Source organism: Salvelinus namaycush, chromosome 24, assembly GCF_016432855.1.
Source record: "Salvelinus namaycush isolate Seneca chromosome 24, SaNama_1.0, whole genome shotgun sequence".
NCBI lineage: Eukaryota > Metazoa > Chordata > Actinopteri > Salmoniformes > Salmonidae > Salvelinus > Salvelinus namaycush.
In genome coordinates, this window is record NC_052330.1 from 37,048,941 (window position 1) to 37,193,119 (window position 144,179).

The 144,179-nt window shown below is 44.0% G+C and overlaps 2 protein-coding genes across 2 annotated transcripts in view; both read right to left on the bottom strand.

Moving 5' to 3' along the window:
- Positions 1 to 46,750: 46,750 nt before the first annotated feature.
- Positions 46,751 to 108,047, bottom strand: fndc4a (fibronectin type III domain containing 4a). Its single transcript, XM_038962707.1, has 6 exons — positions 108,030 to 108,047; positions 89,982 to 89,997; positions 82,150 to 82,265; positions 72,425 to 72,629; positions 52,046 to 52,135; positions 46,751 to 46,896 (listed from the first exon to the last, which is right to left on the bottom strand). The coding sequence occupies exons 1-6, from the start codon at positions 108,045 to 108,047 to the stop codon at positions 46,751 to 46,753; spliced, it is 591 nt and encodes a 196-aa protein (XP_038818635.1).
- A 25,861-nt stretch (positions 108,048 to 133,908) lies between these two features.
- blk (BLK proto-oncogene, Src family tyrosine kinase) overlaps positions 133,909 to 144,179 on the bottom strand; it is a 60,110-nt gene continuing 49,839 nt past the window's right edge. The window contains exon 12 of the mRNA XM_038962708.1: positions 133,909 to 133,964. Within this exon, the coding sequence (XP_038818636.1) occupies positions 133,909 to 133,964 (56 nt within the window). The remainder of the gene's footprint in view (positions 133,965 to 144,179) is intronic.

Consider the following 144,179-nt stretch of genomic DNA (forward strand, 5'->3'; position numbering starts at 1 on the left):
GCGTGTGTGTGTATGCGTGTGTGTGTGTGTGTGTGTGTGAGATGGTTTTATTTATAAGGTGTGTTTTTTCTCTTCAACCCGACATGCAGCAACATGGAGGTAGAAGAGATGGACACTGGGAAGTGAGGTGAGCTCATTAGAAGGTTATTATACATATTATATATTATACATGAACATGTTTGTATGTACGGTAGAATTTTGATTTCATCAGTCAGTACTGTCTGTCTGTCTGTCTGTCTGTCTGTCTGTCTGTCTGTCTGTCTGTCTGTCTGTCTGTCTGTCTGTCTGTCTGTCTGTCTGTCTGTTTATCTGTCTGTCTGTCTGTTTATCTATCTGTCTCTGTGGGTCTGTCTCTGTGGGTCTGTCTGTCTGTCTGTCTGTCTGTCTGTCTGTCTGTCTGTCTGTCTGTCTGTCTGTCTGTCTGTCTGTCTGTCTGTCTGTCTGTCTGTCTGTCTGTGTGTGTGTGTGTGTGTGTGTGTGTGTGTGTGTGTGTGTGTGTGTGTGTGTGTGTCTGTATCACTAATCACTATTGTGATTACCTATCTGTCTCTGTCTGTCCAGACAGGCAGTGAACCTCTACAGACAGCACTCTCTATCCCTTCTCTCTCTCTATCTCTCACCCCTCTCTCTCTCCAACTCGCTCCTTCCCTCCCTCTCTCTCCCCCTCTCTCACTCCCTCCCGCTCCCAGCCTGGCAGAGTCCAGGTCCGGACAGCAGTCTAAGGATGCAGCTCTGAACCCCTTAGAGGAAGACACCACCACCACTTAGAGGAAGACATCACCCCCCCCTAGAGGAAGACACCACCACCACCCCCCCTAGAGGAAGACACCACCACCACCCCCCCTAGAGGAAGACACCACCACCACCCACCCTAGAGGAAGACACCACCACCACCCCCCCTAGAGGAAGACACCACCACCCCCCCTAGAGGAAGACACCACCACCACCACCCCTAGAGGAAGAAACCACCACCCCCCCTAGAGGAAGACACCACCACCACCCCCCCTAGAGGAAGACACCACCACCACCCCCCTAAAGGAAGACATCACCACCCCCCCTAGAGGAAGACACCACCACCACCCCCCCTAGAGGAAGACACCACCACCACCCCCCCTAGAGGAAGACATCACCACCACCCCCCTAGAGGAAGACATCACCACCACCCCTAGAGGAAGACACCACCCCCCATAGAGGAAGACACCAACACCCCCCCCCCCCCCTAGAGGAAGACATCACCACCACCCCCCCTAGAGGAAGACACCACTCCCCTAGAGGAAGACACCACGCCCCCTAGAGGAAGACACCACCCCCACCCCTCCTAGAGGAAGACACCACCCCCCCTAGAGGAAGACACCACCCCCCTAGAGGAAGACACCACCCCCCCTAGAGGAAGACATCACCACCACCCCTCCTAGAGGAAGACACCACCCCACCTAGAGGAAGACACCACCCCCCTAGAGGAAGACACCACCCCCCCTAGAGGAAGACATCACCACCACCCCTAGAGGAAGACACCACCACCACCCCCCCTAGAGGAAGACATCACCACCACCACCCTAGAGGAAGACACCACCACCACCCCCCCTAGAGGAAGACATCACCACCACCCCCCCTAGAGGAAGACACCACCACCACCCCCCCTAGAGGAAGACACCACCACCACCCCCCCTAGAGGAAGACACCCCCCCCCTAGAGGAAGACACCACCCCCCTAGAGGAAGACACCACCCCCCCTAGAGGAAGACACCACCACCACCCCCCCTAGAGGAAGACACCACCCCCCTAGAGGAAGACACCACCCCCCTAGAGGAACACAACACCACCCCCCTAGAGGAAGACACCACCCCCCCCCCCTAGAGGAAGACACCACCCCCCCTAGAGGAAGACACCACCCCCCTAGAGGAAGACACCACCCCCCCCTAGAGGAAGACACCACCCCCCCTAGAGGAAGACACCACCCCCCTAGAGGAAGACACCACCCCCCCTAGAGGAAGACACCACCCCCCCTAGAGGAAGACACCACCCCTCCTAGAGGAAGACACCACCACCCCCCCCCTTGAGGCAGACACCACCCCCCTAGAGGAAGACACCACCCCCCCTAGAGGAAGACACCACCCCTCCTAGAGGAAGACACCACCACCACCCCCCCTAGAGGAAGACACCACCCCCTCTAGAGGAAGACACCACCCCCCCTAGAGGAAGACACCACCCCTCCTAGAGGAAGACACCACCCCCCCTAGAGGAAGACACCACCCCCCCTAGAGGAAGACACCACCACCCCCCCTAGAGGAAGACACCACCACCACCCCCCTAGAGGAAGACACCACCACCACCACCCTTAGAGGAAGACACCCCCCCTAGAGGAAGACACCACCACCACCACCCTTAGAGGAAGACACCACCACCCTAGAGGAAGACACCACCACCACCACCCTTAGAGGAAGACACCACCACCCCCCCTAGAGGAAGACACCACCACCACCCCCCCTAGAGGAAGACACCACCACCACCACCCTAGAGGAAGACACCCCCCCTAGAGGAAGACATCACCACCACCCCCCTAGAGGAAGACACCCCCCCTAGAGGAAGACGCCACCACCACCACCCTAGAGGAAGACATCACCACCACCCCCCCTAGAGGAAGACATCACCACCCCTAGAGGAAGACACCCCCCCTAGAGGAAGACATCACCACCACCCCCCCTAGAGGAAGACATCACCACCCCTAGAGGAAGACACCCCCCCTAGAGGAAGACATCACCACCACCCCCCTAGAGGAAGACATCACCACCACCCCCCTAGAGGAAGACATCACCACCACCCCTAGAGGAAGACACCACCCCCCATAGAGGAAGACACCAACACCACCCCCCCTAGAGGAAGACATCACCACCACCCCCCCTAGAGGAAGACACCACTCCCCTAGAGGAAGACACCACGCCCCCTAGAGGAAGACACCACCCCCACCCCTCCTAGAGGAAGACACCACCTCCCCTAGAGGAAGACACCACCCCCCTAGAGGAAGACACCACCCCCCCTAGAGGAAGACATCACCACCACCCCTCCTAGAGGAAGACACCACCCCACCTAGAGGAAGACACCACCCCCCTAGAGGAAGACACCACCCCCCCCTAGAGGAAGACATCACCACCACCCCTAGAGGAAGACACCACCACCACCCCCCCTAGAGGAAGACATCACCACCACCACCCTAGAGGAAGACACCACCACCACCCCCCCTAGAGGAAGACATCACCACCACCCCCCCTAGAGGAAGACACCACCACCACCCCCCCTAGAGGAAGACACCACCCCCCTAGAGGAAGACACCACACCCCCTAGAGGAAGACACCACCCCCCCTAGAGGAAGACACCACCACCACCCCCCCCTAGAGGAAGACACCACCCCCCTAGAGGAAGACACCACCCCCCTAGAGGAACACAACACCACCCCCCCTAGAGGAAGACACCACCCCCCTAGAGGAAGACACCACCCCCCCCTAGAGGAAGACACCACCCCCCCTAGAGGAAGACACCACCCCCCTAGAGGAAGACACCACCCCCCCCTAGAGGAAGACACCACTCCCCCCTAGAGGAAGACACCACCCCCCTAGAGGAAGACACCACCCCCCTAGAGGAAGACACCACCCCCCCTAGAGGAAGACACCACCCCTCCTAGAGGAAGACACCACCCCCCCCCCCCCCCCCCCTTGAGGCAGACACCACCCCCCTAGAGGAAGACACCACCCCCCCTAGAGGAAGACACCACCCCTCCTAGAGGAAGACACCACCACCACCCCCCCTAGAGGAAGACACCACCCCCTCTAGAGGAAGACACCACCCCCCCTAGAGGAAGACACCACCCCCCCTAGAGGAAGACACCACCCCCCCTAGAGGAAGACACCACCACCCCCCCTAGAGGAAGACACCACCACCACCCCCCTGGAGGAAGACACCACCACCACCACCCTTAGAGGAAGACACCCCCCCTAGAGGAAGACACCACCACCACCACCCTTAGAGGAAGACACCACCACCCTAGAGGAAGACACCACCACCACCACCCTTAGAGGAAGACACCACCACCCCCCCTAGAGGAAGACACCACCACCACCCCCCCTAGAGGAAGACACCACCACCACCACCCTAGAGGAAGACACCCCCCCTAGAGGAAGACATCACCACCACCCCCCTAGAGGAAGACACCCCCCCTAGAGGAAGACGCCACCACCACCACCCTAGAGGAAGACATCACCACCACCCCCCCCTAGAGGAAGACATCACCACCCCTAGAGGAAGACACCCCCCCTAGAGGAAGACATCACCACCACCCCCCCTAGAGGAAGACATCACCACCCCTAGAGGAAGACACCCCCCCTAGAGGAAGACATCACCACCACCCCCCTAGAGGAAGACACCACCACCACCACCCTTAGAGGAAGACACCCCCCCTAGAGGAAGACATCACCACCCCCCCCCCCTAGAGGAAGACACCACCACCACCACCCTAGAGGAAGACACCCCCCCTAGAGGAAGACACCACCACCCTAGAGGAAGACACCACCACCACCCCCCCTAGAGGAAGACACCACCCCCACCCCCCTAGAGGAAGACACCACCACCACCCCCCCTAGAGGAAGACACCACCACCACCACCCTAGAGGAAGACACCCCCCCTAGAGGAAGACACCACCACCACCCCCCCTAGAGAAAGACACCACCACCACCCCCCCTAGAGGAAGACACCACCACCACCCCCCCTAGAGGAAGACACCACCACCACCCCCCGCTAGAGGAAGACACCACCACCACCACCCTAGAGGAAGACACCACCACCACCCCCCCTAGAGGAAGACATCACCACCACCCCCCCTAGAGGAAGACATCACCACCCTAGAGGAAGACACCACCACCACCACCCTAGAGGAAGACACCACCCCCCCCCCCCCCCCCCCTAGAGGAAGACACCACCCCCCCTAGAGGAAGACATCACCCCCCTTAGAGGAAGACATCACCACCACCCCCCCTAGAGGAAGACATCACCACCACACCCCCTAGAGGAAGACATCACCACCACCCCCCCTAGAGGAAGACATCACCACCACCTCCCCTAGAGGAAGACATCACCACCACCCCCCTAGAGGAAGACACCACCACCCTAGAGGAAGACATCACCCCCCCCCCCCTCCCCCCCTAGAGGAAGACATCACCCCCCTAGAGGAAGACATCACCACCACCCCCCCTTAGAGGAAGACACCACCACCACCCCCCCTAGAGGAAGACACCACCACCACCCCCCCTAGAGGAAGACACCACCACCACCCCCCCTAGAGGAAGACACCACCACCACCCCCCCTAGAGGAAGACACCACCACCACCCCCCTAGAGGAAGACATCACCACCACCCCCTAGAGGAAGACACCACCACCCCCCTAGAGGAAGACACCACCACCCTAGAGGAAGACATCACCACCCCCCCCCCCCTAGAGGAAGACACCACCCCCCCTAGAGGAAGACACCACCACCACCCCCCCTAGAGGAAGACACCACCACCACCCCCCTAGAGGAAGACATCACCACCACCCCCCTAGAGGAAGACACCACCACCCTAGAGGAAGACATCACCCCCCCCCCCCCCCCCCAGAGGAAGACATCACCCCCCTAGAGGAAGACATCACCACCACCCCCCCTTAGAGGAAGACACCACCACCACCCCCCCTAGAGGAAGACACCACCACCACCCCCCCTAGAGGAAGACACCACCACCACCCCCCTAGAGGAAGACATCACCACCCCCCCTAGAGGAAGACACCACCACCCCCCCCCCTAGAGGAAGACACCACCACCACCCCCCCTAGAGGAAGACACCACCACCACCCCCCTAGAGGAAGACACCACCACCCCCCCTAGAGGAAGACACCACCACCCCCCCCCTAGAGGAAGACACCACCACCACCCCCTAGAGGAAGACACCACCACCACCCCCCCTAGAGGAAGACACCACCACCCTAGAGGAAGACACCACAACCCCCCCTTAGAGGAAGACACCACCACCACCCCCCCCTAGAGGAAGACACCACCACCACCCCCCCTAGAGGAAGACACCACCACCACCCCCCTAGAGGAAGACATCACCACCACCCCCTAGAGGAAGACACCACCACCCCCCCTAGAGGAAGACACCCCCCCCCCCCCCCCTAGAGGAAGACACCACCACCACCCCCTAGAGGAAGACACCACCACCACCCCCCTAGAGGAAGACACCACCACCACCCCCCCTAGAGGAAGACACCACCACCACCCCCCCTAGAGGAAGACACCACCACCACCCCCCCTAGAGGAAGACACCACCACCCCCCCTAGAGGAAGACACCACCACCACCCCCCTAGAGGAAGACACCACCACCACCCCCCCTAGAGGAAGACACCACCCCCCCTAGAGGAAGACACCACCACCACCCCCCCTAGAGGAGGGGTGGCCACCGGTAGTCTGCCACCGGTAGTCTGCCACCGGTAGTCTGCCACCGGTAGTCTGCCACCGGTAGTCTGCCACTCTAGGGGGGTGGTGGTGGAGTCTTTCTGCCAACAGTAGTTTGGTGAGAAAGCTGCTGGAACAGACTGTCTTGTATTTTATTTGAAGGTTCTAGATTATTTTTGTCCAGAATGTTGATTAAAGCCTTTGGGAAGAACAAAGGATAACAGGAAAAATGTAATCAATAACTGTTAGCTACTGTACTGCTGCATTCATTTCAGAACAACATGTAGGCCTAGTCTATTGAGGGAATGTTTGTACCATGAGTTGGATTAGAAATACAGAAACCAAACAGACTGATCATATCAAATCAAATCAAATGTATTTATATAGCCCTTCGTACATCAGCTGATATCTCAAAGTGCTGTACAGAAACCCAGCCTAAAAACCCCAAACAGCAAGCAATGCAGGTGTAGAAGCATGGTGGCTAGGAAAAACTCCCTAGAAAGGCCAAAACCTAGGAAGAAACCTAGAGAGGAACCAGGCTATGAGGGGTGGCCAGTCCTCTTCTGGCTGTGCCAGGTGGAGATTATTACAGAACATGGCCAAGATGTTCAAATGTTCATAAATGACCAGCATGGTCAAATAATAATAATCACAGTAGTTGTCGAGGGTGCAGAGTCCAGGTCCGAACTGATAATATCTTAAAGTGTCATCAGAAGCCAAACAGTAAAATCTGACATTTCCATCTGATCTTGAGAAAAACTGTAACGATTGAGAAGCTCAGCACACAGTGAGTGGGTCTCAAATGGTACCCTATTGGCTCTGGTCTAAAGTAGTGCACTATATAGGGAATAGGGCTCTGGTCTAAAGTAGTGCCCTATATAGGGAATAGGGCTCTTGTCTAAAGTAGTGCACTATATAGGGAATAGGGCTCTGGTCTAAAGTAGTGCACTATATAGGGGATAGGGCTCTGGTCTAAAGTAGTGCCCTATATAGGGAATAGGGCCCTGGTCTAAAGTAGTGCACTATATAGGGAATAGGGCTCTGGTCTAAAGTAGTGCACTATATAGGGAATAGGGCTCTGGTCTAAAGTAGTGCACTATATAGGGAATAGGGTTCCATTTGGGACGCAAATCCCCACTCTCATGCTTTTGTCGATGCTGATCAAAAACATGATATACACCCTTTTGAAAACGTCTCTGTGCTTCATGTCTTTGGGATGGACCTGGGCCCTGACTGACTTGATGTAACTTCTTTACTCAATGACCTTCAACAACTGGGGATGTTGCAATTCTCTCAGAAACTAAAGAAGGCTTTTCCAATCCATCACTGCTTTTGTACGAGCTGTTGAAACGGGAAAGAGACAGTGAGCAATGTGGATGGAACAATTACTGGTCAGAACACCACTAGGGCCGGACTGGAACCACTAGGGACGGACTGGGACCACTAGGGGTGGACTGGGACCACTAGAGGCGGACTGGGACCACTAGGGGTGGACTGGGACCACTAGGGACGGACTGGGACCACTAGGGACGGACTGGGACCACTAGGGGTGGACTGGGACCACTAGGGACGGACTGGAACCACTAGGGACGGACTGGGACCACTAGGGACGGACTGGGACCACTAGGGACGGACTGGGACCACTAGTGGCGGACTGGGACCACTAGGGGCGGACTGGGACCACCAGGGGCGGACTGGGACCACCAGGGGCGGACTGGGACCACCAAGGACGGACTGGGACCACTGGGGGCGGACTGGGACCACCAAGGGCGGACTGGGACCACCAGGGATGGACTGGGACCACCAGAGGCGGACTGGGACCACCAGGCACGGACTGGGACCACTAGGGGCGGAATGGGATCACAAGGCACGAACTGGGACCAGAAATGGGCCTTGGAATTTCTAACACAGCGGCCCATTTTGAGGACCCCCGCATTGGTCTGTTTTCCCCATTGAAGCCATCGTTATTAGCGCAAAAACACCAACTGGCATTTGCCAGAATAGCCCTATACACAGTCCACCACTGAACACCACCTTGCTCCTGTGCTGTCATGTGGAAGTGGATTGACGTTGGCGGTCCCAATCAGGACAAAATGATGACACTCAAAAACCCTTGTTAATAATGTGTTTTGATGCGTCTGAAGACCACCATCAGTTGAAATGATAAACCACAGTGGAATACTAATTCCACATGGAAGACATCACCTACCTGATGTTGACAGTTATGTAGCCTCAAAACAGACAGATTAAGGAGGACGTCTGTTCTTCAAGAGGACAATGTGGATACAGATATAAAGTATGAATTATAGAAATAGAATTGGTCATGGGTACACTCAAAATGGCCGCCGGTCAACCCACCAAAACTGCCCCAATGACTTGAGCTGGAAGGTCCATTCTAAGGATCCTACTTATATGATGTGAATGACACGCCAGCAACTATAAGAGTATAAAAGAGACATATTTCCATATGCTGTATTTTTTTTCTATGTTAATAACTAGTGTAATAATCACTGTATGTATATTGCTTTTAGTTATTTGAAATGATTAGGTTCGGGTCAAAATAGAATCAGTGTTTCTTGGAGTCAAATCATTTAATCTTGAGTCTCGTCAATAATTAGGATGCTCGTTTGTTTTTCGCATTGATTTATGCAGTTGTGTACATTGTGTATAGAACTTGTAAATTAATTTTCTGACAGCAGCAATTGGTTTTATTTTTTAAGATTGGATACAATTGGTTTGTGTTACCCACCATGGCAATACAGTTGAAATAACTGAATCCTACAATGTGTCCAAAATGGCACCCTAGTCCCTATATAGTGCACTACTTTTGACCATAGCCCCATAGTCCCTGGTCAAAAGTAGTGTACTATATAGGGAATAGGGTGCCTTTTGGGATGAATCTCTAATGTCACTGCACCTCAGATATGTGTCACTTGAAAATATATGACTTGTTGAGCTAGGTTAGATTAGTGTTAAGGCTGAAAATGGTAGCCTATTCCCTATTTATAGTGCACAACATTTTACCAGAACCCTATGTGCCCTGGTCAACAGTAGTGCACTACATAGGGAATAGGGTCCCATTTGGGAAGTACTCACACTTCCCTGCTCCCTCATACAGGATCTGAAATATCTATGTTCACTGCAATAACATCATGGTCAATGTGATTGTCTCTTCTCATATGTTTTGCCTTTATTGGGTTTATTGTCGAGAACATGGCTGCAACACATTGACACGCACACACACACACACACACACACACACACACACACACACACACACACACACACACACACACACACACACACACACACACACACACACACACACACACACACACACACAGGGAGTCATGATGAGGTGTGTGTGTTTAATCAAAAACAACAGTTTTCTAATCTTAGTAGATTGAGTTTATTTAATGTCAAACCCCCCCCCCCCCCCCCCAAAAAAATGTTGGATATTGGTTTCTTTGCTTTCCCTTTCGCCTTTCAAGTCCAAGGTCGAACAGTACAGTTCCAAGGTCGAACAGTACAGTTCCAAGGTCGAACAGTACAGTTCCAAAGTCGAACAGTACAGTTCCAAGGTCGAACAGTACAGTTCCAAGGTCAAACAGTACAGTAAATCGAAATGGAATGATGGGGTTTTCTCTGCTGTACTTTTCTGGCCACGTCCGTTATTTTTCCAAAATGTGTGTGTGTGTGTGTGTGTGTGGTTTGTTTGCATGGTGAGTGTGTGTGTATGATGGGATGTGATGTGATGTGATGTGATGGGATGTGTGTGTGTGTGTGTGTGTGTGTGTGTGTGTGTGTGTGTGTGTGTGTGTGTGTGTGTGTGTGTGTGTGTGTGTGTGTGTGTGTGTGTGTGTGTGTGTGTGTGTGTGTGTGTGTGTGTGTGTTCCAATATGGTGACAGAGACTCAATCTAACTGGGAGAGATCTTCAGATGTGCTGTGAACACTCAGAAATGGGGTTTTAGATGAGAAGCCACAGCACAGAATAAACGTAACCAATATTTTCCAGCAATCAGTTTGTATTTAATGTAATCCCAACCATCAGTTTGTATTTAATGTAATCCCAACCATCATTTTGTATTTAATGTAATCCCAAGATTGCATTTAATGTAATCCCAACCATCATTTTGTATTTAATGTAATCCTAACCATCATTTTGTATTTAATGTAATCCCAACCATCATTTTGTATTTAATGTAATCCCAACCATCATTTTGTATTTAATGTAATCCCAACCATCATTTTGTATTTAATGTAATCCCAACCATCATTTTGTATTTAATGTAATCCTAACCATCATTTTGTATTTAATGTAATCCCAACCATCATTTTGTATTTAATGTAATCCCAACCATCATTTTGTATTTAATGTAATCCCAACCATCATTTTGTATTTAATGTAATCCCAACCATCATTTTGTATTTAATGTAATCCTAACCATCATTTTGTATTTAATGTAATCCTAACCATCATTTTGTATTTAATGTAATCCCAACCATCATTTTGTATTTCACAACCAGGCAAAATGCTTGATCTTTATTATTCAAGTAAATTATTCCCTAAAAATATATCCTTGTAAGTGATCATAATGTTTTAAAAACATTTTCAGTTAGAAAAGGGAGAATATATTTGATCTGTCTCTGATAAATTAGTGTCCAGTTTGTAATGAAGTTTATTGTTTTATCACTTAGTCTATATACAAAGGAAGGTGCTTCATTTTGCTGAGATCTATGCAATAGTTGGATTTCTACACCTGCATTACTAGCTGTGCTTCTACACCTGCATTACTAGCTGTTTGGGGTTTTAGGCTGGGTTTCTGTACAGCACTTCGAGATATTAGCTGATGTACGAAGGGCTATATAAAATAAAATTGATTGATTGATTGATTTCCATGAGCAATGTTGTAATATTATAATTTGTGTCCTGCAGTGTCCTGATAATGTAAAAATAATTATTTGTACAGACTTTGAGAACGGTTTTTGTTTGATTAACATAATGCATAATAAAGGACTTTGTTCAAATATTACATTTTGTCATTACTGTTCTTACACAGGGATGTTGACTATGCACTATGCAGAAATCGCTGCAGAATTTGCTAAAATTCTAATACTGTGATTCGCCTAATTTCAGTTTGTGGCAAAACAAGCAAGTATAGTGTAGAGAATTGTTGTACCACCGAAACCGCTGAGAAATATATTTTCCATTAATAAAAATATACATTTTTCAGCTGTTTGAAGCTGGTGTACAAAACTGAAAGTAAAAGAGGCAAAAACGAAACTTAAAAACGGGATGCATAGAAATGGCACACATAGAACAAATCTACCGCTACTTAGACTTGCTTTCAATGAGAATGGCAGATCTATAAATCACATTTCTATGTGAATTTTGTCATCAGAAAAGTTACATAATGCAGCTTTAAGGCGCATTGTTGACAAGAACTGTAACGGCAGCCTTCCTCCTCTTCACGAGAAGAGGAGGTGTAGCAGGGATCGGACCAACACGCAGCGTAGCCAGTGCTCAACATGTTTAAATGACGAAACCGTGAACACTTACAAAAATACAAAATAACAAACGTGGCAAACCAAAACAGTCCTATCTGGTGCAGAGAACACAAAGACAGAAGACAACCACCCACAAATCCCAACACAAAACAGGCTACCTTAATATGGTTCCCAATCAGAGACAATGACAAACACCTGCCTCTGATTGAGAACCACATCAGGCCAATTGACAATCCCCACATAGAAACACAAAACATAGAATGCCCACCCAGCTCACGTCCTGACCAACACTAAAACAAGGAAAACACACAAGAACTATGGTCAGACCGTGACAAGAACAATGCACTTCACTTTTAAAGGTAAATTACGCTTGGGTGGGCATCGGCAACAAACTTCTTGTCAATAGGGTGGCGCTGTTTTCACTTTGGAAAAAATCGTGCCCAAATGAAACGGCCTCGTACTCTTTTCTAGATCATACAATATGCATATTATTATTACTATTGGATAGAAAACACTCAGAAGTTTCTAAAACTGAATTATGTCTGTGAGTAAAACAGAACTCATTTTGCAGCAAACTTCCATGTAGGAAGTGAAAAATCTGAAAACGAGGCTCTGTTTCAGGGCCTGCCTATTCAATTGCCTTATATTTATCGATATGCATGCACTTCATACGCCTTCCACTAGATGTCAACAGGCAGTGGAAGGTGGAATGGGGTGTCTAGCTTGATCTGAGGCCGAACAAGAGCTTTTGGAGTGGCAGGTCAGGAATTTTCTTTGTCTACCAAGGCGCGCCGCGGAGCTCGACATTGGCTTCTGAAAAGCGTTACGTATACACGGCGAATATCTCCGGCTCTGATTTTATTTGATACATGTGATAATAACATCATAAAGTAGTTTTTTTCAACCGAGTTTTATCAGTTTATTCAACGTTTATTGGGACTTTTGGAATTTTCCGTTCTTTGCGCCAAGAGTTGATGGGCATGTTCGCGCCACATGGCTAGCCAAGGTTGCTAATTCGACAGAAGAAATGGACATTCTAAAACCAAACAACGATTTATTCTGGACCAAGGACTCCTTGTACAACATTCTGATGGAAGCTCAACAAAAGTAAGAAAACATTTATGATGTTATTTCGTATTTCTGTGTAAAATGTTGAGTCCTATTCTCTGCCGTTTTGGTGAGCGCTGTCTCGCAATAACGCAAGCTGTATTTTATGGTAAAGTTATTTTTAAAAAATCTAACACAGCGGTTGCATTAAGAACCCGTGTATCTTTCATTTGCCATACAACAAGTATTTTTATGTAAAGTTTATGATGAGTTCTTTGGTCAGATTAGGTGAGTGTCCAAAATATCTCCGGAGATTCTGGTGAATCGATGCTACGTATTCACAATGTATAATCAGGATTTGTAGCTATAAATATGCACATTTTCGAACAAAACATAATTGTAATGTATAACATGATGTTATAAGACTGTCATCTGATGAATTTGTTCAAGGTTAGTGATTAATTTTATATCTTTTGCTGGTTTTTGCGAAAGCTACCTTTTGCGGTGAATAAATGCGTTTGTGTGTTTGGCTATTGTGGTAAACTAATATAATTCTATATTGTGTTTTCGCTGTAAAACACTTAAAAAATCGGAAATATTGGCTGGATTCACAAGATGTTTATCTTTCATTTGCTGTACACCATGTATTTTTCATAAATGTTTTATGATGAGTATTTAGGTATTTCACGTTGCTCTCTGTAATTATTCTGGCTGCTTTGGTGATATTTTTGATAGTAGCTGCAATGTAAAACTATGATTTATACCTCAAATATGCACATTTTCGAACAAAACATACATGTATTGTATAACATGTTATAAGACTGTCATCTGATGAAGTTGTTTCTTGGTTAGTGACAAATTTTATCTCTATTTTGTCGGTTTTGTGAAAGCTACCTATGCGTTAGAAACATGGTGAAAATATGCGGTTGTGTGTTTGGCTATTGTGGTTAGCTAATAGAAATACATATTGTGTTTTCGCTGTAAAACATTTAAAAAATCGGAAATGATGGCTGGATTCACAAGCTGTTTATCTTTCATTTGCTGTATTGGACTTGTGATTTCATGAAAATTATATGATATCCCTGTCCTAGGCTAGGCTATGCTAGTCAGCTTTTTTGATGAGGAGGATCCCGGATCCGGGAGAGAGAAGCGGTAGAGTTAAGCTCTCTTAAGGTGAGCTCTTCGAAATATTTCAAATATTTCAGGTAAAGATCAGATACAGATGTAGGATCTTCATTTGACCCAGTTTCTCACAGCAGGAAAATAATGCTCCAGCAACAGGAAATGTGAATTATTATGTGGATTATAATGAATGGACATTTTTGTAGTGGTTGATAAAAATCAAATCTGAAATTTCAAAGTGGAAATTTCAAACTTCAGAAGCCTTTTTAAAATCTCAAATAAAATGTCAGACTGGTTCAGAAAAGTGCTTCTGCAACAGGGTGATCAAATTAAGATCCTACATCTGTATTTTCAAAATATCACAGCTGAGCCTCAACATTCTATCGCTTTGTGTAACCCTGATAGAGCTACAATACATCACAGGTGTATATATATTTATAAAAAAATTTGCACACAAGAAAATACAAAACAATATGATGGGAGTTTAAAAGGCAAACGAAAGAGCATGTGCAGGAGAGGTGGAAAACCCTGAGAGGCTTGTAAGTGTCGATTACTGTACTTCTATATTCCCATCAACTCTGTCTTGTGGATTTGGCCACAGGTTCTCATCCACATCACAATGGATGTTTTCATCAGCCAAACATCTTGGGAAGAATCTTCGGGCGAATCCAGGCCTGACGCTGGTCTGCCGTGATGTCATCCATGGCCTGGAGAAGGGTGGCTTGTTCGTGAGGGCGCCTATCATATACCTTCCACCTCCATGTGGAGAAGAATTCCTCAATCGGGTTAAGGAAAGGAGAGTATGGGGTAAGCACAGGGTGGTAAATTGTGGATGGGCCTGAAACCATGCTTGCACCATTTGAGCATGGTGGAACCTGACATTATCCCACACAATGGCATAGGTCTCGCCATCAGCTCTACAGACCTGATTTAGCTCATCAAGGAAGGTTACAAGGAGAGCTGCATTATATGATCCAATACGAGGTCTGCGTCCCACCACACCATCTTCCGCACATGGTGACGTTGGCCCCACGTTGTCTAGGTACTTGGATGGTTGCCCGCTGGCCAATGAAATTCCGACCTCTCCTCCTTGTCTTGGCCAGATTGAAGCCTGCTTCATCCAAAAAGAGGAATTTGTGTTTTCATCAGCATCCAGCTCCATCACGTCTAAAAATACATTTTGCAAAGAGAATTTCTGATTACAATGATGTATAATTTTTGGGGGGGAATTTTTCACAACAGGCATCTTGAAACTGAATGTACCTGAACATACTCAGTCATCAGTTGCTTCCCTCTGTCTGCATTTCTTTTCAAAAGGCACACGGTATAGCTGTTTTAGACACACCTGGTGCCTTTTCAGCATGCGTGCAATAGTCGTCAAACTTATGGCTTCCACATTTGTTGAACGTCTCGTCCTTGTCCAAGATGCCGAATTTCTGTACGGCGAATATAATTTCTGTCCCGAACCAAATGGACCACAGCCCGCTCTTGTTGGTCAGTCAGAACTTTGCCTCTGCCTCCCCTATTTGGCCTAGTCTCAATTATGTTGTGAAAATTACAGTAAGAACACATGTAGTCACATCACCTACTACATGCAGTATACGGTCATTTGACAATTGAGAGTAGCCTAATGTTTAGTGCATGCTGAAGACTTACCGGTTCTCATTGCGGAAAGTTCTGATGATTGAGGCCACGGTTGATCTTCTGAGGTTTGGTTGAATCATTGTAGCTCCCTCGGTTATTGTCATGTCATGATTTACGACACGGTCTACAACTACTGCTCGGATTTCAGTGGATACTCTTTGCTGTTGCTGCCGCTGTCTTGGTCCGTGACCTTGTCCTCTACCACGTTCCCCACCACACCTCTCAAACGAGGCCCACGACCACCTCTCAAAATGGATGCTTGTCCTCTGACATTCCTTTGACCACCACGTCTTCCTCGTCTTCCTCCTCCCACTACTTGACCTCTATTGTGACCTGGATCACGTGCCGGCTCCACGTTATCACTATGTTGTTGCAGGTGGATACTCGTACCACAATGTGAAATTAATCATCAGTAACAAGTTGGCAGTTTTGGAAAAGCAATTACAAGGGCCTGCATAACTACACTCACCGGCAACTTTATTAGGTACTTTATTAGGTGTTAACGCAAATAGTCTGCTCCTTTGAACAGCAAATCATGTGGCTGCCTGCAACTCAATATATAGACTATATAGAGTAGAGAGCTTTAGTTGTTGTTCGACCAAACATTAGAACAGGCAAGATGTGTAACTTGGACAGTGGTATGACTGTTGGTGCCACACATGGTGATTCCAGCATCTCAGAAACAGCTACCTTCCAGGGATTTGTACGCACTACAGTCTCTAGAGTTTACAGAGAATGGTGCGATAAACAAAACACATTCAGTGAGCGGCAGTTCTGTGGGCAGAAACATCGTGTTAATGAGAGAGGTCAGAGGAGAATGTCCAGACTCATTCAAGCTAACAGAAAGGCCACAAACGCTCAAATAACAGCTGTTTAAAACAGTGGTGTGCAGAAGGGCATCTCTTAACCTACAACACCATGAATAATTCAGGCTGTTGTGGAGGCAAAAGGGGGTTCTACCCAGTACTAGATAGGTGTACCTAATAAAGTGGCCGATGAGTGTACAGTAATGTCAAATCTGAAAACATGGTCTGGAAAAGTGATAAAGAATGATGATGAAATATTACATCCATAGATAATGTAGTCCAATTGGTTCATGTTCCACCGTATTTGTCGTACCAGTCCTCCAGTTCCGGCACCATGTACCAAGCCTCCTGTGCGTCTCCAGAGCCCTGTGCGCCCTGTTCCTGCTCCCCGCACTAGCCTTCAGGTGCGTGTCCCCAGCCCGGTACCACCAGTTCCGGCACCACGCACTAGGCCTAATGTGCATCTCCAGGGTCCAGTATGCCCTGTTCCTCCTCCCCGCACTAGCCCTGAGATGCGTGTCCCCAGCCCGGTACCACCAGTTCCGGCACCACGCACTAGGCCTAATGTGCGTCTCCAGGGTCCAGTATGCCCTGTTCCTTCTCCCCGCACTAGCCTTCAGGTGCGTGTCCCCAGCCCGGTACCACCAGTTCCGGCACCACGCACCAGGCCTACAGTGCGCCTCAGCCGGCCAGAGTCTGCCGTCTGCCCAGCGGCGCCTGAACTGCCCGTCTGCCCAACGCCGTCTGAGCTGTCCGTCTGCCAAGCGCCGCCTGAACTGCCCGTCTGTCCTGAGCCTTCAAAGCCGCCCGTCTGTCCTGAGCCTTCAAAGCCGCCCGTCTGTCCTGAGCCTTCAGAGCCGTCCGCCAGACAGGAGCCGCTAGAGCCTTCCGCCAGACAGGAGCCGCTAGAGCCTTCCGCCAGACAGGAGCAGCCAGAGCCTTCCGCCAGACAGGAGCAGCCAGAGCCTTCCGCCAGACAGGAGCAGCCAGAGCCTTCCGCCAGACAGGAGCAGTCAGAGCCTTCCGCCAGACAGGAGCAGCCAGAGCCTTCCGTCAGACAGGAGCAGCCAGAGCCGCCAGCCAGTCATGAGCGGCCAGAGCCGTCAGCCAGCCATGAGCGGCCAGAGCCGCCAGCCAGCCATGAGCGGCCAGAGCCGCCAGCCAGCCATGAGCGGCCAGAGTCGCCAGCCAGCCATGAGCGGCCAGAGTCGCCAGCCAGCCATGAGCGGCCAGAGTCGCCAGCCAGCCATGAGCGGCCAGAGTCGCCAGCCAGCCATGAGCGGCCAGAGTCGCCAGCCAGCCATGAGCGGCCAGAGTCGCCAGCCAGCCATGAGCGGCCAGAGTCGCCAGCCAGCCATGAGCGGCCAGAGTCGCCAGCCAGCCATGAGCAGCCAGAGCCGCCAGCCAGCCATGAGCAGCCAGAGCCTACCGCCAGCCATGAGCAGCCAGAGCCTACCGCCAGCCATGAGCAGCCAGAGCCTACCGCCAGTCAGCCAGGATCTGCCAGAGCCGCCAGTCAGCCAGGATCTGCCAGAGCCGCCAGTCAGCCAGGATCTTCCAGAGCTGCCAGTCAGCCAGGATCTACCAGAGACACCAAAGCTGGTATTGACAATGGTGGAGTGGGGGTCACGTCCCGCACCCGAGCCGCCGCCATAGGAAGGCCCACCCCGGACCCTCCCCTTCTGTGTTAGGTTTTGCGGCCGGAGTCCGCACCTTTGGGGGGGGGGGGGTGTACTGTCACGCCCTGGCCTTAGTATTCTTTGTTTTCTTTATTATTTTAGTTAGGTCAGGGTGTGACATGGGGAATGTTTGTGTTTTGTATCGTCTTGGGTGGTTATATGGTAAAGGGGGTGTTGGGTTTAGTGTATGGGGTTGTGTTTAGTGAATGTGTCTAGGTATGTCTATGGTTGCCTGAGTGGTTCTCAATCAGAGACAGCTGTCTTTCATTTGTCTCTGATTGGGAGCCATATTTAAGGCAGCCATAGGCATTATGCGTTTGTGGGTAATTGTCTATGTCATTGTGTAGTGGTCAGTGTCAGCACCATTTGTTTATATAGCTTCACGGTCGTCAGTTTGTTGTTTTGTTTCGTTCGTTGTTCGTCTCTCTAATAAAAGAGAATGTATTTTTCACACGCTGCGTTTTGGTCCTCTCTTCCAAGTCAAGACGATCGTGACAGTATTGGTGTCAATGGATCTCGTTATCCTAAAACTTTCATGATCTAAACATGGAATATTGTTCGTCAGTTTCTGTAAAACTATGCATTAAGAGTAACGCAACAGTTACTTATCATTTTGAGCAGTTGTATCAATTGATAGTTAGATCATTGTAATGAAATGAATAGACAGTCATCTCAGATGTAATGTGTGAATGGCATTTTGAAATGGTAATACTTTGATGTTAAGTTGTGTCATTTTGAACAGGTGATTTTAGTTCAATGAACAAATGATCTTATCTTTATTGTATCGAAGCAATTGGAAAAAGTGTTAAGAGTTTTGAAAAACGTGCATTTTGATAATCAGTTATGAGTTTTGTGTCTAGAGTTTTGAAAAATGACATCAAGGTTCTGAAATTAGTGGCAAAGTAATTCTGACGTCTTGTTATTTGGAACTAAATATTGTCTGTTGTGAATATGTGCTATTTGTGTTCAACTTGCTAGCTTGCATACTCCCGCTAGCATTAGCATTGTCATCTAGAATGCATTAGTAGCGATTAGCATTTGTTAGCATTTGTCTGTGGTGCGAGGCTATTTTCGGTTGTAGATCACTCATGCTTGTTATGTTTAAAAATGTGTAGCTATGTCTCCATTGCTCTATTGTTCTTTGTACAGCTAGCATGTGTTTGGGTCCACATAGCCTGTTTAGTTGTTGACATGCAAATAGGCATATTTTTCACATACTCTGCTATAGCCAAAGATCTCCTCTTTTCTTTACAGAACCACACTTAGTATCAGAGAGAGTGGTGTTGTATGTATGTATGTATGTATGTATGTATGTATGTATGTATGTATGTATGTATGTATGTATGTATGTATGTATGTATGTATGTATGTATGTATGTATGTATGTATGTATGTATGTATGTATGTATGTATGTATGTATGTATGTATGTATGTATGTATGTATGTGTATGTATGTATGTATGTATGTATGTATGTGTGTGTGTGTGTGTGTGTGTGTGTGTGTGTGTGTGTGTGTGTGTGTGTGTGTGTGTGTGTGTGTGTGTGTATGTATGTATGTATGTATGTATGTATGTATGTATGTATGTATGTATGTATGTATGTGTGTGTGTATGTATGTATGTACATAATGTGTATGTGTGTGTGTGTGTGTGTGTGTGTATGTATGTACGTACATAATGTATACAAGTATGTATGTGTGTATGTGTGTGTGGATCTTCATTAGACCCTTGAACTGGAACTACTGATTCCTCGGGTTCTGGACGGACACCCTGTGGTGGTTGCTAAAAATCCATCACCTATGTTTTTTTCCCCTATCCTTTTTTATTGGTCCTTCAAATTCATAAACATCCCATATTTTACAGTGATGACATGGTGTATTCTCATGGTGGATATGCACCGCTTTTATCGGGCTTGGCATCGTCTCTATCACACGTTCAACGTCGGCACTCTTCACAAAGAACCACAATGCACTTTGCCCCTGACCTTGAAGATCCTGGCTGTGGGGATTGTTCTGGAACGTGATCTGGACTTTGTGGAGGAATGGTCAAGTTCCTCGATGCTCCTTTCCTTCTCCTTGCTTCTTTTGTTCTGCTGTTGTCCGATGTTTACACTTCTGACGCTGGTCTTTCTCTCACTGAAATCACTGATCTTTTTCCCTGCCTCAACATTTATTTTCCATCTCTGACTCTCTGTTCCCATTTTGACGTGCTCGACACCGCCTTTGTCTTTCTGCTGCTGATGTGGGTGACATCATTCCATCGATGTTTCAATGGAATAACGTTAAATCAAAGATTCTTATAAAATATAGACGTATACACTATAATCCTTGAGAAAATGTAGGATCTAGAGCGATTTAATGGAGCCTTGCCCAACTCTCCTACCACTAGGCTACCTACCTTAAAATATATGTCTTGTTCACATGGAACACATTACAGCATGTTTCATAAGTGAATATTAACAATATATAATGGATAATATATTTAATAATTAATTTGTTTAGGTGCAATATTCATGAATAAAGTAAATATCTCAACCCTGTCACAGGTTTACAACCCTGTTACAATGAAACGTGTTTTGGCTCAAAATGGCCTCTGCTCCTCATGTGGTGAAGGACAGGAGACCACATGGTGGTGTGCATGAAATGAATAGATTGTATGTTTTTATGGGTTATTAAAGTATAATTTTCCATCTTTATTTCATGTAACGTGGTTGAGTTGGTCAGCTCGACCATCCCCACCTGACTTTAAAAAAAAAATACAGATATAAAACATTGCTGTTAATGATGTCACATAAGGGTGGAATTACCTTTTTTATTGGCGGAGTTTGGTCTTAGTGTCAGTTAAAAATTAAGTTAATAAAGTTTAAATTAATGCTATATTTATTTCAATTAATTATACTGGACATTTCAATTTGTATACAAAATCTTTTAACATTTCATTTTTGGTGACCTAATATAATATAAAAAGTCAGAGGGACTGAAATATTACCTGAGCCCAAGAATGACCAATATATGATTTTTAAGCCCGGACGCTCGTTGCCCTTATAACCCTTGAGTTACAGATTAAGCTGTAGCCAAATGTAGGATCTTAATTTGACCCAGTTTCTCACAGCAGTAAAATAATCCTGCAGTGACAGGAAATGTGAATTACTATGTGGATTATAATTAATGGATCTTTTTTTATAGGTTTTGATAAAATATTTGTTAGGGAAAATCAAGTGGAAATTACAAACTTAAGGAGCGTTTTTAAACCTTGCATACACTACAAGCTTGCATTTCCTGCTGTGGATGATCAAATTAAGATATGGCATCTGTAGAACCCTCTAGCCAGTATGGTGATCTTGGTTCTGGTTCGAGGAGTTCCTCTACTGTAATTGGATGTTGGATATGTATAAAGCTGCCAACCTGTGTGATCTCTGGGAGACCAGATCACCTGAGAACACACAGACAGACAGACAGACAGACAGACAGACAGACAGACAGACAGACAGACAGACAGACAGACAGACAGACAGACAGACAGACAGACAGACAGACAGACAGACAGACAGACAGACAGACAGACAGACAGACAGACAGTGTTGAGACTATTTACAATACTAACAAAACATGTTTTGTTCTGTTTTGGCTCCCACAGTATCTCTGCCAGGGAAAAAGCACAATAACACTGACTCATAGTCTCCCAACTCACCTCTGCCACCCCAGCCCTCCCAACCAGGCAACCTCCCAACACACCCCTGCCACTCCAGTCACCACCAGCCAGTGGCCCCAACCACAATTATATCCAGCTCGGTCCAGAGGGGCACAAATAAATAAACAAAAACGAAGTTGATGGATCAATGCCATGCTCTCAACCCTGGGGTGACGTTTGGCGTCTCTCCTCCTCTTTTCTCTCTCTCACTCTCTCTCTCTCCTCTTTTCGTTCTAGCTCCTCTGTTGAGACTGACTGTCAATGTGATGTGATGGATCAATGCCATCCTCCTGCCTTGACCTGGTCTTGGCCTTATGTCGCTTTATCTGGCTGCCAATATCTCCCAATGGTACTAACTCATCCTGGACTCGCCACACCTCGCCCTTACCACGCCAATGACAAAGGACTTCTCAGAAAACAAAACCTCATGAGGACTTCTCAGGGGCCAAGGCAGAAGACAAAACCGCATGAGGACTTCTCAGGTGCCAAGGTAGAAGACAAAGCCTCATGAGGACTTCTCAGATGCCAAGGTAAAAGACAAAACCTCATGAGGACTTCTCAGGGGCCAAGGCAGAAGACAAAACCGCATGAGGACTTCTCAGGGGCCAAGATAGAAGACAAAGCTGCATGAGGACTTCTCAGGGGCCAAGATAGAAGACAAAACCACATGAGGACTTCTCAGATAGAAGACACAACTTCATGAGGACTTCACAGAAGACAAAACCGCCTGAGAACTTCTCAGGGGCCAAGATAGAAGACAAAACCACATGAGGACTTCTCAGATAGAAGACACAACTTCATGAGGACTTCACAGAAGACAAAACCACCTGAGAACTTCTCAGGGGCCAAGATAGAAGACAAAACCACATGAGGACTTCTCAGGGGCCAAGATAGAAGACAAAAGGAGCCATTTTGACCCGGGGGTTCCACAGGGTTTCCACGTTTCTTCACGGGACCTTCTAGTGGTCAAACAGGGAAATGGTTCCAATAGTTTTTCCACCATTAATTTTTCCCATGGAGGATTTTAGAAACACTTCAAATAATGGCTGTGTTTTATGTAGGCTCACCCTGACATGATGTTTTGATAACCTTGTAAATCTTTCTAGGACAAGGTGATTTTTATCAATATATTCACCTGTATTTACCCCCCCAAAAATGAAATGCTAATTAGCTGCTAATGTGGCTATCATAAAGAACTACAAATACCATGAGGATCTGGACTAGACTGACGAATCGAGGCAAAGGTAAGAATCTCTGGATTTACTATTTAATGTTAGTTAAATGTAGTAATAGATCAATTGGCAAAATTTCTTGACAAGTTTGAAATTGACACAATACCTGTTAGCAAAGGAGTCAGCTGGAGGTGACGTGCAGAGCTTGCAGGGATTTGTAGTTTTATATGATGTCTACTTTGATGCTAATTAGAATTTTTTGAATCAGAGTAAATAGAGCCGAATATATTGATAAAAGTCACCTTGTCCGAGAGAGATTTACATGGTTATCTAAATGTCAGGCCAGGGTAAGCCTACACGAAACACAGCCCTTACTTTAAGTGTTTCTAAAATACTCTATGGGGAAAATGAATGGTGGAAAAACAATTGGAACCACTAGGTTTTATGGGTGTTATGACACCTCCACTGTGGAGCTCTATTGCTAGTGAAGTGCAACATTGTATCAAATCATCACTTGGTCCGGTCCAGCGCTGTGCTAGCGAACTTGCAACATTGTATCAACTAGCCTATTCCGGGCCCTCAGAGTTTCCTGCGTCAGTGAGCTCGAGACAGAAAGCTGTTTTTTAGGATGTTTCCGCTGGATATATGGGATCATCAGATCATTATATATGGGATCATCAATTCATTATATATGGGATCATCAGATCATTATATATGAGATCATCAGATCATTATATATGGGATCATCAGATCATTATATATGGGATCATCAGATCATTATATATGGGATCATCAGATCATTATATATGGGATCATCAGATCATTATATATGGGATCATCAGATCATTATATTTGGGATCATCAGATCATTATATTTGGGATCATCAGATCATTATATTTGGGATCATCAGATCATTATATATGAGATCATCAGATCATTATATATGGGATCATCAGATCATTATATATGAGATCATCAGATCATTATATTTGGGATCATCAGATCATTATATATGGGATCATCAGATCATTATATATGGGATCATCAGATCATTATATTTGGGATCATCAGATCATTATGTATGGGATCATCAGATCATTATATTTGGGATCATCAGATCATTATATTTGGGATCATCAGATCATTATGTATGGGATCATCAGATCATTATATTTGGGATCATCAGATCATTATATATGAGATCATCAGATCATTATATATGGGATCATCAGATCATTATATATGGGATCATCAGATCATTATATATGGGATCATCAGATCATTATATATGGGATCATCAGATCATTATATATGAGATCATCAGATCATTATATATGGGATCATCAGATCATTATATATGAGATCATCAGATCATTATATATGAGATCATCAGATCATTATATATGGGATCATCAGATCATTATATTTGGGATCATCAGATCATTATATATGGGATCATCAGATCATTATATATGAGATCATCAGATCATTATATATGGGATCATCAGATCATTATATATGAGATCATCAGATCATTATATATGGGATCATCAGATCATTATATATGGGATCATCAGATCATTATATATGGGATCATCAGATCATTATATATGAGATCATCAGATCATTATATATGGGATCATCAGATCATTATATATGGGATCATCAGATCATTATATATGAGATCATCAGATCATTATATATGGGATCATCAGATCATTATATATGAGATCATCAGATCATTATATATGGGATCATCAGATCATTATATATGGGATCATCAGATCATTATATATGAGATCATCAGATCATTATATTTGGGATCATCAGATCATTATATTTGGGATCCCTATATTTTGCTCTTATCACACGGCTTGGTGATACTCGAGGCCGGGAGTGTTGGAAAGATTTTTCAAATACTGAGGAACTATCATTCACAATGGATGTTTAAAAAACAGACTTTGTTGACTTTTGTGCGGTGAAGAAATAATGAGTGGTGTACGTGGTGAGGTAAAACAATCCGAAATCAGACATTGCCAATTGGGCGCTTTCCTACATACATTATGCATGCATTCTGGAGAGACACACATCATGTCTTCACCACACAACCACTCCCCCTCTTTGTGATGCAACGTTTTAAATGATACTCAAGTCATCTTCACATATATATTAGATGCTTTTCACTCACAGCCGCAACTCAGTCAGCTAGACCACTACTCAAATCGCAAGCTTCCCAAAAACACTGGTGATTTTAAACATTATTTATTTATTTATTTATTTAACCTTTATTTAACAAGGCAAGACCGTTAAAAGAACAAATTCTTATTTACAATGACGGCCTACCCCGGACAAACCTTAACCCGGACGACGCTGGGCCAATTGTGCGACTACCGTATGGGACTCCCAATCACGGTCGGTTGTGATCCAGCCTGTAATCGAACCAGGGTCTGTAGTGACGCTTCTAGCACTGAGATGAAATGCCTTAGACCGATGTGCCACTCGGGAGCCACACAGCAACAATCCACAGCAATAAAAATAAAAAAAGCTCATGATCCTCTGTGGCTAAGTCGTGCTCCCCGGTGAACTATTATGAATGATATTATTCAGACAGGTGTAATTACATAATTTTGCCGAAACATCAATTTACTTTAGGGGCAATCCAGCATCCTATAACAGTGCACTGTGCACCTGTCAACTCTTCTTTCCAATTCGCAAGAGGCTGAAACCGGAGAGCTGTATATAATGATGAAATGCTCATGTTTCCGCCCTAACAATGGGAGTCTTTTCCCCAAAGGCAGGAAGGCCGGCGACAAGCTTAGGTCTACATATTATTCCCATAGAAACGCATTGAGTTCACAGTGCATTCGGAAAGTGTTTAGACCCCTTGACATTTACAGCCTTATTCTAAAATGGATTTAATACAACTTTTTCCTCATCAATCTACACACAATACCTCATAATGACATCACAATACCCCATAATGACATCACAATACCCCATAATGACATCACAATACCCCATAATGACATCACAATACCCCATAATGTCAAAGCGAAAACAAGTTATTATATATTTTTGCACATTTATTACAAATACAAAACAGAAATACCTTATTTACATAAGTATTCAGACCCTTTGCTATGAGACTCAATATTGAGCTCAGGTGCATCCTGTTTCCATTGATCATCCTTGAAATGTTTCTGCCACTTGATTGGAGTCCACCTGTGGTAAATTTAATTGATAGGACATGATTTGGGAAGGCACACACCTGTCTATATAAGGCCCCACAGTTGACAGTGCATGTCAGAGCAAAAACCAAGCCATGAGGCCAAAGGAATTGTCCGTAGAGCTCCAAAACATTGTGTAGAGGCACATATCTAGGTAAGGGTACCAAAAAATGTCTGCAGCATTCTGAGGCATTGAAGGTCCCCAAGAACACAGTGGCCTCCATTGTTCTTGAATGGAATAAGTTTGGAACCACCAAGACTCTTCCTAGAGCTGGCCACCCGGCCAAACTGAGCAATCAGGGGGAGAAGGGACTTGGTCAGGGAGGGTACCAAGAACCCGATGGTCACTCTGACAGAGCTCCAGTTCCTCTGTAGAGATGGGAGAACCTTCCAGAAGGACAACCATCTCTGCAGCCCTCCACTAAAAAGGTCTTTATGGTAGAGTGGCCAGACGGAAGGATTCCTCAGTAAAAGGCACATATAATGAAGCGTGGTGGTGGCAGCATCATGCTGTGGGATGTTTTTCAGCTGCAGGGACCGGGAGACTAGTCAGGATCTAGGCAAAGATGAGCGGAGCAAAGTACAGATTGGTCCTTGATGAAAACCTGCTCCAGAGTGCTTAGGATCTCAGTCTGGGGCTAAGGTTCACCTTCCAACAGGACAATGACCCTAAGCACACAGCCTAGACAACTCAGGAGTGGCTTCGGAACAAGTCTCTGAATGTCGTTGAGGGCCCAGCCAGAGCCCGGACCTGAACCTGATCGAACACCTCTGGAGAGACCTAATTATAGCTGTGCAGCGACGCTCCCCATCCAACCTGACAGAACTTGAGAGGATCTGCAGAGAAGAATGGGAGAAAATCCCTAAATACAGGTGTGCCAAGCTTGTAGCATCATTCCAAAAAAGACTCTAGGCTGTAATCGCTGCCAAAGGTACTTCAAAGTACTGAGTAAAGGGTCTGAATACTTGTGATATTTCAGTTTGACATTTTTTAATACATTTGCAAAAATTCTAAAAACCTGTTTTTGCTTTTTCATTATGGGGTATTGTGTGTAGATTGATGAGGAAAACATTTGTTTTAATCAATTTTATAATTAGGTTGTAACGCAACAAACATGTGGAACAAGTCAAGAGGTCTGAAAACTTTCCGAATGCACTAGTTTCTAGTTTCCATTTATCCCACTGTATACTGGACAGAATTTGGCGATAGTGAGCCCTCTCGCTTCGCCTTTTCCTCTCTGCTGAAACTATATCTCCAGAGAAAGCATCCGAGCGAAAACAAGCGCCTCTCTGTATGTAGCCCATGTATCTGATGATGTCTGGACAGAAATATTATGACATGCCATGGTCTACACATACTGAGACAGAGGGGGGCGCTGTTTCCCTCGCCCGGATGCTATAACTGGGATTGATTAATGCATGTTCAAATAAATTATAAATATTTCAATATTTTATTTGGATGGGCAAGGAGGTACTAAGGCCCGTCTTTAATCGAGGTGAAGCTAAGGATTCCCATCTTTATCTTTTATAGTTCATAGGCTATATTTTTGGTACGTTATCTACAGATCTAGTCGGATAAATAGCATGCACCACACATGGTACCCTATTCCCTATACAGTGCACTGCTTTTGGTTTGAGGACCTACCCATAGCCTACAATACAGCTTTGAGGACCTACCCGTAGACTACAATACAGCTTTGGAAACCTACTCGTAGCCTACAATACAGCTTTGAGGACCTACCCCTAGTCTACAATACAGCTTTGAGGACCTACCCGTAGCCTACAATACAGCTTTGAGGACCTACCCATAGCCTACTATACAACTTTAGGAACCTACCCATAGACTACAATACAGCTTTGAGGACCTACCCGTAGCCTACAATACAGCTTTGGGGATCTACCCATAACCTACAATACAGCTTTAAGGACCTACCCATAGTCTACAATACAGCTTTGAGGACCTACCCATAGTCTACAATACAGCTTTGAGGACCTACCCATAGACTACAATACAGCTTTGAGGACTTACCCATAGTCTACAATACAGCTTTGAGGACCTACCCCTAGTCTACAATACAGCTTTGGGGACCTACCCATAGCCTACAATACAGCTTTAAGGACCTAACCATAGCCTACAATACAGCTTTGAGGACCTACCCATAGACTACAATACAGCTTTGAGGACCTACCCATAGTCTACAATACAGCTTTGCGGACCTACCCATAGTCTACAATACAGCTTTGAGGACCTACCCATAGTCTACAATACAGCTTTGAGGACCTACTCCTAGCCTACAATACAGCTTTAGGGACCTACCCGTAGCCTACAATACAGCTTTAAGGACCTATCCGTAGCCTACAATACAGCTTTGGGGACATACCCGTAGCCTACAATACAGCTTTAGGGACCTACCCGTAGCCTACAATACAGCTTTGAGGACCTACCCGTAGCCTACAATACAGCTTTGGAGACCTACCCATAGACTACAATACAGCTTTGGGGACCAACCCGTAGCCTACAATACAGCTTTGAGGACCTACCCATAGACTACAATACAGCTTTGGGGATCTACCCGTAGACTACAATACAGCTTTGGGGACCTACCCGTAGCCTACAATACAGCTTTGGGGACCTACCCATAGCCTACAATACAGCTTTGGGGACCTACCCATAGTCTACAATACAACTTTTGGGGACCTACCCATAGCCTACAATACAGCTATGGATATCTACCCATAGCCTACAATACAGCTTTAAGGACCTACCCGTAGCCTACAATACAGCTTTGAGGACCTACCCGTGTCCTACAATACTGCTTTGAGGACCTACCCGTAGTGTCACGTTCCTGACCTGTTTTCTGTTGTTTTGTATGTGTTTAGTTGGTCAGGACGTGAGCTGGGTGGGAATTCTATGTTGTGTGTCTAGTTTGTCTGTTTCTATGTCAGCCTAGTGTGGGTTCTCAATCAGAGACAGATGGTAGTCGTTGTCTCTGATTGAGACTCATATATAGGAGGCTTGTTTTGTGTTGGGATTTTGTGGGTGTTTGTTACCTGTCTCTGTGTTTGTGTTCTGCACCAGATAGGTCTGTATCGGTTTTGCACATTTGTTATTTTGTATGTTGTTTGTAGTGTTTCACTTGTTCTTTTATTAAACATGTTGAACACTAGCCGCGCTGCACTTTGGTCCTCTCCTTCACCTATGGAAGAAAGCCGTTACACGTAGACTACAATACAGCTTTGAGGATCTACCCATAGCCTACAATACAGCTTTGAGGACCTACCCATAGTCTACAATACAGCTTTGGGGATCTACCCGTAGCCTACAATACAGCTTTGCGGACCTACCCATAGACTACAATACAGCTTTGAGGATCTACCCGTAGCCTACAATACAGCTTTAAGGACCTACCCGTAGCCTACAATACAGCTTTGGGGACCTACCCATAGCCTACAATACAGCTTTGCGGACCTACCCATAGACTACAATACAGCTTTGAGGATCTACCCGTAGCCTACAATACAGCTTTAAGGACCTACCCATAGCCTACAATACAGCTTTGGGGACCTACCCATAGCCTACAATACAGCTTTGGGGACCTACCCATAGACTACAATACAGCTTTGAGGATCTACCCGTAGCCTACAATACAGCTTTGAGGATCTACCCATAGTCTACAATACAGCTTTGAGGACCTACCCGTAGTCTACAATACAGCTTTGAGGATCTACCCATAGTCTACAATACAGCTTTGAGGACCTACCCGTAGTCTACAATACAGCTTTGAGGATCTACCCATAGTCTACAATACAGCTTTGAGGACCTACCCGTAGTCTACAATACAGCTTTGCTTTTTTGCAACATTATCACCGTTCATGCTCTGTATATCACGTCACATGATGTGTTTTCTGTTAGGAAATAGGCTTAATTGAGTAACACTTTCTCCTGTACTCCGGAGAAATATAGTCATTATTGATGACCAGCCTAAATTCTCTAACATGGTTGTCATTGATTCTCCCATTAGGTATTCATAAAATGGTGTCTAGTCTACTGTGTGACTGAAGTGGTGCCTAGTCTACTGTGTGACTGAAGTGGTGCCTAGTCTACTGTGTGACTGAAGTGGTGCCTAGTCTACTGTGTGACTGAAATGGTGCCTAGTCTACTGTGTGACTGAAGTGGTGCCTAGTCTACTGTGTGACTGAAGTGGTGCCTAGTCTACTGTGTGACTGAAGTGGTGCCTAGTCTACTGTGTGACTGAAATGGTGCCTAGTCTACTGTGTGACTGAAATGGTGCCTAGTCTACTGTGTGACTGAAGTGGTGCCTAGTCTACTGTGTGACTGAAGTGGTGCCTAGTCTACTGTGTGACTGAAGTGGTGCCTAGTCTACTGTGTCTTTAAGTGTTCTTTTTTTAACTAAAATCAATCTCTCTCTCTCTCTCTCTCTCACACACACACACACACACACACACACACACACACACACACACACACACACACACACACACACACACACACACACACACACACACACACACACACACACACACACACACACACACACACACACACACGCGCTCAGGCATAAACCATATCACTCAACTCTATCCTCTTGTTTGAAAAAAGGCAACAGTCACATAATATAAACGTATAAAAGAGACCAGCATCACTTCATGTAATTGTAGTTCACATTTCAATGTAATTGTAGTTCATATTTCAATGTAATTGTAGTTCATATTTCAATGTAATTGTAGTTCACATTTCAATGTAATTGTAGTTCACATTTCAATGTAATTGTAGTTCACATTTCAATGTAATTGTAGTTCATATTTCAATGTAATTGTAGTTCATATTTCAATGTAATTGTAGTTCACATTTCAATGTAATTGTAGTTCATATTTCAATGTAATTGTAGTTCACATTTCAATGTAATTGTAGTTCACATTTCAATGTAATTGTAGTTCACATTTCAATGTAATTGTAGTTCATATTTCAATGTAATTGTAGTTCACATTTCAATGTAATTGTAGTTCATATTTCAATGTAATTGTAGTTCACATTTCAATGTAATTGTAGTTCATATTTCAATGTAATTGTAGTTCATATTTTGATGTAATTGTAGTTCATATTTGCATGTAATTGTAGTTCATATTTGCATGTAATTGTAGTTCATATTTCAATTTAATTGCAGTTCATATTTGGATGTTGAATCTTCTTTCATAAACTATCTTCCACAGCAGTTTGTAAATGTATCTGTCATATTCTGGTGTAAACATAATTAATGACGGCAAGAGAAAATAGGTTGAACAGAAAATGTAGCGAGGACTTAACACGAAATGATGTCATCATTTGACACTATTCATTAGCATGAACAAATAAGAATACAACGATAAGTTTAGTTTAACCCTCCTGTTGTGTTCGTTAATTAATGTTAATTAATTCTGTGTTCCCCGGTCCAAAATGACCGCCCCATTATAGCTGATTTATACATCCATAATAATACATATAGTATCACCTAATGTTGTGTTAGATCTTTTTATCAACTTAAGTTCTTGTGAACATTACACGTTTTGAACTTCTATTTGCTATTTATGGCCTGTAGGCCTCGTTGACCTGAGCTCATACAACTCATTTGAGTAAACAAAGCATAATGTATGGATTATTTTTACTTTAACAAATACTCAGATTAAACATATTGTGCTATTTATCACAGACTACTTTGTGTCAAAGTTTAACAAGGACTCTCTCCTCCTCACCAGTGTCATGATCAAAGATATGATCAAGAGCCTCACATACAGTATATCGTTTGGTCATTGTGCTGCCACAGAATGAATTGTGAGCAAGGCTTCAAAAAAGCTTTATATACCAGAGCTGCGAGAAAAGTTCTATATATTATTGAAACAATGTTGCGATTGTTTGTGAGATTGGCAACAGGTGTGGTTCCCGTGGGGGAAAGATTCTATTGGGGAAAGGTTCCCGTGGGGGTTGCCATGGAAGCCAAGAATGGGAGTGAGGTGTGTGTGTGTGTTCAGGCACATGCACGTGGGGGTCTGGGAGAGGAAGTGTGTCCATCTGATGAATGGGCATGTGCCTGAACTGAATTTTATACACTAATTGTAGTCTCACCCATTCATTTCTAATGACCGGTCATTTGTGACCGGGAACACCACAGGTGTACAAAAGTTAAATAATTGAATGAAAATCATCCACATGTATTTTGTGTGTCCAGATGCCCTGTGTGGACAAAGTCATGGAACCTTATGACAATCAGATTAAATGAACTACATTTTTCAGAGAGAAAAAACTTGTAAATCGGTCCAATTCGACCCGGAACGCAGCAGGACGGTTAATGAGCAACTTTCATCACCATCGTCCTATTGGTGAACATAGAAAACAATATAGAAAAAACTATGATCTGTTTTAGTACATGGTCACGTGATGGGTAGATGGTAGACCCGCCAGCGACACCATTTCCTAATGTTCAAGATGTTGATTTCTACCGTGATAGACCCGTGTGATACATATGCATGCGATTTCAATTTGGGTAATTTCCTGTTACATCATAATATGTCTGGGCAGCAGCTATTCCGTTTGAATTTGAAATAAACTTTATTGTTCAATATGTCAGGTAAAACACAGTTTCAGGATATTTACAAGTGTCAAAACAATCAAACAAACAAGTCCTCACTAAGAGGAAGGACGATCAAATGACAATAGAAAAATGGATAATATTCTGCTTTTCCAGTATTGCAATATTTTTTTTGTTGTTGCATATTTTGTTTTGGTAAAAATAGAGAGCACATCAAATACTATACTACGGGTGATTGACCGGCATGCGTCCTTCAGTAGTCAATCTATGGAATATAGGCATTTCTTTATATGCACAGACATGCATCAATAACGCGTTGACGATGGTCATAAGCTATGTATTCATCTACAACTGCATGTGTTCAAGAACTGGTTTCTGTCATTAGCATTGCTGTAGTCTGTCATTAGCATTGCTGTAGTCTGTCATTAGCATTGCTGTAGTCTGTCATTAGCATTGCTGTAGTCTGTCATTAGCATTGCTGTAGTCTGTCATTAGCATTGCTGTAGTCTGTCATTAGCATTGCTGTAGTCTGTCATTAGCATTGCTGTAGTCTGTCATTAGCATTGCTGTAGTCTGTCATTAGCATTGCTGTAGTCTGTCATTAGCATTGCTGTAGTCTGTCATTAGCATTGCTGTAGTCTGTCATTAGCATTGCTGTAGTCTGTCATTAGCAGCTGTAGTCTGTCATTAGCATTGCTGTAGTCTGTCATTAGCATTGCTGTAGTCTGTCATTAGCATTGCTGTAGTCTGTCATTAGCATTGCTGTAGTCTGTCATTAGCATTGCTGTAGTCTGTCATTAGCATTGCTGTAGTCTGTCATTAGCATTGCTGTAGTCTGTCATTAGCATTGCTGTAGTCTGTCATTAGCATTGCTGTAGTCTGTCATTAGCATTGCTGTAGTCTGTCATTAGCATTGCTGTAGTCTGTCATTAGCAGCTGTAGTCTGTCGCACTCAGATCACAATATTTTCACCTGCGATAGCTACTTCAAGAATTAGTATTTTTTGCGGCAACCAATTGGGATGTTATTATTGTGAAATGACTGTACAAGGAGGAAGAGGATTAAGATGCAACAAAAAAAAAAAAAAACAGATCAAAGGATATAATCAAAGTAAACATAATCCATAACATGGAATCTAGTTTATATCAAAAAACACAGACGACAACATGAACACAAAGGGAGAGATTCAGTCTGTATTGCGGAAGATCCGTGTTTTACCACGAGAACATTTTAAAGGGAAGTTCCGATTGAGCCCCGACATATGCAGAGTGGACAGTCATTGCAGTCTCTGCGAACGCAGGAACATTGCCTTTAAATTTTTGCTGTAGCTTGGATCTATCTTCTGCAACACGGATTGAATCTACGCCAGAGACAAATGTCCCAGAGACGGCCACGGTGTACTAATTACAAACCAAGTATCTCACTTGAAATACTTGGAATGATACCTGCATAATGTATAATGTATTAACATTAAAATAGTGTATGTGCAATCACCCTGCAGGCGTGCTTGTGTATTTTGTACAGTATACTTAACTCTCTGTGTGTGTGTTTTCTTTGCTAAATTAGCTTGGCCGACATGCATCAACAGTCAAGCCTCAGGGCAGCAGTTTATCTAATGACTTGTTTTGTCTTCGTCAGAGAGGAGAGAGAAGATTGAGGAGTTGGAGAATGTAGCAACGGAGGAGGAAGGGTTGGAATTGGCGTCTGCATTCTGCATCCTTCCCTTAAACCTCAATTATGTTGATAGATTGTAGCGATGGACGAAACTGCAATAGATGGAAACAGACAGACACATCAGGCTTCGTGAGCAATATTCTGACGTTACCTAAGACCTTCATAAACACAACCAAATGATTGTTTTTGTGTTCTAAAGAAGGCCATTGTAGAGACCAAAACTTTATCTTTTAACCCGTGTGCAGTCTTAACATGCTGTATACTCCCCTTGTCCTAAGGGTCAAAAATGACCCGCCTTCACTAAACCCCTAAAATAAAACAGCTTAATTGAACCCCAAATCTGTTTCGCAAGAAGAAGCAACCTGTCATTCATCACAAACGTTGTGAATATCTGGGTTTTCCCTCTTCACAGTGCAGAAAGACTGCATTTAATCAGTGGACACCACTCGTTTTTATTACAACACACCTGTCATAATTGTGTTCTTTACTAAAAGTAGAGGTTTATTATTATTATTGCTAAAGGTACTGCATAGGTGTAAACATCATTTTTGTTAGCAAGAGCACTTGTATAGCCTAAGAAAGTAGCAGACATGTGCAGAGAGTAGTTTTTAATGCATTTTATTGAAGGGGAACAATAACAGTCTTGATCTTTATTGGCAACATAGTGATATATTCTTATATACTGTACAATGAGGAATTCAACAACAAAATATTAGTCTCCTCCCATTTTTTGGAACCATTGCCCTCACCCACAAGGTGTATAAACAACAACAATAAATAAGACTAAAACAAGATAATAGGTGTGGGTGTAGCAGTGTTACAGTGTTGTTACGATGGGCAAATAGTTAAAGAACACAAGGGAAAATAAATAAAGAGAGAGAGAGAGAGAGAGAGAGAGAGAGAGAGAGAGAGAGAGAGAGAGAGAGAGAGACAGAGACAGAGAGAGAGAGAGAGAGAGAGAGAGAGAGAGAGACATTTATTATTATTTATTTATAATAAATTATTTATTTATTTATTATTTAGTTATAAGTTAGTTATAGTTTCATTTTTTTTATTACATTACATTCGATTATTGACTGTTACCATTTTATTGTTACTATTTTTATATTTAATTTTGTATTATTATTTACTGCCATTCTATATTATTATTTGTCATTGTTTATAATTTTATTACAATGTATATTGTATACATTGTTGCTTTGGCAATATTGACAAAATGTTTTCCATGCCAATAAAGCAGCTTGAATTTGAAATTTGAGAGAGAGAGAGAGAGAGAGAGAGAGAGAGAGAGAGAGAGAGAGAGAGAGAGAGAGAGAGAGAGAGAGAGAGAGAGAGAGAGAGAGAGAGAGAGAGAGAGAGAGAGAGAGAGAGAGAGAGAGAGAGAGAGAGAGAGAGAGAGAGAGAACATTTCAGCAATAAAAAAAATGGTTTAGTGTTGGATGAACTTAGATTTTTTTCAGAAGGACATATACAGCATACTACCCTCCACAACATAACCACTCCAAAAACTCCAAACCTACAACCTGATTTTGGTCAAAATGACCTGGAAGGATTCCTCCTACCAAGGATTCTTACGGCCAATGACTATCCAGCAAAAAGCAGAAAGTGCAATCCCCCAAAATACCATCCCACCTGGAACTGAGTGAGTAATGTTTAGTCTGAAGCTACTTCTAAAGCCAAGAAGAAAAATACATTACAATAATCTCTAGATATTTGACTTCATAAAGGCCGAATGCTAAGTTAAGGCTACCAAGCTCGCTAGGACAGAACATACCCTGCAACTTCAATTTGTACAGAGGTGTAAAAGTGAGAGGTGTGAAAGCCCTTGAGCCCAAATACAGAGGCCTCTTTGGCCCCCTTGTTCCATGGCTTCCCCCTGAGCAGAGGTCATCACAGTACAGTTCTCCTTGGATGTGAAAAAAGGAAAAGAGAAGGCACGGAAAGAGCAGAAAAAGAAGCTCCTCATGGACAATCCACAGACAGTTTTTTTGCTGACTGCTACAAAAATGAGAACGTAAGTAACTTAATCTTCCATACAGACCATCCCCTGGCATGGCGCAGTACTACATTAAACACACTATTCACCTGTCAAGAGAGGGGGGTGTTAGCGATGGGTGGAAACTCAGGATACTAGACAATGAGGACTCCGAGACAGCTAATGTCAACCTGTAAGTCTGGAACGGTATTGGTACAGGGCAAACCCCAAACAGTTTGAGCAAGACTTCCACAGAATCAAAGAGGGTGAACAGCAGGAGAAGCTCTTTCTTGGTGACGATTCCCCCACCCCGAGCGAGTAAGACCAGACCCCTTCCTTAAACAGCCCCACAGACGAGCAACCCCAAGTGGAGAATCAACCCCCCCAGCAAACAGCAGGAAAGGGTGGCAACAACAACCAAGGGAGTGATTGAAAAAAGCCTCTTCCACTTTCCCCAACTCATGAGTGGTTATCTACACCCTGCTACCACGAAAAGACTTCCACCCTGCCACCATACAGCGGGTAAACGCAAGCATTTCCCGTGACTGTGCCCAACACCTAACAACAGAGCAACGGACACCCTGCCCAGACCCCGCGAGACACTCCCCTGACAACCTCAGCACACACAGGGACAAACACCTACAGTGCATTGGGAAAGTATTCAGACCCCTTGACTTGTTCCACATTTTGTTAACCTCTTGACGCTAGGGGGCAGATTTATTTTCTTTTTTAAAAATAACGTTCCCAAGGTAAACTGACTATTTCTCAGGTCCAGATTGTAGAATATGCATATAATTTACAGATTAGGATAGAAAACACTCCAAAGTTTCCAAAACTGTCAAAATATTGTCTGTGAGTATAACAAAACTGATTCTGCAGGCGAAAACCTGAGAAAATCTAACCCGGAAGTGTTTTTTAATTTTTTTATCTGTGTTTCCTGGCCCGTTTTTCTTCCATTTAAAGGGGTATCAACCAGATTCCTTTTCCAATGGCTTCCTCAGGCTGTGACCAGGCTTTAGACATAGTTTCAGGCTTTTATTTTGAAAAATGAACAAGATTTTTCAAAAATAGTCAGGTGTCCTCTGATTACTTCCTGCGCGCGAGAGGGGTAGCTCCCCATTTTATTTTTCTCTCTTATTGAATAGGTTATGGTCCGGTTGAAATATTATGGATTATGTTTGTTAAAAACAACCTGAGGATTGATTATAAAAAACATTCGACATGTTTCTACGACCATTACGGATACTTTTTGGAATTTTCGTCGAACAGAACGAGGCTTTGGTTTTCTGAACATAACGCGCAACCCAAATAGCGTTTTTTTGTTATAAAAGTAATATTTATCGAACAAAAATAACATTTGTTGTGTAACTGGGAGTCTCGTGAATGCAAACATCCGAAGATTATCAAAGGTAAGCGATTAATTTTATTGCTTTTCTGACTTTCGTGAACAAGCTAACCAAGCTAATATAAGGCTAACTGTTCTAGCATTGATTGATACACTCACAAAAGCTTAGATTGCTTTCGTTTCAAAGCATATTTTCAAAATCTGACACGATAGGTGGATTAACAACAAGCTAAGCTGTGTTTTGGTATATTTCACTTGTGATTGGATGATTATAAATATTTTTTGTAATATTTTGCACCCTGCAATTCAGCGGTTGTTTAGGAAAATGATCCTGTAAAAGGGATTCGTAGCGCAGAGAAGTTAAGTTCCAGCCTTATTCTAAAATGGATTAAATAAACAAATGTCCTCATCAATCTACACACAATACCTTATAATGACTAAGCAAAAACATGTTTTGAGAAACTTTTACAAATGTATTTGTAAAATATATATACCTTATTTACATAATTATTCAGACCCTTTGTTATGAGACTTGAAATTGAGCTCAGGTGCATCCTGTTTCCATTGATCATCCTTGAAATGTTTCTACAACTTGATTGGAGTCCAGGTGTGGTAAATTCAATTGATCTGACATGATTTGGAAAGGCACACACCTGTCTATATAAGGTCCCACAGTTGACAGTGCATGTCAGAGCAAAAACCAAGCCATGAGGTCGAAGGAATTGTCCGTAGAGCTCAGAGACAGGATTGTGTCGAGGCACAGATCTGGGGAAGGGTACCAAAACATCTCTGCAGCATTGAAGTTTCCCCAAGAACACAGTGGCTTCCATCATTCTTAAATGGAAGAAGTTTGGAACCACCAAGACTCTTCCTAGAGCTGGCCGCCCGGCCAAACTGATCAATCGAGTGAGAAGGGCCTTGGTCAGGGAGGTGGCCTAGAACCCGATGGTCACTCTGACAGAGCTCCAGAGTTCCTCTGTGGATATGGGAGAACCTTCCAGAAGGACAACCATCTCTGCAGCACTCCACCAATCAAGCCCTTATGCTAAGAGTGGCCAGACGGAAGCCACTCCTCAGTAAAAGGCACATGACAGCCCACTTGGAGTTTGCCAAATGGCACCTAAAGGACTCAGATCCTGAGAAACAAGATTCTCTGTTCTGATGAAACAAAGATTTAACTCTTTGGCCCGAATGCCAAGCGTCATGTCCGGAGGAAACTTGGCACCATCCCTTCGGTGAAGCTTGGTGGTGGCAGCATCATGATGTTTTTCAGCGGCAGGGACTGGGAGACTAGTCAGGTTTGAGGGAAAGATAAACGGAGCAAAGCAAAGAAAGATCCTTGAGCGCTCAGGACATCAGACTGGGGTGAAGTTTCACCTTTCAACAGGACAATAACCCTAAGCACATAGCCAAGACAACGCAGGAGTGACTTTGGGACAAGTCTCTGTCCTTGAGTGGCCCAGCCAGAGCCCGGACTTGAACCCGATCGAACATCTCTGGAGAGACCTGAAAATAGCTACGCAGCGACGCTCCCCATCCAAATACAGGTGTGCTATGTTTGTAGCGTCATACCCAAGAAGACTCAAGGCTGTAATCGCTGCCAAAGGTGCTTCAACAAAGTACTGAGTAAAGGGTCTGAATACTTATGTAAATGTTATTTTTTTAAATACATTTTTTATACATTTGTCATTATGGGGTATTGTGTGTATAGTTTGATGAGGGAAAAAAACTTTAATACATTTTAGAAAATGTGGAAAAAGTCAAGGGGTCTGAATAGTTTCCGAATGTACCTGGAGGTGACAGCATTCCCTCCCCCTAGACACAACTACGACAACATAACCAACAAAAACAGCGCTGTGGCTGGATCTGTACATAGTCAATGGTATGCTTTGAGGGGCTTCCTACGGTAGGAACACCAACAGCTCATCCCTTGTAGACTACTGTATCACTGACCTCAACCCAGAGTCTCTCAGAGCGTTCACAGTCAGCCCACTGACACCCCTATCAGATCACAGCAAAATCACAGCCTACTTGAACAGAGCAATACTCAATCATGAGGCATCAAAGCCCAACAAACCGCATGTTATTAAAAAATGCTATCGATGGAAGGAAGATAGTGTAGAAGCCGACCAAAGAATAAAAAAAACGAATCCAATCCCTCAGAGACAACTTCCTCGGCAAAATGTTTCTCTGCAATAGTGAAGGTGTTCACTTAGTAGAAAGCCTGAACAGTATATTTGACATATCAGCTAACATAGAAAATAAATACAAAATCAAGCAGAAAACCTAAGAAAATTAACAGCAATGAGAAATTATTTGATGAAGAGTGCAAAAACCTAAGAATGAAATTGAGAAACCTATTCAATCAAAATCGAAGAGACACAGAACACTAAAACAGTACAGAAATGCACTAAGAAAAAGGAACAGCACGTCAGAAAACAGCTGTGATTGAAGAATACATAGAATCAAATTACTTCTGGGAAAATTGGAAAACACTGAACAAACAAATCAAGCAAAAAAGAGCTATCTAAAATGGAGACGTATGGATATAAACCACTTCTACAAACTTTCCGGACATATTACAAAGACTAAGAGCAAAAACATAGGTGTAACAGTATAGCTTCCGTCCCTCGCCCCTACCTGGGCTCGAACCAGGGACCCTCTGCACACATCGACAACAGCCACCCTCGAAGCATCGTTACCCATCGCACCACAAAAAAACACGGCCCTTGCAGAGCAAAGGGGAACAACTACTTCAAGGTCTCAGAGCGTGTGACGTCACCGATTGAAACGCTATTAGCGCGCACCACCGCTAACTAGCTAGCCATTTCACATCGGTTACATATGCATGCCAATTTACAAAACATAGAATCAGCTATTATAGACGACCAGAACCCATTGGATTCTCCAATTACATTGAATGAGCTACAGCAGGGGTTCCCAAACCTTTTTTACCCAGGCACACTTTCCAGCGTTGGGGAACATCCTGCACACCTTCCCATTCTACTATTTGCACATTGTCACAACTGTACATAGCTTACGCAACACTTTAAATGTTATACTACATATTTTAACTGCTAATAATATAATGTTTTAAACGTTGTTATTCTCTTAACGTTTTGTGTGAAATGTTTACTGTTTTAATGTCTTGATCGTTGTTGTCGTCTTGGTCATGTTTAACCTGATGAGGACAGAGGGCGCTGTTGTCACTTTGGGGGAAAAACGTGCCCAATTTAAACGGCCTCGTACTCAATTCTTGCTCGTACAATATGCATATTATTATTACTATTGGATAGAAAACACTCTCTAGTTTCTAAAACCGTTTGAATTATATCTGTGAGTGAAACAGAACTCATTTGGCACAAACTTCCTGACCAGGAAGTGGAAAATCTGAAATCGATGCTCTCTTCTGGGTCCTGCCTATAAATGGGCATGATACCTATTAGTATACATGCACGTCATACACCTTCCCCTGGATGTCAAGATGCAGTGAGAGAAGAAATGGAGTGTTTATCTTGGTCTGAGATGGAATACGTCCTCTTGGAATGACGTGTCACCCATTTCATGTTTTCAGGAAGGCGCGAAGTTGGACCTGGATTTGCCTTCTGAATAGCTGTCGTTATAGGCGACTACTATCTCCGGCTTTGATTTTATTTGATACATGTGACAATATCATCGTAAAGTATGTTTTTTCAATATAGTTTTATTAGATTTTTGAAATTTATTCGGGACGTTAGGCGTGTTGCGTTGTGTGCCTTTGTTCAGAAAGGAGAGCTTCGCGCCACTTGGCCAGTGTGCTTGCTAATTCAAGAGGGAAAAACGATGTTCTAAATCCAAACAACGACTGTTCTGGACAAAGGACCCCTTGTCCAACATTCTGATGGAAGATCACCAAAAGTAGGACCCATTTTGTGATGCTATTTCATATATCTGTCGAACTGTGTACTAGTAGTTTTGCGCCCAGGTTTTGGCCACTCTCTCGTTATAACATAAGCCTTATGTCGTAATGAAGATATTTTTAGAATTCTAACACTGCGATTGCATTAAGAACTAGTGTATCTATAATTTCCTATACAACATGTATTATTTTATAATGTTTATGAATAGATATTTGTTCAGAATAGGTGAGAGTCTAATAGAAATATCCGCACATTCTGGGAAAAAGAAGCTACGTTAGCATAATGGATAACCACTGATTTCAGCTCTAAATATGCACATTTTCGAACAAAACATAAGTGTATGTATAACCTGATGTTATAGGACTGTCATCTGAGGAAGGTTTATGAAGGTTAGTGAAAATTAATATATTTTGCTGGTTTATTCGCTAACGCTAACGCGCCTATTGCTATCGCTAACGTGCCTTGATGAATGAATGCGGTAGTGTGGTAGGCTATTGTAGTAAGCTAATATAATGCTATATTGTGTTTTCGCTGTAAAACACTTAAAAAATCTGAAATATTGGCTGGATTCACAAGATGCTTGTCTTTCATTTGCTGTACACAATGCATTTTTCAGAAATGTTTTATGATGAGTATTTAGGTATTCCACATTGGTCTCTATAATTACTCTGGCTGCTTCGGTGCTATTTTTGACGGTAGCTGTGATGGTAGCTGCAATGTAAAACTGATTTATACCTCAAATACGCACATTTTTCGAACAAAACATAGATTTATTGTGTAACATGTTATAAGACTGTCATCTGATGAAGTTGTTTCTTGGTTAGTTTGGTTGGTTCTTGGTTAGTTAGGTTGGCTTTGTGCATGCTACCTGTGCTGTGAAAAATGTCTGTCCTTTTTTGTATTTGGTGGTGAGCTAACATAAATATACGTGCTGTTTTCGCTGTAAAACATTTTAAAAATCGGACATGTTGGCTGGATTCACAAGATGTGTACCTTTTATTTGCTGTATTGGACTTGTTAATGTGTGAAAGTTAAATATTTCTAAAAAATATATTTTGAATTTCGCGCTCTGCCTTTTCAGTGGAATGTGGGAGGAGTTCCGCTGGCGGAACGCTGGAGCAGTAAAGGTTAATTCATTTTGTTGCTTTTTATGTTGTTGTTTTGTTTATTTCATTTGCTTTGGCAACGCACACACACACGTTTCCCATGCCAATAAAGCCCCGTTGGATTAGAGAGAGAACATGCTCATCAAACTCCCTTGACTCAGTGTACTATTTAAAGCATGTGTTTAATTTCTCTGTTGGAAAGACGAAAGGTTCAAACGTAGACAACCAAAACACCACCCCGTTGTCTGTCAGTAATCAATCCATAGTCGTTATTAACAAAATGTTTATCTTTCATTTGCTGTATTGGACTTGTTAATGTGTGAAAGTTACATATTTCAAAAAAATATTTTTGAATTTCACGCGCTGCCTTTTCAGCGGAATGTTGTGGGGGGGGTTCCGCTAGCGGAACGTGTGTCCTACAAAGGTTAACAGATGTTGTTAGTGATGTTTTGTTGTTTGTTTGTTTGCACGATCTGTCCTCGTCTTTCTCAGCAAACTGTCCAAACAGATCTATGTGTCTCTGACAGATAAAAAAAAATTATTCAACACCATCAATCGCCATCGTTAAGCAATGACTGGCCACGTCGTTTTCAGTGAGAAGAAGAGAGAAGGAATCGATCGCCATGAAAGCCACTTTCCTCGCCTAGTTCTACAATTTCTCTCTTCTTATAATCTGATTTTTAAACCTTACCCTAACTTTCATCCTAACATTAACTACTCCGCTTACTTTATGCTAGCGATAGCTAGCCTAGCGGTTAGAGCATTACTTTATGCTAGCGATAGCTAGCCTAGCGGTTAGAGCATTACTTTATGCTAGCGATAGCTAGCCTAGCGGTTAGAGCATTACTTTATGCTAGCGATAGCTAGCCTAGCGGTTAGAGCATTACTTTATGCTAGCGATAGCTAGCCTAGCGGTTAGAGCATTACTTTATGCTAGCGATAGCTAGCCTAGCGGTTAGAGCATTACTTTATGCTAGCGATAGCTAGCCTAGCGGTTAGAGCATTGGGCCAATAACTGTAAAGTTTGCTGGTTCAAATCCCCAAGCCAACTAGGGGAAAAATCTATTAATCTGCCCTTGAGCAAGGCACTTAACCAGAATAGCTCTTGTAAATCGCTCTGGATAAGAGATTCTACTAAATGTAAACATTTACATATTTTTCTCAACAATATGGTGATAAAGTTTTATGATTTACCCCTTAAAATATTAATAAGAAACGCGTGGAAGAAATGAGTGACAAAAAATCCTACTTGCAAAAAGCTTACTTCAGCAATTCTACCGGTTAAAGTTAATCAAGCTTTAATCACGGCCCTCATCAGAAACCCTCTCTTTCCCCATCGGACTCTTAACGACAAGAGGAAGAGGAGGATGAGCCAGGACACTGAAGAGGATTACCCCTGAGATTCTTCAAACAGGAGAGAGAGAGAGAGAGAGAGAGAGAGCTTCAATACCTACCTACCCTGGGGGTTGGTGAACATTATAATGAAGATGACCCCTCTCATTGACTGGCTGATGGCTTCAATACCACCAAGCTCTCAAAGGCTTTTGCATGTTCCCTAAAAGGCAGAAAATAAATATCTATTCCCTATATAGTGCACTAGTTTTTTTTTACCAGCACTCATAGGACACTGTTCAAAATAGCACGGTCAAATATAGTGCACTATATAGGGAATAGGGTGCCATATGGGACATATCCTAAATCTTTTGGCCATTACCGAGTGTTATTCAGTGTTCCACCCCTCACTCTCTCTCTCTCCATGTCCCCATTTGGCAAGCAGATCCCAGTTGCATGCTTCTTTTTCACTTCTTTACAGCAGCCCTCCATAAAGACTGCTACAACAATCCATCATTAACACCCAATGTAGTTGTCATCGTAGACATATGGAATTAGGATGGATGAATTTTTTTCCCCATTCGTTTTTTTTCTCAGTTTGAGCAAGACAGTTGAGCAAGACAGTTCCCCAGTTCACTGTTCCCCGGGCCCTGAACAAGACAGTTAACCCACTGTTCCCCGGGCCCTGAACAAGACAGTTAACCCACTGTTCCCCGGGCCCTGAACAAGACAGTTAACCCACTGTTCCCCGGGCCCTGAACAAGACAGTTAACCCACTGTTCCCCGGGCGCCGAAGACGTGGATGTCGACTAAGGCAGCCCCCCCCCCCCCCCGCACCTCTCTGAGTCAGAGGGGTTGGGTTAAATGCAGAAGACACATTTCAGTTGAATGCATTCAGTTGTACAACTGACTAGGTACCCAACTTTCCCTTTAAATGGAACACACACATACACACACACACACTGAAGTTCACAGTTGAAATGGAGTGCTAGGATATACTTAGGTTTCAAGGCTGAAATGAACACCGCTATAGAGGTTACTGAGAGGGCAGCAACAGAAATGGGCTCCTCTGAGTGGAGAGTCTATGATTCAGCCCAGTGATATGTGGAAGCAGTCAGGGTGTAAAGTGGTGGAGGGATATGTGGAAGCAGTCAGGGTGTAAAGTGGTGGAGTGATATGTGGAAGCAGTCAGGGTGTAAAGTGGTGGAGGGATATGTGGAAGCAGTCAGGGTGTAAAGTGGTGGAGTGATATGTGGAGGCAGTCAGGGTGTAAAGTGGTGGAGTGATATGTGGAAGCAGTCAGGGTTTAGAGTGGTGGAGTGATATGTGGAAGCAGTCAGGGTGTAAAGTGGTGGAGTGATATGTGGAAGCAGTCAGGGTGTAAAGTGGTGGAGTGATATGTGGAAGCAGGCAGGGTGTAAAGTGGTGGAGTGATATGTGGAAGCAGTCAGGGTGTAAAGTGGTGGAGTGATATGTGGAAGCAGTCAGGGTGTAAACTGGTGGAGTGATATGTGGAAGCAGTCAGGGTGTAAAGTGGTGGAGTGATATGTGGAAGCAGTCAGGGTGTAAATTGGTGGAGTGATATGTGGAAGCAGTCAGGGTGTAAAGTGGTGGAGTGATATGTGGAGGCAGTCAGGGTGTAAAGTGGTGGAGTGATATGTGGAAGCAGTCAGGGTGTAAAGTTGTGGAGGGATATGTGGAAGCAGTCAGGGTGTAAAGTGGTGGAGTGATATGTGGAAGCAGTCAGGGTGTAAAGTGGTGGAGTGATATGTGGAAGCAGTCAGGGTGTAAAGTGGTGGAGTGATATGTGGAAGCTGTAGAGATTGCAGGTGCTGTACAGTATTTGACTGCTTCTGAACGTGATATTTGATGCAAGTACATGAATACATCATCAGGTTCACAATGTGGTGCCTACTATTACTATAGTACAATTATATTTCTATTACTATAGTATAATTATATTACAATTACTATAGTACATGTATATTAAAATTATATTATAATTACTATAGTGCAATTATATTGCAATTATATTACAAATACTATAGTACAATTATATTACATTTACTATAGAACAATTATATTACAAATACTATAGCACAATTATATAACAATTACTATAGTACAATTATATTGCAATTTAATATAGTACATGTATATTACAATTACTATAGTTCAATTATATTACACTTACTATAGTACAATTATATTACAATGACTACAACCAGAGTAATTGCTTACTGTTACACTATGGGTACTTGACTTAATAGCTAATAAGTTGATCATTATCTATGTACCTTGCTCATTAGCAGTCCTCCTGTAGTTGACTGTGCAACCTACAAAATGTATCCCATGGTCTGAATGAATGCCCTCTGGTTGACCTTGCCCACCTTTCTCCGTAGCAGTCCTGTGCTGTGGTGTGGATTGATTGATTAATTTATTAATTAATTGCTTAATTCATTCATCTATGTACCTTGTTCCGTAGCAGTCCTCCGGAGCAGTGTTCTGGCGTGCTCGCCAACGACGACGGCTTTACCTTGTCTTTGCCGGAACTAGAGTCGTTGTCCTTGATGATGTCATACTGCCGACAGAACAGGGCAATGACAGCTGCGGGGGGGGGGGGGGGGGGGGGGGGGGGGGGGGGGGGGGGGGGTAGAGAGACGAGAGATGGGGATTAACATATTGTCATTGGTCACTCACAGCCCTGTCACCACCACCTCATGCAACTAGTAGTAGAGACATAGTAGAGGGTACGTGGACCAATCCCTGGGGGGTATGGCGTGACGATGGTAGTGACGATGGTGGTGACAATGGTGGTGACGATGGTGGTGACGATGGTGGTGACGATGGTGGTGACGATGGTGGTGACGATGGTGGTGACGATGGTGGTGACGATGGTGGTGACGATGGTGGTGACGATGGTGGTGACGATAGTGGTGACGATAGTGGTGACGATGGTGGTGACGATGGTGGTGACGATAGTGGTGACGATAGTGGTGACGATGGTGGTGTCTTTATCTTTGAGCAGGGAAGATAATTATATCTACCCAATGGTTGTGAAGGAAATGGCACCATACTCACTAGTGCACTACTTTTGACCAGGACCAATAGGACTCTAGGCCCGTTCATTAGGCCCTCAACAGGAGTTGGTAGGCCCGTTCATTAGGCCCTCAACAGGAGTTGGTAGGCCCGTTCATTAGGCCCTCAACAGGAGTTGGTAGGCTCGTTCATTAGGCCCTCAACAGGAGTTGGTAGGCTCGTTCATTAGGCCCTCAACAGGAGTAGGTAGGCCCGTTCATTAGGCCCTCAACAGGAGTTGGTAGGCTCGTTCATTAGGTCCTCAACAGGAGTTGGTAGGCCCGTTCATTAGGCCCTCAACAGGAGTTGGTAGGCCCGTTCATTAGGCCCTCAACAGGAGTTGGTAGGCCTGTTTATTAGGCCCTCAACAGGAGTTGGTAGGCCCGTTCATTAGGCCCTCAACAGGAGTTGGTAGGCCCGTTCATTAGGCCCTCAACAGGAGTTGGTAGGCCCGTTCATTAGGCCCTCAACAGGAGTTGGTAGGCTCGTTCATTAGGCCCTCAACAGGAGTTGGTAGGCTCGTTCATTAGGCCCTCAACAGGAGTTGGTAGGCTCGTTCATTAGGTCCTCAACAGGAGTTGGTAGGCTCGTTCATTAGGCCCTCAACAGGAGTAGGTAGGCTCGTTCATTAGGCCCTCAACAGGAGTTGGAAGGCCTGTTTATTAGGCCCTCAACAGGAGTTGGTAGGCCCGTTCATTAGGCCCTCAACAGGAGTTGGTAGGCTCGTTCATTAGGCCCTCAACAGGAGTAGGTAGGCCCGTTCATTAGGCCATCAACAGGAGTTGGTAGGCCCGTTCATTAGGCCATCAACAGGAGATGGTAGGCCCGTTCATTAGGTCCTCAACAGGAGTTGGTAGGCTCGTTCATTAGGTCCTCAACAGGAGTTGGTAGGCCCGTTCATTAGGCCATCAACAGGAGTTGGTAGGCTCGTTCATTAGGCCATCAACAGGAGATGGTAGGCCCGTTCATTAGGCCATCAACAGGAGTTGGTAGGCCCGTTGAGCTACATTAGGCCCTCAACAGGAGTTGGTAGGGCCGTTGAGCTACATTAGGCCCTCAACAGGAGTTGGTAGGCCCGTTGAGCTACATTAGGCCCTCAACAGGAGTTGGTAGGCCCGTTGAGCTACATTAGGCCCTCAACAGGAGTTGGTAGGCCCGTTGAGCTACATTCGGCCCTCAACAGGAGTTGGTAGGCCCGTTCATTAGGCCCTCAACAGGAGTTGGTAGGCCCGTTCATTAGGCCCTCAACAGGAGTAGGTAGGCCCGTTCATTAGGCCCTCAACAGGAGTCGGTAGGCCCGTTCATTAGGCCCTCAACAGGAGTTGGTAGGCTCGTTCATTAGGCCCTCAACAGGAGTTGGTAGGCCCGTTCATTAGGCCCTCAACAGGAGTTGGTAGGCCCGTTGAGCTACATTAGGCCATCAACAGGAGTTGGTAGGCCCGTTGAGCTACATTAGGCCCTCAACAGGAGTTGGTAGGCCTGTTGAGCTACATTAGGCCCTCAACAGGAGTTGGTAAGCCCGTACATTAGGCCCTCAACAGGATTTGGTAGGCCCGTTCATTAGGCCCTCAACAGGAGTTGGTCCTCCAATAAAAATCTCAGTGGATGATGGATGGACAATATCCCTTTAAACTGGGTGATCTGCTTGTTTGGTTTCCTGGATGAGAATGTTAGCTGGGTGATCTGCCTGTTTGGTTCCCTGGATGAGAATGTTAGCTGGGTGATCTGCCTGTTTGGTTCTCTGGATGAGAATGTTAGCTGGGTGATCTGCCTGTTTGGTTCTCTGGATGAGAATGTTGGCTGGGTGATCTGCCCGTTTGGTTCTCTGGATGAGAATGTTAGCTGGGGGATCTGCCTGTTTGGTTCTCTGGATGAGAATGTTGGCTGGGTGATCTGCCCGTTTGGTTCTCTGGATGAGAATGTTAGCTGGGTGATCAGCCTGTTTGGTTCTCTGGATGAGAAAGTTAGCTGGGTGCATATATAATAGCGTTTATCCCTCAAATAAAAATCTGGACCTGGACGCCAGTTTCGCTGCTTTTTTTTCATTCATTCAGGGACTGATTTAGACCTGGGACACCAGGTGGGTGATTCCCCTCTAAACAGGGCCTGATTTAGACCTGGGTCACCAGGTGGGTGATTCCCCTCTAATCAGGGGCTGATTTAGACCTGGGTCACCAGATGGGTGATTCCCCTCTAATCAGGGACTGATTTAGACCTGGGACACCAGGTGGGTGATTCCCCCTCTAATCAGGGACTGATTTAGACCTGGTACACCAGGTGGGTGATTCCCCTCTAATCAGGGACTGATTTAGACCTTGGACAGCATGTGGGTGTAATTAACGATCAGGTAGAACAGAAAAGCAGAAGTAGTCTGGACCTCCTAAGGTAATATTTGAATACTCCTGGCATATACAGTATAATAGTGTATATTAGGCAACTGGCGCAATTTAGACATGTGGTTGTGCATCAGCAGTTTCTCTCTTGTTATGTCAGTCACTGACAGTCACTGAATTAGCCCATGTCAGCTCACATTTTTTAGATTGGTAAATTAGTCTCGCCTAGCTATCTACATTTATAATAATCATGGTCGAAATACCAACCATAGATTTTGTAAGTCACTCTCACTCAGTTAAAAACATATTACTCTTCTTCTTCTTCATTGGATTGGTGTAGGCACGGGCTAGAGGGAGTCTGTAACATGTTTCTTATACCACTCATTTCCTTTCAAATAATTGAACAAGTGCACACTTTATGAGGAAGGAGAGATAGTTTGGCCCGTAGGCCGGTTGTTCCTGCAGGTCCCTGGGGTGTAACAGCCTGGTTGCGTCTCACACCGTACTCAGTCTTAGACCTCAGAGGCTTAAGGCATGTCTAGTCCTTACTGGGAGGGAAGGTCGAACATCAGGGACTAGAGGGAGAAGTGTGATGTTGATTTGATATGACAACAGGGGGAGAAGATATGTGAAAACTGAGCCATTCTTGTGCATATCAAAGCCAAGATTGGAAAATAATTTTACGATTTATATCACCCAGCTTTTTTATGATTCTGTCAAAATGAACGATGAGCTTGAAATCACTGCTGTAGTCGACTGGCTGATTGATTAATGGATTGAATGGTTGATTGATTGATTGACAGAAATATAGTTGTCTGCTGAATGACTAAAATGTAAATGTTTAGTGGAAACAGCATCCTTGGACATCTGAACACTCACCCATCCAATCTGCAATAGTGAGCTTCTAAATAATTGGTAGCATGCAAAGTCCTTACCTGCCCTGTCCTTTTCCTTAACTGCCTTGTCCTTTTCCTTACCTGCCCTGTCCTTTTCCCTACCTGCCCTGTCCTTTTCCCTACCTGCCCTGTCCTTTTCCTTACCTTCCCTGTCCTTTTCCTTACCTGCCCTGTCCTTTTCCTTACCTTCCCTGTCCTTTTCCTTACCTGCCCTGTCCTTTTCCTTAACTGCCCTGTCCTTTTCCTTACCTGCCCTGTCCTATTCCTTACCTGCCCTGTCCTTTTCCTTACCTGCCCTGTCCTTTTCCTTAACTGCCTTGTCCTTTTCCTTACCTGCCCTGTCCTATTCCTTACCTGCCCTGTCCTTTTCCTTACCTGCCCTGTCCTTTTCCTTACCTTCCCTGTCCTTTTCCTTACCTGCCCTGTCCTTTTCCTTACCTGCCCTGTCCTTTTCCTTACCTGCCCTGTCCTTTTCCTTAACTGCCCTGTCCTTTTCCTTAACTGCCTTGTCCTTTTCCTTACCTGCCCTGTCCTATTCCTTACCTGCCCTGTCCTTTTCCTTACCTTCCCTGTCCTTTTCCTTACCTGCCCTGTCCTTTTCCTTACCTTCCCTGTCCTTTTCCTTACCTGCCCTGTCCTTTTCCTTAACTGCCCTGTCCTTTTCCTTACCTGCCCTGTCCTATTCCTTACCTGCCCTGTCCTTTTCCTTACCTGCCCTGTCCTTTTCCTTAACTGCCTTGTCCTTTTCCTTACCTGCCCTGTCCTATTCCTTACCTGCCCTGTCCTTTTCCTTACCTGCCCTGTCCTTTTCCTTACCTGCCCTGTCCTTTTCCTTACCTGCCCTGTCCTTTTCCTTACCTGCCCTGTCCTTTTCCTTACCTGCCCTGTCCTTTTCCTTAACTGCCTTGTCCTTTTCCTTACCTGCCCTGTCCTATTCCTTACCTGCCCTGTCCTTTTCCTTACCTGCCCTGTCCTTTTCCTTACCTTCCCTGTCCTTTTCCTTACCTGCCCTGTCCTTTTCTTTACCTGCCCTGTCCTTTTCCTTACCTGCCTTGTCCTTTTCCTTACCTGCCCTGTCCTTTTCCTTACCTGCCCTGTCCTTTTCCTTACCTGCCCTGTCCTTTTCCTTACCTGCCCTGTCCTTTTCCTTAACTGCCTTGTCCTTTTCCTTAACTGCCCTGTCCTTTTCCTTACCTGCCCTGTCCTTTTCCTTACCTGCCCTGTCCTTTTCTTTACCTGCCTTGTCCTTTTCCTTACCTGCCCTGTCCTTTTCCTTACCTGCCCTGTCCTTTTCCTTACCTTCCCTGTCCTTTTCCTTACCTGCCCTGTCCTTTTCCTTAACTGCCTTGTCCTTTTCCTTAACTGCCCTGTCCTTTTCCTTACCTAAGGGCAGGTCCTTATCGTTACCTGCCCTGTACTTTTCCTTACCTGCGCTGTCCTTTTCCTTACCTGCCCACATGAGCAGCACGACCACAATGATGATCACCTCTCCTGTCTGGAGCTGTCGTGACTTGTCCACACCTTCCACTGCAGGGTCATCTGTAGTGACGGACAGAGACAACAGACCCTTTTACAAAAAAAAAAGTGCACTAAAGAAAACAAGTGAAAGACAAAACAGAGCAGATAAAAGCACTGAGGTAAGCAGGTGAGGTTGGAAACCCAAAAGGGATTATATGAAAACCACCACACAAAAAAAGAAGAAGAATATATATACAGTACCAGTCAAAAGTTTGGACACATCTACTCATTCAAGAGTTTTTCTTTATTTTTTACTATTTTCTACATTGTAGAATAATAGTGAAGACATCAAAACTATGAAATTACACATATGGAATCATGTAGAAACCATTTTTTTTTTTAACAAATCAAAATATATTTTTGATTTTTTAATTCTTCAAAGTAGCCACCCTTTGCCTTGATGACAACTGTGCACACTTTTGGCATTCTCTCAACCAGTTTCACCTGGAGTACTGAGCAAATGGTCTGAATACATGTAAATATGATAAAAAATTTGCTAAAATTAGGGGATTACTGGGTAGTTTGGTTTATCAGGTTGATCCCTTGTCAATGCTTGAAGTTACTGAGGGATGACGATGTTTTGGCAATATAAAGATAAAAATTCCAATGTGAAGAGATGAGTATGGAACCTCTGTATCTGTACAGACCACAGACCCTGTACATTCCAAACCACCCTGACCCTGTCACTACCAAACCACCCAGACCCTGTACATTCCAAACCACCCAGACCCTGTTAATACCAAACCACCCAGACCCTGTTAGTACCAAACCACCCAGACCCTGTTAATACCAAACCACCCAGACCCTGTTAATACCAAACCACCCAGACCCTGTTAATACCAAACCACCCTGACCCTGTTAATACCAAACCACCCAGAACCTGTTAATACCAAACCACCCTGACCCTGTTAGTACCAAACCACCCTGACCCTGTTAGTACCAAACCACCCAGACCCTGTTAGTACCAAACCACCCAGACCCTGTTAGTACCAAACCACCCAGACCCTGTTAATACCAAACCACCCAGACCCTGTTAGTACCAAACCACCCAGAACCTGTTAATACCAAACCACCCAGACCCTGTTAATACCAAACCACCCAGAACCTGTTAGTACCAAACCACCCAGACCCTGTTAATACCAAACCACCCTGACCCTGTTAATACCAAACCACCCAGACCCTGTTAATACCAAACCACCCAGACCCTGTTAATACCAAACCACCCAGACCCTGTTAATACCAAACCACCCAGACCCTGTTAATACCAAACCACCCTGACCCTGTTAATACCAAACCACCCAGACCATGTTAATACCAAACCACCCAGACCATGTTAATACCAAACCACCCAGAACCTGTTAATATCAAACCACCCAGACCCTGTTAATACCAAACCACCCAGACCCTGTTAATACCAAACCACCCAGAACATGTTAGTACCAAACCACCCAGACCCTGTTAATACCAAACCACCCAGACCCTGTTAATACCAAACCACCCAGACCCTGTTAATACCAAACCACCCAGACCCTGTTAATACCAAACCACCCTGACCCTGTTAATACCAAACTACCCAGAACCTGTTAATACCAAACCACCCAGACCCTGTTAGTACCAAACCACCCAGACCCTGTTAATACCAAACCACCCAGACCCTGTTAATACCAAACCACCCAGACCCTGTTAATACCAAACCACCCAGACCCTGTTAATACCAAACCACCCAGACCCTGTTAATACCAAACCACCCAGACCCTGTTAATACCAAACCACCCAGACCCTGTTAATACCAAACCACCCAGACCCTGTTAATACCAAACCACCCTGACCCTGTTAGTACCAAACCACCCAGACCCTGTTAATACCAAACCACCCAGACCCTGTTAATACCAAACCACCCAGACCCTGTTAATACCAAACCACCCAGACCCTGTTAATACCAAACCACCCAGACCCTGTTAATACCAAACCACCCAGACCCTGTTAATACCAAACCACCCAGACCCTGTTAATACCAAACCACCCTGACCCTGTTAATACCAAACTACCCAGAACCTGTTAATACCAAACCACCCAGACCCTGTTAGTACCAAACCACCCAGACCCTGTTAATACCAAACCACCCAGACCCTGTTAATACCAAACCACCCAGACCCTGTTAATACCAAACCACCCAGACCCTGTTAATACCAAACCACCCAGACCCTGTTAATACCAAACCACCCAGACCCTGTTAATACCAAACCACCCTGACCCTGTTAATACCAAACCACCCAGACCCTGTTAATACCAAACCACCCAGACCATGTTAATACCAAACCACCCAGACCCTGTTAATACCAAACCACCCTGACCCTGTTAATACCAAACCACCCAGACCCTGTTAATACCAAACCACCCTGACCCTGTTAATACCAAACCACCCAGACCCTGTTAATACCAAACCACCCAGACCCTGTTAATACCAAACCACCCAGACCCTGTTAATACCAAACCACCCAGACCCTGTTAATACCAAACCACCCAGACCCTGTTAATACCAAACCACCCAGAACCTGTTAATACCAAACCACCCAGACCCCGTTAATACCAAACCACCCAGACCCTGTTAATACCAAACCACCCAGAACCTGTTAATACCAAACCACCCAGACCCTGTTAATACCAAACCACCCAGACCCTGTTAATACCAAACCACCCAGACCCTGTTAATACCAAACCACCCTGACCCTGTTAATACCAAACCACCCAGACCCTGTTAATACCAAACCACCCAGACCATGTTAATACCAAACCACCCAGACCCTGTTAATACCAAACCACCCTGACCCTGTTAATACCAAACCACCCAGACCCTGTTAATACCAAACCACCCTGACCCTGTTAATACCAAACCACCCAGACCCTGTTAATACCAAACCACCCAGACCCTGTTAATACCAAACCACCCAGACCCTGTTAATACCAAACCACCCAGACCCTGTTAATACCAAACCACCCAGACCCTGTTAATACCAAACCACCCAGACCCTGTTAATACCAAACCACCCAGAACCTGTTAATACCAAACCACCCAGACCCCGTTAATACCAAACCACCCAGACCCTGTTAATACCAAACCACCCAGAACCTGTTAATACCAAACCACCCAGACCCTGTGTCACGTTCCTGACCTATTTCTGTTAGTTTGTTGTATGTGTTAGTTGGTCAGGACGTGAGTTTGGGTGGGCATTCTATGTTTTCTGTTTCTATGTTGGTTTAAGGGTTGCCTGGTATGGCTCTCAATTAGAGGCAGGTGTTTGGCGTTTCCTCTAATTGAGAGTCATATTTAGGTAGGTTGTTTCACAGTGTTCGTTGTGGGTGGTTGTCTCCTGTGTCAGTGTTTGTCGCACCATACGGGACTGTTCGGTTTGTTTGTACATCGTTCTTTTTGTGTAGTCTATTTTCCCTGTTCGTGCGTTCTTCGTGTTATATGTAAGTTCGTATAGTTCAGGTCTGTCTACGTTTTCGTTTCGTTATTTTGTTAATTATTCAAGTGTTTTCGTTTCGTGTTTATTTCGTCTTGTTTAATTAAAATATGTCATTTCACAACGCTGCGCCTTGGTTCAATCACTACTCCTCCTCTTCGGTTGAAGAGGAGGAGGAACACCCCTACACCCTGTTAATACCAAACCACCCAGACCCTGTTAATACCAAACCACCCAGAACCTGTTAATACCAAACCACCCAGAACCTGTTAATACCAAACCACCCTGACCCTGTTAGTACCAAACCACCCAGACCCTGTTAGTACCAAACCACCCTGACCCTGTTAATACCAAACCACCCAGACCATGTTAATACCAAACCACCCAGACCCTGTTAATACCAAACCACCCAGACCCTGTTAATACCAAACCACCCAGAACCTGTTAATACCAAACCACCCAGACCCTGTTAATACCAAACCACCCAGACCCTGTTAATACCAAACCACCCAGACCCTGTTAATACCAAACCACCCAGACCCTGTTAATACCAAACCACCCAGACCCTGTTAGTACCAAACCACCCAGACCCTGTTAATACCAAACCACCCAGACCCTGTTAATACCAAACCACCCAGACCCTGTTAATACCAAACCACCCAGACCCTGTTAATACCAAACCACCCAGACCCTGTTAGTACCAAACCACCCAGACCCTGTTAATACCAAACCACCCAGACCCTGTTAGTACCAAACCACCCAGAACCTGTTAATACCAAACCACCCAGACCCTGTTAATACCAAACCACCCAGAACCTGTTAGTACCAAACCACCCAGACCCTGTTAATACCAAACCACCCTGACCCTGTTAATACCAAACCACCCTGACCCTGTTAATACCAAACCACCCAGACCCTGTTAATACCAAACCACCCAGACCCTGTTAATACCAAACCACCCAGACCCTGTTAATACCAAACCACCCAGACCCTGTTAATACCAAACCACCCAGACCCTGTTAATACCAAACCACCCTGACCCTGTTAATACCAAACCACCCAGACCCTGTTAATACCAAACCACCCAGACCATGTTAATACCAAACCACCCAGACCCTGTTAATACCAAACCACCCTGACCCTGTTAATACCAAACCACCCAGACCCTGTTAATACCAAACCACCCTGACCCTGTTAATACCAAACCACCCAGACCCTGTTAATACCAAACCACCCAGACCCTGTTAATACCAAACCACCCAGACCCTGTTAATACCAAACCACCCAGACCCTGTTAATACCAAACCACCCAGACCCTGTTAATACCAAACCACCCAGACCCTGTTAATACCAAACCACCCTGACCCTGTTAATACCAAACCACCCAGACCCTGTTAATACCAAACCACCCAGACCCTGTTAATACCAAACCACCCAGACCCTGTTAATACCAAACCACCCAGACCCTGTTAGTACCAAACCACCCAGACCCGGTTAGTACCAAACCACCCAGACCCTGTTAGTACCAAACCACCCAGACCCTATTAATACCAAACCACCCAGACCATGTTAATACCAAACCACCCAGACCCTGTTAATACCAAACCACCCAGACCCTGTTAATACCAAACCACCCAGAACCTGTTAATACCAAACCACCCAGAACCTGTTAATACCAAACCACCCTGACCCTGTTAGTACCAAACCACCCAGACCCTGTTAGTACCAAACCACCCTGACCCTGTTAATACCAAACCACCCAGACCATGTTAATACCAAACCACCCAGACCCTGTTAATACCAAACCACCCAGACCCTGTTAATACCAAACCACCCAGAACCTGTTAATACCAAACCACCCAGACCCTGTTAATACCAAACCACCCAGACCCTGTTAATACCAAACCACCCATACCCTGTTAATACCAAACCACCCAGACCCTGTTAATACCAAACCACCCAGACCCTGTTAGTACCAAACCACCCAGACCCTGTTAATACCAAACCACCCAGACCCTGTTAATACCAAACCACCCAGACCCTGTTAATACCAAACCACCCAGACCCTGTTAATACCAAACCACCCAGACCCTGTTAGTACCAAACCACCCAGACCCTGTTAATACCAAACCACCCAGACCCTGTTAGTACCAAACCACCCAGAACCTGTTAATACCAAACCACCCAGACCCTGTTAATACCAAACCACCCAGAACCTGTTAGTACCAAACCACCCAGACCCTGTTAATACCAAACCACCCTGACCCTGTTAATACCAAACCACCCTGACCCTGTTAATACCAAACCACCCAGACCCTGTTAATACCAAACCACCCAGACCCTGTTAATACCAAACCACCCAGACCCTGTTAATACCAAACCACCCAGACCCTGTTAATACCAAACCACCCAGACCCTGTTAATACCAAACCACCCTGACCCTGTTAATACCAAACCACCCAGACCCTGTTAATACCAAACCACCCAGACCATGTTAATACCAAACCACCCAGACCCTGTTAATACCAAACCACCCTGACCCTGTTAATACCAAACCACCCAGACCCTGTTAATACCAAACCACCCTGACCCTGTTAATACCAAACCACCCAGACCCTGTTAATACCAAACCACCCAGACCCTGTTAATACCAAACCACCCAGACCCTGTTAATACCAAACCACCCAGACCCTGTTAATACCAAACCACCCAGACCCTGTTAATACCAAACCACCCAGACCCTGTTAATACCAAACCACCCTGACCCTGTTAATACCAAACCACCCAGACCCTGTTAATACCAAACCACCCAGACCCTGTTAATACCAAACCACCCAGACCCTGTTAATACCAAACCACCCAGACCCTGTTAGTACCAAACCACCCAGACCCTGTTAGTACCAAACCACCCAGACCCTGTTAGTACCAAACCACCCAGACCCTATTAATACCAAACCACCCAGACCATGTTAATACCAAACCACCCAGACCCTGTTAATACCAAACCACCCAGACCCTGTTAATTCCAAACCACCCAGACCCTGTTAATACCAAACCACCCAGACCCTGTCACTACCAAAACACACTAAGGTAAGTCGAGTCTTGAATTTATGTGACTTATCTATAACCTCCACCGCAGAGAGAGAAAGACAACAGACCTGGTTAGTACTAGTCAGTACCAGTCAGAACCAGTCAGAACCAGTCAGAACTGGGAAAGACAATACAAGACAGACAACAGCCCTGGTCAGAACCAAGTCAGAAGACACCCAGTGTAAAGCCAAAGATGATCATATATGGGAGAGGAAAGCTCGGGTCACTACCAAGATAGTACCAAGACACCCTGGGTAAATCCAAAGACTACAAAGACGATCATATACGAGAGAGACAGTATCTCTGGTCGGTACGAGTCAGAACCAGTCAGTACCAGTCCAAAGCAGTCAGAACCAGTCAGTACCAGTCCAAAGCAGTCAGAACCAGTTAGTAGCAACAGGAGCCTGGATCAGTGCAGTCTGAGGCCTCTAGAGGTCACATTCAAATCAAACCAATCCAACTTTATTAAAACTGAATTGAAACATCTTAATAGAAAGGGTGTGTGAGGACCAATGAGTTTGACTGGATTCCAATTACAAATGGACCAATCCCAGAGAATCGTTACAAATAATAATAAGTGAAATGTGCCAATGTGCCAATTAGATCTACACCCTAGCAAGCCAACAGGCTACTTGATGGTAATAGTGTTCACCGGTGCACCTTGTGGCTGGTATTGAAGGCAAATCCCGACATCCTGGGGACCGAGACAAATGTTGAATAACGCAGTCTATCTTGGTAGGATCGGCCATAGAGACGGCCATTCATCTAATAGGGCCACCATTGTCCTCCCACCACAGTCCCAGAGGAGAGGAAGTGCTGGTCAGTCCCAGAGGAGAGGAAGTTCTGGTCAGTCCCAGAGGAGAGGAAGTGCTGGTCAGTCCCAGAGGAGAGGAAGTGCTGGTCAGTCCCAGAGGAGAGGAAGTGCTGGTCAGTCCCAGAGGAGAGGAAGTTCTGGTCAGTCCCAGAGGAGAGGAAGTGCTGGTCAGTCCCAGAGGAGAGGAAGTGCCTGTCAGTCCCAGAGGAGAGGAAGTGCTGGTCAGTCCCAGAGGAGAGGAAGTGCTGGTCAGTCCCAGAGGAGAGGAAGTGGTGGTCAGTCCCAGAGGAGAGGAAGTGCTGGTCAGTCCCAGAGGAGAGGAAGTGCTGATCAGCCCCAGAGGAGAGGAAGTGCTGGTCAGTCCCAGAGGAGAGGAAGTGCTGGTCAGTCCCAGAGGAGAGGAAGTGCTGGTCAAAATCACACATCAATCTCCACTATTAATAATCCTAATTTAAAAGGATTGGCCAAAACGAAGGATCCATTTCTTTCCCTCGCCCATCCTATAACCTGTAGCATGATGGAATGCTTCCACAGCGGCTATTCTTTAACCTGTAGCATGATGGAATGCTTCCACAGCAGCTATTCTATAACCTGTAGCATGATGGAATGCTTCCACAGCAGCTATTCTTTAACCTGTAGCATGGTGGAATGAGGGTTTAGCCCTAGACCCTAAACCCTCAGCCCTTGAATTAAGTTTTACATCGTCACATCCGAGTCTACCTTAAATGTTTCTTGCCCAAGTGAGGGAGAGTGATGATCGTAGAGGTAACGTCCTTGGTGGAAATCATGAAGATGAGCTTAAAAACAACCAGCCTTAAGCTATTACTGTGCCTAGCAAGCTAACGTAACTATTACTGTGCCTAGCAAGCTAACGTAACTATTACTGTGCCTAGCAAGCTAACGTAACTATTACTGTGCCTAGCAAGCTAACGTAGCTATTACTGTGCCTAGCAAGCTAACGTAGCTATTACTGTGCCTAGCAAGCTAACGTAGCTATTACTGTGCCTAGCAAGCTAACGTAGCTATTACTGTGCCTAGCAAGCTAACGTAGCTATTACTGTGCCTAGCAAGCTAACGTAACTATTACTGTGCCTAGCAAGCTAACGTAACTATTACTGTGCCTAGCAAGCTAACGTAACTATTACTGTGCCTAGCAAGCTAACGTAGCTATTACTGTGCCTAGCAAGCTAACGTAGCTATTACTGTGCCTAGCAAGCTAACGTAGCTATTACTGTGCCTAGCAAGCTAACGTAGCTATTACTGTGCCTAGCAAGCTAACGTAGCTATTACTGTGCCTAGCAAGCTAACGTAGCTATTACTGTGCCTAGCAAGCTAACGTAGTTAGCTAGCACTCCTGTCAGGTAGCTAGCTAGCTAGTTACCCATAGCTGACTAGATAGTTTTATAGTTTATTACACTACATTTATTCCCCAAAAAATTCAGAATTCCCCAAAATATGTTTATGAATCTAGCTATGTTTTATAGGCTCCTCACTACGAGACTAAGGACAGTAAGTAGTGGAGAAGGTGGAAAGTTTTAAGTTCCTCAGCGTACACATCACGGACAAAGTGAAATGGTCCATCCACACAGACGGCGTGGTGAAGAAGGCGCAACAGCGCCTCTTCAACCTCAGGAGGCTGAAGAAATTTGGCTTGTCACCAAAAACACTCACAAACTTTTACAGATGCACAATCGAGAGCATCCTGTCGGGCTGTATCACCACCTGGTACGGCAACTGCTCCGCCCACAACTGTAAGGCTCTCCAGAGGGTAGTGAGGTCTGCACAACGCATCACCGGGGGCAAACTACCTGCCCTTCATGACACCTACACCACCTGATGTCACAGGAAGGCCAAAAAGATCATCAAGGACAACAACCACCCAAGCCACTGCCTGTTCACCCCGCTATCATCCAGAAGGCGAGGTCAGTACAGGTGCATCAAAGCAGGGACCGAGAGACTGAAAAACAGCTTCTATCTCAAGGCCATCAGACTGTTAAAAAGCCATCACTAACATTGGCTGCTGCCAACATACTGACTCAAAGCTCTAGCCACTTTAATAATACAAAATTGGATGTAATAAATGTATCACTAGTCACTTTAAAGAATGCCAATTTATATAATGTTTACATACCCTACATTACTCATCTCATATGTATATACTGTATTCTATACCATCTACTGCATCTTGCCTATGCCGCACGGCCATCGCTCATCCATATATTTATATGTACAAATTCTTATTCATTCCTTTACACTTGTGTGTATAAGGTAGTTGCTGTGAAATTGTTAGATTACTTGTTAGATATTACTGCACGGTCGGAACTAGAAGCTCAAGCATTTCGCTACACTCGCATTAATATCTGCTAACCATGTGTATGTGACCAATAACATTTGATTTGAAGCCAATTTGCCAACCCTAAAATCAATGCCTATATATATCTTTTTTTTAGCAAGCTAGCTTCATCATTTTGTCTGACATGCCGATAATGCAGCAGTGTTGATTAAATGTGACACTTCGCGTCCACCGACGTATGACATGTGACTACAGTTTGCATTGAATTGTGGGTCATATCATCCCCACAAGTGATCATCCCTACAAAATCATGGGGGCCGAGGGGGGGGGGGGGGGGGGACGTTAGTGAAATGGAGCTCTACTTAAGAAGATAATCAAACTGCATCCGATCTCGACTGGGATTCTCCCCCAAGGGAAAGTGCCTAGTGCGAGGGCTGAAGGGGTATTAATAATGTGTTTGGACTGCAGCCCTGGACTTTAAAGACCTGATGTAAAATCAATGCAACCACTCCCCAGTTTCTACCATGCTCAGTAGATGCCATTGTACACACAATCAATAAACCTGATGGACTTTGTCACTAAGTTGGTATTGTCTTTAGATGTTCACAGCTCTCTCTCTCTCACTCTCTCTCTCAGTCTCTCTGTCTCTCAGTCTCTCTCACTCTCTCTCTCTCACTCTCTCTCTCTCACTCTCTCTCTGTCTCTCTCTCTCTGTCTCTCTCACTCTCTCTCTCTGTCTCTCTGTCTCTCTGTCTCTCTGTCTCTCTCTCTCTCTCTCTGTCTCTCTCTCTCTCTCAGTCTCTCTGTCTCTCTCGCTCTCTCTCTCAGTCTCTCTGTCTCTCTGTCTCTCTCGCTCTCTCTCTGTCTCTCTGTCTCTCTCTCTGTCTCTCTCTCTCTGTCTCTCTCAGTCTCTCAGTCTCTCTGTCTCTCTCTCTCAGTCTCTCAGTCTCTCTCTCTCAGTCTCTCAGTCTCTCTGTCTCAGTCTCTCTGTCTCTCTCTCTCTCTCTGTCTCTCTCTCTCTCTCTCTGTCTCTCTCAGTCTCTCTCACTCTCTCTCACTCTCTCTCTCCTGCATCAAGGAACGTTTTCAGTTCTAGTTTAATGGTGATGATTCGATTTACATCCGGAACGATTCTTGAGAGATCTCTTCAGTCCAGTTGTAGACAATCAATGCACCATTAAATTGGATGTAAACTGAACAAGATTATATTTTATTTTTGCCAAGGAGTATTTGTGTTTATCTGTTGTTTCTAGAAATGTGCATTTGTGTACATCACACACACACACACACACACACACACACACACACACACACACACACACACACACACACACACACACACACACACACACACACACACACACACACACACACACACACACACACAGGCTGTCTACAGCTTATTGGGAAGCAGCCAGTGTTGTGTTGCTCTCTGTAACGGCTGTCTGCTGTCAGACTGAAAGGTTTTAGATAGTGACTCAGCAGTCAGAACATTTTGATGTTACTAATTTGGGACCTCTTTTCTCAGCTGTGTTTGACAGCACAGACAGGCCTCTATTTACTATTCAATAATAAAATTGAACTATAGTCTTTATTTACCCCTCCTTTCAGAACACTGTATATAAATGAAATACAATAAAATATCACTCAGTTGCTGTTTCCTGTTCCTAAGTCCCCACACTTAGATGTGTCTCAAATGGCGTACTATTCCCTGTACTATAGGGTACCATTTCAGGTGCTGAAGTGTGTATCCGGAGACGGATTTTGTCCCCTTTTAGAACACTGTGTAAATAAAATATATTAAAACTTCACTCAGTGTATTTCCCAGCTGGCCTGAAGACTGTTCTGAGAGCAAAGAAAAACTCTGTTTGAATCCCATATGGCACCCTATTCCCTTTATAGTGCACTACTATTTAACCAGGGCCCATAGAGCTCTGGTCAAAGTAGTGCACCATATATACTGCATGGACAAAAGTTCGTGGACAGCTGCTCGTCGAACATCTCATTCCAAAATCATGGGTATAAATATGGAGTTGGTCCCCTCTTTGCAACTATAACAGCCTCTACACTTCTGGGATCGCTTTCCACTAGATGTTGGAACATTGCTGCGGGGACTTGCTTCCATTCAGCAACAAGAGCATTAGTGAAGTCGGGCACTGATGTTGGGCAATTAGACCAGGCTCACAGCCGGCGTTCCAATTCATCCCAAAGGTGTTCGATGGGGTTGAGGTCAGGGCTCTGTGCAGGCCAGTCAAGTTCTTCCACACTGATCTTGACGAACCATTTCTGTATGGACCTCGCTTTGTGCACAGGGGCGTTGTCATGCTGAAACAGGAAAGGGCCTTCCCCAAACTGTTGCCAAAAAGTTGGAAGCACAGAATCATCTTGAATGTCATTGTATGCTGTAGCGTTACGATTTCCCTCCACTGGAACTAAGGGGCCCGAACCATGAAAAACAGCCCCAGACCATTATTCCTCCTCCACCAAACTTTACAGTTGGCACTATGCATTCGGGCAGGTAGCGTTCTCCTGGAATCTGCCAAACCCAGATTCGCCCGTTGAACTGCCAGATGGTGAAGCGTGATTCATCACTTCAGAGAACTGCTTTCCACTGCTCCAGAGTCCAATGGCGGCGAGCTTTACACCTCTCCAGCCGACGCTTGGCATTGCGTATGGTGATCTTAGGCTTGTGTGCAGCTGCTCTGCCATGGAAACCTATCAGGATAAGATAAGACCCAAATGCAGACCGTGTCGAGGTAACAATGTTTATTACAGAAACAGCAACAGAGGCAAAGGTACAGGACGACAGGCAGGTCAGGGGCAGGCAGAGTGGTCAGGCGTGCGGGTTCAGGGTCAGGACAGGCAAGGGTGAAAACCAGGAGGGCGGAAAAAAGAGAGACTGGGAAAAGACAGGAGCTGACAGGACAAACGCTGGTATGCTTGACAAACAAGAAAACTGGCAACAGACAAACAGAAAACACAGGTATAAGTACAGAGGGGATAATGGGGAAGATGGGCGGCACCTGGGGGAGTGGAGACAAGCACAAAAACAGGTGAAACTTTGTGTATCGATCGTGTACCTTAAAAAAAGGTATGGACGTGGACCGGAAAACCAGTCAGTATCAGGTGTGACCACCATTTGCCTCATGCAGCGCGACACATCTCCTTCACATAGAGTTGATCAGGCTGTTGATTGTGGCCTGTGGAATGTTGTTCCACTCCTCGTCCACATACCAGTGTAGGAAAATCGTGTGTCATTTGTTGTCCTGTTGGAAGTTGAACCTTCACTCCAGTCTGAGGTCCCGAGGGCTCTGGAGCAGGTTTTCATCATCGATCTCTCTGTAATTTGCTTCATTCATCTTTGCCTCGATCCTGACTAGTCTCCCAGTCCATGCTGCTGATAAACGTCCCCACAGCATGATGCTGCCACCACTATGCTTCACCGTAGGGATGGTGCCAGGTTTCCTCCAGACGTGACGCTTGGCATTCAGGCCAAAGAGTTCAATCTTTGTTTCATCACACCAGAGAATCTTGTTTTTCATGGTCTGAGAGTCTTTAGGTGCATTTTGGCAAACTCCAAGCGGGCTGTCATGTGCCTTTTACTGAGGAGTGGCGTCCATCTGGCCACTCTACCATAAAGGCCTCATTGGTGGAGTGCTGCAGAGATGGTTGTCCCATCTCCAGAGGAACTCTGGAGCTCTGTCAGAGTGAGCATCAGTTTCTTGGTCACCTCCCTGACCAAGGCCCTTCTACCCCGATTGTGCCACTGTGTTCTTGGGAACCTTCAATGCTGAAGAATTCTTTTGGTACCCTTCCCCAGATCTGTGCCTTGACACAATCCTGTCTCTGAGCTCTATGGACAATTCCTTCGACCTCATGGCTTGGTTTTTGCTCTGACATGCACTGTCAACTGTGGGACCTTATATAGACAGGTGTGTGCCTTTCCAAATCATGTCCAATTAATTGTATTTACCACAGGTGAACTCCAATCAAGTTGTAGAAACATCTCAAGGATGGCCAATGGAAACAGGATGCACCTGAGCTCAATTTCGAGTCTCATAGCAAAGGATCTGAATACTTATGTAAATAAGGTATTTCTGTTTTAAGTTTTTTATACATTTGCAAAAATTTCAATAACCTGTTTTTGCTTTGTCATTATGCGGTATTGTGTGTAGATTGTTGAGGAAAAAAACGAATTTAATACATTTTAGAATAAGGCTGTAATGTAAAAAATTTGGAAAAAGTCAAGGGGTCTGAACACTTTCCGAAGGTATTGTATGCTGCTCTTGATGGTTTGGTTTCAACCTTTTTATTGAGTTTCACGTTATGCAGGCCGCCATGGGAACTACAAACGAGAGGAGGGCGGGGCTTACATTTACTTCCTGGAATGTCAAGGGTTTAAACGAACCAATCAAGAGAGGCAAGGTCCTAGCCCACTTGAAATCACTCTCGTCTGATATTATATTTTTTGCAAGAAAACCATCTGAAAAACAATTCTCATAGCAGACTTAAATGTAGGTGGGCGGGTTAAGTTATTCATTCTAGCTTCTCCGCCAAAACGAGAGGCACAGCGATTCTGGTACGGAAAGGAATTCCCTTTCTACATAAAACCACTATAACAAATAAAAAGGGTGATCGTAATAGGATTGACCCATTCTATTTCTGTAACTCTACTGAATATATATGGGCCAAACATTGATAACCTCACCTTTTTCAAAAGAGTCCTTGCGCTGATTCCAGATACCTCCCATACTAAACCTGGTCACTGGGGCGGGGGACCTTAACTGTGTACTAGATCAATATCTGGATAGATCCTCTACCCGTCGTACCCCTACATCCTATTCAAGCAAATCCTTGAATAGCTACATCAGAAATTCTAACTTATTTGATATTTGGATAATCTCCAATCTTACGGGTAGGGAATACTCATTTCACTCTCATGTTCACAATGGTTATACCCGAATTGACTACTTTTTGGTTGATGCTAAATTAGTCCCTTATACCTGTAATGTGAAGTATCATGATATTATAATTTCTGATCACAGTCCACTCACCTTTTCCCCTGAGATTGGGTGACATTGTCACGTTCTGACCTTAGTTCCTTTTTTATGTCTTTATTTTAGTTTGGTCAGAGCGTGAGTTGGGGTGGGCATTCTATGTTGTTTTTCTATGTTTTGTTCTATACGTTATATTTCTATGTGTGTGGCCTAGTATGGTTCTCAATCAGAGGCAGGTGTTGATCGTTGTCATACTTAGGTAGCCTGTTTTCCCACTATGGGTTGTGGGTAGTTGTTTTCCGTTTTAGTGTTTTCACCATTCGGGACTGTTTCGGTTTTCATTTTGATTCTCTTGTTCTTTTTGTATTTTGTATTCATTCTCATTAAAAGTTATTATGGATACGTACCACGCTGCATTTTGGTCCTCCTCTCCTTCCACCAACGAAAGCCGTTACAGACATCGTATCAAGCGAGAGGGTCTAGAGGTTTAATCCTCAGCTCCTCACAGAACTGACATTCTGTGAACATCTTAATTAAAGACCAAATTTAATTTTTCTTTGATACCAACAACAACACAGAACGAGACATCCCTAGCAGTATTGTGGGAAACACTGAAGGCTTATTTGAGAGGCTGTATCATGTCCTTTCAGGCTGCCAGGAGAAGGCAAAGCAGAGAACATTTTGTAGAATTGGAGGGACAAATTCACTTACTGGATAGGGAGAATGATAGTCATCCATCTATGGAGAAACATTTAAAAAATAACCTCTTCAAAATTTGAATATAATCGGATTCTCTCAGCTAAAATTGCAAAATATTTTCTCTATAACAAGCACAAATATTTTTAGTTTGGTGACAAACCGCACAAATTACTTGCAAGACAACTTCGAAAAACTGAGAGCAACTGAATGATTCACAAAGTTAAATCTGCATCTGGGGAATTACTCTCTTAGGACATCAATGCCCGATTCTCTCCTCAATACAGACCAAAAGATCTTAGCAAAAACTCTGGCTAACAGGCTTAGCACTTTATCCTTCAATCTTAGGCGCCTCTTCAACATGATGTATTCCTCAGAGTGTCACGGCCGTCGTAGGGGGAAGACCAAGGCACAGGGTGGTAAGCGTACATTCTACTTTATTAAAGAACGAACACTGAACAAAACGAACAAAATAACAAAACGAACCGTGAAGCTAATATGGATAGTGCAGACAGGCAACTAAACATAGAATAGGAACCCACAAAACCAAAAGTGAAAATGGCAACCTAAATATGATCCCCAATCAGAGACAACGATAAACAGCTGCCTCTGATTGGGAACCAATTCAGGCCACCATAGACATACATATGCCTAGACTTACCAACACCCCTAGACATATAAAAACCCCTAGGCAATACAAAACAAGCATACCCACCCTCGTCACACCCTGACCTAACCAAAATAATAAAGAAAACATAGAAAAACTAAGGTCAGGGGGTGACACAGAGGTTAGCCAACGTGGACCTTGTCGTTATATCTCTTGACGCCGAAAAGGCCTTTGAACAAGCTATCTATTTAAGGTCCTACAGAAATTTTATATTGGAGACGGGTTTATAAAATGGATCCAGCTTCTATATAGGAACTACTGTGCGAGAATACTCACTATGTCACGACTTCCTCCTGTTCGGGCGGTGCTCTCACTATGTCACGACTTCCTCCTGTTCGGGCGGTGCTCGGCGGTCGTCGTCACTAACCAATCATTAGCGCCCCAATGGAACTTTTATAGAGTTAGTCTTCCCATAAGTAACTTTTTCAGATATCTACAGATTAGAGACTATGTTAAAGAAAACATCTTCCTACATTTGGAAATGATAAACCTTGCATGTTTGACGGATGCATCAAAATTGGTCCCACCTCCAGGCAAACTGATATCTCGTCTATGTGACGCTTTTCTGCCCTTTCTGTTTACCTGTCCTTGTTCTGTGTATCTTATTTTGTAATTTTGATTTTGTACCTAGAACTCTGGGTCTTTTTGTATCTGTCTGCTCTCTTTTATGTTTAGATAAGAATTGCATACTAGTCTTTTCTACAAAGTAGGGATTTTAAATGACTACCACACCATTCTTGTGTGTGTTCAATCAAAAATATTTGAGCAGAAATGTTTAACAAATTGTTATTTTTTGTAAGAAAAAGCTGAAATGTCTTGAGGCCAAAAAATATGACTCTCTTATGTTATGGCAAGCCTAACTAAGTTCAGGAGTAAAAAATGTGCTTACCAAGTCACATAATAAGTTGCATGGACTCTGTGTGCAATAACAGTGTTTAACATGATTTTTAAATGACTACCCCACCTCTGTACCCCAACACATACAATTATCTGTAAGGTCCCTCAGTCGAGCAGTGAATGTCAAGCACAGATTCAACCACAAAGACCAGGGAGGTTTTCCAATACCTCGCAAAGAATGGCACCTATTGGTAGAAAAAAATGGACATAAAATATTCCTTGGAGCATGGTGAAGTTATTAATTTCACTTTGATAACTACAAAGATATGTAGGTTTCCACTCTACATTACCCCACTATATAGATAATGTACAGATAATAAGGAAGAGGTTGAGGAAATAAACAAGGAAAAATACGTTTATAACTGTGTCGTAAACACCACAAACATTAACGACCACTCACACAGGAAGCTCAGTGATTGGATTGTCTCAGCACAGCCAGAGGGTTGCCACGGCAGCCAGCAGGTTGGAGATTTATAGGAAGTAACGTCCCTGGTTGTATTACATCATTCACATTAGTCAACAGCTCAATCCAAAAAACTAGTCAAATTGAAATGGTGAAAGAGCTTCACACTGAGAAATTAATAGATGGGTTGATTTTTGACTACGTCTCTTTCTGCTCTTTCACTTCTGCTGACCACGCCTTTCTAATGGTACCCGGCCTGAGTCAGCCAAACTGAAACTTTCACTAGCATTAGTGTTCACCATGTACACGACCTGATAGACTACTATCACTGCTTGAATAATGTCAACAACAACAACAACAAACAGCGCGCTATTAAAGCCACAACAAAAAAAACAGGACACCTTGGGGATAGGAATCTGCATGACTGGCTATATAGAGTAGTCGTCTTTCAAATTCAGTTCACCAGTCCTTCAGCGCATACTGAGAGGATAGAGAGCTACTGAAGCCTCAGTCGATCGGTCACAGCCCCGTCATTTTCAACCACAGCCATATGCCAGGTAGCCTAGCAGTTAAGAGCCGTTGTTGTGCCCCAGTAGCCGAAAGGTCGCTGGTTCGAATCCCCGAGCTGACGAGGTGAAATATATGTCTATGTGCCCTTGAGCAAGGCACTTGATCCTAATTGCTCTTCTAAGTCGCTCTGGATAAGAGCGTCTGCTAAATGACTAACATGTCAAATGTAATACCCAACGTGAAGTGTTTTAGAGAGGGTGTCAGAATCCTGATTAGCCACACTGGTTTGAGATAAGAGTTGCATAAATTCACAGCAACCAGAGAGAGAGAGAGAGAGAGAGAGAGAGAGAGAGAGAGAGAGAGAGAGAGAGAGACAGAGATAGAGACAGACAGAGACAGAGACAGAGGAGAGAGAGAGACCCAGACTGTCTATAATGAATTAAGAGAGAGCGACTCGTACCATGTCAATATTGAATTGAATAGTGGTATAAAATAAACAGAGATAGAGACCGTTGGCGTCCCTCAGGATCCTGAAGGCTACTGGCATACTGTACTACAGACCGGATTTCAAATCTTTCAAATACTTTAAGAATTTGCTTTACTTCCAAGTTTTGTATTTAGCCTGCCTATAGTGCCAGATGGGTGGGGTTTGCAGTTCTACAACTATTCCATTGGTTCCATTGCAAGCTCAATAAAGCCCAGCTAAAGTATTTTTCAAATATTTAAAATAGCATTTAAACCCAGTTCTGCACCTTATTCTATATCTACCTCATTTTAAATCTGTCTCATTCTGTATCTACCTAATTCTGTATCTACCTCATTCTGTATCTGTCTCATTCTACCTCATTCTGTATCTACCTTATTATGTTTATACCTCATTCTGTATCTGCCTCATTCTGCATCTACCTAATTCTGTATATTCTTCATTCTGTATCTGCCTCATTCTAACCCATTCTGTACCTGCCTCATTCTGTATCTGCCTCATCCAGCCTCATTCTGTATCTGCCTAATTCTGTATCTGCCTCATTCTGCATATATGTCATTCTGTATCTACCTAATTCTGTATCTGCATCATTCTGTATCTACCTTATTCTACCACATTATGTATCTACATCATTATGTATCTACCTCGTTCTACCTCATTCTGTACTTGCTTAATTGGGGCGGCAGGGTAGCCTAGTGGTTAGAGATGGTTTAGTTCTGTATCTCATTCTCATTCTCAAACCTCATTCTGTATCTGACTAATTCTGTATCGTCTCATTCTGCCTCATTCTGTATCTACCTCATTCTACCGCATTCTGTATCTGCTTCATTCGGTATCTGCCTCATTCCACCGTATTCTGTATCTGCCTCATTCTACATCTACCTCATTCGGTACATACCTCATTCTGTATCTGCCTCATTCTACCTCATTCTGTATCTACCTCATTCTGTATCTACTTAATTCTGTTTCTAACTCATTCTGTATCTACCTCATTCTGTATCATCTCATTAGGCCTCACTCTGCATCTACCTTATTCTGTATCTGCCTCATTCTACTTCATTCTGTATCGACCTCATTCTGTATCTGCCTCATTCTATCCGCATTCTGTATCTGCCTCATTCTCCCTCCTTCTGTATTTGCCTCATTCTCCCTCCTTCTGTATTTGCCTCATTCTCCCTCATTCTGTATCTACCTCATTCTGTATCTATCTCATTCTGCATCTGTCTAATTCTGTATCTACCTCATTCTGTATCTACCTCATTCTGTATCTACCTCGTTGCGTATCTGCTTCATTCTGTATCTACCTCATTGTGTATCTGCATGCAACAACATCACAAAGAGGCAGAGAGAGAAAGCAGGGCAGTCCTTTTCCAAAACAGGGGCTTCCTCTCTATCTGTGCCTGCAGGCAAGAAGGTACCTCAGGTGGGTGGGCCAGGTGTGATAGAACATGAGGTGTCCCTCCAGAAGGTATCTCAGGAGTGTTAGAACATGATGTGTCTCTCCAGAAGGTATCTCAGGTGTGATAGAACATGATGTGTCTCTCAAAACACTTCTGTTCCATTATGTAATGCACTAATGAAGTCCCTAGAGCCCTACCGCCCTAGACATTGATAAACAGGCATTGTTAATTACATTGACATGTTTTATTTTGCTGTATTCTATGATCAGCACCTCATTAAAACCTCACAATAGACACTGAATGGAAAATGGAAAACGAACACACAAATCCCATTGCCCATATGAAGCTTCTGTATGAAACTGAAGTGCAAGTGCAAAGAGTTAGGGATCAGAGTTAGGGGTCAGAGTTAGGGGTCAGAGTTAGGGGTAAATATTAGGGGTAGGGTAAGGATTACCTTGGTTGGAGCTGTTGGTTGGGAATGGTAAGGGTTAGGGGTCAGGGGTCAGGGTTAGTTTAAATGTACCTTGGTTGGAGCTGTTGGTGGGGAATGGTAAGGGTTAGGGGTCAGGGGTCAGGGTTAGTGTAAATGTACCTTGGTTGGAGCTGTTGGACAGGAAGCGGTCAGACTTCTTGAGGGTTCTGAAGTGGACCCTCTTGCTGGCCTGACTCTCTCCGTACAAACCAATGGACTGGACCTGGATAATATAGTCTGTCTCCTCGTCCAGATCCCACAGAACACAGGCCTTGCTGGTGGTGTTCACCTCCCTGATGAAGCGCTGGGTGTGGCCCTGCTGTCTCTGAAATACAGGACAGAGATATAGGGTATTCAAATCCAATGTTTTATGTCACATGCTTGGTAAACAACAGGTGTAGACTAATAGTGAAATGCTTACTGACAGATGTTTTTTTAGGGGTCAAGTTTAATTTACAATTGAAGTGTCCTGGCTGCATATCAGTTCAAAATAGAGATGAATCGAGGGGGTACTGTATTGTAATTGTAACGGCTGTCAATCTCTTCCTCCTCATCTGACGAGGAGAGGCGAGAAGGATCGGAGGACCAATACGCAGAGTGGTAAGTTTCCATGTTTTAATATAATCCACGAAAACAAGACACAATACAAAATAACAAAAGAACTAACCGAAACAGTCCCGTGTGGCGACAAACACTGACACGGAAGACAAACACCCACAAACCAACAGTGAAAACAGGCAACCTAAATATGGCTCCCAATCAGAGACAATGCAAAACACCTGCCTCTGATTGAGAACCATATCAGGCTAAATGAACAAACCTAAACATAGAAACAAATAACATAGACTGCCCACCCCAACTCACGCCCTGACCATACTAAATAAAGACAAAAAAAAGGAAAATAAAGGTCAGAACGTGACAGTACCCCCCCCCGCCCCCCCAGGTGCGGACTCCAGCCGCAAAACCTAAACCTATAGGGGAGGGTCTGGGTGGGCGTCTGTCCGCGGTGGCGGCTCTGGCGCGGGACGTGGACCCCACTTCACCATTGTTTTTGTCCGCTTCCTTAACCGCCCCCGTGGCCTCTTATGAGCGGCGATCCTCGCCGCCGACCTTGGCCTGGGGACCCTAGCCATGGGTCCCGAATGGACAGGATACTCCGGCAGCACCGGAGTGAAAGACGACTCCGGCAGCGCCGGAGTAAAAGGCAATTCCGGCATCGCCGGCTTGACAGGCAGCTCTGGCAGCTCCCGGCCGACTGACGGCTCTGGCAGGTCCTGGCTGACTGACGGCTCTGGCAGGTCCTGGCTGACTGACGGCTCTGGCAGCTCCTGGCTTGCTAGCGGCTCTGGCAGGTCCTGGCTGACTGACGGCTCTGGCGGCTCGGGACAGACGGGCGGCTTTGACGGCTCGGGACAGACGGACAGCTCAGATGGCGCTGGACAGACGGGCAGCTCAGACGGCGCTGCAGAGATGGGCAGCTCAGACGGCGCTGCAGAGACGGGCAGCTCAGACGGCGCTGGACAGACGGGCAGCTCAGACGGCGCTGGACAGACGGGAGACTCTGGCTGCGCTGGACAGACGGGAGACTCTGGCTGCGCTGGAGAAGAGGAAGGCTCTGGCAGCGCTGGACAAGCGGGAGCAACTGTAGAGAGAAACCGGAGAGACAGCCTGGTGCGGGGGGCTGCCACCGGAGGACTGGTACGTGGAGGTGGCACCGGATATACCGGACCGTGAAGGAGTACAGGAGCTCTTGAGCACCGAGCCTGCCCAACCTTACATGGTTGAATGTTCACCGTAGCCCGGCCAGTGCGGTGAAGTGGAATAGCCCGCACTGGGCTAAGCAAGCGTACTGGGGACACTGTGCGCTCCACCGCATACCACGGTGCCTGACCAGTACGACGCCCTCTCACTCCACGGTAAGGACGGGGAGTTGGCTCAGGTCTCCTACTTGACTTAGCCACACTCCCCGTGTGCCTCCCCCAAGAAATTTTTGGGGCTGACTCTCGGGCTTCCAACCGCGTCGCCGCGCTGCCTCCTCATACCAGCGCCTCTCTGCCTTCGCTGCCTCCAACTCTGCTTTGGGAAGGCGATATTCCCCTGGCTGAGCCCAGGGTCCCTTGCCGTCCAGAATCTCTTCCCAAGTCCATGAGTCCTGTGTCTTCTGCCGCTGCTGCTGCTGTCCTTTACCACTCTGCTTGGTCCTTGGTTGGTGGGTGTTTCTGTAATGGCTGTCAATCTCTTCCTCCTCATCTGACGAGGAGAGGCGAGAAGGATCGGAGGACCAATACGCAGAGTGGTAAGTTTTCATGTTTTAATATAATCCACGACAACAAGACACAATACAAAATAACAAAATAACTAACCGAAACAGTCCCGTGTGGCGACAAACACTGACACGGAAGACAAACACCCACAAACCAACAGTGAAAACAGGAAACCTAAATATGGCTCCCAATCAGAGACAATGCAAAACACCTGCCTCTGATTGAGAACCATATCAGGCTAAATTAACAAACCTAAACATAGAAACAAATAACATAGACTGCCCACCCCAACTCACGCCCTGACCATACTAAATAAAGACAAAACAAAGGAAAATAAAGGTCAGAACGATGGAGGGGACATCAAAGGCCTCTGCATTTGGGTGGGGGAGACTGTGAAACTCTCCTGCCATTGTTGAGCTTAATGGTTTTGACCCTTCCCATTTCACACCTCTGTGCTAATTAATCTGATCTGTTCTGCCCTAGCAAGCTTAACCTAACATTCAGTCCTTATAAAGTAAAATATATCATTGTAATTTATTTTTCTTCTTGGCTTTATAAAAGTAGCTTCAGACTAAAAATGACTCACTCAGTTCCAGGTTGGATGGTGTTTTCAGGTTCCAGGTTGGATGGTGTTTTCAGGTTCCAGGTTGGATGGTGTTTTCAGGTTCCAGGTTGGATGGTGTTTTCAGGTTCCAGGTTGGAGGGTGTTTTCAGGTTCCAGGTAGGATGGTGTTTTCAGGTTCCAGGTTGGATGGTGTTTTCAGGTTCCAGGTTGGAGGGTGTTTTCAGGTTCCAGGTTGGAGGGTGTTTTAAGGTTCCAGGTAGGATGGTGTTTTCAGGTTCCAGGTTGGATGGTGTTTTCAGGTTCCAGGTAGGATGGTGTTTTCAGGTTCCAGGTAAGATGGTGTTTTCAGGTTCCAGGTTGGATGGTGTTTTCAGGTTCCAGGTTGGAGGGTGTTTTCAGGTTCCAGGTAGGATGGTGTTTTCAGGTTCCAGGTTGGATGGTGTTTTCAGGTTCGAGGTTGGATGGTGTTTTCAGGTTCCAGGTTGGATGGTGTTTTCAGGTTCCAGGTTGGAGGGTGTTTTAAGGTTCCAGGTTGGATGGTGTTTTCAGATTCCAGGTTGGATGGTGTTTTCAGATTCCAGGTTGGATGGTGTTTTCAGGTTCCAGGTAGGATGGTGTTTTCAGGTTCCAGGTTGGATGGTGTTTTCAGGTTCCAGGTTGGATGGTGTTTTCAGGTTCCAGGTTGGATGGTGTTTTTAGGTTTCTTGTGCTTTTTTTGCTGGCCGTTGGTTTCCCAGAGCATTTGCTGTATAGACCAAAGCCCTGGAAGCCGCCTGTCATTGTCAGGCAAATTACCGACTTGCCAAAACTATAGTTTTGTTAACAAGAAATGTGTCGAGTGGTTGAAAAAACGAGTTTTAATGACTCCAACCTACAGTTGAAGTCGGAAGTTTACATACACTTAGATTGGAGTCATTAAAACTTGTTTTTCAATCACTCCACAAATGTATTGTTAATTAAACTATAGTTTTGGCAAGTCGGTTAGGACATCTACTTTGTGCATGACACAAGTCATTTTTCCAACAATTGTTTACAGACAGATTATTTCACTTATAATTCACTGTATCTCAATTCGAGTGGGTCAGAAGTTTACATACACTAAATTGACTGTGCCTTTAACTTCTTTGGGGTAGGGGGCAGTATTTTCACGTCCGGATGAAAAGCGTTCCCAGAGTAAACTGCCTGCTACTCAGGCCCAGATCCTAGGATATGCGTATTATTAGTAGATTTGGATAGAAAACACTCTGAAGTTTCTAAAACTGTTTGAATCATGTCTGTGAGTATAACAGAACTCATATGGCAGGCAAAAACCTGAGAAAAGATCCAACCAGGAAGTGGGAAATCTGAGGTTTGTAGTTTTTCAACTCTTTGCCTATCCAATATACAGTGGAAATGGGGTCATGTTGCACTTCATAAGGCTTCCACTAGATGTCAACAGTCTTTAGAACCTTGTTTGATGCTTCTACTGTGAAGTGGGGGCGAATGAGAGGAGATTGAGTAAGGTCTCTCCCAGAGTGCCATGAGCTGACCATGCGCTGACCATGCGCGTTCATGTGAGAGTTACCTGCGTTCCATCGCATTTCTGAAGACAAAGGAATTCAGAAAAAAAGACAAAGGTTGGAACATTATTGAAGATTTATGTTAAAAACATCCTAAAGATTGATTCTATACATCGTTTTACATGTTTCCACGGACTGTAACGGAACTTTTTTGACTTTTCGTCCGTACTTTCCGCTGGACTTGCATGCGCGTCGTGAGTTTAGATTGTGTACTGAACGCGTGAACAACAAGGAGGAATTTGGACATAAATGATGGACATTATCGAACAAAACAAACATTTATTGTGGAACTGGGATTCCTGGGAGTGCATTCTGATGAAGATCATCAAAGGTAAGTGAATATTTATAATGCTATTTCTGACTTCTGTTGACTTCAACATGGCGGATATCTCTTTGGGTTGATTTGTCGTCTGAGCGCCGTACTCAGATTATTGCATGGTTTGCTTTTTCCGTAAAGTTTTTTTTAAATCTGACACAGCGGTTGCATTAAGGAGAAGTGGATCTAAAATTCCATGTATAACACTTGTATTTTCATCAGCATTTATGATGACTATTTCTGTAAATTGATGTGGCTCTCTGCAAAATCACCGGATGTTTTGGAACTACTGAACATAACGCGCCAATGTAAACTCAGATTTTTGGATATAAATATGAACTTTACCGAACAAAACATACAGGTATTGTGTAACATGAAGTCCTATGAGTGTCATCTGATGAAGATCAAAGGTTATGGATTAATTGTATCTATATTTCTGCTTTTTGTGACTCCTCTCTTTGGCTGGAAAAATGGCTGTCTTATTCTGTGACTTGGCTCTGACCTAACATAATCGTTTGGTTTGCTTTCGTCGTAAAGCATTTTTGAAATCGGACACTGTGGCTGGATTTACAACAAGTGTATCTTTAACTTCTCTAGGGTAGGTGAGACGCTAACGTCCCACCAGGCCAACATCCGGTGAAACTGCAGAGAGCTAACATTTTAAATACACCATTCGTTGTATTAAACATTCTTGTAAATACATGTATCTTACATCATTTAAAAGATGAACGTCTTATTAATCCAGCCGCTGTGTCAGATTTCAAAAAGGTTTACTGCAAAAGCAAACATGCGATTTTCTGAGGACGGCGCCCCACACACACAAGTATTACTAGCATTTTCCAACCAAGCATTAGCGTCACGAAAGTCAGAAATAACAATAAAATAAATCGCTTACCATTGAAGATCTTCCTCTGGTGGCAATGCCAAGTGTCCTAACTACACAGTGAATGTACGTTTTGTTTGATAAAATCCATTTTTATAGCCTAACACGAAACATTTGTAAACCGGTTGCGTCGTGATTTCCGTCTCATTCAACTTTGGACGAAGCGTTCGTGGTAATTACACACACTAAACAAACGTTTATCCAGTCATGGTTGGTTTCATTGCAATCCTCTGGTTGTTACTAACACAACCATACATGATGGCTCTTTTCCCGGGACGTATTGACCGAAACAAACCGATTGGAAGACACCAATCAATGACCTCATTGCGCACCAATGGTAGGACCGGTCTATTGTTGATTGACTGTATTTTGGCCCAATGACCACTGATCATCTTGAAATCTAGCTTGGAAGATAGCCAATGAGCTGAGGTAAACGGCAATATGTAATGGTTATACGTTTGAAGACCAGCCTTTGTCGTAAACCCTGGCGTAAAAGAGGTTCATTCGCCATTGCAAATCCTACTTGACGGAGCCACGAGTGTAACGCATAGCAGTACATATTCAATAGCATTTTCAACAAGTTTATATATTTAAATTATGGCGAATAAATCAGGAAAAGCTAAAACAAAGTCTAGAGTCTGTGAACACCACAACCAGTGGTGTTCACCTGCCCAGATTCATCTCTGCAGGCATGAATGTGCCTCAGGGCAAAAAGGGCACAGTAAGGGGATGTCGTTGTGCCCTTTGTCACAGGAAATGCCCCATCACCTGCACCACCTGCTCAGTAAGCCTCTGCTTTACAGCAGAAAGAGACTGCTATGGGCCATGGCACCAGCAGCACAATATTGTGTAGAGGACTGAGGGTCTTTACAATATTGTAAATAGAAAATGTGTAAATAGTTACCCTTGTTATTTGTTTGTTTATTATTATTATTATTTTTTTTTTTTTCATATATATATATCTATTTTTTTTTGGGGGGGGGGGGTGTTAGAAAGCATTTATGTATTTTGTTTATAGTTCTTTCCTTCAAAATGTATCACTGTACCAATGGGTACATTGGGTACATTTGGGTACATTTGTGTGGGACACCTGAGTGACTTCATGCTCAATGTCATGTAGCTCGCTCATTTTTGAAGTTATCTGTCTAAAACTTTGCTCAGCTATTGTTGCCATCTTATGTTCTTCATTCAAAACATCCACAGCATCCTATCTGTATGTTTGGCTGTTCTTGGTCATTTGAAAGATGATGCAGCAACAATAAAAAACAGAAAACGTATGTTTAATTCCTTGTATTTTCTTCTACCAGATCTATTGTGTTATATTCTCCTACATTCAATTCACATTTCCACAAAATTCAGAGTGTTTCCTTTCAAATGATACCAAGAATATGCATATCCTTGCTTCTGAGCCTGAGCTACAGGCAGTTAGATTAGGGTATGTCTTTAGGCGGAAATTGAGAAGAAGGGGGGGTGCCCCAAAGAAGTTAAGGACAACAAAGTCAAAGTATTGGAGTGGCCTTCACAAAGCCCTGACCTCAATCCTATAGAACATTTGTGGGGAGAACTGAAAAACACAGACCTACAAACCTGACTCAGGTACACCAGCTCTGTCAGGAGGAATGGGCCAAAATTCACCCAACTTATTGTGGGAAACTTGTGGAAGACTACCCGAAATGTTTGACCCATATTAAACAATTTAAAGGCAATGCTACCAAATACTAATTGAGTGTATGTAAACTTCTGACCCACTGAGAATGTGAAATAAAGGTGAAATAAATAATTCTCTCTACTATTATTCTGACATTTCACATTCTTAAAATAAAGTGGTGATCCTAACTGACCTAAGACAAGGTATTTTTACTCTGATTAAATGTCAGGAATTGTGAAAAACTGAGTTTAAATGTATTTGGCTAAGGTGTATGTAAACTTCCGACTTCAACAATTCTAGAAAACCTAAACAGAGAGGAGGCTGTAAATATCCCTTTTTTTAATCAGCCTAGGTAGTTTCACTATTCTAAAAGAGATGGGAAGTGGCTCTATGACAAAAGCTATTAAAAGAGGCGATACAGGACAACCTTGTCTGGTTCCAGGCTTTAACAAAAATGACTGTGATTTAATGCCGTTTGTCTTAGACAGATGGTGAGTTGTATAAGGGCCAGTTTCCTGGACACAAATTAGCCTAGTCCTGGACTAAAAAGTGGAGAATGCTTTTTAGTCCAGGACGAGGAACAATCTGTGTCTGGGAAACCAGCCCTAAAGGTCTCTACACACTATACGCAAACAGAGCAACTGAGCGTCGCATACGGTCCGTTCCAAAAATTCAGCCACACAAAAGTACGCAGAGATCGACGCAAACAGACCTCCGTCACTCCGTTTGCGTAGAGTATGTAGAGCACTTAAAAATGTATTTTTACGCTACGTAAGATCAGGTTGAAACTAAAACTAGATTTATCCAATGTTACAAACTCACATGCGACATAATTCATTGGAAGTCCATAAAGGGAAACAGGTACGAGGGTGTTATTTTCCTAGTATGCACAGAGAGTGTGAATAGAGATCAGTATTCATAGGTAGTTCCACTATCCTAAGCATTCTAAGCATTCTAAGTATTCTAAGCATTCTCAAATCTATTCAACCTGAAAATTGCTCTCTGGTAGCTGTGGATATTCACCCTGGAACCGTATATTAAACATGTTGAGGTTCATTTAAGATTCTTAGTTTGGGAGGCCATGGGGGGAGTCAAACTTTCCTTCATCGTCATTTATATTAGCATGTGAACCAAGTCTTTCGGTAATGCTGAGAAAACCAAACAGTGTAAAATTGAAGGCCAGGCTTACAGACATCTTTATTCACCATAGCACATCATACATTTTGTTGGAGCATCTGCCAAGTGCCTACACAGGCTACAATATGTCCAGAACTGTGCTGCACGTGTCCTCACCCACACCTCTCCCCTGCGAGCACATCACTCCAGTGCTGTTCAACCTCCAATGGCCCCCGTATGCTCATGCATCGAGTACAAAATCTTGGTTCACACCTACCAAGCTATCCACAACTCTGGACCCAAGTACCTGTCTGACCTCATTCTATCTACCAAGCTATTCTATCTACCAAGCTATCCATAACTCTGGACCCAAGTACCTGTCTGACCTCATTCTACCCTCCTGCCCCACACGCACAATTCGCACCTCCAGGTCCGTCTCCCTTCAGCAGCCCCGCAGCTGACTAAAAACTGTGGGTGACGGGGCTTTCAGTTGTGCGGCTCCGTTCTCATGTCCTCCAGATCTGACGACACCAGCATATAGCTTGGTTTTCTGTGTTCTATGTTCTGTGTTTTTTTAAAGAATTATTATTAAGCACGGTATCAGTATCCCCCCTAACACATCAGATATTTAGCACGGTATCAGTATCCCCCCTAACACATCAGATATTTAGCACGGTATCAGTATCCCCCCTAACACATCAGATATTTAGCACGGTATCAGTATCCCCCCTAACACATCAGATATTTAGCACGGTATCAGTATCCCCCCTAACACATCAGATATTTAGCACGGTATCAGTATCCCCCCTAACACATCAGATATTTAGCACGGTATCAGTATCCCCTCTAACACATCAGATATTTAGCACGGTATCAGTATCCCCTCTAACACATCAGATATTTAGCACGGTATCAGTATCCCCCCTAACACATCAGATATTTAGCACGGTATAAGTATCCCCCCCAGCACATCAGATATTTAGCACGGTATAAGTATCCCCCCCAGCACATCAGATATTTAGCACGGTATAAGTATCCCCCCCAGCACATATACAACAATGACATTTACTGAATAAACACCGTTACAGTGGAATCCACTCAGCAGACTAATCCTATACCAAGATGTAAACACACCCATTTAATGTGTATATTTTGTCAACAGGAATGTAATCTCTGGTGGACAGACTACATTATCGATACTGTAGATCTGTCACGATACAACGGGACGAGTGAGATAACGAACACCATTAGTTCTGGTTATTTGGGCAAATCACCATTTCTCAGGTGTTAGTGTCTTTCGAATTTCGGGAAAGGGGAGGGCCCATAGACTTGTCCTTAACTTGCAAAGAGAGAGGGTGGAGCTCTTCGTTCTCTTCTCTTACCGCGTTTGACCAATCACGCAATACTTTATTTCTGGGTTAACTGAGATGAACAGGAATGAAAGGAGACTAATTGTGGGTGATTAGGATACATAATAACTCCAGAACACATCACCTGCTGTGAGATGGAGAAGCCGATGATGACGTCACCCTCAGGTACCTCCCAGGAGACGGTGGCGGAGTCGGCCCTCAGGTGCATCACAGACACGTTGACGGGAGCAGGAGGGCGGTCTGAGGAGAGAGAAACAAGACCATATCAGGGGTGAGTAACAAGTCTCTCAAACTGAACGATTCAAAAATGTGTATCGAAGGTGGTGAACCTTCGGCCTCCTGTGCACCACAAGAATATGTTAGACCGCTTAGCTTCAGAATGTGTTAGACAGCTTAGCTTCAGAATGTGTTAGGGCACTTAGCTTCAGAATGTGTTAGCTTCAGAATGTGTTACACCACTTAGCTTCAGAATGTGTTAGCTTCAGAATGTGTTAAACCGCTTAGCGTCAGAATGTGTTAGACTGCTTAGCGTCAGAATGTGTTAGACAGCTTAGCTTCAGGCTGTGTTAGACCGCTTAGCTTCAGAATGTGTTACACCGCTTAGCTTCAGAATGTGTTACACCGCTTAGCTTCAGAATGTGTTACACCGCTTAGCTTCAGAATGTGTTAGACCGCTTAGCTCAGACTGTGTTAGACCGCTTAGCTTCAGAATGTGTTAGGGCGCTTAGCTTCAGGCTGTGTTAGACTGCTTAGCTTCAGGCTGTGTTAGACCGCTTAGCTTCAGACTGTGTTAGACCGCTTAGCTTCAGAATGTGTTAGGCCGCTTAGCTTCAGAATGTGTTAGACTGCTTAGCGTCAGAATGTGTTAGACAGCTTAGCTTCAGAATGTTTTAGGCCGCTTAGCTTCAGAATGTGTTATGCCGCTTAGCTTCAGAATGTGTTAGACTGCTTAGCGTCAGAATGTGTTAGACAGCTTAGCTTCAGAATGTGTTAGACTGCTTAGCGTCAGAATGTGTTAGACAGTTTAGCTTCAGAATGTGTTACACCGCTTAGCTTCAGAATGTGTTACACCGCTTAGCTTCAGAATATGTTAGACAGCTTAGCTTCAGAATATGTTAGACAGCTTAGCTTCAGAATATGTTACACCGCTTAGCTTCAGAATGTGTTACACCGCTTAGCTTCAGAATATGTTAGACCGCTTAGCGTCAGAATATGTTAGACCGCTTAGCTTCAGAATGTGTTACACCGCTTAGCTTCAGAATATGTTACACCGCTTAGCGTCAGAATACGTTAGGCCGCTTAGCTTTAGAATGTGTTAAACCGCTTAGCTTCAGAATACGTTAGGCCGCTTAGCTTCAGAATGTGTTAAACCGCTTAGCTACAGAATATGTTTGGCCGCTTAGCTTCAGAATGTGTTAATTAAACCGCTTAGCTTCAGAATGTGTTAGACAGCTTAGGTTCAGAATGTGTTACACCGCTTAGCTTCAGAATGTGTTAGACAGCTTAGCTTCAGAATGTGTTATACCGCTTAGCTTCAGAATGTGTTAGACAGCTTAGGTTCAGAATGTGTTACACCACTTAGCTTCAGAATGTGTTAGACAGCTTAGCTTCAGAATGTGTTAGACAGCTTAGGTTCAGAATGTGTTACACCGCTTAGCTTCAGAATGTGTTACGCCGCTTAGCTTCAGCATGTGTTACACCACTTAGCTTCAGAATGTGTTACACCGCTTAGCTTCAGAATGTGTTACACCACTTAGCTTCAGAATGTGTTAAACCGCTTAGCGTCAGAATGTGTTAGACAGCTTAGCATCAGAATGTGTTAGACAGCTTAGCTTCAGAATGTGTTACACCGCTTAGCTTCAGAATGTGTTAGACAGCTTAGCTTCAGAATGTGTTACACCGCTTAGCTTCAGAATGTGTTACGCCGCTAGCTTCAGCATGTGTTACACCACTTAGCTTCAGCATGTGTTACACCACTTAGCTTCAGAATGTGTTACACCGCTTAGCTTCAGAATGTGTTACACCGCTTAGCTTCAGAATGTGTTAAACCGCTTAGCGTCAGAATGTGTTAGACAGCTTAGCTTCAGAATGTGTTACACCGCTTAGCTTCAGAATATGTTAGACCGCTTAGCTTCAGAATGTGTTACACCGCTTAGCTTCAGAATGTGTTACACCGCTTAGCTTCAGAATATGTTAGACCGCTTAGCGTCAGAATACGTTAGGCCGCTTAGCTTTAGAATGTGTTAAACCGCTTAGCTTCAGAATACGTTAGGCCGCTTAGCTTCAGAATGTGTTAGACCGCTTAGCTACAGAATACGTTTGGCCGCTGAGCTTCAGAATGTGTTGAACCGCTTAGCTTCAGAATATGTTAGACCGCTTAGCGTCAGAATACGTTAGGCCGCTTAGCTTTAGAATGTGTTAAACCGCTTAGCTTCAGAATGTGTTACACCGCTTAGCTTCAGAATGTGTTACACCACTTAGCTTCAGAATGTGTTGAACCGCTTAGCTTCAGAATGTGTTGAACCGCTTAGCTTCAGAATGTGTTACACCGCTTAGCTTCAGAATGTGTTACACCGCTTAGCTTCAGAATGTGTTGAACCGCTTAGCTTCAGAATGTGTTAGACAGCTTAGCTTCAGAATGTGTTAGACAGCTTAGCTTCAGAATGTGTTACACTGCTTAACGTCAGAATGTGTTAGACAGCTTAGCTTCAGAATGTGTTAAACCGCTTAGTGTCAGAATGTGTTAGACAGCTTAGCATCAGAATGTGTTAGACAGCTTAGCTTCAGAATGTGTTATACCGCTTAGCTTCAGAATGTGTTACACCGCTTAGCTTCAGAATGTGTTACACCGCTTAGCTTCAGAATGTGTTAGACCGCTTAGCTTCAGAATGTGTTACACCGCTTAGCTTTAGAATGTGTTAAACCGCTTAGCTTCAGAATACGTTAGGGCGCTTAGCTTCAGAATGTGTTAGACCGCTTAGCTACAGAATACGTTTGGCCGCTTAGCTTCAGAATGTGTTAAACCGCTTAGCTTCAGAATGTGTTAAACCGCTTAGCTTCTAAGTCTTCGGGTCTCAGGTATGTTTACTGAATTCAACACACTGTCTGACCTATTCACCATACTCTATAATCTATTCACCATATTCTCTAATCTATTCACCATAATCTATAATCTATTCACCATATTCTATAATCTATTCACCATACTCTATAATCTATTCACCATATTCTATAATCTATTCATCAAACTCTAACTCATTCACTTGAATGTTTTTGTCAGTATTACTGTACTTGGAACAGGGAAAGCAAAATGCTTCTCTCCCCTTTACTCTCTTGCTGAATGTCTGTATCTAAATCAACACAGAATGTTCCATTCATCACAGTACAACCCCCTCCATCCTTTAGGAAGTGATTCTCAGCCACGTCTACTGCCCTATTGCTCCAGTCATTACAATGTATTTACCGATGGAAGGAAAATAGTTTGTTGTGTCATCTACTTGCATTACTCCCCTGCTACTAACAAGAAGACGGTTTCCTGCCAAGAACGCTCTCCAATCTGGCACCCAGTCTGTGTGCCATAGGGCTCTGGTCTAAAGTAGTGTGCTATAAAGGGAATAGGGCTCTGGTCTAAAGTAGTACACTATATAGGGAATAGGGTGCCATAGAGCTCTGGTCTAAAGTAGTGCACTTTAGGAGTGGAACTAAGGAGGGAGCATCTCAAATATAAAATGTATTTTCATTTGTTGAACACTTTTTCATTCCATATGTGTTATTTCATAGTTTTGACGTCTTCACTATTATTCTACAATGTAGAAAATAGTAAAAAATAAAGAAAAACCCTGGAATGATTAGGTGTGTCCAAACTTTTGGCCGGATACAGTAGTTTGAAATTGGCTCTCATTGTTTTCTATGTTGAGTGCATGCTTTATAGTTCATGTGGTAACAGTCATTGGTATAATTTAATTAAATCATCTAACTGTGACTATTTACTTGAGAATGATAATGGTTAAATGATCATGTTGAACTTCCTGTCTCAGTAGTCTCACCGGCAACACGTCTGCAGCATGGACGCCACGGTGTTCTGGTAAAGGAGGTCCGACCGGAAATCCTGATATTTAAACTATGGTTACGGCGTGGCGTTGGGAAATACCAACTCTCTGTTCACCCCAGGGGAACGACGAGATTTAAAATAGTCAAGAACAGTTATACATTGATATTGTGTACTGTTATTGCTAAAACAATGATCGTATTTAAAAACCTGATCCGTATTATCTAAACATTATATCTTTATTGTCTGAATGTAATACTTGATGGTTTGCCCTTGGAGCAGGGAATGGAACTGACTCCTCCCCGTATAGTTTATGTGGAACTGTCACGATCGTCTATGGGTGAGAGAGAGGACCAAGGCGCAGCGTGTGCAAAATACATTTCTCCTTTTATTGAGAGAAGGGAAAACACGAAACGAACACTGAATACAAACTAAACAAAACAACAAACGACCGTGAAGCTAAATGACGTAAGTGCATAGACAAGCAACAAACGTTCAACATAGACAATTACCCACAAAACCCCAATGCCTATGACTGCCTTAAATATGGCTCTCAATCAGAGACAATGAACCACAGCTGCCTCTAATTGAGAACCAATCTAGGCAGCCATAGACATACAAACACCTAGACAAGACACTGACCCCTTTATCATACAAACCCCTAGACAATACAAAAACACATACATTCCCCATGTCACACCCTGACCTAACTAAAAAACATAAAGAAAACAAAGAATACTAAGGAGAGAGAGAGAGGAGAAAGAGAGGAGAGAGAGAGAGGAGAGAGAGAGAGGAGAAAGAGAGGAGAAAGAGAGAGAGAGGAGAGAGAGAGAGGAGAGAGAGAGAGAGGAGAGAGAGAGAGGGAGAGAGAGAGAGAGGAGAGAGAGAGAGGAGAGAGAGATGAGAGAGAGATGAGAGAGAGAAAGGAGAGAGAGAGGAGAGAGAGAGAGAGAGAGAGAGAGGAGAGAGAGAGGAGAGAGAGAGGAGAGAGAGAAGAGAGAGAGAGAGAGAGAGATGAGAGAGAGAGAGAGAGAGGAGAGAGAGAGAGGAGAGAGAGAGAGGAGAGAGAGAGAGATGAGAGAGAGATGAGAGAGAGGAGAGAGAGAGAGAGAGGAGAGAGAGAGGAGAGAGAGAGGAGAGAGAGAGGAGAGCCCTTGGAGCAGGGAATGGAACTGACTCCTCCCCGTATGGTTTATGTGGAACTGACTCCTCCCCGTATAGTTTATGTGGAACTGTCTCCTCCCCGTATAGTTTATGTGGAACTGTCTCCTCCCCGTATAGTTTATGTGGAACTGTCTCCTCCCCGTATAGTTTATGTGGAACTGTCTCCTCCCCGTATAGTTTATGTGGAACTGTCTCCTCCCCGTATAGTTTATGTGGAACTGTCTCCTCCCCGTATAGTTTATGTGGAACTGTCTCCTCCCCGTATAGTTTATGTGGAACTGTCTCCTCCCCGTATAGTTTATGTGGAACTGACTCCTCCCCGTATAGTTTATGTGGAACTGTCTCCTCCCCGTATAGTTTATGTGGAACTGTCTCCTCCCCGTATAGTTTATGTGGAACTGTCTCCTCCCCGTATAGTTTATGTGGAACCTTCCTTCAGTCAGTTGATTTTGGCTTTATATACGTTCTGTTCCTGCACGTTAGATCTTAGTTCTTTGTTAAGTTAAGACTTTATAAGACAGTCCGATTTACATTTCAATTCATTTATCTCTTTGTATATTTTAAAGCACTTTGGTTTATTTCCTTGACATCATTTGTATTTTTATTTTTTTTAAGTTTTGAGAAATAAAACCCTTATTGTTTGCACCCTACTCAGTTGTCTCTCGTTGCCTGCTTGTTCATCCCTGACAGTTAAATAGCAAACGTGTCTACTCTGGTCTTGGCACGTGCTCTCTAGCCGACATCTCACAGATACAGTGTGGGTAGGCTAGTCTACATGATGACATTATTATTTGTATTTGTCAAACGGCAGTCAAGCATCGATCATCATGTCACCAGAATAAGACCCTCAATATTTATTGGAAAGGAGCATCAAGATCATTACTGTGCTCTTTCACCACCCTGTGAAGTTCCATCAGAACTTATTTCATCTGTAGTCTAATTGTCACGCTCGTCGAAAGGAATGGACCAAGACGCAGCGTGCGTAGAGTTCCACATATTTTAATAAATCGAAACTCACCAAACAAAACAAACAAGCACAAACGAAACGTGAGGTTCTGGGCTGCTCACATGCAGCTACACAAAAACAAGATCCCACAAACTAAAGGTGGAAAAAAGGCCGCCTAAGTATGACCCCCAATCAGAGACAACGATAGACAGCTGCCTCTGATTGGGAACCATACCCGGCCAACAAAGAAATAGAAAAACTAGAATGCCCACCCAAATCACACCCTGACCTAACCAAATAGAGAAATAAAAAGGCTCTCTAAGGTCAGGGCGACACTAATAAACTGCATGCTTTCCCAAGTCGTAGTGGGAGGACCACAAACCATATCATCGCGCGACACCAATATTTCTCGCATAGATAATTTTACAGACACAAAAAGGTCCCACCATGTCGAATAAACAACATCTTTCGGCATTTATATAATTGTACCGAAACTACCTGTTTCCATCCTAGCTGTTGTGATTTTTTTTATACGATATTACTTTACTCGCATAAAAATAGTTTATGGAAAAGGGGTAGGTAACACATATGTTATCACTAGCCATGCTTTACCAACTGAGCTACAGAGAGCCACACTGAGTTAAGAGGACAACACTGAGTTACAGAGAACCACACTGAGTTACAGAGAACCACACTGAGCTACAGAGAACCACACTGAGTTACAGAGAACCACACTGAGTTACAGAGAACCACACTGAGTTAAGAGGACAACACTGAGCTACAGAGAACCACACTGAGCTACAGAGAACCACACTGAGTTACAGGGAACCACACTGAGCTACAGAGAACCACACTGAGTTACAGAGAACCACACTGAGCTACAGAGAACCACACTGAGTTACAGGGAACCACACTGAGCTACAGAGAACCACACTGAGTTACAGAGAACCACACTGAGCTACAGAGAACCAAACTGAGCTACAGAGAACCACACTGAGCTACAGAGAACCACACTGAGTTACAGAGAACCACACTGAGTTAAGAGGACAACACTGAGTTACAGAGAACCACACTGAGTTACCGAGAACCACACTGAGTTACAGAGAACCACATTGAGTTACAGAGAACCACACTGAGTTACAGAGAACCACACTGAGTTACAGAGAACCACATTGAGTTAAGAGAACCACACTGAGTTACAGAGAACCACACTGAGTTACAGAGAACCACACTGAGTTACAGAGAACCACACTGAGCTACAGAGGACCACACTGAGTTACAGAGAACCACACTGAGTTACAGAGAACCACACTGAGTTACAGAGAACCACACTGAGTTACAGAGAACCTCACTGAGTTACAGAGAACCACACTGAGTTACAGAGAACCTCACTGAGTTACAGAGAACCACACTGAGCTACAGAGAACCACACTGAGCTACAGAGAACCACACAGAGTTACAGAGAACCACACAGAGTTACAGAGAACCACACTGAGCTACAGAGAACCACACTGAGCTACAGAGAACCACACTGAGTTACAGAGAACCACACTGAGTTACAGAGAACCACACTGAGCTACAGAGGACCACACTGAGTTACAGAGAACCACACTGAGTTACAGAGAACCACACTGAGTTACAGAGAACCACACTGAGTTACCGAGAACCACACTGAGTTACAGAGAACCACATTGAGTTAAGAGAACCACATTGAGTTACAGAGAACCACACTGAGTTACAGAGAACCACACTGAGTTACAGAGAACCACATTGAGTTAAGAGAACCACATTGAGTTACAGAGAACCACACTGAGCTACAGAGGACCACACAGAGTTACAGAGAACCACACAGAGTTACAGAGAACCACACAGAGTTACAGAGAACCACACTGAGCTACAGAGAACCACACTGAGCTACAGAGAACCACACTGAGTTACAGAGAACCACACTGAGTTACAGAGAACCACACTGAGCTACAGAGAACCACACTGAGCTACAGAGAACCACACTGAGCTACAGAGAACCACACTGAGCTACAGAGAACCACACTGAGTTACAGAGAACCACACTGAGTTACAGAGAACCACACTGAGTTACAGAGAACCACACTGAGCTACAGAGAACCACACTGAGTTACAGAGAACCACACAGTTACAGAGAACCACACTGAGTTACAGAGAACCACACTGAGTTACAGAGAACCACACTGAGTTAGAGAACCACACTGAGTTATAGAGAACCACACTGAGTTACAGGGAACCACACTGAGTTACAGAGAACCACACTGAGTTACAGAGAACCACACTGAGTTAAGAGGACAACACTGAGTTACAGAGAACCACACTGAGCTACAGAGAACCACAATGAGTTACAGAGAACCACACTGAGTTACAGAGAACCACACTGAGTTACAGAGAACCACACTGAGTTACAGAGAACCACACTGAGTTACAGAGAACCGCACTGAGCTACAGAGAACCGCACTGAGCTACAGAGAACCGCACTGAGTTACAGAGAACCACACAGTTACAGAGAACCACACTGAGTTACAGAGAACCACACTGAGTTACAGAGAACCACACAGTTACAGAGAACCACACTGAGTTACAGAGAACCTCACTGAGTTACAGAGAACCACACTGAGTTACAGAGAACCTCACTGAGTTACAGAGAACCACACTGAGCTACAGAGAACCACACTGAGTTACAGAGAACCACACTGAGTTACAGAGAACCACACTGTTACAGAGAAACACACTGAGTTACAGAGAAACACACTGAGTTACAGAGAACCACACTGAGTTACAGAGAACCACACTGAGTTACAGAGAACCACACTGAGCTACAGAGAACCACACTGAGTTACAGAGAACCACACTGAGTTACAGAGAACCACACTGAGTTACAGAGAACCACACTGAGTTACAGAGAACCACACTGAGTTAAGAGGACAACACTGAGTTACAGAGAACCACACTGAGTTACAGAGAACCACATTGAGTTAAGAGAACCACACTGATCTACAGAGAACCACACTGAGTTACAGAGAACCACACTGAGTTACAGAGAACCACACTGAGTTACAGAGAACCACACTGAGTTACAGAGAACCACACTGAGTTACAGAGAACCACACTGAGCTACAGAGAACCACACTGAGTTACAGAGAACCACACTGAGTTACAGAGAACCACACTGAGTTACAGAGAACCACACAGAGTTACAGAGAACCACACTGAGCTACAGAGAACCACACTGAGTTACAGAGAACCACACTGAGCTACAGAGAACCACACTGAGTTACAGAGAACCACACTGAGCTACAGAGAACCACACTGAGCTACAGAGAACCACACTGAGTTACAGAGAACCACACTGAGTTACAGAGAACCACACTGAGTTACAGAGGACCACACTGAGTTACAGAGAACCACACTGAGTTACAGAGAACCATACTGAGTTACAGAGAACCACACTGAGCTACAGAGAACCACACTGAGTTACAGGGAACCACACTGAGTTACAGAGAACCACACTGAGTTACAGAGGACCACACTGAGTTACAGAGAACCACATTATACGCTGTTACTGTACTCTAACAAATGGCCTTGTAGAACAGAATACATGACATCATGACAGCTTGTTCTACTTAATCAACTCATTACTCATCTGCTGTAGTTACTTCCTGCTTGGCAAGCATCAGACATGTCAGAGTATGGTAGTACAGCAGGGTTTCCCAACCCTCTCCAATTGAGTCATTGGAACTGAAACAGGGCATCCCAAATGGAGGAAGCAAACAATGTACCAGGCCAGCTGTGATTTACAACTTGATCAGCAATATTTTTCGGACTACCAATACATTATATTAATCATGTTTTGAACTTCATCCATCTATTCTGCCAACAATGCCTTACTGTACGTCGTGGAATGTTGAGTCAAATATAACCTATTTTTAAAACCTCTTATAAAGTTGCTGTTGTAGCAGAAACTGGGAATTTGATATTTTTTGTACTGATATTATGATTGTCTGTTCGTTTCATATCTGCAAAGTAGTTAAACCGCTGTCAGACCAAGGCGCAGCGTGAGTAGAGTTCCACATATTTTTAATAAACGGAAAACTCTCCAAAACAAAACAATAAAGGACAAACGAAACGTGAAGCTGTACAAAAAAAATAGTGCAGACAGGCAACTAAACATAGTCAAGATCCTACAACTGACAATGGGGAAAAATGGCTACCTAAATATGATCCCCAATCAGAAACAACGATAAACAGCTGTCTCTGATTGGGAACCATATCAGGCCAACATAAACATACAAAAACCCTAGATGGCATACAAAAACGAGAGTACCCACCCTAGTCACACCCTGACCTAACCAAAATATATAGAAAAACAGAGATATCTAAGGTCAGGGCATGACACAGTTCCACTTTAACACCTAACAAACGCTTTAAAATAGTCCAGGCCCTGTTGTTATGTCATATCCCAGCGATAATGCCTTACATTACGCCTGGGAAGAAAACAGTTCAATTTGCTCAACTTGCCATTTGCTCAACTTACACCCAGCAAACATTATGACTATATTAGCCCACACATCTACAAGGATGCACTTTCATGCTAGGTTTAGGACCTCATATTTTAGCTTATAGAGACCCTAACTGATGTATAGAACTATCTTAAAACTATCTACCTTGGTGTAGATACAAGCATCATGCAATCTCTAACAAAAATATAAACGCAACATGAGACATTTTCAACGGTTTCACTGAGTTACAGTTCATATAAAGGAAATCAGTCAATTGAAATAAATTCATTAGGCCCTAATCTATGGATTTCACATGACTGGGAAGGGGTGCAGCCACGGGTGGGCCTGGGAGGGCATAAGCCCACTACTTGGGAGCCAGGTCCAGCCAATCAGATTGAGTTTTAAAGTTCAGGGTGATGGATGGTCTCTAACGTTGTCATAAAGATCAGGGTGATGGACGGTCTCTCTAACGTTGTCATAAAGATCAGGGTAATGGACGGTCTCTCTAACGTTGTCATAAAGTTCAGGGTGATGGACGGTCTCTCTAACGTTGTCATAAAGTTCAGGGTGATGGACGGTCTCTCTAACGTTGTTATAAAGTTCAGGGTGATGGACGGTCTCTCTAACGTTGTCATAAAGATCAGGGTAATGGACGGTCTCTCTAACATTGTCATAAAGTTCAGGGTGATGGACGGTCTCTCTAACGTTATCATAAAGTTCAGGGTGATGGACGGTCTCTCTAACGTTGTCATAAAGTTCAGGGTGATGGATGGTCTCTAACATTGTTATAAAGTTCAGGGTGATGGACGGTCTCTGTAACATTGTCATAAAGTTCAGGGTGATGGACGGTCTCTCTAACGTTGTTATATAGTTCAGGGTGATTGTAACGTCATCGTTGCATGAAGAAGTGGACCAAAGCGCAGCGTGGTAAGTGTTCATGATATATTAATAAAACTGAACACTAGTAACAAAACAACAAAGAGAACGAACGAAACCGAAACAGTTCTGTCTGGTGCAGACACAAAAACAGAAAACAACTACCCACAAAACACAGGTGGGAAAAGGATACCTAAGTACGGTTCTCAATCAGAGACAACGATAGACAGCTGCCTCTGATTGAGAACCACACCCGGCCAAACACACAGAAATAGAAAACAGAACACAAACATAGAATGCCCACCCCAACTCACGCCCTGACCAACCAAAATAGAGACATAAAAAGGATCTCTAAGGTCAGGGCGTGACAGTGATGGACGGTCTCTCTAATGTTGTCATAAAGTTCGGGGTGATGGATGGTCTCTAACGTTGTCATAAAGTTCAGGGTGATGGATGGTCTCTCTAAATCAAATCAAATTGTATTTGTCACATACACATGGTTAGCAGATGTTAATGCGAGTGTAGCGAAATGCTTGTGCTTCTAGTTCCGACAATGCAGTAATAACCAACGAGTAATCTAACCTAACAATTCCACAACTACTACCTTATACACCCAAGTGTAAAGGGATAAAGAATATGCACATAAAGATATATGAATGAGTGATGGTACAGAACGGCATAGGCAAGATGCAGTAGATGGCATCGAGTACAGTATATACATATGAGATGAGTAATGAAGAGTATGTAAACATAAAAGTGGCATAGTTTAACGTTGTCACGAAGGAACTCTCAGGAGTACAGTATTCACGCTGCTTCAAACAGACAGAGTCCTGTGGCTGCTGTGAGTACCGTTGGTTTATCAAGGTGCTGAACTATACAACAGATATAGTGTAGTGCACCAAATGTAATTAAATCCACAGCAGAGTAACTCCAGTTAGAAAAACACTACTGTGGATCCCGTTGGTTTCTCAAGGTGCTGAACTGTCCAACTAACATAGTGTGGTGCACCATACATTGGAGTAACTTCAAGTACAAGTCATTTTACTCATTGACAGTCATTGACAGAGTACTATGGTAGGTACTGCGAGTACTATAGGTTTATCAAGGTACTGTAGTATTAATAGTGGAACATACAGTGGAGTAATTTCAAGTACAAGATATTTTGAACATTGACAGGCATTGACAGGATACTGTGGGATTATCATATTCCATGGTGTAACAGATAGGATTACCATATTCCATGGTGTAACAGATAGGATTATCATATTCCATGCTGTAACAGATAGGATTACCATATTCCATGCTGTAACAGATAGGATTACCATATTCCATGATGTAACAGATAGGATTATCATATTCCATGCTGTAACAGATAGGATTACCATATTCCATGGTGTAACAGGTAGGATTATCATATTCCATGCTGTAACAGATAGGATTACCATATTCCATGCTGTAACAGATAGGATTATCATATTCCATGCTGTAACAGATAGGATTATCATATTCCATGATGTAACAGATAGGACTATCATATTCCATGGTGTAACAGATAGGATTACCATATTCCATGCTGTAACAGATAGGATTACCATATTCCATGGTGTAACAGATAGGATTACTATATTCCATGCTGTAACAGATAGGATTACCATATTCCATGGTGTAACAGATAGGATTATCATATTCCATGACGTAACAGATAGGATTATCATATTCCATGGTGTAACAGATAGGATTACTATATTCCATGCTGTAACAGATAGGATTACCATATTACATGGTGTAACAGGTAGGATTATCATATTCCATGCTGTAACAGATAGGATTACCATATTCCATGCTGTAACAGATAGGATTACCATATCCCATGGTGTAACAGATAGGATTACTATATTCCATGCTGTAACAGATAGGATTACCATATTCCATGCTGTAACAGATAGGATTACCATATTCCATGCTGTAACAGATAGGATGTAATGGCTCTCGTCGGTGGAAGGAGAGGAGGACCAAAGCGCAGCCTGGTGCGTATCCATGTTTTAATATAATAAACTGAAACACGACACAAAACAAAATAACAAAGAGAATCTAACCGAAAACAGTCCCGTGTGGCACAAACACTGACACAGGAAACAAACACCCACAAACCAACAGTGAAAACAGGCAACCTAAATATGGTTCCCAATCAGAAACAATGCAAAACACCTGCCTCTGATTGAGAACCATATCAGGCCAATTGACAACCCTAAACATAGAAACACATAACATAGACTGCCCACCCCAACTCACGCCCTGACCATACTAAATAAAGACAAAACAAAGGAAAATAAAGGTCAGAACGTGACATAGGATTACCATATTCCATGGTGTAACAGATAGGATTACCATATTCCATGGTGTAACAAATAGGATTATCATATTCCATGGTGTAACAGATAGGATTACCATATTCCATGGTGTAACAAATAGGATTATCATATTCCATGGTGTAACAGATAGGATTACTGTATTCCATGGTGTAATAAATAGGATTATCATATTCCATGGTGTAACAGATAGGATTACCATATTCCATGGTGTACCAGATAGGATTACCATATTCTATGATGTAACAGATATGATTACCATATTCCATGGTGTAACAGATATGATTAACATATTCCATGGTGTAACAGATAGGATTATCATATTCCATGCTGTAACAGGACCTTCTGCATTTCAGGTAAAATAACAACTCAACGTATATATCCCAGGACAAATTAGCTAGCAACAGCAAGCTAGCTAAATAGGACAAACTAGCTAGCAACTGCAAGCTAGCTAGCTACATTTCCATAAATGTTTAATGCTTTTCGACCTGTCCCCAAATTAATGTAATTGGTTCAGAGTTTGTTTTGATATTTTAACCTGTGTGTCGTGATCGCGTTTGGTGTGGGGGGGACAAAACAATTTGCACACGATGGAGTAGGCGCGCGGCCGGTTTGGGTACGGTGTAACCGTAACCGTAACCCACCAAGTTCCTGAGTTACTACAACATGGCTGCTGTTGTCATCCTCCAACGGCCATCTCTATTTAAGAACCAACTGATCATTACCACAGTCTATAACTGATATTAACATTACATTAAATTACACGCTGTCTGCCCTGTGATGCAGGAAATAGCTCAGAGGACGATGACACCAGTCATTACAACAACCACTTACTGGGTCAAAGTTACAAACCCTCCCTGACAACCAATGACATCGCTACAACATGGTCTCATTAGAATATGTCCAAATAGTTACATTTACCCATTGTAAATATGTCACTATAATGATGTAATAGATACAGATGTAGGATCTAAATTTGACCAGTTTCTCACAGCAGGGAAATAATCCTGCAGAAACAGGACATGTGCATTTGTGTCGTGGTTGATACATTTTCCATTAGGGTAAATCAAGTCTGACATTTATAATAAAGTGGAAATTACAAATTTAAGAATTATTTTCAAACCCCGAATACACTAGGAATTTGAGTGATCAAAATTAAGATAGGACATGTTTACATGTTAACCAGGAAACAGAACTAAGACCATAAACACACACACACATAAATTACACTTACTGAAGGCTGACAGAATTCACAACAAAAACAGATGGGAGAGTGATCAGATTAGAAACAACTACAGTACCATCTCTTAAAAAGACCCTTTGATGACCAACAGAGTCCCTGAACAGAGCCATGGAGCGGTCTCAGCTCAGCTATATCAGCCTCAGCTATATCAGTCACTATATGTTTTCAATGCAGAGCAGAACAAGATCCAGGACCAGACAGCAGCAGAGGTTTTTCTGCCTTTCTGTAAGTCAAGCCACAGCTGGAAAGATTACAAACCGTTGGTTTATAGGGCTTTAAGATTGTCAACCGTTTAACCCTGTGCGCCGAGGCTACACATTTGTTAAAGCGTCAGTATCGCCAAACAATAATTAGAGCCTTGGCCAAACACATGTACAATAAGCTAGTGAACTGAAGCCGTTGATTTTAAGTAATATGTCCTACCTGGGGTTTTTACTCGGTTTTCCAATACTACGTGCTGGAGATAACTTTCCTTTGACATCATATAGACCATTTCCAACCAAGCACAGAAAAGAGGTCAGTAACATATTGGCTTCGGCTTTTACATGTAACGTATTGGCTTTTTCTGTTTGGTCAACGGCACTGCTGGGATCTGCCATCTTATTTTGTACAAAGCTCATAACTGGGACAGCGTCAATTCAATGTAACTTAATCCCTGGGTTGGACTAGCTATTTCTTTGGATATAGTTACTAACCGAATTAAATCGAATACAACTCAGAGGGCCTTTTGTCTGGACCTCTGGCAGTCTCTATGGGGGTGCCACAGGGTTCAATTCTCGGGCTGACTCTCTTCTTTGTATACATCAATGATGTCGCTCTTGCTGCTGGTGATTCTCTGATCCACCTCTACGCAGACGACACCATTCTTTATACTTCTGGCCCATCTTTGGACACTGTGTTAACTAACCTCCAGACGAGCTTCAATGCCATACAACTCTCCTTCCGTGGCCTCCAACTTCTCTTAAATGCAAGTAAAACTAAATGCATGCTCTTCAACCGATCGCTGCCCGCACCTGCCCGCCCGTCCAGCATCACTACTCTGGACGGTTCTGACTTAGAATATGTGGACAACTACAAATACCTAGGTGTCTGGTTAGACTGTAAACTCTCCTTCCAGACTCACATTAAGCATCTCCAATCCAAAATTAAATCTAGAATCAGCTTCCTATTTCGCAACAAAGCCTCCTTCACTCATGCTGCCAAACATACCCTCGTAAAACTGACCATCCTACTGATCCTCGACTTTGGCGATGTCATTTACAGTGAGTAACTCCTACTACCTCTGTATTATACAGTGAGTAACTCCTACTACCTCTGTATTATACAGTGAGTAACTCCTACTACCTCTGTATTATACAGTGAGTAACTCCTACTACCTCTGTATTATACAGTGAGTAACTCCTACTACCTCTGTATTATACAGTGAGTAACTCCTACTACCTCTGTATAATACATTGAGTAACTCCTACTACCTCTGTATTATACAGTGAGTAACTCCTACTACCTCTGTATTATACAGTGAGTAACTCCTACTACCTCTGTATTATACACTGGAGTAACTCCTACTACCTCGGCATCATATTCCCTCCTATCTGAGATACCTACTGCAGCCCTCATCCTGCACATACAACACCCGTTCTGCCAGTCACATTCTGTTAAAGGTCCCCAAAGCACACACATCCCTGGGTCGCTCCTTTTATCAGTTCTCTGCAGCTAGCGACTGGAACGAGCTGCAACAAACACTCAAACTGGACAGTTTTATATCCATCTCTTCATTCAAAGACTAAATCACTAGCTCGGTTTTCGTCTAATTGGCGACAGATTTTCAAGTGAATATTGTAAAATGTACATAAAAACAACTCTACTGATGGTTTTCTCACAACAATAAAAAAATTGTGTTTTTTGTGAGAGAAAAAAAAGTTTTGTCGAAAAATGTTGCAGAAAAACTAATCCATGCTTTTGTTACTTCTAGGTTAGACTACTGCAATGCTCTACTCGCTGGCTACCTGGATAACGCACTAAATAAACTTCAGTTAGTGGGAAACACGGCTGCTAGAATCCTGACTAGAACCAAAACATTTGATCATATTACTCCAGTGCTAGCCTCCCTACACTGGCTTCCTGTTAAGGCAAGGGCTGATTTCAAGGTTTTACTGTTAACCTACAAAGTGTTACATGGGCTGGCTCCTACCTATCTTTCCGATTTGGTCTTGTAGTACATACCTACACGTGCGCTACGGTCACAAGACGCAGGCCTCCTAATTGTCAAAGAGAATTTCTAAGCAAACAGCTGGAGGCAGGGCTTTCTCCTATAGATCTCCATTTTTATGGAATGGTCTGCCTATCCATGTGAGAGACGCAGACTCGGTCTCAACTTTTAAGTCTTTACTGAAGACTCATCTCTTCAGTAGGTCATATGATTGAGTGTAGTCTGGCCCAGGAGTGTGAAGGTGAACGGAAAGGCTCTGGAGCAACGAACCTCCCTTGCTGGCTCTGCCTGGCCGGTTCCCCTCTCTCCACTGGGATTCTCTGCCTCTAACCCTATTACAGGGGCTGAGTCACTGGCTTACTGGTGCTCTTTCATGCCGTCCCTAGGAGGGGTGTGTCACTTGAGTGGGTTGAGTCACTGACGTGATCTTCCTGTCTGGGTTGGCGCCCCCCCTTGGGTTGTGCCGTGGCGGAGATCTTTGTGGGCTATACTCGGCCTTGTCTCAGGATGGTAAGTTGGTGGGTTGCGGATATCCCTCTAGTGGTGTGGGGGCTGTGCTTTGGCAAAGTGGGTAGGGTTATATCCTGCCTGGTTGGCCTTGTCCGGGGGTATCGTCGGATGGGGCCACAGTGTCTCCCAACCCCTCCTGTCTCAGCCTCCAGTATTTATGCTTCAGTAGTTTATGTGTCGGGGGCTAGGGTCAGTCTGTTATATCTTATCTGGTGTCCTGTGTGAATTTAAGTATGCTCTCTCTAATTCTCTCTTTTTCTCTCTTTCTCTCTTTCTCTCTTTCTTTCTCTCTTTCTTTCTTTCTTTCTTTCTTTCTTTCTTTCTTTCTTTCTTTCTTTCTTTCTTTCTTTCTTTCTTTCTTTCTCTCGGAGGACCTGAGCCCTAGGACCATGCCTCAGGACTACCTGGCCTGATAACTGCTTGCTGTCCCCAGTCCACCTGGCCATGCTGCTGCTCCTGTTTCAACTGTTCTGCCTGCGGCTATGGAACCCTGACCTGTTCACCGGACGCGCTACCTGCTGTTTTTGACTCTCTCTCTCTCTACCTCACCTGCTGTCTCTAACTCTGAATGCTCGGCTATGAAAAGACAACTGACATTTACTCCTGAGGTGCTGACCTGTTGCACCCTCTACAACCACTGTGATTATTATCATTGGACCCTGCTGGTCATCTATGAACGTTTGAACATCTTGGCCATGTTCTGTTATAATCTCCACCCGGCACAGCCAGAAGAGGACTGGCCACCCCTTAGAGCCTCTCTAGGTTTCTTCCTAGGTTCTGGTCTTTCTAGGGAGTTTTTTCTAGCCACCGTGCTTCTACACCTGCATTGCTTGCTGTTTGGGGGTTTTAGGCTGGGTTTCTGTACAGCACTTTGTGACATCAGCTGATGTAAAAAGGGCTTTATAAATACATTTGATTGATTGATTGATTGATTGATTGATTGATTGATTGATTGAAGAGCTGGATCCTTTTAATTTGTGAAACGGCAGTCAAGCATCGATCATCATGTCACCAGAATAAGACCCTCAATATTTATTGGAAAGTAGCATCAAGATCATTACTGTGCTCATTCACCACCCTGTGAAGTTCCATCATCATTTATTTAATCGAGTCGCAGTGGGAGGACACCACTCATCATGTGACTCCTAGTTTACTTCGATATGATGGTTATTTATTTTTTATTTATTATTATTCGTTTTTATATATTTTTATTTGATCAATACTTGCACATAAAAGTGTCTCCACCGACATTTCTCGCATAATTAATTTTACAGACACTAAAAGATCCTACCTTGTCTAGCGTATTTTGTTACATTTTGAGTCTGTAATCGAACCCACAAACGCTGATGCTCCGGATACTCAACTAGTCAAAAGAAGGCCAGTTTTATTGCTTCTTTAATCAGAACAACAGTTTTCAGCTGTGCTAACATAATTGCAAAAGAGTTTTCTAATGATCAATTAGTCTTTTAAAATGATAAACTTGGATTAGCTAACACAACGTGCCATTGGAACACAGGAGTGGTGGTTGCTGATAATGGGCCTCTGTACGCCTATGTAGATATTCCATTAAAAATCTGCCATTTCCAGCTACAATAGTCATTTACAACATTAACAATGTCTACACTGTATTTCTGATCAATTTGATGTTATTTTAATGGACACAATTTTTTTTGCTTTTCTTTCAAAAACAAGGACATTTCTAAGTGACCCCAAACTTTTGAACGGTAGTGTACATTTGGAAAGTTTCCATCAGGCCTGTCATGACATTTTTTATACGAAATGTACTTTACCCACATAAAAACATTGGATGGAAAGCTGGCTAGTGACACTCTTACAGACACTTTTTCGTGATGTATTTTGGTCTACCTTTTTGCCCTTATGCTGTTGTCTGTACCTAACAATGTTTGTGTTGCTACCATGTTGTGTTGTTGTCATGTTGTGTTGATGTCATGTTGTGTTGCTACCCTGTTGTGTTGTTGTCATGTTGTGTTGATGTCATGTTGTGTTGATGTCATGTTGTGTTGATGTCATGTTGTGTTGCTACTATGTTATGTTGATGTCATGTTGTTTTGCTACCATGTTATGTTGATGTCATGTTGTGTTGCTACCATGTTGTGTTGATGTCATGTTGTGCTGCTACCATGTTGTGTTGATGTCATGTTGTGTTGCTACCATGTTGTGTTGATGTCATGTTGTGCTGCTACCATGTTGTGTTGATGTCATGTTGTGTTGCTACCATGTTGTGTTGCTACCATGTTGTGTTGATGTCATGTTGGGTTGCTACCATGTTGTGTTGCTACCATGTTGTGTTGATGTCATGTTGTGTTGCTACCATGTTGTGTTGCTACCATGTTGTGTTGATGTCATGTTGTGTTGCTACCATGTTGTGTTGATGTCATGTTGTGTTGTGTTGATGTCATGTTGTGTTGATGTCATGTTGTGTTGCTACCATGTTGTGTTGATGTCATGTTGTGTTGATGTCATGTTGTGATGCTACCATGTTGTGTTGATGTCATGTTGTGTTGCTACCATGTTGTGTTGATGTCATGTTGTGTTGCTACCATGTTGTGTTGCTACCATGTTGTGTTGATGTCATGTTGTGTTGCTACCATGTTGTGTTGCTACCATGTTGTGTTGATGTCATGTTGTGTTGCTACCATGTTGTGTTGATGTCATGTTGTGTTGTGTTGATGTCATGTTGTGTTGATGTCATGTTGTGTTGCTACCATGTTGTGTTGATGTCATGTTGTGTTGATGTCATGTTGTGATGCTACCATGTTGTGTTGATGTCATGTTGTGTTGCTACCATGTTGTGTTGATGTCATGTTGTGATGCTACCATGTTGTGTTGATGTCATGTTGTGTTTCTACCATGTTGTGTTGATGTCATGTTGTGATGCTACCATGTTGTGTTGATGTCATGTTGTGATGCTACCATGTTGTGTTGATGTCATGTTGTGATGCTACCATGTTGTATTGCTACCATGTTGTGTTGATGTCATGTTGTGATGCTACCATGTTGTGTTGATGTCATGTTGTGTTGCTAAAATTTTGTGTTGATGTCATGTTGTGATGCTACCATGTTGTGTTGCTACAATGTTGTGTTGATGTCATGTTGTGTTGCTACCATGTTGTGTTGATGTCATGTTGTGTTGCTACCATGTTGTGTTGCTACAATGTTGTGTTGATGTCATGTTGTGTTGCTACCATGTTGTGTTGATGTCATGTTGTGTTGCTACCATGTTGTGTTGCTACCATGTTGTGTTGATGTCATGTTGTGTTGCTACCATGTTGTGTTGCTACCATGTTGTGTTGATGTCATGTTGTGTTGCTACAATGTTTGTGTTGCTACCATGTTGTGTTGCTACCCTGTTGTGTTGTTGTCATGTTGTGTTGCTACCATGTTGTGTTGCTACCCTGTTGTGTTGTTGTCATGTTGTGTTGATGTCATGTTGTGTTGCTACCCTGTTGTGTTGTTGTCATGTTGTGTTGTTGTCATGTTGTGTTGATGTCATGTTGATGTGTTGCTACCATATTATGTTGATGTCATGTTATGTTGATGTCATGTGGGGTTGCTACCATGTTGTGTTGCTACCATGTTGTGTTGTTGTCATGATGTGTTGCTACCATGTTTGTGTTTCTACCATGTTGTGTTGTTGTCATGTTGATGTGTTGCTACCATGTTGTGTTGATGTCATGTTGATGTGCTACCATGTTTGTGTTGCTACCATGTTTGTGTTGCTACCATGTTGTGTTGTTGTCATGTTGATGTGTTGCTACCATGTTGTGTTGCTACCATGTTGTGTTGATGTCATGTTGTGTTGTTGTCATGTTGATGTGTTGCTACCATGTTGTGTTGATGTCATGTTGTGTTGCTACCATGTTTGTGTTGATGTCATGTTGTGGTGCTACCATGTTTGTGTTGCTACCATGTTGTGTTGATGTCATGTTGTGTTGATGTCATGTTTGTGTTGCTACCATGTTGTGTTGATGTCATGTTGATGTGTTGCTACCATGTTGTGTTGTTGTCATGTTGATGTGTTGCTACCATGTTTGTGTTGCTACCATGTTGTGTTGATGTCATGTTGTGTTGCTACCATGTTTGTGTTGATGTCATGTTGTGTTGCTACCATGTTTGTGTTGCTACCATGTTGTGTTGCTACCATTTTGTGTTGCTACCATTTTGTGTTTTTGTCATGCTGATGTGTTGCTACCATGTTGTGTTGATGTCATGTTGTGTTGCTACCATGTTTGTGTTGCTACCATGTTTGTGTTGCTACCATATTTGTGTTGCTACCATGTTGTGTTGCTACCATTTGTGTTGCTACCATTTTGTGTTTTTGTCATGCTGATGTGTTGCTACCATGTTGTGTTGATGTCACCATGTTGTGTTGATGTCATGTTGTGTTGATGTCATGTTGTGTTGATGTCATGTTGTGTTGCTACCCTGTTGTGTTGTTGTCATGTTGTGTTGATGTCATGTTGTGTTGTTGTCATGTTGTGTTGATGTCATGTTGTGTTGCTACCATGTTGTGTTGTTGTCATGTTGATGTGTTGCTACCAATTTGTGTTGCTACCATATTATGTTGATGTCATGTTGTGTTGATGTCATGTTGATGTGTTGCTACCATATTATGTTGATGTCATGTTATGTTGATGTCATGTGGGGTTGCTACCATGTTGTGTTGCTACCATGTTGTGTTGTTGTCATGATGTGTTGCTACCATGTTTGTGTTTCTACCATGTTGTGTTGTTGTCATGTTGATGTGTTGCTACCATGTTGTGTTGATGTCATGTTGATGTGCTACCATGTTTGTGTTGCTACCATGTTGTGTTGTTGTCATGTTGATGTGTTGCTACCATGTTGTGTTGATGTCATGTTGTGTTGATGTCATGTTGTGTTGCTACCATGTTGTGTTGAAGTCATGTTGATGTGTTGCTACCATGTTGTGTTGTTGTCATGTTGATGTGTTGCTACCATGTTTGTGTTGCTACCATGTTGTGTTGATGTCATGTTGTGTTGCTACCATGTTGTGTTGATGTCATGTTGTGTTTCTACCATGTTTGTGTTGATGTCATGTTGTTTTGCTACCATTTTGTGTTGCTACCATTTTGTGTTTTTGTCATGCTGATGTGTTGCTACCATGTTGTGTTGATGTCACCATGTTGTGTTGATGTCACCATGTTGTGTTGATGTCATGTTGTGTTGCTACCATGTTTGTGTTTCTACCATGTTTGTGTTGCTACCATATTTGTGTTGCTACCATGTTGTGTTGCTACCATGTTGTGTTGCTACCATTTTGTGTTTTTGTCATGCTGATGTGCTGCTACCATGTTGTGTTGATGTCATGTTGTGTTGATGTCATGTTGTGTTGGTCATGTTGTGTTGATGTCACCATGTTGTGTGGATGTCATGTTGTGTTGATGTCATGTTGTGTTGATGTCATGTTGTGATGCTACCATGTTGTGTTGATGTCATGTTGTGTTGCTACCATGTTTGTGTTGCTACCATATTTGTGTTGCTACCATGTTGTGTTGCTACCATTTTGTGTTGCTACCATGTTGTGTTGCTACCATGTTGTGTTTTTGTCATGTTGATGTGTTGCTACCATGTTGTGTTGCTACCATGTTGTGTTGATGTCATGTTGTGTTGATGTCATGTTTGTGTTGCTACCATGTTGTGTTGATGTCATGTTGATGTGTTGCTACCATGTTGTGTTGTTGTCATGTTGATGTGTTGCTACCATGTTTGTGCTGCTACCATGTTGTGTTGATGTCATGTTGTGTTGATGTCATGTTTGTGTTGCTACCATGTTGTGTTGATGTCATGTTGTATGTTTTGCTACCATGTTGTGTTGTTGTCATGTTGATGTGTTGCTACCATGTTTGTGTTGCTACCATGTTGTGTTGATGTCATGTTGTGTTGCTACCATGTTGTGTTGATGTCATGTTGTGTTGCTACCATGTTTGTGTTGATGTCATGTTGTGTTGCTACCATGTTTGTGTTGCTACCATGTTGTGCTGCTACCATTTTGTGTTGCTACCATTTTGTGTTTTTGTCATGCTGATGTGTTGCTACCATGTTGTGTTGATGTCATGTTGTGTTGCTACCATGTTTGTGTTGCTACCATGTTGTGCTGCTACCATTTTGTGTTGCTACCATTTTGTGTTTTTGTCATGCTGATGTGTTGCTACCATGTTGTGTTGCTACCATGTTTGTGTTGCTACCATGTTTGTATTGCTACCATTTTGTGTTTTTGTCATGCTGATGTGTTGCTACCATGTTGTGTTGCTACCATATTTGTGTTGCTACCATGTTGTGTTGCTACCATTTTGTGTTTTTGTCATGCTGATGTGTTGCTACCATGTTGTGTTGATGTCACCATGTTGTGTTGATGTCATGTTGTGTTGATGTCATGTTGTGTTGATGTCATGTTGTGTTGATGTCAACATGTTGTGTTGATGTCATGTTGTGTTGATGTCATGTTGTGTTGATGTCATGTTGTGTTGATGTCATGTTGTGTTGATGTCATGTTGTGATGCTACCATGTTGTGTTGATGTCATGTTGTGTTGCTACCATATTGTGTTGCTATCATTTTGTGTTGCTACCATATTTGTGTTGCTACCATGTTGTGTTGCTATCATTTTGTGTTGCTACCATTTTGTGTTTTTGTCATGCTGATGTGTTGCTACCATGTTGTGTTGATGTCACCATGTTGTGTTGATGTCATGTTGTGTTGATGTCATGTTGTGTTGATGTCATGTTGTGTTGATGTCATGTTGTGTTGCTACCATGTTTGTGTTGCTACCATGTTTGTGTTGCTACCATGTTGTGTTGCTACCATGTTGTGTTGATGTCACCATGTTGTGTTGATGTAATGTTGTGTTGTTGTCATGTTGTTCTGTTGCTACCATGTTGTGTTGCTACCATGTTTTGTTGCTACCATGTTGTGTTGATGTAATGTTGTGTTGTTGTCATGTTGTTCTGTTGCTACCATGTTGTGTTGCTACCATGTTTTGTTGCTACCATGTTGTGTTGATGTCATGTTGTGTTGATGTCATGTTGTGTTGCTACCATGTTGTGTTGATGTCACCATGTTGTGTTGATGTAATGTTGTGTTGTTGTCATGTTGTTCTGTTGCTACCATGTTGTGTTGCTACCATGTTTTGTTGTTTGCATGTTGTGTTGTATTGCTGCCATATTGTGTTGTTGTCTTAGGTCTCTCTTTATGTAGTGTTAGGGTGTCTCTCTTGTTGTGATGTGTGCTTTGTCTTACATTTTTATTTTTAATCCAAGCCCCAGTCCCTGCAGGAGACCTTATGCCTCTTGGTAGGCCGTCATTGTAAATAAGAATTTGTTCTTAATTGACTTGCCTAGTTAAATAAAGGTTAAATAAATAAATACAAATTGTAATACATAAAACTTGTATATGAATGCCATGGCCAATTTATCAGTGAGACTTCAGTAAATTGCCACGTTCACGATTTCCTGCGGTGCATTCATACAATCCTCGCTAGCGTCATGCTGGTATAATTCATTAATTCTGTCTTTAGGGAAAAGGGGGGTACCTAGTCAGTTGTACAACTGAATGCCTTAAAATGAAATGTGTCTTCCGCATTTAACCCAACCCCTCTGAATCAGAGAGGTGCGGGGGGCTGCCATAATCGACATCCACATCTTCAGCGCCCAGGGAACAGTGGGTTAACTGCGTTGCTCAGGGGGCAGAACGACAGATTTTTACCTTGTCAGCTCGGGGATTCGATCAAGCAACCTTTCATTTACCGGCTCAACGCTCTAACCACTAGGCTACCTGCCACCCCCTTATACAAGCCACGCCAGCGTCACGCTGGTATGTCTCAAAGCATAAATGATTGTTTGTCTTAACACTGGTGAATTTCACACAATAACACTAGAGCTAACATTAACATACACACTGGTGTAGGGTAAGGCCTCAGTGGAAACACCCCGTAACAACCCAATTTCTCTACTCAGTTTCTCACCATTCGGACGGAGAAGATCAACCCAAGGTTATTGAGCCTATTATAACCCATGCTGACTCCCTCCTGTTCGTGTGAGTGTGTGTCCATTTTGTATTCTGCACAGGGACTCTACCTTGGGACAAGTGACCATGGTGACGTTGCAGATGTCGGTGAGTTGGTGACAACAGTCGGGGAAATTAGCTTGTTTCTGAAACCAGTTGGAACCACGTCTTGTCGTAGTCCTTCCTGTCTACAATTCTACAGTAGCCTTGTAGACGGGTTAGCTGACAATAGACGGGTTAGCTAGCTAGCTAACCAACAACTGTAACGATTTATTGTGCAAATGAGTGCAAATATAGTTTACATGTTGTCAACGATCTAAGCCAACCCCGTCTGTTCTGCCCCATAGTTGCAAACACATTGGTTTTGTTGCTAAACAACCAACCCGTCTATGAGCAGAGACCTCACGTTATTCAGAGACCAAATTCCACTTTTTTCTATGGTGGCATAGTCTGGCAGGATGTGACATAGTCTTAGTCTGGCAGGATGTGACATAGTCTTAGTCTGGCAGGATGTGACATAGTCTGGCAGGATGTGACATAGTCTTAGTCTGGCAGGATGTGACATAGTCTGACAGGATGTGACATAGTCTTAGTCTGGCAGGATGTGACATAGTCTGGCAGGATGTGACATGTCTGACAAACACACACATTCTTTGGGGACACCTGATAGCTAGCTGCAACAGTGATAGGTGGGCCATTCGTTATTTTCCCACTGAGACAGTTATTTCACACATTAAATTCCTCATCTGTTCATTGCTGTCATGCAATTTAATCTTGAAAATAAAACTTAATGGGGAACCATAAAACTTAATATTAACAAGTAATTTACATTCTGTTTTCTGTTCAAATGAATGTCGGACGGACTGTAAATCCCAACGGTCTCATTTCTGCTTTGATGACAGTTGGCAACGTAACTGCTACAGCTATTTCATCATCCTCATTCACAACGACTCATTCACAGCGACTCGTTCACAACGACTCGTTCACAACGACTCGTTCACACCGACTCGTTCACAACGACTCGTTCACAACGACTCGTTCACAACGACTCGTTCACAACGACTCGTTCACACCGACTCGTTCACACCGACTCGTTCACAACGACTCGTTCACAACGACTCATTCACAACGACTCATTCACAACGACTCATTCACAACGACTCATTCACAACGACTCATCCATAACGACTCATTCACAACGACTCATTCACAACGACTCATTCACACCGACTCATTCACAACGACTCATTCACACCGACTCATTCACAACGACTCATTCACAACGACTCATTCACAACGACTCATTCACAACGACTCATTCACAACGACTCATTCACAACGACTCATTCATACGCATGAGAGTCCTAATGATTATTTTATTGATATTACGGATTTTGATGGCTCTGAGAATTCCCCTTTTTCCCACAGAGATTAAACATCAATAGAACTGACACGCCCCTCCCCCTTCCAGCATCCTTGTGTGACACATTTGAATGTGGGTTAGAAGGGAAATAAAGAAAATAAACCCACCGGAGTCTTCCTTGCTAGCTAGCCTGCCTGCCAAACACCTGTCCTCACCATTGTTAACAGAACTGCAGGAAAACAGTGGCCGACGTGTGGAGGGCGAAGGACACCGTCTACCGATGTACGGCTAGCTAGCTATCCAACGTTACTGTGCATTAACGCCACCTACTGTACTGGAGCGCCTCCGTCTGTACTAAACATAAAAATGGACCAAGAGAAGTAAAAAGAGGGATTCCTTCAGATGCAGGAAAGCCCCTAATTGCGGGCAGCAATTGCACCCTTCTCAAGCTGGCAAAACACGCGCGCAACGCCCCCAAAAGGACAGAATGCACACAACTAATGACGTTCCAGAGGAGCACCGCGCATCATTCTCGCAATTCAGACCGAGGTGTCAGGTTTTCATCAAGGATCTCTCTGTACTTTGCTCCGTTCATCTTTCCCTCGATCCTGACTAGTCTCCCTGCCGTTGAAAAACATCCCCACATTATGATGCTGCTACCACCAATACTTCTGTGACACATATACCGTGAAGGCTTGACTTTTTCCACATTTTGTTGTGTTACGAGTCCCTGAATTTAAAATGGATTCAATTTAGATTTTGTTTCACTGATCCTCAAAGAATACCCCATAAAATCTAAAAATATTTTATTTGACAAATTCATTAATAATTAAAAGCTGAAATGTCTTGCGTCAATAAGTATTCAACCCCTTCGTTATGGCAAGCATAAATAATGGTTAAAGGTGACAGGCAAAAAAAATAACTATCGCTTAGTAATAATGCTCATTTCCACTTTTTTGTGAAGATGTCATTTTCTGACCATAGAATGTAAGGATGACATCATTTGAGGACAAAAAGAAAAGAACAATGGCTTACTGCAAGGAGCACACGCTACAGACCTGGCTTATTGGAAGGAACACACGCTACAGACCTGGCTTATTGGAAGCTGCACACGCTACAGACCTGGCTTATTGGAAGCAGCACACGCTACAGACCTGGCTTACTGGAAGGAACACACGCTACAGACCTGGCTTACTGGAAGGAACACACGCTACAGACCTGGCTTACTGGAAGGAACACACGCTACAGACCTGGCTTACTGGAAGGAGCACACGCTACAGACCTGGCTTATTGGAAGGAACACACGCTACAGACCTGGCTTATTGGAAGGAACACACGCTACAGACCTGGCTTACTGGAAGGAACACACGCTACAGACCTGGCTTATTGGAAGGAACACACGCTACAGACCTGGCTTATTGGAAGGAACACACGCTACAGACCTGGCTTACTGGAAGGAGCACACGCTACAGACCTGGCTTACTGGAAGGAGCACACGCTACAGACCTGGCTTACTGGAAGGAACACACGCTACAGACCTGGCTTATTGGAAGGAACACACGCTACAGACCTGGCTTACTGGAAGCAGCACAAGCTAGAGACCTGGCTTACTGGAAGGCACACACGCTACAGACCTGGCTTACTGGAAGCAGCACACGCTACAGACCTGGCTTACTGGAAGGAACACACGCTACAGACCTGGCTTATTGGAAGCAGCACACGCTAGAGACCTGGCTTATTGGAAGGAGCACACGCTACAGACCTGGCTTACTGCAAGGAACACACGCTACAGACCTGGCTTACTGGAAGGAACACACGCTACAGACCTGGCTTACTGGAAGGAACACACGCTACAGACCTGGCTTACTGGAAGCAGCACACGCTACAGACCTGGCTTACTGGAAGCAGCACAATCTACAGACCTGGCTTACTGGAAGCTGCACACGCTACAGACCTGGCTTACTGGAAGCCGCACACGCTAGAGACCTGGCTTATTGGAAACTGCACATGCTACAGACCTGGCTTACTGGAAGCAGCACACGCTACAGACCTGGCTTACTGGAAACTGCACACGCTACAGACCTGGCTTACTGGAAGGAGCACACGCTACAGACCTGGCTTACTGGAAGCAGCACACGCTAGAGACCTGGCTTACTAGAAGATGCACACGCTACAGACCTGGCTTACTGGAAGCAGCACACGCTAGAGACCTGGCTTACTAGAAGATGCACACGCTACAGACCTGGCTTACTGGAAGCAGCACACGCTACAGACCTGGCTTACTGGAAACTGCACACGCCACAGACCTGGCTTACTGTAAACTGCACACGCTACAGACCTGGCTTACTGGAAGGAGCACACGCTACAGACCTGGCTTACTGGAAGGAACACACGCTACAGACCTGGCTTATTGGAAGGAACACACGCTACAGACCTGGCTTATTGGAAGGAACACACGCTACAGACCTGGCTTACTGGAAGGAGCACACGCTACAGACCTGGCTTACTGGAAGGAGCACACGCTACAGACCTGGCTTACTGGAAGGAACACACGCTACAGACCTGGCTTATTGGAAGGAACACACGCTACAGACCTGGCTTACTGGAAGCAGCACAAGCTAGAGACCTGGCTTACTGGAAGGCACACACGCTACAGACCTGGCTTACTGGAAGCAGCACACGCTACAGACCTGGCTTACTGGAAGGAACACACGCTACAGACCTGGCTTATTGGAAGCAGCACACGCTACAGACCTGGCTTATTGGAAGGAGCACACGCTACAGACCTGGCTTATTGGAAGCAGCACACGCTAGAGACCTGGCTTATTGGAAGGAGCACACGCTACAGACCTGGCTTACTGCAAGGAACACACGCTACAGACCTGGCTTACTGGAAGGAACACACGCTACAGACCTGGCTTACTGGAAGGAACACACGCTACAGACCTGGCTTACTGGAAGCAGCACACGCTACAGACCTGGCTTACTGGAAGCAGCACAATCTACAGACCTGGCTTACTGGAAGCTGCACACGCTACAGACCTGGCTTACTGGAAGCCGCACACGCTAGAGACCTGGCTTATTGGAAACTGCACATGCTACAGACCTGGCTTACTGGAAGCAGCACACGCTACAGACCTGGCTTACTGGAAACTGCACACGCTACAGACCTGGCTTACTGGAAGGAGCACACGCTACAGACCTGGCTTACTGGAAGCAGCACACGCTAGAGACCTGGCTTACTAGAAGATGCACACGCTACAGACCTGGCTTACTGGAAGCAGCACACGCTAGAGACCTGGCTTACTAGAAGATGCACACGCTACAGACCTGGCTTACTGGAAGCAGCACACGCTACAGACCTGGCTTACTGGAAACTGCACACGCCACAGACCTGGCTTACTGTAAACTGCACACGCTACAGACCTGGCTTACTGGAAGCAGCACACGCTACAGACCTGGCTTACTGGAAGCAGCACAATCTACAGACCTGGCTTACTGGAAGGAGCACAAGCTACAGACCTGGCTTTTTAATTTTCTAAGTCATAAATTAAACAAATGTCTGACATTATTTGAGAAGACACTTGTAAATCTGGGTAATAAACATGTATGTAAATAATGATTAGGAGATATGGTCAAGCTAGCTAACTAACATACTGTATCAAGGATAAAAAATCTACACTGACCAAAATATTATTGTAGACCATTTTATGATGTATTTAGCTGTTGAATAAAGAAAGGTTCGGAAAAACAGGGACACCTTTGCCTGTCACCTTTAACGTCAGTCTCTTCATAAGGAGATCGTATAGGGAGCGTTGTCATTAAATGAGATCGTATAGGGAGCTTCCTCATCAATTCCACACAAGCGATTTTAAGGTGCTAATTACACGTGAGTAATTCTGTAACCATGTGTTAATTAACACTGGCTAATTAGGAATAGGTTATAGGCTACTTATAAAAGTTGAGGTAAACAATCAGGACGATAAAATAGGCCAGATATGAGTCTGAATAAGTTGTGATTACTTGATAACAATTCAGCACAACATGGTGAATCAAATACAGCTGTACCCAAAGCATAAACCCACCAACCTACCCACAGTATTAACCCAGCAACCTACCCACAGTATTAACCCACCAACCTACCCACAGTATTAACCCACCAACCTACCCACAGTATTAACCCACCAACCTACCCACAGTATTAACCCACCAACCTACCCACAGTATTAACCCAGCAACCTACCCACAGTATTAACCCACCAACCTACCCACAGTATTAACCCACCAACCTACCCACAGTATTAACCCAGCAACCTACCCACAGTATTAACCCAGCAACCTACCCACAGTATTAACCCACCAACCTACCCACAGTATTAACCCAGCAACCTACCCACAGTATTAACCCACCAACCTACCCACAGTATTAACCCACCAACCTACCCACAGTATTAACCCACCAACCTACCCACAGTATTAACCCAGCAACCTACCCACAGTATTAACCCACCAACCTACCCACAGTATTAACCCAGCAACCTACCCACAGTATTAACCCACCAACCTACCCACAGTATTAACCCACCAACCTACCCACAGTATTAACCCACCAACCTACCCACAGTATTAACCCAGCAACCTACCCACAGCGACAGCAAGGACAATGTCCCCGTGTGCAGTTGGATATGATATTTTGACACAGTGATTGAGAGAGGATTTCTAGAAAACATGTCATTAAAAACAATAACCAAACATATTATATATTCACTTACTTCCACTGACCAAAAACATGTCGCTGGTGAAGAGCAACAGGATCACACAGTTCACTAACACCAGCAGACAAGACATGGCTTCGTGTTTTATTCTCCTCTATATATCAAAATTTGTAGATGTCAGATCTTCAAGTACCCACTTGCAGGCTACTTAATGCGTTCAATTCATAAGCACATTGGAATATTTTATTCCCCCCGAATCATCACTTATTATCCAAGCGACCGTTGAAACCGTTGAGTCGAAGTATTCAGAGTAGATCAATTAACTTCAGGTATGTGACAAAAGAGATCATATTGACGAAGATTTTGTCAACACGTCCCGGTACATTCATGTCCACAATAATCCCATATGTATTCGTTAACCATCACACCGATATTGAAGACTTCTCTCCTTTCTCAAACCGCGGTACCCAAATTGAATCTGACGCCGTTCGATCTACTCCAAGGATTTTAAAGGGGGTTACTTCTAAATAGAAACCCCATGTCTCTTTCAAGTGTGATTCTCAATCTCCTTATGGTGTGAGTTCGTCGTGCCTCCTGGTCAGTGCATAAACTACAGGTAACCTGTGAATGGACACGTTGAGAAGGTCCAGCATCACGGACAGCGCTCTGGAACTATAGACAGACAAGCGTCTTGGCATCAGGCAGCGCACCTCTCTCTTTCTCTCTCTGGTGGTCAGCTCTGCTTTCTGATGATTTATTCATGTTGATCTGTCATTCTGCAGTGCCCCTCTCTCTCTCTCTCTCTCTCTCTCTCTCTCTCTCTCTCTCTCTCTCTCTCTCTCTCTCTCTCTCTCTCTCTCTCTCTCTCTCTCTCTCTCTCTCTCTCTCTCTCTCTCTCTCTCTCTCTCTCTCTCTCTCTCTCTCTCTCTCTCTCTCTCTCTCTCTCTCTCTCTCTCTCTCTCTCTCTCTCTCTCTCTCTCTCTCTATGCTTCAACGGAATTCTAAAGAACACAGGCTTTTTTTTATAGCACTTGGCTAAACAATGTACAATTGGAGCATGTGTTTAATTCGAGATTATAGTAATTGCGTTCTATATCGGAAGATGACCAGTGAGTGATTTTATCGGTTCTTGCTGTTTAATGCGCGCTCGCTCACAGCAAGCAAATTTTTTTTCTAGAGAGGGGTCAAATGAAACCGTGTTCAACGCAATAATGATTTACCGAGACACTTGTAGGACAGCGAACAGAATTTTAGAACTACAGTGAACATTTTGACTATCACGTGTGAACGTAGTAACCTGTTTTTGTTTCTCTCCCTCCCTCCTCTTCCTCTCCTCTCCCTAGTTTGTATTTATTTATGCAAAATCCTCCTCTAAGCATAGAATTACACCATTCATGTGAAATTCGGGAGTGTATAGTCCTCAGTTCAAGCTATACACAAACCTCCACCTGTTATAGCATTGTTGAAATTATTGGCAATGATTCCATTCAAGAATCACACCTATTGTATGTAGTCTCTGACAGATCCACAGCCATTCATATATATATATATATATATATGGCTCTGGCCAGACACAAATTGCGTTTTTGGAATGTCTGTGGGAGTGGTATTCATAGTGGCTGCATGGGTGGGTGGGTGTCTCAGCTCAGTGTACAGTGTTGCACACACACACACACACACACACACACACACACACACACACACACACACACACACACACACACACACACACACACACACACACACACACACCAGTCATTACATTAGTAGTAAGTAGCCTAACCCTCTGATGCATGTTTAATAGGAAACGTGCAGTTCCTCCGAAGTTGTAGGCTAACTTGGGAGGCAGGATTTGTAGTCTAAGGATGAATAAAAAGTTACTTGTTTATTTCCACAGCCTATCCTATCCCAGTCTCAGCAAATGTGTGATGAAAGCCGACACAGTGCATGGTCACAGTAACTCATATTAACAATGGGCTGTACGCATTCATCCTATACAGGACTGAAATCATAGGACTGATTTGAGGTCCATATTTAATGCCTATGTAGGTAGCCTGTTGGGTGTTCATACCAGCACGTCATGCAGTAAATGCCCTTGGAAAACTGTCTCTCCAAAAGCTGTAATGCACCTAATATGTACAGAAATGTGTGAATGTACTTCTTGTTGTAGGCCTACCTCATTTGTGATAGCCTATTCTGTCACGCCCTGATCTGTTTCACCAATCAGTGTGCTTGTCTCCACCCCCCTCCAGGTGTCACCCATCTTCCCCATTATTCCCTGTGTATTTATACCTGTGTTCTCTGTCTGTTTGTTGCCAGTTCGTCTTGTATGTTTTTCAAGTCAACCAGCGTGTTTTCCAATACTCCTGCTTCTATTCTCCTTTTGCTATTCCTCCCGGTCTTGACCCTTGCCTGTCCTGTCTCTGACCCGCCTGCCTGACCACTCTGCCTGTCCTGTCTATGAGCCCGCCTGCCTGACCACTCTGCCTTCCCCTGAGCCTGCCTGCCGTCCTGTACCTCTGGATTACTGACCTCTGCCTGCCTTGACCTGTCTTCTGCTTGCCTCTGTTGGAACATTAAACATTGTTACTTCGACAGTCTGCGTCTGGGTCTTATCTTGATTCGTGATATATTCATCAGTTTGAATATTGACATTTGAATGTTTTTTATTTGATCAGTATAGACGAGGTAAAGGAGTCCATTGGAACGTAGATGTTCCATTTACCAGCTCGGAACACATTTACCGGCTCGGAACACATTTACCAGTTCGGAACACATTTACCAGCTCGGAACACATTTACCAGCTCGGAACACATTCAAGCAAATCTGATCTAGCAAAGTGGATATTCATCATGATTTATGTATAGTTACAAGCCCACAATGTGGATACTTAAGTCCAATTTTGGATATATTTGTCTGTTCCCGACTGCATAACATGTAGAAGTTGTCCCTTTTCAGGTTTAGAAGTGACCGCTAAATGCTAACTCTCGTTCATATAAACAGGTTGGGAAAGCTAGCATACAGAAATCGGTGGTAGTAGTAGTCAAAGTCGTTTTTTTTAACTGTAATAACTGTAATTGGTGACGATGACATGATCATGTGTTGAGGTTGAAATCCATACAGGCATTTTTACCTCAACATAGAGTTAAATACACATAAAAACAATAGCGTAAATGTAGGCACATTTTGCTGGGGGGTAATGAGGAAACTCGGGATCATTCCCACAGGCCCTTTCCCCCATGCGTTTCCATGGCAATTCCATTGTTTTGGTCGAGTTCGATAGACCTCTTTACCGAATATTTTTTATAACTAACCAAAGACAGAGATATTAGAGAAAGGAGGAGATGGGAATCCCATTGGGAAATGAATGGAGAAATGTACACTATATATACAAAGTATGTGGATACCACTTCAAATTAAGTGCTAGGAGCAACAATGGCTCAGCCGCGAAGTGGTAGGCCACACAAGTTCACAGAACATGACCGCCAAGTGCTGAAGTGCTGAAACACTTTCTTGTTTCAGCATGACAATGCCCCCGTGGACAAAACGAGATCCATACAGAAATGGTTTGTCGAGATCGGTGTGGAAGCATTTGACTGGCCTGCACAAATCCCTGACCTCAAGCCCATCGAATATCTTTGGGATGAATTAGAACGCCGACTGCGAGCCTGGTCTAATTGCCCAACATCAGTGCCCGACCTCACTAATGCTCTTGTGGCTGAATGGAAGCAAGTCCCTGCAGCAATGTTCCAAAATCTAGTGGAAAGCCTTCCCAGAAGAGTGGAGGCTGTTATAGTGCACGTTAGCTCAACCGTCCCGGTATAGGGACATCGATCCCGTAAAGGTTATAGCAGCAAAGGGGGGAGTAACTCCATATTAATGCCCATAATTTTGGAATGAGATGTTCAATGAGCAGGTGTCCACATACTTTTGGTCATGCAGTGTATAACGCACAACCCAGCAGACTGTCGACCAATCGTGTTCAAATCGCCATGTTACTTTACACGGTTGCTAAACTAATCGTTCCCTTCTCAAAGTAAAGGTATGAGTCGAGAAATCTGCCTATTTTCCTCGAATGTACGCAAATGTCACAATTCCAAAGCTATACGATACTAAAGATTTGTAATGTTGTACTTCTTGTTCACGAAATTCATGCTAATTTTGGGGTTTTGAGCTAGCGCCCAATTGACTCCCATTCACTACTTGACGGAGAGCTATCCTTGTCCCAGAATAGCCCAGAATGCATTGTGCAGCCCATTGACGACACATGGGCAACGTACACAATTGGCGTCAATACGATTCCGATGGAGTTTCTCATCTCCTCAAAAGTATCTCTACCCAAGATAGACCAGAGCCTGGTCAATTTCCAATTGGAGCAAATTAATCACAGTGGGCAGAAAAAGCAAGGAGGTGGTCAGAGCCAATCACGAGCTAGTGAGATCCTATTGGGGTGTTCTAGCACTTATTAACATATTTTCGTTAGGTACCCTGTAAAGTGCGCGTGTGCAATAACTAAATTCGCCCAGGTACTCCTTCTAAACAACGCCATTTTTAAAAACTTTGACAAAGGCTAAAGTGTACAAAACACAGTCCAATCTGTTTGTTACAGATTATAGTTTTTTGGAAACAGAAAACTGTATAGAGATTAAATGTTTCACCGATAATAAAAATAGAAGAATGTCTGCCAAAATCCATCTAGCTCCATTATCTCCCACTGCCTCCCACTGCCGCCCACTACGCTTCCTGTCATCACCATATTTGGTAGTGAGTGGAAACTCCAACCGGATGCTTTACATTTATACACATGGTGAAATATCTGACTCATTGTTCTATCTCTGTCTTATTGTTCTATTTAGGGTTTCCATGGTAACTTTTGGTGATGCCATGTTTCAAAGCAACTTTTATGTGTGGCTATATTTACATTTACATTTAGGTCATTTAGCAGACGCTCTTATCCAGAGCGACTTACAAGTACATACATTCATACTTTTTTGTACTGGCCCCCCGTGGGAATCGAACCCACAACCCTGGCGTTGCAAGCGCCATGCTCTACCAACTGAGCTACACGGGACCGCCGCTATATGCACGCGTTCATCATTTGTTGGGGTATTGATCTGTGGAAAGTTTCTACCATTAATATCAGCCAGTGGGATGCTAATAGACCTTTTCTTTTATATGGACGTTGCCATGGTTTCTATGCGCTCAACATCACATCAACCTTCTGGACACCTGCCGCTCAGTGGAGACGTATGATGCATCTCAAATGGCGCCCTATTCCCTATATAGTGCACTAATACCCCATTGGCTCTGGTTAAAAAGAAGTGCACTATATAGGGAATAGGGTGCCATTTGGGACTCGAGGAGCTTTTTCTTTGTCCAGCCTGACATTGGCCTTGTAAATATTACATTAGAGTTGCCATGACAGCTGTTCTGATCCCACAGTATCTATTTGTAGAAATAGCCTGACATTTCTGTGGCATTTAGCTCTATATGAGCTTTTATATTGATGCCGAAGAGTACCTCCGACCATGCAGGGTATTGGGGAGCTATTGTGAATGGATTCTCCCTGAAACAGAACCTGAATGCTCTCATCAATGACAAAACAAACACCAGCTAAGCTTTCCTTGTTATGACATGGACGTCTAAGGCTGGGATAGTTTCTTTATTTACAATATTCATCCCGGGCCCACACACTTCTAATTCTCAGAAGTGAAAGCATACCTGTGAGGGGGAGAGGTCGCCCTGGTAGTAGTTGTAGGTTTTTATACATTACCCAAGACCAGTCTGTCTGGTTAATTTGACCATTGGAAAAAGAGCTACTGTGTAAATACTGCAATGCAGGTTTGATTGCATTGAGAAATTTTATTTTTGATTTTATTTCACCTTTATTTAAACAGGTAGGCTAGTTGAGAACAAGTTCTCATTTACAACTGTGACCTGGCCAAGGTAAAGCAAAGCAGTTCGACACATACAACAACACAGAGTTACACATGGAATAAACAAACATACAGTCAATAATACAGTAGAAAAAAGACTATATAAAGTGTGTGCAAATGAGGTGAGATAAGGGAGGTAAGGCAATAAATAGGCCATGGTGGCGAAGTAATTACAATATAAACTCTTGAATGGTAGATGTGCAGAAGATGAATGTGCAAGTAGAGATACTGGGGTGCAAAGGAGCAAGATAAATAAATATATACAGTATGGGGATGAGGTAGTTGGATGGGCTATTTACAGATGGGCTATTTACAGATGGGCTATGTACAGGTGCAGTGATCTGTGAGCTGCTCTGACAGCTGGTGCTTGAAGCTAGTGAGGGAGATATGAGTCTCCAGCTTCAGTGATTTTTGCAGTTCGTTCCAGTCTTTGGCAGCAGAGAACTGGAAGGAAAGGCGGCCAAAGGAAGAATTGGCTTTGGGGGTGACCAGTGAGATATACCTGCTGGAGCGCGTGCTACGGGTGGGTGCTGCTATTGTGACCAGTGAGCTGAGATAAGGCGGGGCTTTACCTAGCAGAGACTTGTAGATGACCTGTAGCCAGTGGGTTTGTCGGCGAGTATGAAGCGAGGGCCAGCCAACGAGAGCGTATAGGTCGCAATGGTGGGTAATATATGGTGCTTTGGTGACAAAACGGATGGCACTGTGATAGACTGCATCCAATTTGTTGAGTAGAGAGTTGGAGGCTATTTTGTAAATAACATCGCCGAAGTCGAGGATCGGTAGGATGGTCAGTTTTACCAGGGTATGTTTGGCAGCATGAGTAAAGGATGCTTTGTTGCGAAATAGGAAGCCGATTCTAGATTTAATTTTGGATTGGAGATGCTTAATGTGAGTCTGTAAGGAGAGTTTACAGTCTAAATAGGCTGATGTAACAGGTGTAATAGGTGTTAGAGGTGTTAGAGGTGTTAGAGATGTTAGAGGTATTAGAGATGTTAGAGGTATTAGATGTATTAGAGATGTTAGAGGTGTTAGAGGTATTAGAGATATTAGATGTATTAGATGTATTAGAGGTATTAGAGGTATTAGATGTATTAGAGGTATTAGAGGTGTTAGATGTATTAGAGGTGTTAGAGGTATTAGAGGTATTAGATGTATTAGAGGTATTAGATGTATTAGAGGTATTAGAGGTGTTAGAGGTGTTAGATGTATTAGAGGTATTAGATGTATTAGAGGTATTAGATGTGTTAGATGTATTAGAGGTATTAGATGTATTAGATGTATTAGAGGTGTTAGATGTATTAGAGGTATTAGATGTATTAGAGGTATTAGAGGTGTTAGAGGTGTTAGAGGTATTAGATGTGTTAGATGTATTAGATGTATTAGATGTGTTAGATGTATTAGAGGTGTTAGATGTATTAGAGGTGTTAGAGGTATTAGAGATGTTAGAGGTGATCGTTTAAATGAGTTCGAACATTTACATTTTATTTTATGCAAAGCATGTTTTTCAGAAATTATTTTTAAATAATAAATGAATCCAGCTCTGATGGTGGAGGTACTGTACTTAAAATGCACAGGGCATCATCTCGCTTTCCAAACCCACACAAAAGGCTTTTGGCTTTTGGACTCAACACAGAAGGGGCATAAATTTCTCGCTTCATCCTCCCTGCGTCAGCTAAACCATCTTTCCGTAATATTGTTCATGACTTTAATTATCCTCGTGAGTTTTGTAGCGTCCAACAACCCCAAGGTTGCCAAAGTAGAGAGAACACAGGTTCCCCTCGCTGGCTTTGGGAGAGAATCAAATGTTAATTGCTTCGTGTTCAGTGCCTTGTAAAAGTACTTGGTGAGAAACACCAGAGCTTTAAAAATGGAGTCCAGGGATGAGACACAAAATGGCACCATATTGGAGCCTGGTCAAAAGTAATGCACTCTATAAGGAATAGGATACCATTTCACACATACCCGAAGAGTTTGAATGGAGTTGCTTGTGGAAATAGCTTTGGCGCACATTTCCACTTCTGTCCTTCTCTCGGATGCCTTGAGAATACTTAAAATGGAAACATTACGATGGGGGTGTATTTGTACACCAAGCTGCCTCACGCTACAGAAACAGGAGATTGGCTCATAGGGCAGGAGCCTTTCTCGCTCGGACAAGGCTTGCTTAATTTGACTTACGATGAAGGACTCTTTCCAATTTCAAAGAGTGTTTCTGGCTTCACACGCTTCGTAAATAACAGGGGCCTCATTTATCAATAATGCGTAAAAACAGTTCCACAATACTACTTACGAATGTAATTTACAATGGTCCTACACATAGAAAAAGTGTGATTTATCAACTAATCCTTAGAGCATAATACACACACCTGTAGAAGGTAACCTTTGATTAATAACAATTGTTTTCAGCCTCAGTGCTTGTGCACGACCTTGGCTGTTTGCATTTAGAAACAGCTGTAATGAACCGTTATGGTCAGAATCATCCCTTTAACCCGTGGGGAATATACAACGCCAAACCATTTAGAAACACCTGTAATGAACCATTATGGTCAGAATCATCCCTTTAACCCGTGGGGAATATACAACGCCAAACCATTTAGAAACACCTGTAATGAACCATTATGGTCAGAATCATCCCTTTAACCCGTGGGGAATATACAACGCCAAACCATTTAGAAACACCTGTAATTGTCACGATCTTTCAAGATCGAACCCAGAAGCAGACCAGGACAAGGAGCGTAGGAAGAAGGTGAGTATTTATTTACAGTGAAATGTGAAAAGGTAGATATATCCAGATGGCGTAGCGGGCAGCGGTGGTGAGTAGATGAGAGGAAATAGGTGAATCCAATGTAGTAGCAGAATCCTCTGTCAACCAGGCGGGAATGGAGTGAATGATCCAGGTGAGTAACTGAAGACAAAACAAACGGAGGTAAGTTCAAGGCAAGCAATACGTAAATGAAAACAACAAAACAAATTCTATCCAACTGGAGTCTGGTACTCAGGCACAACATACTGTTCATGGCTAACGATCCGGCAGGGAATGGAAGTCAGGTCAGAGCTTTTGAAGGGTAGAGATGATGATCAGGACAGGTGTGCAGATTACTGACGGGAAACAGGTGCGGGTGAAATCAATCTCCCAATGAGCTAATTCGCCCGGCAACCAGACAGGGTGCGTTCCAGGACACCTGAAACACACTCCAGGACAGACACAGGCAAACCCAGACTCAGGAAGCGGGATTCGTGACAGTACCCCCCCTCCGACGAACGCCACCGGGCGGACTACCTGGAGCGCCAGGATGGAGGCGGTAGAAGTCACGAATCAGGTCGTCATCCAGAATCTGTCGCCGAGGAATCCAACTCCTCTCCTCTGGACCATATCCTTCCCAGTCCACTAGAAACTGGTACCCTCGACCCCGCCGTCTGGAGTCCATGATGCGGCGCACCGTGTAGACAGGACCACCTCCGATCATCCGCGGAGGAGGAGGACGAGGAGGAGGAGGCAACAGAGGACTGAGGTGAACCGGCTTGAGACAGGAGACATGAAAAGTGGGATGCACTCTAAGTGTTGCAGGCAACTTGAGTCGAACCACCACAGGATTTATGATTCTCTCCACTACAAACGGACCAATGAACTTAGGTGACAACTTCCTTGACTCCGTCCGTAGAGGAAGATCCCGTGTAGCCAACCAAACCTTATCTCCAACCGTATAAGCTGGGGCAGGAATACGGCGACGGTTCGCCTGTATCTGATACCGGTCAGAAACTCTAAGGAGAGCCTTCCTGGCCCGATGCCAGGTCCGGTGGCAACGACGAATATGGGTCTGGACAGAGGGAACCGAGAGATCCCTCTCCTGAGAAGGAAACAAAGGAGGTTGGTATCCGTAAAGGCATTGGAAGGGGGACATCCCAGTGGCAGATGAAGGAAGGGTATTATGGGCATACTCAACCCAGGGTAATTGAGATGACCAAGAGGTGGGATCAGAGGAGACAAGACAACGCAGCGTGGACTCCATCTTCTGGTTGGCTCTCTCCGCTTGACCATTAGATTGTGGGTGAAATCCAGAAGTGAGACTGACTGTAGCTCCAATGGCCAAACAGAAGGATTTCCAGACAGCAGAGGTAAACTGAGGACCACGGTCAGACAATGTCACTAGGCAATCCGTGAACCCTGAAAACCTCCCTGACCAGGATCTCGGACGTCTCCGTAGCCGATGGAAGCTTGGAGAGAGGAACAAAATGAGCAAACTTGCTGAATCTGTCCACAACGGTCAGAATGACCGTGTTCCCAACAGAAGGGGGCAATCCCGTGACAAAATCCAGGGCCAGATGCGACCAAGGTCGCCGAGGAATAGGTAGGGGGTGAAGAAGCCCAGAGCTGGGCCGATTGGTACTCTTGTTCTGGGCACAAACAGGACATGCGGCAACAAACCTCCGGGTATCTTCTCCCATGGCCGGCCACCAAAAACGTCTGCGCAGTAGTGCCATAGTCCGAGCAACGCCAGGGTGACAAGCTATCTTGCTGGCGTGGGACCACTGAAGGACAGCAGAACGGACCGACTCGGGTACGAACAACCGACCGGGTGGACCGTTACCGGGACCGGGCTGCGTCCGAAGGGCCGCCATCACATCCTCCTCTATCCTCCATGTAACGGCTCCCACGACAACATTCTGGGGAAGAATCGTCTCAGTCTTGACCCCACTCTCCTCCGTCTTAGAGAACATCCGGGACAGGGCGTCCGCCTTCCCGTTCTTAGACCCAGGTCGGAACGTCAGGGAAAAATTGAAACGTCCAAAAAACAAGGCCCACCTAGCCTGACGGGCGTTGAGACGTTTAGCCGATTGTACGTAAGCCAGATTCTTGTGGTCAGTCCAGACCACAAACGGTTGCTCCGCTCCCTCCAACCAGTGCCGCCACTCCTCCAAGGCAAGCTTCACAGCGAGAAGCTCCCGGTTACCCACATCGTAGTTTCTTTCAGCTGGAGAAAGACGACCAGAGTAGAAAGCGCAGGGATGGAGTTTACCGTCAGTGGAGCTACGCTGGGACAGGATGGCGCCCACACCCATATCAGAAGCATCCACTTCCACAACGAACTGACGGGAAGTGTCAGGTTGAGAGAGAATCGGGGCGTTGGTGAATCGGCTCTTCAAGTCCAGAAATGCTCGGTCTGCCTCAGGAGTCCAACAGAACTTTCTGGTGCAAGACGTCAGGGCAGTTAAAGGTGCAGCCACCCGGCTGTAGTCACGGATAAACCTCCGATAAAAATTTGCAAACCCCAGGAATCTCTGGAGCTGCAATCTTGTACCGGGCTGGACCCAATCCCGAACCGCCCGAACCTTCTCTTGGTCCATCTTGATCTCTCCCCTGGATATGATGTACCCGAGGAAGGACGTTGTATGGGCGTGAAAATCACACTTCTCCGCCTTCACGAACAGACGGTTCTCCAATAACCGCTGCAGGACCTGCTTGACATGCAGAACGTGGCTAGAAAGCTCCTTGGAGAAGATGAGGATATCATCCAGGTAAACGAACACAAAAATACCAATCATATCTCTCAAAACGTCATTCACCATACTTTGGAACACCGCCGGAGCGTTGGTCAGTCCAAACGGCATCACCTGGTACTCAAAATGTCCCATCGGAGTATTGAACCCAGTCAACCACTCGTCCCCCTCCTTGATCCGAACCAAATGATAAGCATTACGTAAATCAAGCTTCGTAAAAACCGTAGCACCCTGTAAGGAATCGAAAGCCGAGCTCATCAAGGGCAGGGGATACTTGTTCTTAACCGTAATCTCATTCAAACCCCGATAATCAATACACGGTCGAAGAGAACCATCCTTCTTGCTCACAAAAAAAAATCCTGCTCCCAAAGGTGATGACGATGGCCGAATGAGACCTGTAGCTAGAGACTCCTTGATGTAGGTCTCCAAGGCCTCACGTTCCGGTCGAGAGATACTGTATAACCGTCCCTTGGGAAAGGCAGATCCAGGAAACAGATTAATCGCACAATCATAAGGTCGGTGGGGAGGAAGAGACAGAGCCTTCTGTTTACTGAATACCTCACCCAACTCGTGATATGTTTCTGGAACCAGGGACAAATCAGGAGGAGCAGAGTCACTGACCTGACTGGAAACAGCAGGAGAACAGGCAGTCCTAAGGCAGTTAGCATGACACTCAATGTTCCAACTAGTTACCTTCCCTGTCACCCAATCAAACGAGGGATTGTGTTCCTTCAGCCAGGGGTAACCAAGAACCAGAGGAACATGGGGCGAGGACAAAATGAAGAAAGAGATAAACTCTGAATGATTTCCCGACACCAACATCTTAACCGGTTCAGTCCTCATAGTGATCCGTGCCAGACTACTGCCGTTCAGAGTGGTTGCTTCAATGGCTTCCGGCAATTGCTCCTTGGAAAGCCCCAGCTGTTCCACCAAGTCGGCATCCATAAAGTTGCCATCGGCACCTGAATCGATAAAAGCGTTCAGGTCAAAACTCTGATCCTTATTCATAAGGGTCGCAGGAAAACGGGGTCTGACAAGATCCTTGAGAGATTGAAACTGGCTCGCTAAAATTCCTCCCAAATTTAGCGAGCCGGGCAGTTTAACGGGCGCTGTGGACAAGCGGAGTTGTAATGTCCCGATCTACCACAGTAGAAAGAGCTATTGGTCTCACGTCTACGTTGGCGCTCCTCCTTAGTTAGCCCGTGTCGCCCCACTTGCATTGGTTCAGAATCTGGTGGCAAGACTCCTCCACTAATCCCGTGTGGAGAATAACGATCAATACGTCCTGGTTCACCTCCTGAACCGAATGGTAACCGAGTTACAGATTGATTGGATAGACCCCACTGCTTCTCCCTCCTTCTCTCTCGGACTCTATTATCAACCCGAATAGATAAAGCGACCAAGCTGTCTAAGTCACTAGGCTCTGGATAAGAAATCAGCTCATCCTTAAGTTCATCTGACAACCCCTTGTAAAAAACCGCTTGTAGTGACTCCTCATTCCAACCACTCTCCACAGCCAATGTCCTGAACTCAATCATAAAATCTGCCACACTGCGATCTCCTTGGCGAAGAGAGAACAAACGTTTAGCTGCGTCCTTACCTCGGACTGGATGATCAAAAAGCTTCCTCATCTCTCCCGTGAACTCCTGATATGAAGCCGTGCAGGTTCCCTGTCGTTCCCAAACGGCTGAAGCCCATTCCAGAGCTCTTCCACGCAACAGTTCAATAACCAAGGCTATCCTAGCCTTGTCAGTGGCGTAAGAATGGGGCTGTAGATCAAACACTAACCCACACTGCATAAGAAACGAACGGCATTTTCCCAAATCCCCTTCATATTTATCAGGCGTCGGTACCTTGGGTTCACGAAATGGAACCGCTTCAGACACGGCAGGTGAGATGGGTGAAACCGGTGGTGAATGAATCACCTGCAAACTGAGCTGATCCTGGACTTGTGTCAAGCTAGCAGATAAATTCTGGATCGAACTCGCTATCTCCTGTAGCGCCGTATTGTGTTGTCCCAATTTCTTCTCCTGCAGGGTAATGGCATGGCAAACGGAGTCCAGGTCCGCTGGGTTCATTACTGGCCGGATCGTTCTGTCACGATCTTTCAAGATCGAACCCAGAAGCAGACCAGGACAAGGAGCGTAGGAAGAAGGTGAGTATTTATTTACAGTGAAATGTGAAAAGGTAGATATATCCAGATGGCGTAGCGGGCAGCGGTGGTGAGTAGATGAGAGGAAATAGGTGAATCCAATGTAGTAGCAGAATCCTCTGTCAACCAGGCGGGAATGGAGTGAATGATCCAGGTGAGTAACTGAAGACAAAACAAACGGAGGTAAGTTCAAGGCAAGCAATACGTAAATGAAAACAACAAAACAAATTCTATCCAACTGGAGTCTGGTACTCAGGCACAACATACTGTTCATGGCTAACGATCCGGCAGGGAATGGAAGTCAGGTCAGAGCTTTTGAAGGGTAGAGATGATGATCAGGACAGGTGTGCAGATTACTGACGGGAAACAGGTGCGGGTGAAATCAATCTCCCAATGAGCTAATTCGCCCGGCAACCAGACAGGGTGCGTTCCAGGACACCTGAAACACACTCCAGGACAGACACACAGGCAAGCCCAGACTCAGGAAGCGGGATTCGTGACAGTAATGAACCATTATGGTCAGAATCATCCCTTTAACCCGTGGGGAATATACAACGCCAAACCATTTAGAAACAGCTGTAATGAACCGTTATGGTCAGAATCATCCCTTTAACCCGTGGGGAATATACAACGCCAAACCATTTAGAAACAGCTGTAATTAACCATTATGGTCAGAATCATCCCTTTAACCCGTGGGGAATATACAACGCCAAACCATTTAGAAACACCTGTAATTAACCATTATGGTCAGAATCATCCCTTTAACCCGTGGGGAATATACAACGCCAAACCATTTAGAAACAGCTGTAATTAACCATTATGGTCAGAATCATCCCTTTAACCCGTGGGGAATATACAACGCCAAACCATTTAGAAACACCTGTAATGAACCATTATGGTCAGAATCATCCCTTTAACCCGTGGGGAATATACAACGCCAAACCATTTAGAAACACCTGTAATGAACCATTATGGTCAGAATCATCCCTTTAACTCGTGGGGAATATACAACGCCAAACCATTTAGAAACACCTGTAATGAACCATTATGGTCAGAATCATCCCTTTAACCCGTGGGGAATATACAACGCCAAACCATTTAGAAACAGCTGTAATTAACCATTATGGTCAGAATCATCCCTTTAACCCGTGGGGAATATAGAACGCAATACCATTTAGAAACACCTGTAATGAACCATTATGGTCAGAATCATCCCTTTAACCCGTGGGGAATATACAACGCAATACCATTTAGAAACAGCTGTAATTAACCATTATGGTCAGAATCATCCCTTTAAACCCGTGGGGAATATAGAACGCAATACCATTTAGAAACTCCAGTAATTAACCATTATGGTTGTAACGATTCTCGTCCTGGGAAGATGAGGAGGAAGGATCGGACCAATACGCAGCGTGGTAAGTGTCCATAATAATTATTTTTTTAAATCAACTGAACACTGAACAAAATAACAAAGAGCACGAACGAACAAACAAAACAGTTCTGTAAGGTGAAAACACACAACACAGAAAACAACTACCCACAACACACAGGTGGGAAAAAGGCTACCTAAGTACGGTTCTCAATCAGAGACAACGATAGACAGCTGCCTCTGATTGAGAACCACATCCGGCCAAACACATAGAACTAGACAACATAGAACACAACATAGAATGCCCACCCCAACTCACGCCCTGACCAACCAAAATAGAGACATAAAAAGGATCTCTAAGGTCAGGGCGTGACAATGGTCAGAATCCTCCCTTTAACCCGTGGGGAATATAGAACACCGTACCATGAAATCAAAAAGGTTTTATTTGGTCTGCTCAGTTGAGACTGAAATAGAGGTGCTAGTGTCAGAGATTGAGTACAAACCAAAAGGTTTTATTTGGCCTGCTCTGTTGAGACTGAAATAGAGGTGCTAGTGTCAGAGATTGAGTACAAATCAAAAGGTTTTATTTGGCCTGCTCTGTTGAGACTGAAATAGAGGTGCTAGTGTCAGAGATTGAGTACAAATCAAAAGGTTTTATTTGGCCTGCTCTGTTGAGACTGAAATAGAGGTGCTAGTGTCAGAGATTGAGTACAAATCAAAAGGTTTTATTTGGCCTGCTCTGTTGAGACTGAAATAGAGGTGCTAGTGTCAGAGATTGAGTACAAATCAAAAGGTTTTATTTGGCCTGCTCTGTTGAGACTGAAATAGAGGTGCTAGTGTCAGAGATTGAGACAAACCAAAAGGTTTTATTTGGTCTGCTCTGTTGAGACTGATTTAGAGGTGCTAGTGTCAGAGATTGAGTACAAACCAAAAGGTTTTATTTCAAATCAAATGAAAAAGTATTGTCACATGCGCTGAATAGAACAGTATCTTACTGTGAAATGTTTACTGACAAGCCCTTAATACAAACAATACAGTTCAAGAAATAGAGTTAAGAAAATATCTACTAAATAAACTAAAGTAATTTTTTAAATAAAAAGTAACACAATAAAATAACAATGTGGAGGCTATATACAGGGGGTACCGGTACTGAGTCAATGTGGAGGCTATATACAGGGGGTACCGGTACTGAGTCAATGTGGAGGCTATATACAGGGGGTACCGGTACTGAGTCAATGTGGAGGCTATATACAGGGGGTACCGGTACAGAGTCAATGTGGAGGCTATATACAGGGGGTACCGGTACTGAGTCAATGTGGAGGCTATATACAGGGGGTACCGGTACAGAGTCAATGTGGAGGCTATATACAGGGGGTACCGGTACAGAGTCAATGTGGAGGCTATATACAGGGGGTACCATACAGAGTCATTGTGGAGGCTATATACAGGGGGTACCGGTACAGAGTCAATGTGGAGGCTATATACAGGGGGTACCGGTACTGAGTCAATGTGGAGGCTATATACAGGGGGTACCGGTACTGAGTCAATTTGCTGGGGTACAGGTTAGTTGAGGTAATTTGTACATGTAGGTAGAGGTAAAGAGACTCTGCATAGATAATAAACAGCGGGTAGCAGCAGTGTAAAACAAAGGGGGGGAGGCTCTCAATGTAAATAGCCATTTACTTAATTGTTCAGCAGTCTTATGGCTTTGGGGTAGAAGCTGTTAAGGAGCATTTTCGACCTAGACTTGGTGCTCCGGTACCGCTTGCCGTGCAGTAGCAGAGAGAAAGGTCTTTGACTTGGGTGACTGGAGTCTTTGACAATTTTTTGGGCCTTCCTCTGACACAGCCTAGTATATAGGTCCTGGATGGCAGGAAGCTTGGCTCCACTGATGTACTGGGCCGTACACACTACCCTCTGTAGCGCCTTACGGTCGGATGACGAGCAGTTGCCATACCAGGCGGTGATGCAACCGGTCAGGATGCTCTCGATGGTGCAGCTGTAGAACGTTTTGGGGATCTGTGAACCCATGCCAAATCTTTTAAGTCTCCTGAGGGGGAAAAGGTGTTGTCGTGCCCTCTTCACGACTGTCTTGGTGTTTGTTGGTGACGTGGACACCAAGGAACTTAAAACTCTGGACCCGCTCCACTACAGCCCCGTCGATGTGAATGGGGGAGTGTTCAACCCTCCATTTCCTGTACACGATCAGCTCTTTGGTCTTACTGACAATGAGGGAGAGGAGGCACCACACTGCCAGGTCACTGACATCCTCCCTGTATTACAGACTGGGACAAAAAAAGAGGTTGAAAATTACAGTGAATATGCCTGCTAGTTGATTTGCGCATGCTCTGAGCACGTGCCCTGGAACACCATCCGTTCTTAGTTAGCGTACACTGCCTTTACAAATAAGAGGATTAAACATGATACTTTGTTGTATATTTTATCATGTGTAACTTCACCACCTTTGAGTCAGATGCCGTACACAAAACATGTACCAACAAATGTCCAAATATTTAAGTTTATGTGTACTTTCTATTTTCTTTGCTTCATATGTTCTAGTAAAATAAGTATTCTGTAGAAGCACATAGTACAGTACTTACATTTCTGCATAAACTGTACTGGCTAGTGATACTTATTACTGGTTACTGTACTGCCTAGCGATGCTTATTACTGGTTACTGCACTGGCTAGCGATACTTATTACTGGTTACTGCACTGAATAGCGATACTTATTACTGGTTACTGTACTGGCTAGCGATACTTATTACTGGTTACTGTACTGCCTAGCGATACTTTTTACTGGTTACTGTACTGCCTAGCGATACTTATTACTGGTTACTGCACTGGCTAGCGATACTTATTACTGGTTACTGTACTGCCTAGCGATGCTTATTACTGCTTACTGCACTGGCTAGCGATGCTTATTACTGGTTACTGCACTGGCTAGCGATGCTTATTACTGGTTACTGTACTGGCTAGCGATACTTATTACTGGTTACTGCACTGGCTAGTGATACTTATTACTGGTTACTTTACTGGCTAGCGATACTTATTACTGGTTACTGTACTGGCTAGCGATACTTATTACTGGTTACTTTACTGGCTAGCGATACTTATTACTGGTTACTGCATTAGCTAGCGATACTTATTACTGGTTACTGCACTGGCTAGCGATACTTATTACTGGTTACTGCACTGGCTAGCGATACTTATTACTGGTTACTGTACTGGCTAGCGATGCTTATTACTGCTTAATGCACTGGCTAGCAATACTTATTACTGGTTACTGTACTGGCTAGCGATACTTATTACTGGTTACTGTACTGGCTAGCGATGCTTATTACTGGTTACTGCACTGGCTAGCGATGCTTATTACTGGTTACTGCACTGGCTAGCGATACTTATTACTGGTTACTGTACTGGCTAGCGATACTTATTACTGGTTACTGTACTGGCTAGCAATACTTATTACTGGTTACTGCACTGGCTAGCGATGCTTATTACTGGTTACTGCACTGGCTAGCGATACTTATTACTGGTTACTGCACTGAATAGCGATGCTTATTACTGGTTACTGTACTGGCTAGCGATACTTATTACTGGTTACTGTACTGGCTAGCAATACTTATTACTGGTTACTGCACTGGCTAGCGATGCTTATTACTGGTTACTTTACTGGCTAGCGATACTTATTACTGGTTACTTTACTGGCTAGCGATACTTATTACTGGTTACTGTACTGGCTAGCGATGCTTATTACTGGTTACTGTACTGGCTAGCGATACTTATTACTGGTTACTGTACTGGCTAGCGATGCTTATTACTGGTTACTGTACTGCCTAGCGATACTTATTACTGGTTACTGTACTGCCTAGCGATGCTTATTACTGGTTACTGTACTGGCTAGCGATACGTATTACTGGTTACTTTACTGGCTAGCGATACGTATTACTGGTTACTTTACTGGCTAGCGATACGTATTACTGGTTACTGTACTGGCTAGCGATACGTATTACTGGTTACTTTACTGGCTAGCGATACGTATTACTGGTTACTGCACTGGCTAGTGATGCTTATTACTGGTTACCGTACTGGCTAGCAATACTTATTACTGGTTACTGCACTGGCTAGCGATACTTATTACTGGTTACTGCACTGGCTAGCGATACGTATTACTGGTTACTGTACTGGCTAGTGATACTTATTACTGGTTACTGTACTGGCTAGCAATACGTATTACTGGTTACTGCACTGGCTAGCGATACTTATTACTGGTTACTGCACTGGCTAGCGATACTTATTACCACAACAGTGCACTGGTCTGTAATCATATTCCCCAGTATAGTTACCAGAAGAGCCATTGAGCTTGACTCATAATTGAACACAACCAAGGTGGTCAATTACCAAGCACCACACATCAGCCCTACCCTACTGCATGGCTCCTCACTAAGGCCTAGGAGACTAAACGGAATGACACGCTCCCGTTATATCAAGAGAAGGGGAGCGTCCCAAATGGCGACCTATTCCCTATATAGAGCACTACTTTGAACCAGGACCCAGTAGTGCACTATATAGGGAATAGGGTTTCCATTTGGGACTCAGGTAAGATGTCAATCCCGGCAGGTGGCTTCCCAAATACATCTTGACAGTCCCGGGGAGCGGGCGGCAAGAAACGGGCGCCCATAAATCCATCGTTGCCCCTTGTGCTGCAGGTCTCTGGAGCATTGGCCTCCTCAGAGGAAACTCCATTAGTGCCTGTCCCACTTCATAAAAATCTATTTTGGTCAAGAAATAACTACAATTCATTCTGCATTTATCTGTAATGTATGAGCAGTGGAGTAGCTAATGAATTCAATCTTTTTCCAAGTCCATTTCTTTATTTTTTTTCCCTTTTTCGCCCCCTGCTTGGCATTCTCCTCACTCGTTCAACGCTGATGGTTTGGAAAACGAGTCGGAGGCAAAGTGGTGTCTCTCTGAGATGGAATGAGAAGTAAATATGATTAACATATAGAGCTCTCCCCAAGTGCACTATATAGGTCGGGGATAGGGTGCATCAGCTGCACTCAGCTCCAATATGCAGAGTTCCAATTGGTAAGACTTACAACGAGTGGATCTGGCAGTATGGTGTCTTCAAATATTGTCTTCACTCAGTTGCATTGCCTTGATTCCTTGCCTCCTCTCTCCTCGCCTCTTTCTCAAAACCATTAGATCCATTTATGGGTCTTAAAGGACATTTCCACCCCCCCAACATTTTTTTCTTCTTCATTCGTCCATTGTTGACATAGTCCCAAAATCTTTTGCTTGTCAGCAATCAAGTTTTCAAGATATGTAACTTTCAAAATTCTGAAATCATCCCTGTATGATGCATTTTGCGTCATATGACGCTACGTTTGGCATCATCGTGTAAACAAACACCATATAGCCTCAAAACATGGTTTAAACTATACTGTTGATATCATGGATGGTCAGTCCTTGCATCCATAGCTCTAGTCTATACATTTGAGAGTGGTTACATTTTCTCCATCCTCAGCTTTGTACTGAAACCGTGGAGGATGCTTTGATATTGTCGGGGAAGGGGACCTATGGATCTGTCTCCGTCTCCGTTTGTCCTTTCATACATTCGTACGTTAGTCACACACAATTTCTCAGACAGCACTGGCCTGATTTTGAAAAAACTTGGCTGAATGATACATTTTGCCATAGAGATCCAGAATTTACTAAATTACACTGATTGGCCAAATGGTGGCGCTATAACAAGAGAATGCAAACTTTGAAACTTCACGCCCATCTCCCCGTTTGATGCAAAGTCATGAAATTCGGTACATAGGTCCCTCTCCTCACAAGGAACAAATTTGCATCATGGTCCCATAAAGTCTGCCATTATGGATTTTCCAGCCATTTAGAATTTTGTGAAAAACACTTAAAATGCTACTTTTCTGGCACCGCATGACCGGAAAAACTTGATATGTGGCATCTATGGACAAAGATCTCTCAATGCAACATTTTCCAGACTAGTTCCTTAAACAACATATTGACCAATAAACATTCACTTGGGCTTGGTCTGGCACATAAAACGCACATAAATAAGTCAAGGATATTCATATTGTTACAAAATGTGGTACACATGTTGCAAACACTGTCAAGGCTATACAAGAACATTCACATCGACCACACGGTGGCGCTATAACTGGCACATGTTTATATCTCTTGATCGGTTTGATTGATGATTGATGATATTTGGCACACATGCTCAGGGATATGAGTCTAGCTAACCCACAAGATATCTCAGACACCACTGGCCAATATTTGACGAAACTTGGATGAATGATGCTTCTTACAATAGAGATACGTCATTTACAAGCGGGGAGGGCGCCGCATAATTCGTGGGGGGGGACAACATGTTAAAACGGTTGACTTGTTTTAACTGCCAATTACCGCTTTAAAAGCTGCCTTTCAGGTGGTCTTCTCTCTGTCGAGGTTCAGCGCAGTCAAGATCCCAGCGCCAAGCATCACCTACAGTACCCTTATAATATACCTTGTAGTAAGGTGCTTCCTCCCCCAAAAATATTTGTTGAGACATGTTAATAATGTGGTTGGATATACTTTTTTTTTTTGTCTTTGACTTCTGTCATTATGAAAAGGGAAGTGTTGTTTCGTAACATAGAGAAAATAACTTTGCCTAGTATCCATATCAAAGAGGGTTGGAAATAGCTTATTAGAAACCTGTCAAAAGACATAAAATGTGTTGCTGTGTTTTTTAGAGCCCCCTGTGCAGACACTTTCGAGAGACAGATTACTGCTGTTGTTGTTTTACCAAGTAGATAATGTGCCATAAAAGAGCCATAAAAACAGCCATAGAGTCCAGAATGTATTACAACAATAATCAGCTATTTGGTCACCATAGAGACCAAGCAATCAACGTATTTATACCAGACACATTCAAACCAGTATCAATCTTAGATTTTAACTAAATAACTTTATTTGACATGTGAACATATTTTAGCTGAGTAACTTTTTCGATGGCCGTTCAAGAACATTGAACCGCTAATGGACGAGAAAAATAGAATCTTAATGACTAAAGTCAGGGGGTAACAACAAGAAACAGAGACATCATCAATATAAACCCATCTCTTCATATCAGTGCTAGTGATGGGCTCATTGTTACCCAGAGGACTTTGCAGAGGCTTCCAGCAAGGTGCATGTTCTGTCCACATCTCTCTATTGTGTGTGTCCCAAATGGCACCCTATTCCCTATTGTAGTGCACTACTTTTGACCAGGGCCCATAGTTATTAGACTAGGGAATAGGGAACCATTTGGTATATAAACTATATCTTGACATCAGAGGATGTTCCCAAAGAGTCTGACTGAATCCGACTACAGAGTTTCTGTATTTAATCAGGTAAGTCATTGAGAACACATTGTCTAACCATAACCCTATAAATCTTCTTAGGGCTGCAATCCCGTTAACGGGATCGATATGACAACAGCCAGTGAAAGTGCAGGGCGCCAAATTCAAACAACAGAAATCTCATAATTAAAATTCCTCAAACATACAACTATCTTATACAATTTTAAAGGTAATCCTGATGTTAATCCCACCACAGTGTCCGATTTCAAAAAGCCTTTACAGCGAAAGCACCACAAACGATTATGTTAGGTCACTGCCAAATCACAGAAAAACACAGCCATTTTTCCAGCCAAAGACAGGAGTCACAAAAAGCAGAAATAGAGATAAAATTAATCACTAACCTTTGATGATCTTCATCAGATGACACTCATAGGACTTCATGTTACACAATACATGTATGTTTTGTTCGGGTAAAGTTCTTATTTATATAAAAAAATCTCAGTACACATTGGCGCGTTATGTTCAGTAGTTCCAAAAACATCCGGTGATTTTGCAGAGAGCCACAAAAATTTCCAGAAATACTCATAATAAACGTTGATCAAAGATCAAGTGTTATACATGGAATTTTAGATCCACTTCTCCTTAATGCAACCGCTGTGTCAGATTTCAAAAAAGCTTTACCGAAAAAGCACACCATGCAATAATCTGAGTATGGCGCTCAGACAACAAAACAAGCCATACAGATATCCGCCATGTTGTGGAGTCAACAGAAGTCAGGAATAGCATTATAAATATTCACTTACATTTGATGATCTTCATCAGAATGCACTCCCAGGAATCCCAGTTCCACAATAAATGTTTGATTTGTTCGGTAATGTCCATCATTTATGTCCAAATAGCTACTTTTGTTAGCGCGTTTGGTAAACAAATCCAAAGTCACGAAGCGCGTTCACTAAAAGCAGACGAAAAGTCAAAAAGTTCTGTAACAGTCAGTAGAAACATGTCAAACGATGTATTGAATCAATCTTTAGGATGTTTTTAACATAAATCTTCAATAATGTTCCAACCGGAGAATTCCTTTGTCTTCAGAAATTCGATAGAACAGAGCTCGCTCTCACATGAACTCGCATGGTCAGCGCATGTTCATCTCATGATAGACCTTACTCAATCCCCTCTCCTTCTGCCCCACTTCACAGTAGAAGTATCAGACAAGGTTCTAAAGACTGTTGACATCTAGTGGAAGCCGTAGGAATTGCAAAATGACCCATATCCCACTGTGTATTCGATAGGCGATGAGTTGAAAACCTACAAACCTCAGATTTCCCACTTCCTGGTTGGATTTTTTCTCAGGTTTTTGCCTGCCATATGATTTCTGTTATACTCACAGACATCATTCAAACAGTTTTAGAAACATCAGAGTGTTTTCTATCCAAATAGACTAATAATATGCATATATTAGCAACTGGTTAAGGTTTAATAGTATGCCACATTTCGAAAATCAAGTATACTTTAAATGCCCGGATGTTATACTCATTTTGGCTTTGACAACAGCTGATGATTAGATATGGCGAGGAGCTACCGACATCAACGAATAGCGGGAAACAACGCAATCGCGCATGACGCATTATCAGTATGCCAAAATAAAATGTTGTATAGTATGTACATTTTTGAAAATCTAGTATGGTTTAAATGCAGGATGTTGTACTAATTTCAGCTCTTCATCTAGTAGGACTAGATGTACACTTTTCCTCAATGCATTGTAAGAGGTGGGCTACGAGTGATAGGCCCTAGTTCTCTTCAAGTTGTCAAACAACAAAACTAGACTATGCTAAATGGCAAAGCTTTTGCGGTGGTGTTCAAATGGAGGCTAAGTACACTGAACAAAAATATAAACACAACATGTAAAGTGTTGGTTCCATGTTTCATGAGCTGAAATAAAAGATCCCAGAAATTGTACATATGCAGAAAAGCTGATTTTGTCACGCGAAATGACGCTGGAGGGACGAAGCAGATACGGGGAGTAAACATTTAATAAACAACTGACATAGACGGGACAGGAACAGCATCAGAAACAAATTCAAAAGACAAAAACAATACATGAAGCAGCAGGGAACAGAGCTGGGGAACTGACAATTATAGGGGAGGAAATAAACAGGAGATAAGTGAGTCCAGGTGAGTCCAATAATGTTAATGCAAGTGACGAGGGAGGGCAGGTGTGAGTGATGGATGGCAGGAGAGTGTGATGCAGGGTAATCTGGCGCCCTCAAGCGCCAGGGGAAGGGAAGAGCGGGAGCAGACGTGACAGATTTCTCTCAAATGTGGTACAAATTTGTTTAAATCCCTGTTAGTGAGCATTTCTCCTTTACCAAGATAATCCATCCACCTGACTGGTGTGGCATATCAAGAAGCTGATTAAACAGCATGATAAATACACATGTGCACCTTGTGCTGGGAACAATAAAAGACCACTCTAAAATGTGTAATTTTGTCACAACAACACAATGCCACAGATGTCTCAAGTTTTAAAGGAGTGTGCCATTGGCATGCTGACTGCAGGAATGTCCACTAGAGTTGTGGCCAGAGAATTTAATCTTTATTTCTCTACCATAAGCCGACCTCCAACATAATTTTTGAAAATGTGTCAGTATGTCCAACTGGCCTTACAACCGCAGACCACGTGTAACCAGCCCAGGACTTCCACATCTGTCTTTTTCACCCACGGGATGGTTTGAGACCAGCCACTCCAACAGGTGATGCAACTGTGAGTTTGCACAACCAAAGAATTTCAGTACAAACTGTTAGAAACCGTCTCAGGAAAGCTCATCTGCATTCTTGTCGTCCTCACCTGGGTCTTGACCTGAATGCAGTTCAGCGTCATAACCGACTACAGTGGGCAAATGCTCAGCTTTGATGGCCACTGGCACGCTGGAAAAGTGTGCTCTTCACGAATGAATCCCGGTTTCAACTGTATTGGGCAGATGGCAGAAATCGTGTATGGCGTCGTATGGGCGAGTGTTTTGCTGATGTCAATGTTGTGAACAGAGTGCCCCATGGTGGCTGTGGGGTTATGGTATGGGCAGGCATAAGCTACGGACAACAAACACAATTTGTCACGATCGTCTTTGGTTGAGAGAGAGGACCAAGGCGCAGCGTGTGAAAAATACATCTTCTCTTTATTTAGAAGAAGAACAAACGAAACAAAGAACGTGAAGCTATAAATGACTAAGTGCAAACATGCAACATAGACTAGACATAGACAATTACCCACAAACACCTAAAGCCTATGGCTGCCTTAAATATGGCTCCCAATCAGAGACAACAATAAACAGCTGTCTCTGATTGAGAACCAAATCAGGCAACCATAGACTTTCCTAAACACCTACACTGAACACTACCCCATACATACTAAAAACCCCTTAAACAATACATACACCCTAAACTAGACAAAACACACAAAGACAACCCACCCCAACTCACGCCCTGACCAACTAAATAAATAAAAGAAAAAGGAACAATAGGTCAGGAACGTGACACAATTGCATTTTATTGATTGCAATTTGAATGTGCAGAGATTCCCGGGACGAGATCTTGAGGCCAATTGTCGTGCCATTTATCCGCTGTCATCACCTCATGTTTTAGCATGATAATGCACGGCCCCGTATTGCTAGGATCTGTACACAATTACGGGAAGCTGATAATGCCCTAGTTCTTTCATGGCCTGCATACTCACCAGACATGTCACCACCCATTGAGCATGTTTAGGATGCTCTGGATCGACATTTACGACAGCATGTTCCTGTTCCCGCCAATATCCAGCAACTACGCATAGCCATTGAAGAGGAGTGGGACAAAATTCCACAGACTTCAAGCAACTCTATGTGAAGGAGATGTGTCGTGTTGCATGAAGCAAATGGTGGTCACACCAGATACTGACTGGTTTTCTGATCCACGTTTGTTTAGAAGATATGGATTGTTTTAGTTTTGTTGGCTAGGCTCCCTATTAAATTATTTCATTTATGGATCAAGCCTTAGCAGTTATTCTGATCTTGTTCCCAATGATCAGTGCTTTTGTTTATTATGCTTCTGTCCAGCGGTTCACCTGACTGTCCACCTTTTTTGTGTGCAATAGCATTTTGATTTGAACATTTGAAAGGTTTTGGTGTGTGTAGTAGGCTATTTGATTTAATTAATATATGTTACAGCACTTTGCTTTCACTAATAAATAGGTTGAAATGGAACCAAATGATCTGTTTCTGTCTCCAGTCCTGTTTAAATAGGATAGATTGGCTGTATGGTCTATGGCAGGTACTCCCAAACTGGGGTACGCACAATGCCGTCGGGGGTACGCCAAATAAAAATGGTATTCATATTTTTTTTAAATAAAGAAATACTTATTCATGTTTTCAAACAGTACATTTATGTTTTCGAATAGGGGCTGTACATTTGGGTGAGGTTTTTTTCTCGCCTGAGTGGCCTTGTTTCACTGCCAAAAATAAAATTCAACCATCTAGTGTTCAGCGAAATAACAACACAATGTCAAATACAGGTAGCCTAGTCAAATTATTAACATCCAATCACATTAACCGTTACTCTCTCGCGGGAAACCTTCACTCTTGCACGGACATTTAGAAACGAAACATGACAATTTGAAAAATAAGCCAAGGGAGTTTTTGGAGCGAGAATAACGACAACTTTTGAGTAGTAAGACATGTAAAAAAAGAAACCGATACCATTAATAAGAAGAGTCTAGAAGCATCTAATATGGTGAGCTACCGAGTGGCTAGGACAGGCAAGCCCCATACTATTGTGGAGGACTTAATTTTTCCTGCTGCTGCGCACATGGTTGGGACAATGCTGGGGGAAAAGGCCAAACATACATTTCACGATGCATCAGTGACGTGATGTTTTGAAACAATTACTGCTTAGCATACAAGCCAGTGAATTATATGCGTTAACGATGGATGAGTCAACAGACGTGGCTGGCCTGGCACAGCTCCTGGTATATGTCCATTACGTTTATGGGGGGGGTCAATTACGGAAGACATCCTCTTCTGCAAACCACTGGAAACAGTACTGGACAGCTTTGTGACATCAAATTGACTTTGGTGGTCAAGATGTGTTGGTATCTGTACTGATGGCCATGACAGGGAGACATAGTGGAGTGGTAACGCGCATGCAAGCAGTTGCTCCCGACGCCACTTGGGTACACTGCAGCATCCACCGAGAGGCTCTTGCTGCCAAGAGAATGCCTGACAGCTTGAAATATGTTTTGGACACTACAGTGAAAATGGTGTTAAAGCAAGGCCCCTGAACTCTCGTGTATTTTCTGCATTATGCAATGGTATGGGCAGCAACCATGTAACGCTTTTACAACATACAGAAGTGCGCTGGTTATCAAGGAGCAAAGTATTGACACATTTTTTTAAAAATTGAACGACGAGCTTAAAGTTTCTTTACTGACCATCATTTTCACTTGTCTGACCGCTTACATGATGACGAGTTTCTCACACAACTGGCCTATCTGAGTGATGTTTTTTCTCATCTGAATGATCTGAATCTATGATTACAGGGACTCTCCGCAACTATATTCAATGTGCGGGACAAAATTGAGGCTATGATTAAGAAGTTGGAGCTATATTCTGTTTGCATTAACAAGGACAACACACAGGTCTTTCTGTCATTGTATGAATTTTTGTGTGCAAATGAACTCAAGCTGACGGACAATGTCAAATGTGATATAGCGAAGCACCTGAGTGAGCTGGGTACGCAATTACACAGGTACTTTCCCGAAACGGACGACACAAACAACTGGATTCGTTATCCCTTTCATGCCCTGCCTCCAGTCCACTTACCGATATCTGATCAAGAGAGTCTCATCGAAATTGCAACAAGCGATTCTGTGAAAATTGAATTTAATCAAAAGCCACTGACAGATTTCTGGATTGGGCTGCGCTCAGAGTTTCTTGCCTTCGCAAATCGCGCTGTTAAGACACCGATGCCCTTTGCAACCACGTACCTATGTGAGAGTGGATTCTCGGCCTTCACTAGCATCAAAACTAAATACAGGCACAGACTGTGTGTGGAAAATGATTTAAGACTGAGACTCTCAATACAACCCAACATTGCAGAGTTATGTGCCTCCTTTCAAGCACACTCTTCTCATTAACCTGCGGTGAGTTATTCACAATTGTTGATGAACAAATAAGGTTTTATATGTAAGATGGCTAAATAAAGAGCAAAAATATTGATTATTATTATATTATTATTTGTGCCCTGGTCCTATAAGAGCTCTTTGTCACTTCCCATGAGCCGGGTTGTGACAAAAACTCATACTCATTCTTATGTTTAATAAATGTATCGTATAGTGTGTGTGTGGCAGGCTTACAATGATGTCAAAAAAACACATTTGAGAGTGCGCTGACCCTGAGTAGGTAGTTAATGAGATGCATGTCTGCTGAATTTGCGAAAATCCACCCGCACTCAGCCCCGCCCCAACTACTCAGCCCCTCCCCAACTACTCAGCCCCGCCCCACCTACTCAGCCCCGCCCCACCTACTCAGCCCCGCCCCACCTACTCAGACCCGCCCCAGCTACTCAGACCCGCCCCACCTACTCAGACCCGCCCCACCTACTCAGCCCCGCCCCTTCCTATGCTTCCTGGCTGATGTTTTGGTCACTTTTGAATGCTGGCGGTGCTTTCACTCTTGTGGTAGCATGAGACGGAGTCTACAACCCACACAAGTGGCTCAGGTAGTGCAGCTCATCCAGGATGGCACATCAATGCGAGCTGTGGCAAGAAGGTTTGCTGTGTCTGTCAGCGTAGTGTCCAGAGCATGGAGGCGCTACCAGGAGACAAGCCAGTACATCAGGAGACGTGGAGGAGGCCGTAGGAGGGCAACAACCCAGCAGCAGGACCGCTACCTCCGCCTTTGAGCAAGAGGAGCACTGCCAGAGCCCTGCAAAATGACCTCCAGCAGGCCACAAATGTGCATGTGTCAGCATATGGTCTCACAAGGGCTCTGAGGATCTCATCTCGGTACCTAATGGCAGTCAGGCTACCTCTGGCGAGCACATGGAGGGCTGTGCGGCCCCACAAAGAAATGCCACCCCACACCATGACTGACCCACCGCCAAACCGGTCATGCTGGAGGATGTTGCAGGCAGCAGAACGTTCTCCACGGCGTCTCCAGACTCTGTCACATGTGCTCATGTGCTCAGTGTGAACCTGCTTTCATCTGTGAAGAGCACAGGGCGCCAGTGGCGAATTTGCCAATCTTGGTGTTCTCTGGCAAATGCCAACGTCCTGCACGGTGTTGGGCTGTAAGCACAACCCCCACCTGTGGACGTCGGGCCCTCATACCACCCTCATGGAGTCTGTTTCTGACCGTTTGAGCAGACACATGCACATTTGTGGCCTGCTGGAGGTCATTTTGCAGGGCTCTGGCAGTGCTCCCCCTTGCACAAAGGCGGAGGTAGCGGTCCTGCTGCTGGGTTGTTGCCCTCCTACGGCCTCCTCCACGTCTCCTGATGTACTGGCCTGTCTCCTGGTAGCGCCTCCATGCTCTGGACACTACGCTGACAGACACAGCAAACCTTCTTGCCACAGCTCGCATTGATGTGCCATCCTGGATGAGCTGCACTACCTGAGCCACTTGTGTGGGTTGTAGACTCCGTCTCATGCTACCACTAGAGTGAAAGCACCGCCAGCATTCAAAAGTGACCAAAACATCAGCCAGGAAGCATAGGAACTGAGAAGTGGTCTGTGGTCACCACCTGCAGAATCACTCCTTTATTGGGGGTGTCTTGCTAATTGCCTATAATTTCCACCTTTTGTCTATT

Excerpts from the sequence above, each read along its gene's own strand:
- fndc4a (XM_038962707.1), bottom strand. Across the intron at positions 72,630-82,149 it reads GCTTCTCCATCTCACAGCAG|AGACAGCAGGGCCACACCCA; the intron begins GTGATGTGTTCT and ends CCTGTATTTCAG. Across the intron at positions 46,897-52,045 it reads CGTGCTGCTCATGTGGGCAG|CTGTCATTGCCCTGTTCTGT; the intron begins GTAAGGAAAAGG and ends CCCCCCCCGCAG.